The sequence below is a fragment of the Cibotium barometz genome, chromosome 21, assembly GCF_041138505.1.
Source record: "Cibotium barometz isolate CiBa-2024 chromosome 21, ASM4113850v1, whole genome shotgun sequence".
Classification (NCBI taxonomy): Eukaryota; Viridiplantae; Streptophyta; class Polypodiopsida; order Cyatheales; family Cibotiaceae; genus Cibotium; species Cibotium barometz.
Window position 1 is genome coordinate 9,695,600 of NC_141066.1, and position 136,334 is coordinate 9,831,933.

Consider the following 136,334-nt stretch of genomic DNA (forward strand, 5'->3'; position numbering starts at 1 on the left):
ACAAGCAAGCATTCATAAACACAAGCATGCAACCATAAACACAAGATAGTGTGTGAGAGAGAGAAGTCAAGACTCAATTGTGGACAAATGGGATTGTCCTTTTTCATATTCCATAAAATCATTTATATACATGAGCTCACTTTTTACAATGGCCGACCGTCGCCCATTGATTGGGGGCCCAAAATTGGCTTCCTAGCTCTATGTACATCTAGTTCATTCCTACGACTGACATTACACAAGCCGTAAGCTCGATCATCCCATATATTTTTTCTCAATAAGCGCCTAGTGCGGTTACATAATGATATATTACAAGAAGTGTAACCATGCTTGAAAAATGATGTTTAGTGTGGTTAATAGTCGTGCCATCGATGTCAATAATACATCATGTATATGTTTGTACTCTCTTGTATCAATTTATTTTTGTAGATGAAATAAATGTGATTAGTAAAGCTTTTGTAGTTGAAACTAATTTAAGTTGTGATAACTTAAATGGCCTTGGTCGAGACCACCACTGTTTCCAAAACCTGTTTTGTCTTCTTATGAATAAAGCATAAATATCAAGCTAAAACTGAGACAATAAAACAAAAGCATGCAGTTGCTATATGAGTGATTTATTGATGTGCTCGGGGGGTTCACCTAAAAATATATGAGTGTAGCACCTGAGTTCATCAGAAGTTATATATTAATTCAAAAAAGTTATAGAATTACATTTACAGGAGGAGGGGTTTTTAAACCAATTTTGGGAAAAAAAACCATAAGTTTATGAAGAAAAAGGAATCATTTTATTCATAAAAGTATGTAAGTGTAAGGGGTTTTTTAAATACCCCTTGAATGCACGTGATACATAAAATTTCTTAGAGGTGAACCCCCCCGAGGGGATGTGTTTCCCGATGATCTCCCAGATGATGTTCCACCATCTAGGGAGCTTGATCACGACATTGATGTGCTACCAGGGCTACTTAAGACGACGAAGAAGAGTAGATCATGAAGGAAAATCTAGATTTGTTGTCGCTATTTGAGGTGGACATAGAAAGGGTTGTACAAAGATACAATCCAAAAGTCATGGTGGTTTATCCTGAAGTGCTACTAAATATGAAGAAAGTGCAAAGGAAGAGGAGGAGGACACTGAAGACAGTGTGGCAGAACTGCAGGCCGAGCAAAAAAAAGTAATGATGGCCCTCAAGCAAGAGGAAGCCCAACTCAGGAAGCAAAACATCAAAGTCCAGGAAGACGAACTAGAAGAAGTGAACCTGGGGACAACCAAGAGCCAAAAATAGTCAAAATCAGTGCCTAGTTGCATCATGAATTCAGAGAAAGGCTAATGGAATTGTTAAAGTCCTATAAAGATATATTCGCTTGGAATTACTCAGATATGAAGGGGATTGATCCTAGCTTCTACCAACACAAGATCAATTTGAAAGAGGATGCATCCTCTCTGAGCTCTATCTGTCTGCTGATTCATTTATCCATGAGCTAGTTGGAAGGTCTACTTTATGTAGGCACTCAACATTAGGGGAAATCCGGGCTCCAAATGGGCCCTTTAAGGGTTTTCTTTGTCCTCCTGGAATCTCGAAAAAGTACAAAATAATATTATTATATTGGGTTTCACTCTCTTCTTTTCGAATCTAAATTTTCCTTTTTCCATATTTTTCTAAAGAGATTCAATGCTTATTTTATTCTAATGTTCTTAAATTCTATATAAGTTCAACCACTGCGAGAGTGGAAATTCATAAATGTGAAAAGCTATTATTCTATAAAGTAAGAAAACAAGTACGAGGATATTTTTTACATATGTAACTGTGCAACTATATTTCTGACATAAGTACAACATGGAATTAGAAGATTTTGATTTTGGAAATAGTGGCATTTTTAAAAAGAACTTGAATATATCTTCGGATGTGAACTTAGTATTTTGAAAAGTTCTTTTTTTAGCGTAATTAAACACACTTAAGTTTTATTCTAGTGCATTTTCATGAAGTTATGGTGGTTTTCATTGGGTGAGTTTTCCTAATTTAATAGCTACTCTTAAACAAGGATATTTCTAATCATGAAACTCCATAGGGTGTAATATGACAAAGTTGTTGGCATGATTGGTGAATGGAAGATGCAAAAGAAAAGCTTAAATTGAGGTCAACAGATCTAATGATGACCTCTTTGAAAAGCTATTGAAAAGTCTCAGTTGAATCGCCAATTGGAATCTCCGAAGGATGATTGGAGATGAAGAATCAGAAGATTAAAGATAAATAATTACCAAGAATGACTGGAAGATTGTAGACACGAACAAGACATACGATAGGATGATTCAAAAATCACCAATCGGAGAGGAAAAATAGGGCGATTGGAAAAGTACCAGGTGATTGAAGAAGTTGCAAAAAATTAGAGTAATTGGAATGTGTGAACAAGTGGATGATTGTACTATTTGTGATTGCTCAACCGAGTGATTGGAGAAGTTGGCCATTGGTGAACTTGTTCAAATGGACAATTGGAAAAAAAACCTATGCTAACGATTGGATCACTAATAAATAATTGGAGAACCCAATTGTTTAGGCCAACGATTATAAGAGTTAGATGGTTAAGCTATCTGCAAATGGAGAACCAAATGATTGAACAATCTAGTGTGATTGCCAAATGGAAAGCTACACATGATCAAAGAACCACACGATCAGACAAGCAAATAATTGCACTATTTTATCATCCATGTTGGCAGGTTATCTGCGATGCATTAGCTCATGAAGTGATGGTAAAACCAACAAAGCTCACTTTAATGGATGCCAATCAATTGACAGACTATAACGATGGATTTAAGTGAATTGGGTCGCCTGAGTCACAGCTACAGATGATGGAGCTAGTTTGATGTGGAAATGGTCTCACTTTAATGGACGCCAATCAATTAATAAACTGCCAACAACGAATCTGTGTGAATTAGGTCACCTAAGTGAAGTTGCAGACAATTGGAAGATGAACCTATGTGAATTGAGTCACCTCTTGGGGGTTCACCTCTAAGAAATTTTATGTATCACATTCATTCAAGGGGTATTTAAAACCCCCTTATACTTACATACTTTTATAAATAAAATGACCCCTTTTTCTTTATAAACTTACTTTTTTAAAAATTGGTTTTAAAAACCCCTCCTGTAAAAGTAATTCTGTAACTTTTTTGAATTAATATACCCCTCCTGATGAACTCACATGCTACACTTACATATTTTTAGGTGAACCCCCCGAGGTTACCTAAGTGAAGCTGCAAATGACTGCCGATGACGAATATAGTCTCCTAGCTATATCTATCTCGACTATAGAAATGTACCAACTAGCTGTCGTATGTTTAGCTGACTCTATAAGTTGACTGCACCACCTGTAATGAAAGTTTGGAAAGTTGAAGCTTGTATACCAAAAAGCTGTTAAATCTTCAACCACTTGAAACCCACACTATTTTGTAACCAAGTGCACAAGTGAGATGGATGGTTAAATTTTCTTCTATTCTCTTGTCTTCTCTACAACCATAACATAAAGAGATAAGAGTATATACTATATGGGAAAGTACTCTCCTCTCATAAAGAGAAAAAGAGATAAGAGTACATACGATATGGGAAAGTTCCTTGCTCTTATAACTTATAAAGGTCAGTCCATAGTGTGCACCTGACTACTATGCCATAACTCTAATACACCAAAGTGAGTGTCAATGTGGTTGCATATTACTCATAATCTCACCAACACAACCAGTGGTGTAGGTGCGGAAGCCATCACCCAAGTGGGTTATCAATGTCCGTAAAACAACACTAGTTGAGCTCGATATCTCGACACCCCCCCTCCATCTCAACTCTACACACTACATTGCAAGTAATGGAGCTTATTTGTAGCCAATGCCTTCATGAAGATGTTAGCCACCTGATCCTTTGTGCTAACATATATCAAATTCGCATCACATGCTAGAACCTTTTCCCCTCACAAAATGGGAATGTGCCTCAATGTGGTTTGTCCTAGCATGATAGATTGGGTTATTGGCCAACTGTATGCTACTCATATTGTTACAAACAAATGGCAAAAGTCATGTCCATGGGCTCACCCATATCACCAAGTAGCTTTTGAAACCAAGCTATCTTATAAGGTACCATAGAGCACCCGTGTACTTTGTCTATGTACTTGAGAAGGCAGCTATCAAATGTTTCTTTTGTTGCTCCAATTCATAGCAGTACACTCCCAAAAGAAAGCATAAAGCCACAAGTAGATCTCCTACCAGCCCAATCAACATCTGTATACCCATGTAGCTCCTCCTCCTCCCCTATCCTTCCTCTTCCTCTGACCCCTCCTCTGACTCCTCCTCCTCCCCTCCTCTTAACTCTCCTCTAACCCCTCCTTTGACTCCTATGACTCCCCTCCTCCCTTTGACCCCTCCTCTCACTCCTCCCCTTCTCTGACTCCTCCTATGAATCCCCTCCTCTCACTCTTCCTCTAATCCCTTCTCTGACTGCTCCTATGACCCCTCTGCCCCCTCCTCCTCTGACTGCTCCTATGACCCCTCTGCCCCCTCCTCCTTTGACCCCTCCTCTGAGTCCCCTTCTCTGACCCCACCTCTGAGTCCTCCTCCCCTCCTTTGACCCCTCCCCCCTCCTCTGACTCTGACTCTTCCCCTCCTCTACCCCCTCTGAGTCCCCTCCTTTGACTCCTCCCCTCGTCTAACTTTTCCTCTGACCCCTCCTCAATTGCTCCTCCCCTCCTCTGACTCTTGCTCTAACTCCCCTCCTCTGTCTCTTCCTCTAACCCCTCCTCTGACTCCTCCTCCTCCCCTCTCGTGACCCCTCCTCTGACCCCTCCTCTAACTCCTCTGACTCCTCCTCTAACTCCTCTGACCCCTCCTCTGATCCCTCCTCTAACTCCTCTGACTCCTCCTCTAACTCCTCTAACTCCTCTGACTCCTCATATGACCCCTCCTCTGACCCCCATGACTCCCCTCTGAATCCTCCCCTCATCTTTCTGACCCCCATGACTCCCCTCTGAATCCTCCCCTCATCTTTCTGACCACTCCCTTGACTCCGCCCCTAACCCCTTCTCTAAGTCCTCCTCTCCCTTGACTCTGACTCTTCCCCTTCTCTAACTCCTCCCCTCCTCTGACCCTTCCTTTGATTGATCCTCCCCTCCTCTGACTCCACTCCTCTGCCTCTTCCTCCTCTCCTCCTCTGACTCCTTCTCTACCTCCTCTGACTCCTCCCCTCCTATGACTCCTACTCTACCTCCTCTGACTCCTCCCCTCCTATGACTCTTACTCTTCCCCTCCTCTGACTCCTCCCCTCCTATGACTCTTACTCTTCCCCTCCTCTGACCCCTCTGCCCCCTCCTCTGATGACCATCATATAAAGACTATAAAAAAATACATTATTGTCAAATGATGGGAAAGCCTAAAATTAACCTATCAAAAAAGAAATGCTCAGTAATGTAGTAAAAGTCAATAGATGGGCGATTAACACCATATTGGGGAATATGGGAATTTCCCAGTAGTTTAGGACACGTGGTCAAATCTTTGGATTAATCATAACTTGAACATCGTTACTCCAAATTGAGCGCTCTATATCTCACTAGATTCCATTTTCCAAGCGCTTTCCAACAATAGGTCACATGATATGGTTTTAAGAAACTTATAGGCATGTTATCCAGGTCCCACCTTTTTAGTATTCAAAAAATGGGAGTTGGGAAATTCCCAAACTCACGAATATAGTGTTGATTCCAAAATTTGCTACCAAAAATTAATATTTAATAAAATATATTTAATACAAAAAAACTATATATATATAACACCACTACAATTTACATTGAGATTTCTAAATTCTAACATAGTTATAGTATTAGTATATATAAGTAGTGTACATTTATTACATAGATAAAATATATGAGTTGTAACTTATAACTATAGAGTTAAGGAAAACCCTTATCTCCTCAACTTAAAAGGTGAGGTCAAGAATCATGACTCACAACTCAGCGTTTCGAGAGAGGAAGAGAGAAACGTTTCAGGCATATCTATGAGGCACCAAGCAGCAGGATTCAAGACTCGAGAGCCGATTCCTAAGCTCGAACCTAAGATCATCACTTCCTCCCTGTGTGTGCACCCGCTAGCTTGTGCATGTGTTTAAGGGCTTTGAGCTTTGTTGAACCACCTCCTTAAGGGCCTCATCCATCTTGTGCGTGTGTTTGGGGGCTAGAGCTTTGTTAAGGGCCTCCTTAAGCACTCAGTTGCCTCGTCTAAAGCACTTCATCGGGTACTTATTTGTGGGTTTACCTTGAATCAAATGTTTTGGGTTCTTTCATGACAATTGTTTTGGTTAGGTTCTCTTCTAAGTAAAGAGTCTCAAGTTCCTTTTATGCATGCATACATTTATACAACCTTTGAATCTTGATGAGCTGTTTTTTGTGAATTACAATTTGTTTGTGAGTTGGGGTTTTCCTTAACATGTACTTTTTAAATTACCTCTATATTACATTACCTGCACTGAGGGTGATTGACTTGGTTCTTTTTTAATTTGGGTTTTGTTCCAAGTGTATTTTGCTTTTTTCCAAACCCCAACGTTGCGGAAGTTCTTCTATAAATCTAGGTTGTGAGTGTTTTGAAGCATGGAATTGCATAAAGGAGAGAAGATCTACATCCATGAAAACCACTTACCTTTTATTACTTCCAATTGTTTGTTTTACTATCACTTTGTACACTATAGAAAGCATTTGAGCATAGCTTGATTGAATCTATGTGATGTTATGAGACTGTTCACTTTTTTCATGACTTTGACTCATTTCAAATTTGAAATACGATACTATGTCGAGTTTTTTAGAAGCTTAAAAGTTTTTACTTTAGAGGAGGTTATGTAATGTTGTAATATAGACAAATTTCACATTGGAGAAGGTTGCAAATTGTTAATAGATGGGCACTCTCAAAGTTCACCCTTCTTATTTGGGAAAGGCAAGATTGTTAGTGAGTGTCTTAATAAATTTTGGGTTGCCCTTCAAATTCTAACACTGCTCTGAGTCCCCTCCTCTAACTCCTCCTCTGACTGCTCCTCTCCTCCTCTAACTCCTCCTCTGACTGCTCCTCTCCTCCTCTCACTCTCCTCCTCTGCCTCTTCCGTCGACCCCTCCTCTAACTCCTCGTCTAAGCCCTCCTATGACTCCTCTCAACCCTCTGACTCCTTCTATGACTCCTCCCCTAACTAGACCCTCTGACTCCTCCTCTAACTTCCCTTTGACTCCTCCTATGACCCCTCCTCTGACTCCTCTAACTCCCCTTGTTTGACTCCTCCTATGACACTTGTTTGACTCCTCCTATGACCCCTCCTCTGACTCCTCTAACTCCCCTTGTTTGACTCCTCCTATGACCCCTCCTCTGACTCCTCTAACTCCCCTTGTTTGACTCCTCCTCTGACTCCTCCTATGACCCCTCCTCCTTGTTTGACCCCTCCTCTGACTCCTCCTCTAACCCCTCCTCTGACTACTCTCACCCCTCTGCCCACTCCTCTGATTCCCCTCTTCTGACCCCTCCCCTGAACCCCCTTCCTCCTCCTTTGGCCCCCCCTCCTCCCTCTGACCCCTCCTCTAACTTCTCCTTTGACCCTCCTCTGCCCCCTCCACTGATTCCTCCCCTCCTCTAACTCCTCCCCTCCTTTGACCCCTCCTCTGAGTCCACCCCTCCTTTAACTCCTCCATTCACCCCTCCTCTAACTACTCCTCCCTTCATCTGAATCATCTCTCCTGGCCCCTCCTACAACTCCTCCTCTGACCCCTCCTCCTCTGAGCTCGTAAACTCAGGCAAAAATGTAAACTTGGGCTGTATGTATGTATATCGATAAATATACATACATATATATACACATATATTTATTTATGTAAATATATATATATGTACTTATTTCTTGTTAAATAAAAAATATTTGAATAAATCATAAAAAAATATTATTTTTTATTTAAAGATTAGATTACTTCATGCCTACCATTTATCCATAAGCTCACACTCTTAGTGTGATTGAATGCCATGGCCATATAGGCCATGGAACCAAGCTTGGACATGACAGCCATCATGAGGAGGAGCTTTGTTTACCATATTGCGAGTCAACGAGCTTTATCCACAAGCTTGGTTCCATGGCTTATCTGGCCATGGCATTCAATCGCGCTGCTAAGCTTGGACATTGGGTTTGGACATGATAACCAACATGAGGAGGTAGGCGATAGCGACTCTGACAAACACCAAGGAGGGCAGAGTCGAGGAGTTTTTACTACTAACAATCCAATGAAAACAACTATTCAAATGTTTGCAATGAAAGACATGGCAGCAAAAAAACTCAAGCCAAAAAATTAAAGAAGCCTAGACAATACTAAGAGAGAGGAGAGAGTCTGAATCCGTAAACTTTTGGGATGTCCAGATTCGAAATCTATCCGGATCCGCCAATTTTCAAATTTGGAGTTAGTCTGAATCTGCGCAGCTCTACAGATGTCCAGATTCAAAATCAGTACGGATCCACAAACTTTTCAAATGTTCGGATTTGGAGTCTGTTCGGATCTGTAAACTTTATGGATGTTCGGATTTAGATTAAATCCGGATTTGGATGAACTATAACCATCCAGACGCACTACACACCATGACCATCTGGATGTAATATACACTATGCACTATGAATATCTGGAGTAGGAATCAGTCCACATCCGCCAACATTCCAGATGTCCGAATTCGGAATCAGTCTGGATCCACCAACTTTTTCGATGTTCAGATTTAGAAGCTGTCTAGATGCACCTAGTTTTTGGATGTCCGCACATTCAAAACCTATCCAAATCCACTAACTTTCTGAATGTTCTGATTTGGAATCAATCCGAGACCAAGAACTTTCTGGATGTCCGGATTCAGAATCAATCCGAATCTGTGAACTTTTCGGATGTCCAAATTCAGAATCTATCCGGATCCGCCAATTTTCAAATTCGGAATTAGTCTAGATCTGCGAGCTCTACGGATGTCGAGATTCGAAATCAATCTGGATCCACGAACTTTTTGAATGTCCGAATTTGGAATCTATCCGGATCTGCCAACTTTTTGGATGTCTAGATTCAGATGAAATCTGAATTTGATACTTTCCGGATTCGTTATCATCCGGATATCCAGATTCAAATTAAGTCTAAAATCCATAATTAAAGATATTTAATCTTAGAAAGAAAAAAAATAAAGCCGAATTGCAATCAAAATTTAATAAGCACAATTGAGGTGGCAGTGTGGCAGTCAACAAAGCATTATCAGACGGCGCGTCTGCTGGCTCTCTACTTCGGATCAAGGATTCCTTCTGCATCTCACTTCGGAAAACTCCTCATGGTGGTGCTTCTTTGTTCGAACTAAGGTAGGTGTGATGAACTCTTAATGCCTATGGTTACCTTTGCCTCCCTTCATTTAATGCACCGTGTCACTTAGTGCTGAGGCTTCGCCTCCCTTAAATACTAGATCATACCTCCCCTTGTGCATTTAAGCGAAAGCAAGATAGGAAAAATACTCTCCACCAGAATCTATTGATTCCTCCAGAAGTCCTCCTAGGTCAGATCTTAGCTAATACAACCCTGATACTCAACCTACACACCATAGTTGACTTATATTTGACACCCTTCTAATCTAAATCAACCCCACCAAACACCTACTGACTGCAATTCGACTGTAACCTAATTCAGTTCCCTATTCCTGACCACTATCAGATTTTGTCCTCCAACCCTACAGACTTTCCTCTAGCATCCAAAAAGCTCAAGTATCTTGGACCCCTGCTAAACCACTCAGCAACTCTCTTTTGACCTTCTACTGACTCCCACTTGACTGAATGTTGACTGAATTTAATAGATGACATAGTTGATTCCAACTTCTTCACTCCTGTGTCCTCTAACTCATCTAAACACTTAAACACTCAAGATCCTAGATAGATCCAACCAAATAGGCACATAAATCACTCCATCTAACCATCAGCTGTGCTGACAACTAACTAAACCCTCTAGACTGACTGATTCATATCCTTCAACATATGTATCCTCCAAGGGATAAACATCTAGACACTCTAGCCCACACAAAGACTCACCTTAACAACCCTCAAACTGATAATTAACTTACACACGATTGATTCTAGGACACTTTCATCCAACTGTCTGATTGACTGACCTTGACTGTCAGATCCAATCAACCACCACTTCTCAACCCAGTTAGACTATGTCTACCCTTTTACCCTTCTAGATGACTTCCCCTGATGTAGTGCTGGCTCCAACTGACCCTGACTGCAATCTGACTGTAACCTGATTTAGTTCCCTACTACTGCTGACCACTATCAGATTTTGTCCTCCAACCCTATAGACTTTCCTCCATCATCCAAAAAGCTCAAGTATCTTGCCTCATACCCCTATTGAACCACTCAACAACTCTCTGCTAACCTTCTGTTGACTCCCACTTGACTGAATCTGACACAAATGACACAACTACTGATTCAGTTGATCCATCATCCAAAAAGCTCAAGTATCTTGCCTCATACCCCTACTGAACCACTCAACAACTCTCTGCTAACCTTTTGTTGACTCCCACTTGACTGAATCTGACATAAATGACACAACTAATTCAGTTGATCCAGCAAGCTGACTCCAACTTCTTAACCCATGTGTCCTCTAACTCATCCAAACACTCAAACACTCAATATCCTAGATAGATCCAACCAAATAGACACATAAATCACTCTATTTAACCATTAGCTAACAATTGACTGAATCCTCTAGCTGAACTGACTGACTGACTAACTAACTGACTGACTGACTCAGATCCTTCAACATATGTGTCCTCCAAGGGATAAACACCCAAACACTCTAGCCCACACAAAGACTCACCTTAACAACCCTCAAACTAGCAGGTTACACACTCAACTGACTCTAGAACACTTTCATCCAACTGTCTGACTGATTCATATTGACCTGGACTGTCAAACCCAATCAACCACCACTTCCTCTCAACCCAGTTAGACTATGTCTACCCTTTTACCCTTCTAGATGACTTCCCCTGATGCACTGTTGGCTCCAGCTGACCTGTAAACTACCAATTACCTTTAGATCTCACTCTGAGCTGACTTCTTAGATCTCAGAGCTTCATCCACAATTGATTTCTCACAATCAAAACAAACTACAGATGCTTTCCCAATTGACTATGTCTACCCTTTTACCCTTCTAGATGACTTCCCCTGATGCACTGTTGGCTCCAGCTGACCTGTAAACTACCAATTACCTTTAGATCTCACTCTGAGCTGACTTCTTAGATCTCAGAGCTTCATCCACAATTGATTTCTCACAATCAAAACAAACTACAGATGCTTTCCCAATTGACTCAACCTACACACCATAGCTGACTTCTATTTGACATCCTTCTGACCACCTGAATCAACCCTAACTAACACCTTCTCACTTTTGCAATCTAACAATAACCTGATTCAGTTCCCTATTGATGACCAATGTCAGATTTTATCCTCCAACCCTACAGACTTTCCTCCAGCATCTAAAAAGCTCAAGTACCTTGCCTTAGACCCCTGCTGAACCACTCGGCAACTCTCTTTTGACCTTTTGCTGACTCCCACTTGACTGAATCTGACACAGATAACACAGCTGATTCAACTGATCTATCTGACTCCAACTTCTTCACCCATGTGTCCTCCAACTCATCCAAACACTCAAGATCCTAGATAGATCCAACCAAAGACACATAAATCACTCCATCTGACCATCAGCTCTGTGACAATTGACTGAATCCTCTGGCTAAACTGACTGACTGACTCAGATCCTTCAATACTTTCATCCAATTGTCTGGCTGATTCAGACTAATGCTTTCCCAATTGACTTTTGCTCATTAATTTATCACCATAAACCCTATACATGCATATATATATACAACATATATTTATTCATGTAAATATATATATGTACTTATTTCTTATTAATATAAAATACCTAAATAAATCATAAGAAAATATTATTATTTATTTAAAGATTAGATTATTATTCACATAAAATAGAATTTTTTATCATTATTGATAAATATTAGTTTTGAATTAAAATAGCAACTTATTTTGATATTTTTTACTGAATAACATATAGCAATGTTTTAAATGAATTATAACTAATCAATAATATACGTGAGGTTTATAAGATATCAAAATGAAATAAAAGTGAATGTAGAATAGTAAATAAATCATTAATCTATTAATGTTGCAGGTCTACAAAGGTTCTGATGGGAAATGTTGGAGGAAGTTCCTTTCATGGATGGAAAGGCTATGGCTTCGCATAAAATGCTGCAAGAAAAAATTAATCTATTAATGTTGCAAGTCTGCAAAGGTTCTGATGGGAAATGTTGGAGCAAGTTCCTTTCATGGATGGAAAGGCTATGGCTTCGCATAAAATGCTGCAAGAAAAGCTTAATTGTAATTATGATGTGGTGTTAGAGGCATTGATTGAAATGGATGAGGTTTATCAAGTTCTTTGTCCAATCCCTGTCTATAAAGGGATGGATAGTGAGAAACATTTCATACTTGAATGTAGTTTATCTTCCTGCTATTTAGCAAGAGTAGATCAAAGCAACCTAGAGTCTTCTAGGTCACACTACAACACCAATGTAACACAACAAAGTGGGGGTTTCTACTCTCTAATGTGAGTAGAACTTCCTTTTTCTTTCTGTAATAAAGTGAAACTTTTGACTTTTTGTGCCATATAAATTTTGATAGAGTGATATTCTTTCATAGAGTAATTAATGAAGAAGTCAGACAAGAAGGATTATGCAATGAAAACATTATCCTGGATATTAAAGTAGAGACTGTATTTCAAGAACCAGTGTCAGCATTCCAAATAATTCGAACTCTTCCCCATACTGATCTCCTCAGAAAGTCGATGGAAGAATGTGAATACAAGGGTAAAGTGACTGATCTACCCAAGCTTTGTGTTGGGAATTCTATTCATGAATTGATAAATGCAAAAGGGATGGAGGGAATGGAACAGAAGTACGATATAAATGCACGGACAAAACCATAGACACAAACTAGATCCAACAAAAAATTTATTCTAAGAAAAAGCTTTTCTGGTGGAACCTATCAGTGTATGAATGAAAGATGTTTGTTCCTTGCCCGTTCAAGGGTTCCAAATAGACTTTCTTGGAAAGGGCAATTATTGAAGTCTCCTCCAAAGGGCTCTTTGGAGGAGACTTGGAGTGCTTCTTTTGAAAGCATGTTCCTATGTGCGTGGGGATATGCTCAGTGTGTGTATACTACTTTATGCCCAAAGACTCTTCCCACAATAAACTATTTATACAACGCGTAAAAGGGGATGTGTAAAGCAGCTTTGAGAAGCATAAAAGACCTTGTTGCTCGAGTAGTTAGCATGGACCACAATGCACGTCCGATAAAGATTTAGATGATTATTGCTAGGGAATTAATTTTGAAAGCATTTATAGCTAAAGGTAGAAAGGTGGGAGAACACATGTCTGAGAAAGAGTTTTCTGAGATGACACAAGAGCTCCAAGGATTGTTGAAGCTTAGCAACAAGTAAGTGATCCCTAGTACTTTTATGTATTGTAGTTGGAAATTTCAAAACACGATGTTTTCAGTGTCCAAATAGTTCCCTTACACACTTCTCTCATATTTTAATTTTATTTTCAATATCCAAGAGTTGTTATTTAACAATTGCCACATGTGAGTTTAAGGAAGAGGCACATGTCTTATTATGGGAGAATCCAAATTTAGTTATGATTGAGCAACGAGGGAAGCCAACAAATTTTTGTGGATTTATGGCAAGAGCCAATTGGAATGCTATTTGTAGGGTTTACAACAATGGCAAAAAGATGGTTGGAAAAGAACGCTCATGCCTTTTTCATTGGAGATATAGCTTTAATGTTACATTCCTGTAACGCCGCTACGGGCATTACCACAAGAGGGGACGGCCTCTGGCTCACCACCCAGCCATAGAGGAAGAATGAGGATTGCCCCTCATCCCCCAAGCTATATAGTGTGTGGCCTGCCGTCCACACTAGCCTGGCCGCCCATGACTCCGCATGGGCGTCCTCTTCCACTGAACCCCGGACATGGCCATCCGGTCTGCCGTCGGTCTCACAGGCATTACAGCCTACGTGACATTACCCCCCCCTTAAGAAGAGTTTTTGTCCTCGAAAACAAACTGGGGAAACCTTTTGGAAATTGCACTACGGCGTTCCCAGGTAGCTACCTCCTCATCCTTATTTGTCCATTTAACAAGTACCTCCTGGTACACTTTATGTCGGGTCTGTCTATCACGATACTGTAGAATCCTTTTAGGTTCATGTGGTATCTTTGGTGGCTCTATCAAGTCCACCAAAATCTCTGGAGAAACTGCGTTCTCTAACCCGTGAATTGATTTCTTCAGTTTACTAACATGGAAGACAGGATGAACTTGAGACTCTCCGGTAACTCAAGTTTGTAGGCTACGTCCCCAATCTTCTTAAGGACCTTGAAAGGACCGCAATATCTAGGAGAAAGTTTATCACACTTTCCCGTTTGCATGGTTGCTGACTGCGCAGGAACCTTTAAAAATACAAAGTCACCTTCTGCAAAGGTCACTTGTCTGCGTCCTTTATCGGCAAATGTATTAGCGCGATCCTGTGCGCTACGGATGCTCTCGCGTGCAGCTTTGAGCATATCATTCATTTATCAAGGAACTCCTTGACAGATTGAATCTTCTCCTTTTCCAGGCCTACAGCCATTGGAGATCTCGGCTGGAATCCATACATTAACATGAATGGTGTAAATCCAGTCGTCTCGCTGAATGCTTGGAGTTGTTATAAGCAAACTCCAATATGGGCAAATATTCTTCCCAATTAGATTGCTTCTTACTAACATAAGAACGCAACATATCCTCTAGAATTTGGTTAAGTCTTTCTGTTTGACCATCAGACTCCGGATGATCTACCGTACTCATACTCAGAGTAGTATCCAACTTTTTGAAGATTTCCCTCCAAAATTACTGTTGAACTTTTTATCTCTATCCAACACTATATCTGCGGGCAGGCCATATAGTTTGTAGAGATGTTCAATAAAGAGTTTTGTCAACTCTGGCGTTTTTACAGTTTTCTTCGTGGCAATAAACTTTGCCAGTTTAGTTGTCCACTACTACCCACACCGAGTCATTCCCTCGACTCGACTTGGGTAAACCGGTAATGAAATCCATGGAAATGCTTTCCCATTTCCCTTGAGGAATCTCCAGCGGATGGAGTAGTTCTCCAACCTTAAGACGTACATGTTTATTGACCTGGCACTTACTGCATTTCAGCACATAAGTTTGGACGTTCTTAAACAAACTAGGCCAATAAAACTGTCTTTTTACTAGTGCATAGGTCTTCTGAATCCCAGGGTGACCCGCACTTGGACTATCAAAATTATACCCCAAAGGCTCGGCTAGCCTCTCCGGACTAACTCTCGCTTCGCTACCCGTCGCACCTACGGCCAGTCTCTCCGGACTACCATTACGTGCCGGCGAGGAAGGTGGGCAAGGTCGTGACAAAGTGCGTACGCGTACAGCGCGCCAGACCTCTGTAAAGACAGGATCATGCTCACACAAGCCATGATTTGGTATTTCAACCAAAACCTTAAGGCAAATTTCATGCCTTGATTTTGCATCATGTCATTAGCACAGAAGCTAATGTACTGGAGAGCATTTTAGTAGCGCAAGTTCTTAGACCATGCTACTAGATATTTGTAGACTACGCTACCATGTTGCTTCACCAACTTTTTAAAACTTCTCCTTGGAAAGCTCTACGGCCATAGGAGAAATAAACTAGAGTCAATCTAATCATGCATCACAAGGATTAGTTCCAAAGGTGAGAGAGACTTTCTCTCTTAAAGTAACATCTTTGCACAAGCATATGCTCTAGAATCTTGTTGAGTTTCTAACTACCATCAATCTACGAATGGTTAAACTCCACTCTAACTCAGAGTAAATGTAAGTTTTGAAAATTTCCATTCAAATATAACAATCAAACTTCCTATCTCTTATGCCATACTATATATGCAGGCAGACCATATAGTATGTGGAGATGTTTGATAAAGATTCTTGCACCACTACGGGTGTCTGGAGTTACATCCAATCACTTACAACTCTTTGTTGCTATTACCAGACACATCCCTTCAAGTATTGTCTGGACTTACACAACTATTCGAGTTTATGTGATATTTGAGGATATCCCTCCTTTCCCTCAAGAAAGGTTTTTGTCCTCAAAAACTCTAGTCTCAAGCGAACTACGCGCTAGTGTCATAGGTCCAAGAACAAATCTAGACCGTGTTTAATATCATATGTTATATTCTTGAGTCCTTCCAAGAAACTTTTAAACATCTTGCAACGAAGATGTGGTATAGTGTCTACGCACATATGGTGGTACTATTGATAAACTGCTTTGCAACAGATCAGTGGTTTCACACTTGTAACAAAGTGCTTCATTGTTGCATATTATTACCCTTCATAAGCGGTTACACACTTATGAATTATTTGGGTGGGTTGTACCATTTATTAAGAAAATTCCAAACTACTAATAACCACATTATCAATCCACAGATAATGACTGAGCTTGCTGCGAAGCCATAGGTTGCTAGATAATTGATGGTAATTACACAAGCCCAATGTCTCATTACATCGTACATTCAATATAAATGCAAACATCACAGTACTTCGTGATGATGAACTTAGGAATTTCATCCTATCCCTGTTTGGTGTTGGTATGAAGTATAACTATGAGAACATTATTTGCTGCCTCCTCATTATAGCGGCAAAGCTACCTACCCATCACAGGTGGCAATCTCTACCAAGCTATAACCAATGACTAGCAAATAAACGAGTACTCTTGTAAGAACTTCATAACCATATCTCACACCCAACTCATAATCACTACGGATTAAATGCCAGGGCTTGCAAAATTGAATGTTATCGGTAGAGCGGATCATCAAACTACGGATGACCTCGACAACTCACTAGGACTAGTGATGTGTAACTTTTAAGTTACTCCACTCTCCTTGCTTATTCTATACCATCGAACAATTCGGTCCCTCGATTTGAGCAACGTCAACATATTTATGAGTACTTCGATACTCATGGATTGTGGTTCGGTAATTTAAAATGTTGATCTAGAGTATCTTTCACTCGAGGATCTTAATTTTATTAGCAGCTATGTATTAGTAGTGAGTAACTACGTACCCACTATCATCACACTAGTAGCTCCATACTAGTCTGTGAGTAACTCCGTACCCAATGGCGTACCTCCCCCGAGTGGGAGTACCATATACAACCATCTATAACAAGATGTTTAAGTCACTTGCTGCTAAGAAGTGACTACACAAATTGACCCCTCCATTGCACATTACAGTACAATTTCTGGTATTACAACACGAATTTTTGGACGTCCTTATCATAGAGGTCAACTTAAAAACTAGTGCATAGGTCTTGTGGAGTCTCGGCTGACCTAACCACACCACTGGTGACTTCCTACAAAAAATGTGGCGCCGAAGTCACCACCTATGTACTTTAACTCCGTAAAGTACATGGTCTTCATTTATCATCTATGGAAAGTTGTAAAACATTCCCGCGATGGATTTTTATCACCCTAAAATTATTGTGCACTATTTTAGTGTGAAGAGCTTTTTTCCTGGGTACCATGGTTCACCCCAAGCTCATCTGTTGCTAAATTCTCCGATTTAACAAAGATATGTCTGCCTCCGAACATTCCAGTTCAGCCCCAGACTTTGAGTTTACTTCTTAACACTCCGGTTAAGTCAAAACTCACCAGATACAGTAGGATTTACCACTAAGCTCTCCGGCTTAGCCTCCTATCCTAACTCAGCCCGAGTTTATGTACACTACATATGTCGGATCCGATACTAACAACAACCAGGCTCATCTGGAGTGAGATACTACTCACTATTGCCATGTAAAACCTTATTAAATCCTAGAAATGCTCCACTCATTTCCCAAGGGTCATACGACTTATAGGGTTTACACGCACATGAACTTTGTAAGCAAAATAGCCTGTCATGCAATATTACAATTGCTTATGTAGGAAAGTAATATATTTCCCAAATTCATATGGTAGCAACTAAAATGTGCTCACAGCCGCACACTTATGTTGAACATAGGCAAGACTACGCTTGCAAAATGCTATAGGGCGTCCCCCATGCATGAAACTGTCCAACCAAACTAGTCTTACTGCTAACTTCTAGATTTAGATCACTCCGGAACTAAATCACTCTGTTAGCACTAGTACACCCTCATGGTCTTGCTACCTAGAGCTTCTCCGAACTCTGTAAAACTGGGTTTTATCCCAACTTATGGCTATATTTGGTAATTTGCAAAGTTCAAATTTTATCTTGCACACTTTATCACTACAGACAAGTGTACATACAGACCTGCCAAAGAGTCAAGTTACATGCACAAGCCTTGGCGTCCCATTCCACCAAGACTACAATCGATTCCATGAGAATTTGATGTCCCATACCATCAAATTACCACCAAACCAATTGATGTGACATATAAAAAGGCTCTTTCCCCCCTCGAAAGATCACCACCAACTCTCGAGCAGTGGGATGTCGACGCATGGCAATAAAAAAGAAGAGAAAACCATGCTAGTAAGTTTAAGAACAGTCCTCTTCGATCAAATTCTATAAGGGCATTGAGCATTGCATCTCAAGACTATACTCCTTCAGATTTACCTTTGATTTCTACAAATCAATCCTAAATGCTATTATTATCTAGGCGTATGCTAATCCCTCAGATTAGTACTCCTAGATAAACTATTCAATTGAGTACTGCTAGCAGCACTGCTAGCCCCTTTATCCCAAGTAATACATATTTAGGGATTACTTTTACTAGGCAATCACGTGACTAAATCAAAGTAGTCACTACTCTCTAGGCCCAAGTAGTGACACTATTTTGTTACTTTTAACAAGGGCCAGTTTGCCTCTACGGGCCAAAGCTCTCTTGTTGCTACAAACAGTAAGCAACTTGTTTGGACACAAGGCATAACCACATCAAGACTACGCTTGTACATGGTTCTCATTTGCCAAAGTTTATCACAATCTTCTAGCAACTGTTAAAAGATTGTGAAGGGTTATGAGCACTACGGCTCAATTAGGCTTACCTTGATTTCTCGTTATTAGCTCTTCGTCTAATTTGGGCACAATTGACGCCATTGCCGGTCTACTTAGCCCAAGTAAAACACACCGCAGTTTTAGATTTACACTATAGCCAAACTACGTGACTTTGATGGGTGGTCAATACTAAGTCTATGCTCAGCTTAAATTTAGTCTCTCTGAACCAAATGTGTGATCTCTACATGTGCTACTTTCGAGGCGCTACAGCCATAGACGTGTTCACTAGGCACAACGGCCATAGAACGGCTCACTCTCGAAGGACTCGGCACTACGGCCGTGGGATTTGTCTCTCTCTTAGCACGCGGCGCTACGGCCGTGTGCATATATCATCGTGTGTGTTTCACACACACCCCGCACACACATTTAAAGCATGTGCGAGGTTCCGTTATGTGGGAACCTCCCCCAGAACATTTTTAAAAAAAATTTAAGGCTCTACGACCTTATCATGATCGTGTGGTGCTCGTGTGGTGAGGGATGCTCGCAATGAAGGCAAGAGAGAGAGAGAGAGAGAGAGAGAGAGAGAGAGAGAGAGAGAGAGAGAGAGAGAGAGAGAGAGAGAGAGAGAGAGAGAGCTAGTATCTTTACTTGCACACGTGTGGTGCTCGTGTGGTGAGGGATGCTCGCAATGAAGGCAAGAGAGAGAGAGAGAGAGAGAGAGAGAGAGAGAGAGAGCTAGTATCTTTACTTGCACACGGATGTGTGTCGCCTCTGGGCTGTGTTGTTGTGGCCACACACTGTGGCTCTCGGCGATGCTAAATGCACCGTTATCCGCTTGTGTCTTCTATGGTTTGCTATACAGACTGCACACGGCAAAGTTGCACCGTTGTTCAGTGGTGGCTCTTTGGCGGCCGCACTATTGTGTGTTTATCAGACAAAGAGAGGTCATCTCTCTAGCTAGGTCATCCCCGCTATAAGCTCCTTGCCTTACACGGGCATAGTGGCCAAGCTTGTTGTTGCCGCTTCCTCTTCTTGTCTTGCAAGCACCCAACAGATGTGGCATAGCTCACTGTCTTGCAGCGCACAACACATGGTGATGGTCAAGCAGTGCTCTCTTCTTCTCTTCTCTTGCAACGTGCCCATCACATGGGAGTAGCACTCTCTTTGTTTGCAACACCCCCAGCAGACATGAGCTTCTTCTTCTTCTCTTAGTGGCGCTAGGATCTACAAACATATAACAAGAGAGAAGAAGCACCCGTGTGCTGGGCGATGCAAACAGTGAGAGAGAGGTCATCTCTCTAGCTGGGCTGCCCTCGCTAGCTCCTTGCCTTATCCTCATTTGCAATTGTTGCAAATGCAGAGAGAAAGAGCTTTTCATAGGTGAGAGAAAAAACTCAGAGAGAAAATAAAATAAAATAAAATGATTTTCTTTCTTCTCACACACAGTTTAAAATTGTAGAGTAAACAACCATTGAAAAACAAAAATTGAGATAAGACTTATCTCTTTCATAGCCGATTCATGTGCGAGAAGTGAGCGATCGATCCAACCATGCTCTGATACCAATGTTACATTCCCGTAACGCTGCTACGGGCATTACCACAAGAGGGGACGGCCTCTGGCTCACCACCCAGCCATAGAGGAAGAATGAGGATTGCCCCTCATCCCCCAGGCTATATAGTGTGTGGCCTGCCGTCCGCACTAGCCTGGCCGCCCATGACTCCGCATGGGCGTCCTCTCCCACTGAACCCTGGACATGGCCATCCGGTCTGCCGTCGGTCACAGGCATTACAGCCTACGTGACATTTAATGTTTATACCAATAAATATTTTTTCTCGCAGTATAGAGAGGTACACATTGCAATGTGTGAAAAGTGGAGGACATGCAAGGCAAAAGATGATGCTCTTGTATAGGGGAGAAAAATTCGTGTGCTTGGTGGGCAACAAGTAAAGCTGTAGATAAGAGCATTGCAAAACTTGATAGCTAGCTCATTTGGTGGCATTTTAGAATAGGACACTGGGGACACTTTCTTGTACAGGTGCATAAAAGCTCTTTGTTATTTGTAAGATATATGTTTTCTTCTTAAAATAAGATCGTGTCAAGACCTAAGAGTCATGTGTGTGTGCAAGGTGGGGATCCCACAATCAATACAGTGGTGCCTAGGACTAATCTATCGGAATCAAAACATGGGAGTTGACTAGCAAGAGAGGGTTATAAGCACAAAATTAGCCTCTATGATGCTTGTGTCATAGATCTGATAAATGCAATCTTGCAATGTGCTTGACAACTAGCTTTCATGGAGGGAAAATACATTGGTAGTGGACCCGATCTTCAAATGCTAATAGATAGAACTTTGTTAAGGCAAAAGACTAGCCCATCTCCTGGAGCCACTTCACGAATAGTTGGTGATGCACTGATGGAAACTCTAATGTTTATAGACAAGATAAAATTCAAGGGGGAGAAGAAGACAATTCGAGCAAAGAGACCTCTTCACCAAGGAGAAGAGGAAAATACTGGCAATTGTAGTCATAGACCGAAATTTATCTCTATGACAGTAGATCGGGTGGACTCTATAAAGGCAAAGGATGTAACTTGATACAAACAAACAACTAATAGAAATGGAAAAAGAAATTCATGATACAAAGTGGGATATTAGTAGAGTTCCAAAGACAAGCAGGGTAAAGTTCCATCATTGGGAAAAGGGTCGTAAATGTGATGTGTAGTTGTGAGGTGGGGATGTTGCTCCTTGTTTTCAAGTGACTATTGGTTGTCACAATGGACAAAAGATAAGATGTGCTATTTCTGCAATACAGATGTGAGACACACATGGAAGACTCAAACACTATTTTTACATCCACTCCCTAGTATTCCTGATGTATGGCCCATTACAAAGGGCCATACACTCCCTAGTATTCCTGATGTATGGCCCATTACAAAGGGCACCTCCTTGAAAATTAGGGAAGCGCAAAAGCTTATTCATGCAGGTTTTGATATTGGTATTTCACTTGAGGATCTCCCAACATCCACAACTTCACATGATGACAGTGACCTTCTTGGGGAAAAAAGCCATAAGGTTCCCTATAGAAGAGGTATATATGAAGCTACATTTGAACATATTCAGCAAAGCATCGGACATGAAAGCAGAGATTGTTGGCGGAGTCGTATACAAGGCTGGTGTCAAAGAAATGTTCTATGTGAAAACAAAGGATGCTGATGAGCAGGGGATGCCACCATTTGAAGTGATAATACAGAATCAACCCTCCTATTCATGTGGTGCATTTATGGAAAGGATAAATAACAAGAAGACATATCTTGCTTGCAAGTATATATATTTTGTGTTTTTAATGGTGCTTGGGCTCAACGTGTTTTGAAGGACATGCTCACAAAAGCTGTAAGGAGCTATCCTTCCACTTCACATTAGGCTAGAGTTCCTTTGCCTCCTTTTATGTTGTACTCCTTTTTGGTAGACAAGGAATACCGAGTATAGCACTATTTTGTGATGGTAGAAATACCAGCATAGGCATCTCCATGTGGTAAAAATTTTAACTTTTTGAAGTTATCGTGAAATGCCATGTGTCTCAGATTCTCCTAAAAACTAGCACTATAATGTTACTTGTTCTTGCCTCAGTATTACCATAGGTATATTTTTAATGTTGTATTATTTGTAAATTGCTTGTCAATTCATGATCAACTTGTTATTTGATGTTAGTAAATATAGGTAGTTTAGTATTCCTTTATGATTAATTACTACATTTGTATATACCCATATATCTTTTGGCTTACTCCTACTCGCTCACACAGTGGTAAGTTGTCAATAACCCAATCTGCTCGCTAACTCATGCTAGCTCCACAAACGCACCTGGCTTAATTGTGATATGGCGAGCCCATGATTTTTATTGATGATGCGTTTGAGCGTGTCTTGCCAGAGGAAGTGCGGAAGGGTATGAATGCCGTGCGCTTACTTTGTGCCTTCACCCCGGAGGACAAGCAAGACCCACAGAAGTAATGATGATGGTTTTCATAGTTCTGTATTTGGAAGTTGTACGTGAATGAACTTGGTTTTGTTTTCACTTTGAAGCAATAACCTCGATGTAGAGGATGTGATGTTGTCATGTTTTTCTTTTTTTCACTCCCTCTAGCTCTCTCTTGCCCTCTCCCTCTTAAATAATTATGTCATGAATCTCTCTCCAACTCTCTTCGCTCCTTTCTGTCTCTTGATGGGGAGGGGAGGGAATCTTTTTGGAATCCGCTTGCCTGATTCGGAATGCTCACTAGAAAATGCTCACTTTGCTCTTTGGAATTATAGTCAATTGCCACACATAGCTTCAAAAATCCATCGTCAATAAAGGGAACCCTAGTTAACACCCCATTTAGCATATTTAGTCGATTAATGAGCCAAACAAGCATGTTCCTTAGGACTGCGCGGCTAAGCTATGCTTCACCTACCTCCATACCTTAATCTACGACGTCCCTTGATTCTAAAGGTAGGTGACTTTATTAGTAGTTCAACAACCTCCCCCCCTAGAGCATTTGCTAGGGTCGTTATCGAGACAACCTATAGAGCTAGGACTAGGATGATACTTGCACATAAGGCTGGGATTTTCCAAGGGGACGGCCTTGCAACAAAGGCGAACTATGCATTGGAAGTGTGAAAACAATGATCTAAGGGTGTTTACAGACTCTACCCTCTTTTCCTGGGTGGGTGGGGAGATGGATGAGTCCATAGGAATGGGTGGCAGAGATCTCCCCGATTTTCTCGAGTTGTGTATATAGCACTTAAGTAGAGAGCGTGGGAAGGGCCTCTAGGCTGCTCTCCTCATCACGCTGCTTTCCCGCGCGCGCTCTTACGGAAACAAAGCCTAAATATAATAAAAAATGCAGTAAATCCAGCACATTCTTGCCACCCCCGAATCTACTCTGCAGGTCCTCAGAAACCCCACCCCTAGCCCTAAATGCACAGGACCTGTAACCCTGAACACATAGCAACCCTAATCTTAACACCACTGGAACCCTCACCATAGCACACAGAAACCCTAGCCCTAACCCTAAGAGTAAGAAACCCTATCTTCACAGTTATGGTGGCGGCTAGTTTTCAGCCCCAGGCTTCGGATTTTTACTGGACCGATGCCCAGGAACCACACATTGCCCGGCGTCGAGAGATCTTGGCCGTCCATCCAGAGATCAAGGATCTGTTTGGTCCCGACATCTGGGCGTTTCCGAAGGTATGGACTCTCTATCTCGTCTGTGTGCACAATGTACATTTCTGCATTGCGTGTGGAGAATGGTCGTTGCATACATCTTTTCTGGATTTTAAGGCAGATCTGAATTTTCTAAGTGTTTGCGCGTTAGGGTTGTGCAATCTTCTGCAATATAGGTCTGTTAGCGCTTTCACCTGGGGGAAAGGGGGGGGGGGAGGGGAGGGGCAGGGGCAGGGGTGTTTGACTGATAGCTGGCCTGTCCGGACAGATTATTTGGAGATGGCTGCCCAATCTGGTCGTCTCAGAAATGTTCACTGCAATGGTGATTTTTGCGTAGTCAATAATGTGTTTGGTATGTGGAACGTATCTGCAGTAAAGCTGGCAGAATCAGTAGCACCTTTGTCTGGCTGTAGGTGGCTGTGGTTGGGTAGGGCTTTTGCCAATCTAAGGGGCTTTATCCTGTCCACGGGGCTTGGATGGGCAGGTGCCCCTTTCATTTATGAGAAATCTTGCCCAATTGAGGCTCATACCTTGTGCTCGGTTTCAAAAAGTTGTTTTCGGGACAAGTCGGCTACACATTGGTGTAGCAGATCATTGCTATTGAAGTCTGGTAGTGAGGAACTGCAACCTTAGCTCAATACAAATGAATGTTTTCTAGGGCAGTGTAGGGGCTTTCAGGTATACCCTTTTATATAAATTCTTGAGTACATGCATGTAGTTGCACTAGATGCTTCATTCCTTGGTCCCGTATGAGTTATCATGATTGTCTGATTAACGTGTGATGAAGCAATTCTACTCTTAAGAAGGTGGTACGGTCACATGGCATGCATGTTAATCATGGTTTTTTAATACTTTTACATGCAATGCTGAAAGTTAGGCTGGGTACAGAACAGTCCCCGCCCCGGTCACCTGCTGTTGGGATGGATGGGCATGCTTGGCTGTCCAACTGCCCGCTCGGTACTGATGGGAATTGTTCTGTACGCTAGCCTTAGCTTTGCATTGATTTGATATGTATGTAGCTCCACTGTTTTGAACCAAAGCAGAAGTCTTCTTCTTATTGCAGATAGTGATGGTGGTGCTTCTGCAGTTTTGGACAGCAGTATGTCTCAAAGATGCTAAGTGGACCACCATTTTTTTGGTAGCCTACTTCTTTGGAGCTTTTCTCAACCATAATCTATTTTTAGCCATTCACGAACTGAGCCATAATCTGGCTTTTTCAACACCTGTCTACAACCGGCTGTTAGGGATTTTTGCCAACTTGCCTGTGGGCGTGCCAATGTCTGTGACGTTTCAAAAGTATCACTTGGATCATCACCTATATCAAGGAGTCGAAGGTATGGATATGGACATACCTAGCTACACTGAGGGACGGCTTATCACTAACACATTGTTGAAAACCCTTTGGGTACTATTCCAGCTTTTTTTCTATGCATTGAGACCCTTGTTTCTGAACCCCAAAAATCCCGGGCCATGGGAAGCTACCAATGCTTTAGCTCAATTGGCTCTTGATGCGGTGTTGGTCTACGTGTTTGGATGGAGATCTTTCATGTACCTTATTTTGTCTACGTTCGTTGGAGGGGGTTTACATCCCATTGCTGGGCACTTCATTTCTGAGCACTACGTTTTTCAGAAAGGGCAAGAGACGTACTCATATTATGGGCCTCTCAATATACTGGCATGGAGTGTTGGGTATCATAATGAGCACCATGATTTCCCCCGAATCCCTGGAAGTAAGCTTTGGAGGGTGAAGGAGATTGCTCCCGAATACTATGAAGGTCTTGCGTGCTACAGGTCATGGACGCAGGTGGTTTACATGTATATAATGGAATCTACAGTGGGCCCTTTCAGTAGAGTGATGAGGAAGGCCCAACCTACTGCTGAGAAAAAGAGCAAATAATGGGTTTTTTATTGTCGCTATTTATAGATTAAGCGGGCATTAGAAGCTTGTTTCAATATTAATTTACTCTTGTTTCATAAATGTGTCGCAACTTTGGAGTAGGATGAGATTGGATCACACGCATTGCTATGTGGGTAGACAGTTATGGCGACTTATGCAGTTGTGAGATCTGCAGACAGCAAAGGGTCTCCTACCTCTTTGGGCTGATTTGGTGCCCACATTGCCTGCTCTTGATACCTGTCATGATTCTAGCTGAGTAGAGTGGGGCTTCTGCATTGCTGTTGGGGAAGACACACTTCTTATGGCTGAAATTTTGTGTATATGCTTTTCGATGAAACGCTTTGCATGTCTTGTCTCTTACATACAGCCAATGAAGGCACACGTAAGTAACAAGGAAGGAGTCAGTCCTTTCAATGCCATGGTCCCCTCCCCCCAAAACACCCCAATACAGACAAAAAAAACCCTCATATAACCTCATTCTCATCTTCTCTTTACATTTGTTGGTTAACCTTGGGAGGCTACAAATCTGGCATGAAATGTTGATATGCTCATGTTAGGAACATCTCCCTCACGGCAAACACTTGCTTCAATAAGAAAAGCATGTGTTATATTCGTTTTTTGCACTAGAGTGCAATACAATCGGTCTTCTCAAAAAATGCGAAATCTGCATCTCGTGTACTCACATTGTGAGTCACTGTCATCACTAGCATTCTATGGAAGCCGATGTGCCAGAATCTTCAGACTTCATCGTTCCACAACAACTGACATGAGACCTCACCTGTTGCCATCTGCACTCCTGGCTGGAATGCTCTGTGTTACCTTCTGTGCTACAGTTGTGTAGTTTGCCATCCAGAGGTAGTTGTACATTTCTCATTGTTTTTTTAAATTTTTGATAATATATGTAGGGGTAGGAAAGCAAACCAGCAGTAGAGCTTGCCCTCATGTAGGGATACATTTCTCATTGATTTTTTTAATTTTTGGTAATAAATGTAGGGGTAGGAAAGCAAGCCAGGAGTAGAGCTTGCCCTCTGAAAGTTGAGGGCATGAGTTCAAAAACTCTCCGCTCCCCTCACTTCACCAAGGCGTGGGTAGCAAAGGGTGCGGGTAAAAAATCAATTGCAAAAATCAGTGCCCAGATAATGCAGAGATTTCATTTGTGTGCGTGCTATTAAAAGGTGGAAGCAAAAGCTGAAGGTACATTATAAGTTGCAAGAGCAAACTATGCGATTGTGTAGTGGGCACATCGAATATTGTGGTATGGCTCTAATTAAACTGTATTGAAAAAAAGAAAAAGGAACCACTTGTCCTTGACATTTCCTTTAAGAATACTTATGACTTTAGGTTTTAGTAGTCTCTCTTCTCTATATATCTTATCCCGCTAAGTTAAGTGACACAGCTTCTAGAATTTGACGATGGCAGTTAAATGGCAGCTTTATTTCAAATTTGAATGACTAAAACGGTCGGAAAGAACACCAATTTGAATGACTCACCACACAAAGAATGAGGTGCGTTGTCAAGGAGGCTTGACACAAAGGAGGTCGTCACCATGCTGTGATAAGGAGAAAAGCTCGCCTGTAGGCGAAGGGGGAGAGTTTGGAGCGCCTACGTTGAGGGGTCAGTTGCCCTAAGCAGGAGGGTCGTGTAAAGGGTTGGCACCCATGTGCGCACCTTGCATTGAGGGCCCATGGTTGCACGCTTGAGGCTGTGGCGTATGCGCCTTACAGGCCTCCGTGTGCCTAAGAGCAGGCCGGCCTTGCTGCTACAGGGATAATTGGGCAGTGGGCATTAAAGCTGGCGGGGTTGCTGAGCACAACGAGAAGGTGTTGGTGCAGACTAGCCAAGTGACCTTCATGAGCATCTCCACAACCTCAGCCATGGAAGGACGCCATTCGGGCTTTTCCACAACACACAGGAAGGCCGTGGTGGTCATGTTCATGATTTGGGCTTTGTATTCTTCACTCTTGATCTAGATAATCTGCGGGACTAAGCTGGAACTCCCCATCAAACTGGAAGATGTACTAAGGATCTGGCTCCACCTTCACATTTTAAATGCAGCTTTGCCCTTGGTTGCCCGCCTTCCAATGCAGACCCAGCCCTGTTGTAGCTGCAGTGGTTTGGATGTTGCCAGTCGAGGCCAACGGGGAGGAGATATCATCCCATGGGTATTGTTCAGAGTGTGGTTGTAGAGAAGGTCGATGGAGGTGCATTTCATGCTATCTCAGCGGAGAAGGGTGTTGGAGAACGGTCGATGGAGGTTTATACCATGCTCTTTCAGCGGAGAAGGCCGTTTGAGAGTGTAGCTGCTGTTGGTGGGCGAACATCAACTCGGCGGAGGGCAACACCATGCTGTCCGTGAGCTAACCATCGTAGCCATTCCCTCCCAAGCAGCGCTTCACGGTTGTGGGCATCTTTGTGTTCGTGACGGTCGGGTTGGTGGAGACAAGGCAAAGTTGTAATTACGAAGATGCAAAAAAACCTATTGACTAGAAAATCATTGTAATTTGGTTTTTTTGCATTGATATTTTTTTGAAATGTGGGTTGTTTTCATAATTTAAATTTATTGTTGTTGTGAAATGTAGGTCATTGATTTTCTTGGAGGTTCTTCAGAATTTCATGTTAGGAATTTTTGATGCATTTGAATCATTCATGTTGGAAATCCCTCTCATACTCATAATCATGGGGCCACAATTGAAAATTTGATTGTTGAAACACTATCTTAAACAAAATTTTGATAGGTTTGGTCGGTGAAAATATATATATCTATATTGAGGCTTTTGTTTTTTGTTTTTTGTTTTTGGACTGTTGGTGTGGATGCGGTGGCTCAGATTTTTTGTGGACGATACACCCATTTGGGGTTTTCCCAACATAGATGCAGAGATAGGAGTACCTTACCTGCACAACCAATCGATGAATGTGTACGGTATGATTTGGGATGGTGAGACGGAGGGCAGTTGGATGAAGATCAACTAGACGCATGCACCTTTCGTAGCATCCTACAAGGACTTTAGCAACTCATTCGTGTAGATTGACACATGTTTAGATGTGATTTTGCTTAGAGGCTTAAAAATAATTGTAATGTGTATGTTTGTGTTTAATCCAAGTTTTGTGTGTATCCAAGATTGTTTGTGTGGAGAGAGAGAGAAAGAGAGAGAGAGAGAGAGAGAGAGAGAGAGATTTTAATGTGCGTGATTGTGTGTGTTCAATGTGAGTTGCAAGTGTGTGTGTGTGTGAACAGAAAGAGAGAGATTTGATTTGTGTGTGTTGTGAGAGATTTTAATCTGTGTGTGTGAGAGAGAGAGAGAGGGAGAGGTTTAAATGTTTGCAAATGTGTATTTGCTTAACATGCATAAGAGTAGAGTTTTGTTCTTTTGGTGTGTACTCATAAAAAAAGCAAGGTTAGAATGCTCTTAACTCTTTTTCTTGATATGTATGAGTAGGGATGTATTCTCCTAGAATGTGCTCATAGTGCACTAGCAAAAGAATAACAAGAGTTTGGGAAACTCTCTTCTCAAGACGTCTCTTGGAGCGCATTAATTGTAGTTTATGTCTAAGAGGACCAAGGTGGATAAGTAGGCAAGGGTTGATGGGGGATGATATTGTGCTCTTCAATGCTTTCACATGGATATGTATGTAGGTATGATGCTCATGGGTATGTATGCAGGTGCTATGTGCATGGATATGTATGTAGGTGTTGTGCTCTAATGTATAGTATGCCAGGTGCAATTCTCCTGGAATGTGCTCATGTATGTACAAAAGGGACTTTGGGATATATCAAGATGGATATGGATATGTATGCCAAATTTAATGCTCTTGCAATAGCTTGAGTTCCACTAATTGCAGTATATGCCTAGCATGGCCAATGAAACACTTCAAACTTTCAATTCATATGTATGCCAAGTGTGGTGCACTTGCAAAAGAATAACAAGAGCATGGGGAACTTCCTAGACATCTCTTGGAGTGCATTAATTGCAGTTCATGCCTAATAGGACCAAGGTGAATATGTAGGCAAGGGTTGATGGGGGATGCTATTGTGCACTGCAATGCTTTCACATGGATATGTATGTAGGTGGGATGCTCATGGGGATATGTATGCAGCTTCCATGCTCATGGATATGTATGTAGGTGCGGTGCATGTTGAAAGTATGTCGAAGCATAGAAGCGATTGACAAAGGGCAATGCATGATGGGATTGCTATATAGAGGTTGCTTGGAAAAAATATTATGGTTGGCATTGCTTTGATGGATATGTATGTTGAGATTGCAATGCTCGAATGTTGTCTCTTGGAATGTATTAGGTATAAAATATGGCCTTGTATGTTGAAAGTATGTGGAAGCATAGAAGCAATTGAGAAAGGGCAATGCATGACGAGATTGCTATACAAAGGTTACTTGGTAAAAATATCATGGGTGGCATTGCTTTGATGGATATGTATGTTGAGATTGAAGTGCTCGAATGTTGTCTCTTGGAATACACTGGGTATAAAATATGATCTGAAAATAATACCATGTTTGGCAATGCATTGGTGGATTTGTATAAAGTGGCATGCTATAGGAAAAGCTAATGAGATCCAAAACAAAGATTTTTTTTGGACCAAAGTTGATATTATGTGTGTTTGTGTGTTTTTTCTTCCTATGTATACACATGTGCACGTTTTTTCTCGTGGTAGACAAGTAGGTCCAAACTAGCATATTTGTACTCGTTTTATTGACTATTATTAGTATATAACATGAGGACTTTTACCCCTTTGTAGATGGGGTCTACCCACTTAATGTAGTTTTTGGTATGTACTATTTGCACAATGTGTCCAATAGGAGGAGGTCAAGGAAAAGTGAACTTTTTTTAATGGTTATACCATTTGAGGGCCTTCGTCTAGACATGGTCAACTTCACTTGCATCTTAGGCTTGTGGGCGGTAAAGGAGCAAGTGACAAGGACAAACAAATTCCTAATGCAATCGTTTGTCAAGGGTTGTTGGGCAATGCCTTGGTGGACATGTATAGCAAATGAGTGATGCTTGCAACAGCAGCACAAGTGCTCCATGGGTTACAAATCAAGGTTTGTCTTCATGGTATGCATTCCTTCCTGTCTGCTGGAGGGGTTGAGGGACTAGTCTTAATAAGGCAAGTGGTTGAGGACTACACACACAATCCTTTTTAAGACCTATGCCTCGTGGGTTATAATTTCAGCACCATTCCTCACCGTTGAAAAAAAAAAAAGATTACTTGGCTTAAAATAGTTATGTGATCGGGCACAGCTTCTGCTGGAGCTGCTCAAAGAGAAGATTTACCGTAACTGTAGGTGCTTGTGAGGAGGAGGAGCGTTCTGCAGGGCAAGAAGACGTCGGTTTTGTGGGGATCTACTGCTTGTTGGGGGGTAAAACTTCGCCATGAAAGCTGCGTTCGTGATCTATTGCTGGTTCCGTCGTTGCAAGAGAGCCGCTGCTACTATTTTGCAAAAGACTAGTAATGGAGATGAAGCTGCTGCCCACACATAGTATGGCGTTGAGTGTCACGGGACGTGGCTGGTGTAGATCACACATACAGCCTCCGACTGAAGAGAAGCTTGCTTTTGTTGCCGTAGCTGCTGAGTGAGGGCACTTCTAAGCCAATTGTAGACGACAGCCTCATCGATGGTGCTCTTCTGTAGATACAAAGGGCACCGATTTGACGCTACAGTGTACACCAATCGCTGCAGGCCGTGGGAGACCTCTTGTTGCTATGACCTCTGCCAAGTACAAAGCCACTCACAGGGGAGAAAGTGTTGTGGTTGTACTCCATCCTACTTGACGCTACAACGCTCTCTCTCTCTCTCTCACACACACACTCTCTCTCTCTCTCTCCCTCTCTCTAAGCAAAAGACCTAAGAAGGCAAAAAAACTTATAAGAAAACGAATGAGACACACGAGGGGGACACACACACACATCTCTCACACTCTCTCTCTCTCTCTCTAAGAAAAAGACCTAAGAAGGGAAAAAACTTATAAGAGAACCAGTGAGACACACGAGGGGACACACATTAGAATCCTAACGAACCCCCCTTCGGAGCAAAGGTAGAGATGCTTGAGACGGCCTTCAATAGCAACTTAAGGATAGCACCACGTACTCCACTATAGCGAGAATAGAGCTTGTTCTATGCTTCAGACTTAAAGGTTGGTATGAGTATGGCTCAAAGGCTCACATATGAGCATGGCTTAGAGGCTCATGAAAGCATGATTTTTGCAAAAGACTCGGAGACCAAATTTTGCTTTTAGGGAGACAATGGCACCAACATCCTAGAACTCAAGCCGGGCTTGATTTGTGGGAGAACCATGACATATCAACCCTCTAAAATAAAAGCCTCTCTTGCTCTAAGTAGGGATACAATGAGAATGATGAAGCCTTTTATAACATTAAGGCACTGCAAAGCGAATAAAAACACATAGGATTATTGTGGAGACTTCTTGGGTAGAGAACCCATGATGTCATGCACATAAACCAAAAATAGATATTTATTTTGGAAGTTTTAAATACTGCATGAGCGTATGTTGATGAGAAACCATCTCTTTCGGCAATGCTTCCATGCCATTGTTCCTTCCATGGCACAATAGAAACTTCAATTCGATATAGAAGGCTTCAATTTAGAAAATCCCCAAATTTTGCAAAGGAGTAAATTTTTAAAAAGCCCTAAAATATGTGTATGCATAAGCTCTATTTTGACAAAATTCACCAAATTTGTGAAAAGCCCTAATTTTTGTTCATAAGTCTTTGCAAGTACAAATGGTTGTTGTGGATACTGGCATGAATGTCAGTGGAGGCGCATGCCAATGATGTGTTGAGGTCAGGTGTTGACATGGATCTATACGTACAGGAGGAGAATATGTGCGAAGATGGCAATGGGAGGGCAATGTTGGAAGAGGTGGCACACATGTGGCATTGGTCTCACACACAACAGTGTTGGGTGAAGAGTGCAGTGAAGCAAGTCGATGGAAGGCCACAAATGGATGGTTGCAAGTTAAGGGTGCTCAGACCCGTTCCATCACCCCAAAGAGGGGACAAGCAACTTTCACAAAAAATTATGGGTGGCATACCTCGATCAAGGTATATAGGCAAATCCCAACACGCAAACTGTCCAATGTCCAACTTGGATACCTCGATCAAGGTCCAAGTGGCATCCACATAGGCTCTTCTAGACCTTGATCGAGGTCCAAGTGGGCATCCATGTCAAGCTCACCCACTGTCGAGTCATTTGCCATGCAGGACCTCAATCGAGGTCCACAGGTGCCATGCTTGCACTTGAGTTTGATGCCGCACAAGACCTCGATCGAGGTCCATGCATGTGGATCTATACATGTATATGTATGCACCATATCATATCCATATCATATGTACCTCGACCTAGGTCCATAAAATAAATTTTGTGGTTTTTTGAAAAAAACATAAAAAAAAGAGTATCACCAACTGCTAACTCACGATAGGAAAACTGGTGATGAAAACAACAAAATCAAAAGAAAATCCAAGTGTAGATTTTCTCCAAGCATTACCAAGTACTCACACACACTTCAACGTTGTACACACAAATTTTCACAACTAATCCAATTCCTTCGCTTCCACACAAACCTTATCCTCCACAGTTTTTTACAATGAACTTCGAGAATGCAAAGGCAACGATGAATCTTGCATAGTGGGAGCTGGAGTTTTTGGTATTTCATATACATAAATACTCATGTGTGGGAATAGGCCACATACATGAGGGTATTTTTGTGTGTTTATTCACAAGCTTGATTTTTGTTTGTTTATTCACAAGCTTGATTTTTGTGAATATGATGCAATTGTTTTATGTTGCTTGAACGGTTGATTAAATAATTTTCTTGAGAAATTCATTCCACAAATACCTAGATGGATATTCTTATGTCAGATACATAAGTTCATAGGAAGTTTAAGGAGGGAGAACGACTCTATTACTATGTACGGGTAAGACTCTAAGACAATAAGAAGCTTAAAGAGGGAAAGGTCATTGTGAAAAGAGAAGACTCGACTGTTTTACTATGTACAGATAAAGACAAATTTAAAGATGCAGAGGTCATTGTGAAAAGAGAAGACTCGATTTTATTACTATGTACATATAAAGAGAAATTTATGATAGATTAGTTAATGGTCATTAAGACTTTGAAGAAATGTGTTGGCACAACCAAGGGAGTACAAATTGGACTACCTTGTTTGTCTTGCCCAACATCAGGCAATGCTAAAATGATTTGTACCACCATGGAAAGGGAAGGATTGGCCATTGTATACATTGTGGAGAAATATTAACATTATCTTTTGGCCAATATTTTTTTTCCTTTATGGACCATTAAGCTTTATTGTATCTTGTGAACATGCCTTGCACAACAAGACACATCATGGGCTAGTTACTTTTGCTCTTTGAATTTGATTTAACATAAAGCAAGGATCTCAACATGTGACCATTCGTCTCAAATTACCAATGGTGAGCCTACCATCGGCATTGATGCTGACCTTCCATATGCTTATTTATTTAAGTTCTAAATATGGTACTTGACTAGAGTGATGAAATATTGCAATACCTGGCTTATGGTTTTTTACAAGATCCCCCATTGGATAAAGATAAGATGCAAAGGCTTACTAAGCTACTTGCACCTTACCAATTGGTAGTGGGACAGCTATATAGACGATGTGCAAGGAGATGTGTAAGGGAGGATGAATTTGTAAATGCCTTAGAAGAAGCACACTCTAAAATAGCAAGAGGGGAATAGCAGGAGAACAAGGTCACAGTAAGGTTCTCCAGGCAGGATTGTAGTGACCAACCTTGTTTGGTAGTAACGCCATAGAATTTGTAAAGGAATGTGAGGAATTTCAAAGATTTGTACTACATCAAAAACATAGAATGTCCCTCACAGCAGTCATAGTCACATAACCCTTTGAAACGTGGGGAATTGACTTTATAGGATCGATCAATCCTACCACACAATGGCTACTGGCTATTTCACCGAATGGGTGGAGTTCATGGCCCTAAGGAAAGTTGACGCCGCTTGTACCATAGCTAAATTCTTGTATGAGCAAGTTATTTCTAGACTTGGTTGGACATTAGAATTGGTAATTGATATTATTCCAACAACGAGATAAGTGATCAAGGATTTCATCTCATCAATGAGGTAATTAAGTGTCTCTTTGGTGGTTCACCAAAAATCCTTGCCTTATTACCCACAAGCTAACGGATAGGCTCAAAGCACTAACAAAACGTTGTGTGGTATTCTTACAAAATCTATTAAGGCGAGGCAATCTAATTGGGAACATAAGCATATGGTTGTGCTTTGAGCTTATCAAATATCTTACAAAGTTGCTACTAGTGTGTGGATACACAGTGTTTGAGTTGGTTTATGGAGACGCAATGATATACCAATGGAATACCTTGTGCCAAGTTTAAGAATTGTAGTTATGCTGTGACTGAATACCAAGTTTGAGAATTATAGTTATGAAATGATTAATTGAAAATACAATGTCTAAAAGGTTGATTAAACTTAAGAAACTAGACGAAACCACATTGGTAGCATCACATGGGTTAATGGTTGAGTAGTTCCTAAGGAAAAAAATGGTTTGACCAATAAGAAAAAGAAGATAAAATATTAGGGTATAGGACCATTCAAAGTCACAAAGATAACTCCACAAGGCTTGATGAGAATTGAGACCCTTTTAATGGTGTCTAAATGAGACGAACATCAATGGAAGTGAGTTAAAAAATTATTATGGAACCTTGCCCAAGGTATGCTAACCCAGGTACATAGAAAAATGCTAGAAAAAGAAAGAATTAAAAAATAAGCAAAAGACGAGACTAAAGCCAACAAACCATGTGAACATGGTTACACTCTCTTCACTAGACATTAAAGTAGCTAGGTTCAAAGTTTAAATATCTACCTGTGTGGTAACCGAACCTCTAACATAGAGTTAATTGATAAAGGGTAATGTTATGTATCTAAATGGAAGAGGTTGTTGACTCTTGGCTCAACCACTAGAACGTAAACTTTGAGTTTCACCCATTCCCAAAAGCCTAGAAGATTTAGATGGTTGAGACTCTTGGTTCAACCTCTAAAACGTACACTTTGAGTTTCACCCCCAAAAGCCTAGAAGATTTAGATGGTTTAGGGTCTCCTGAAGGGGAAAGCCGTGACATGGTGGAGACAACTAAAGAATAAGCCGAGTACTTGGGGAGAGTTGGAGATTACGTTTTGAGATGAGTTTGAAGCAGAGTTGGAGACAATGTTTTGAGGTGAGTTCCTCCAGATGGAGGATTAGTTTGATATTGTGGCCAAGTTTACAGACTTGGATATGAAGAACATGACTTTTTAACACATACTTATAGAGTTTCATAGAGTTATAGTCGTGAGTGGCACACATGGATGCCACAACATTGCATGGGTTTTTTTATCCATGGGTTGGGATAGGACCACAAGCTCTAAGTAAAGAATAATTTTAGCATATTGGAGGATGCCATTTGGTATGCTAGGATTTATGAGGAGACGATAGCTAGGAAGACTTAGAAGAACGTCTCTCAGAAACCTTAAACCACACAAACATCTGAGCAGGCTTCTAGGCATAAACAAAAGTTTAAGCATGAGAAGGCTCCATAGAACCAAACCCAAGCTTCAGGTGTACCCAATCTGAAGAAGGATTAGAAGAACTAGCAGACCCATTCAGAACATTAGGGAGGTTAGGTTTCACTTGTAATCTAGAAGGACATATGAGGTGAGTTATCCAAAGGCAAAGACTAGGGTAGCTCGTTTGATAAAGTAATAGGTAATCCTCAAATGTCTTCCTTGGATACTATTATTTTAGGTGAGAGTGCTTGCATGGAATGTGTTTTCAACATGGCAATCTTTGGTCGTCCCCTAAGGACTTGATACGTATGTATGGGTCAATGTTAAAGGATACTGTGCACATCCTTTTTGACCTTGGTAGCACACAACTTAGTTGATGCTAAACTCATGGAGAAGCTGGGAGTGAAGACGTAACCAAGTGATTAGGTGTATCATGTGAACGTGATGGTGGGACGTGGATAGATTTGGGACATTCATGTGTCTCTAATATCTATTCAGAGCTATACATAGTCGTAGATTTGGGACATGGACATATTTGGGACAGGCATGTGTCTCTAATATCTGTTCAGAGCTATACATAGTCGTAGATTTTTTTATTTATGAAACTAGATCGGGTCGATGTTATACTAGGTAAATAATTGTTCTATAGCCATAGTATGTTTGAAGGGTGATTTTGTGGTCCCACCCTCTAGTTTGTAAATGCGTAGGACTTCTTAATATCATGTATATTTGTTATGAAGGGTTTCACTATGTTAATACCCTTTCATCTGGATGTTGTGGTTTATAATGGTTAAGTTAGATGTATGGGGGACACTCAATTAAAAGCATCATTGTGGGGTTTTACATTTGTTTTCTCTGCTAAGTTAGTTTTTGGTCTTCTAGCTAGATGGTTGGTTGATCACATGATTGTTTGGATCCTAGGGTTTCACCATGTGAACATTGTAACTTACAGGATGAGCCAGCAAGGGGAGGACAAGATTGCCTGGTAGTAGTAAGGATGTCTATAACTTGATTAACTTTCTTAGTCTGGCCATATGTTTCTAGATGATATGTTGTACCGAAACAAAGCTAGCTTGAAATAGGGATGTCTAGAACTTTGAAGTGAAGTCAGAGTCCTGGTCATTGACTATTCTCTTTGGCAATCCATGAAGCCTAAAGATTTCCTTGATGAATAGGCAGGAGATATTAGAAGATTTAAATGCTTTCTTTACTAGGATGATATGGGCTACTTTGGTAAGCATAGAATGGAATCATACCCTCTTTGTACTCTGGCAAGACTTGTGACAAAATCCATAATGATGCACTCCCACTTCATCTGAGGAATGCCAAATGGTTTAAGTTTTCCAAGCATTTTAATTCTCTCAGCTTTAATCCTTTGAACATGAAAGGCATTGCCTGAAATATTGAAGGACATCTCTCTTCATTCCTAGCCAATAGTAGCTTCTCCTTAAGGCATTCAAAGTTTTGTAACCTGTCCTCTGCTGAGCTTTGTGCAAGATCATCTTCTTTAGAGTAAGATCTTTAGGGATACATACCTATGCTTGAAGTAGAGACATCATTGGTAGTGTAATCCCTTATCAAGGCCTTCTCTTTTACTATGGGTCCTTTCTTCTAAAGTAAGTTCACTATAATTTGGTAATTAGGGTCCTTTCTTCTAAAGTAAGTTCACTAGAATTTGGTAATTAGGGTCATCAAGTGAGGCATGTTTGACCTTATTTAGAGTAGGGTTATTCGGCATAGAGATTGCACTTAGGAAGGACTTATGGGTGGTTGAGGGCATCTGCTACAACATTATCCTTCCCAAGGTAGAACTTGATGTCAAAATCAAATTCTTTTAGGATTTCAATTCACCTCCTCTGCCTCATGTTGCGATTGGGCTAGCTGAAGATCCACTTTAAGCTCTTGTAGTTGATTTTACAAGTTGGAACATTGTCTCCATAACTTAAGACAATGAACAATTGCTAGAAGTTCCAAATCATGGATGGCATAATTGACTTCATAGGGTTTCAAGTTTACAAGAGGGGTAAGCCACGAGTCTTCCTTCTTAGATTAGGACGCCACCAAGTGTAAGGCTACAAGCATTAGTGAGACAACTTCAAACTCCTTAGTGAAATCAAGGAGCTTCAAAACTGGCGTTGAGGTGGGGATGGTTTTAAGCTGGTCAAAACTGGATTGGTGGACTAGTAACACATTATTCTACACTTATTTATGAGGAGGTCAGTCAAAGGTGCGACTATCATGGCATAATCCTTAATGAAGATCATGTACCATCTCGTGATACCCAAAAATCCATGGATTTCTTTGATTGAACTAGGGGGTGGCCATTCCAGTATATCCTTGACTTTGGTAGGGTCTACCAAGATGTCATCTAGGGAGACAATAAAGCCTAGGTATTCAATTTGAGGAGTTAAGAAGGTACACTTGCTCTTCTTAGAGTTTATGTTCACGCAATGTTTGTAGCACTACATGTACATTCTCCTCAAGTAACTTGGAATAGATCAGAATGTTGTCAAAGAAGACAAGAAGGTACACTTGCTCTTCTTAGCATAGAGTTTATCTTCACGCAATGTTTGTAGCACTACGTGTACATGCTCCTCATGTTCCTCCACACTAACTTGGAATAGATCAGAATGTTGTCAAAGAAGATAAGAACAAATCCATCCAAGTAGGGTCGGAATATAGCTTGCATCAGGCGGTTGAAGGTAGCTGGGGCATTGATTAACCCGAATGACATTAGTGTAAATTCATAGTGGCCATAGCGGGTATTGAAAGTAGTTTTGGAAATATTTGCTTCCTTGATCCTAATCTGATAGCAGCAAGATCTTAAATCTACCTTGGAGAAAATCTTGGACCTGTAAAGTCTGTCAAGAACTTCCTTCTTGTACTCCCTTTTTAGGGCTCTAATGAAGTCTCTTTACTTTTTGAAAATTGTCTATGTCCTTAAGTTTTAAGATAATTTCTCTATAGCAAGCTATATATTGAGTGAGATTTAAATTCTATTGTTCCATAGAACAATTATCCCACTCCTCCCAATTTCGATCTTCTTCATTTTCAGGAAGACATTCCTTTAAGAACAATTCCTTGAACGAATCCCAAGAATTGGGTACTTGCCTAGCTTCTACTAAACTCATCTACCACTTATAAGCTTTGCCTTGTAAGGATAGGCTACCTTCAATGGAGCGGTTATAATCAGGCACATTTCTTAAAAGATGCAAATCTTGCCATTTTTGTAGAAAAATATGGACCGCATCTATATTTCTCTCCTTCTCTTCTCCACTAAAAGTGGGTGCCTTTAAATCTTTAAATACCATACTATGGTCTCTAGTTTTGGGACCCTCTTCAACTATGGTTTCATTCAATCCTTTTTCTAGAGTTTTTTTCCCTTCCCTCATCAATGCTATTTTTAGATATTTCTTTTACTTCCAATCCTTCCCCTCCCATCAAAAGGAGATAATAAGACCCATCATTTTCTCAAGTTTATTCTCTATATTAGAGATTTTTTCTTTCATTTCCTTTATTTCTATATCCTCATACTAATTAAGATCTAAATCTTGCATATCTATTTTATTTGTTTTTGTAATATCCTCTTCCATGTGGAAAGAGGACATTGGGTTTTCTGCCTTCTCCCCATTTTTATCCTTCCCATGTGGAACTATGTTGCATCCCCATTTCCTGTCAGCCTCATAACAGAGTCACAAACATGTTCTCGAACATGTTAACCAGCAACTCCACAGCAGCCAAGCACTGGCATAGGATCGCCTCAGGCAACTAGAAGAAGCATAGGCCAAGGTAAACACCCATAATGCTGCAAGCGAAGAAGCAAAAAGAAGGTACATAGAATCACAGAGCTGCTCGGGATGTAAGAGAAGCTTAACGACACAGACCGAAGGATACAAGAATTGGAGCAACATCTCACTCTCAAAGAATGGCCTCAAAGAAGTGAGCTGACGGATGAGTTACGCCAACTTATCGAGCATGCTTCAAAGATAGGCTCCTTGTTTGCTGGTGACTCCTCGGGCCCCTCCTCAAGCTCTCACTTTATTTTTGTTTACACTAACCCTCTCACTACTTCAATATGAGATTAACCTAACAGAAGACCTCAGTTTAGGAGATCTAACACTAATACATCAAAACACGGAAAGAGATGCAAATCCCACCTTAGTAATGGGTAGGGTATGCTTAGAGATGTGGTATTAACTAATCCCGTTGACATTTTCTTCTTCCAACTACATCCCATAGTGCTCAATCTTCGGAGTTGGTGTCGAGTATTGCAACAATCGGCCATCCTGGATGACAGTGTCAAACTCAACCTGTCCATGCCAGGTGACATGCCATCCACACCAGCCAACGAGGTTGTTGCTCGTAGCTACTTGTGGTGGGTAATTAGCCATGGGTGGGTTGAGGTTTATAATACCCGTCAATATCTAAATCTATCTGAATCTATATTATATTATCCCTTGGGTATCATAAAACTATATAGAAAAATATATAAACATATGGAGGAAATTCTCACTAATGTCATTTATGATTTTAATTGTGAACATATTGAATATCCAAATATAGCCCCAGAAGAGATCACAAACCTCCATGAGTTTATGAAGATTGTGAAACCTCCCCAACCTCCACCCAGTTTAAGGAAAGGGCAAGAGGAAACTCTAGGATCCTCAACCTCTGTAACTTACCCCATGCTTACATCCATCTCAAGTAAGCTACTAAATCCTTATCCTAGTGTATCTCCTACTAACAAAACTGAGGCAGACTGTATCTTCTCTCGTTCCCCCTGGTGAATTTCCCACTAACACTTTCGACCCCGAGGAGTTGTCGGAAACGAACATATCTCCATAGGCCAGTCGATGAGGTACGTACTCTACCCTCCCGGGATGACATAACGCCATTCACTAATCAAAATGTCTTGGAATCATTGTCAGCAGTTGTTGCAGAGTACGAAGGCCTGATCCGAGTAGGGAACCCACTCTTGAAGCCGAAATTGATGTTCCAAGTACTCATGTAGATCACCCTATTGTTGAGCCAACACGACGAATCCTGCTAGAAGCCTACTCCACAACAGGGTCAAGGTGGCAACAGAATGTTCCTTACCCTCTTCGAGCCCCAATGCAAGACATGGAAGAATTAATGCCACTGGTCAGAGAAGGAACCTTGTGGGAAAATGTGGTGCGGCACACAAAGCTGGTGAATCTACACCTTGCCGACCTTATGAAGATTAAAGTTGTCACATTTATGATAGGTTATTGTTTTCGTAGGTGGCGAAGACAAAATCCAGTACACATGCGGGGTGGGTACTATGCAATTGAAACAAATGGTGACAACCCCCGATTGAAAGATTTCGGGATACAACCAGATTGGCACAAAGAGTACCTAACCATACCAGAATACAACTGGGAATACAAAAGCTCAGCACCAAACAAATGAGTTGATCCACTATACATGCCTATCAAGCGGCGACTTATGCCACTCTAGCTTTAAGAGGCAAAGCAAAGGGACTCTCACATTTGCTACAACTTTCCAAAGTTCTCACCATCAGGGTTTCCATATTTTTCTAGTCAAAGGAATCAAATGCCCACATGGATTAGATCATGGCATAGAATACCACATCGAGACATAATGGTTGCGGTTCGATTTCTCAAATTGATCATGGTTCTCATCGACCAGCCTAAAGAGCGATATGATGGGCATGATGCAAAGCATCTTTGCTTTTATATGAAAAGAGGCCCAGAGGAACGAGGGATGATGCTCTACTATCATTGCCTCAGGTGTCTACCAGGATATATGCATGTCACATTTAATGATATGATAGACACTGGCTTTTGAACTTCCCACTCAGCATTTAGAAGAACCCTCAGGTGTCTACCAGGATATATGCATGTCACATTTAATGATATGATAGACACGCCGTAACTTCTACAGACATGAGTCTGGCAACCAGGTCTTTTGACCTAGGTAAAAGGTTATGAGGACATAACCTGCATTAGGTGGGGGGGATGTTAATCCCATTTTGGATTAACAAAGATGCTCCTCCATTGGGGACATTAATAAGTGTCATGTAAAGACACTATAAAGATTGTACATTATGAGATACTGGCCAGCCAAGGCTTTAGTTAGTAAGTTCTGGACGCCAAGTGTGAATAAGGGCCAGTTGATATAAGGCAATTTCTCACAATGGAAAGACACAATCCCCCTTTGTGCTAGAGAGCTCTTGTTTTGTCTTGTGTGAATGAGAGAGAGAGAGAGAGAGAGAGAGAGAGAGAGAGAGAGAGAGAGTATACCCTAGTGCATGTGCCTCTTCTATGCTTGTCTGTGGGAGAGTGAGAGGATGATTGCCTTGCATTGTGGTGTGAGCGATTCTGCGGTGACAAAGTAGAGGTGGAGATTAGAGGTCTACAAGTGAGCTTGGAGAGCCTCAAGGGATGTGAGCTCAGAGCATTGGTAAGTACTCTACGACGGTTGTTGTCTATTGCTTGTTCCATTGGTGAATGTGTGGAGTTCTCTTGGGAGCTGCAATAGGCCATAACACGCCACACACATGTTCCTTAGGCGTAAGCTCTCTATGAATCACCATGCCATACAAACCAATTATAACAAACAATGGAGGCCCCAAGCATACGTCAATGTGCACCAAACGTATTAATATTTATAATGACATCACCCATGATATTACCATATTTGGCATGATACAAAAACAATCCAAGTGCCCTTGAATTATTTAAGAAGGTCGAATACTATTTTTAATAGGGCTTAAGATTAATTCTCATAATAGTCTCTTATCACCTCAGCACTAACATTTACTCTACCCTACTTGTAACTAGAATAATTGTGTAAGGTGGGTGTGCCCCCCATGGCCTCTTGCATTACATCGATCTAGACAAATTATAGATGATATGTATGATACATGATAGACATAAAACATGACGTATTGACACATGATGCATGATAGACATAAAACATGACGTATTGACACATGATGCATGATATGTGTCACTTGGCACATGAGACTGACATATGACCAAATTAAATAATAATAGTATATTGTTGAAATAATCATTTAATACTTAATATTAAATATTCAATGTTAGTTTAAATATTTAATTATATAAATTAATATTCTTATTCATAATAATTTTATTAAATATTAATACTAAATATCAATATGAATATTAATGTATATTTATATTTTTTATATTTATATTTGTGTGCACATCATATATTATAATAAAAGAGATATAATGTGTTTATGTTTGTGTGCGTGTGCGCATGCACACACACACACACACATATATATGTAGACATATATACACAGATATGCATAATTACACGTACACACACTTGAGTGCACGTGCACACAGACACGCATATGCACGCACACAGATGTACACACACATGCTTGTACACATAAGTGCATATACACATATATGCGTGCACATACGCACACATACATGTATATATGTGTGCAAATGTGTTTATGCTGACACAGAGACAAAGGTGTGCGCACGCGCGCGCGCACACACACACACACACACTCATATGCGTATACATAAACACATATACACACATGCACATGCTCACATGCACATGCATACACACACATCAGTCATATGCATAACAACACTTACGTGCACGTGCACACAAGAATTCGATACACACGTGTGTATACATACATAGTCAACACGCTACATCATGGACATGCACATAGAAATTTGACACACACGTATGTGTACATGTACACACAGCCACACACATACGCATGCATGGAGCGTGCATGTGTGTGTGTGTGTGTATGAGAGAGAGAGAGAGAGAGAGAGAGAGAGAGAGTGCATGTGCATGCGTATGTGTGAGAAGAGAGAGAGGGTGTTTGTGTATGTGTGTGCACAATATTAAAAAGTATATGTGTGCATGATATTAATAGATAAGAGGGTGTGATATTAATAGATGAGAGAGAGAGAGAGAGAGAGAGAGAGAGAGAGAGAGAGAGAGAGCATGTGCATGTGCATGTGTGCATGATATTAATAGATAAGAGGGTGTGATATTAATAGATAAGAGAGAGAGAGAGAGAGAGAGAGAGAGAGAGAGAGAGAGAGAGCATGTGCATGTGTGTGTGTGAGAGAGAAGAGAGAAAGGGTGTTTGCATGTGTGTCTGAGAGATTCAGTGTGTGTTTATGTGTGAGAGACACGCACACGCACATGCAGATGCACACATGCACACGTATACACATGTGCATAAGCGCAAACATACACACTCGTACACATAAATGCATGTGCACACACGATTCACACAAATACACGTGCACACATGATTCACACACACATATACACACACATGCTCACATGGACAAACACATGCATGGACACACATATACACTTGCACACATGCACGCACACAATCCCACACTTGCATATGCATATGCATACACATATACACATGCATACACATATACACATGCATGGACACACATATAAACTTGCACACCTGCACGCACACAATCCAACACTTGCATACGCATATGCATATAAGAAAAAACTTTATATCGCAGCAATGCGTGGGTTATAGACTTCCTATCTATTATGCAAAGGTTTTTTCCCCATGCCATGTGCCACTCTCTCTAGCCATCTCCTCAAAAACCATCTCCTATGATCCTCCTCTAACCATGTGAAGGTAGTGTACAAGGGTGACAATCTATGTTGTAGAGCAGTAACACGAGCTGAGGGTATCACATTCTTGCACTCTCATAGCCTCACCTGCATCACCCTGTACTCATGCCTGCCTTGGTGCCACCCAGGTTCTTACCTTGTAATTGCACAAAAGCATTGAACACCTACACCTTAGTGCCTTCTTGCTCTGCAGCTACAACACAACCCTGCACATGATGCGAAAGACCTAGGATGCCCTACACACGACCCTGTCATGCACACCAAACAAAGTGATGACCCTGCCTTGCATGCTAGAACATGTTCATGTGCATGAACATGTTCATGCTAGAACATGTTCATGTGCATGTTCATGTGTGTGTATAGACGAGAAAGAGGGTGTTTGCATGTTTGTGTGTGAGATTATGTGTTTGTGTGTGAGAGAGACACACACACACACACGCATGCACACATGCACACATGCACACATACACATGTGCATAAGTGCAAACATACACACCCGTGCACATAAACACACATGCACACACGATTCACACACACATAAATACATGTACACACATGATTCACACAGGTACACATGCACACATGATTCACACACATAGATACACGCATGCACATGCTCACATGGACAAATACACGCTCATGCATAGACACATATACACTTGCACACATGCACACACGCAATCCCACACTTTCATATAAGCAAAACTTTATACCACAACAATGTGTGGGCTATAGACTTATTGTCTATTATGCAAAGGTTTTTTCTCTATGCCATGTGTCACTCTCTCTAGTCATCTCCTCTAAAATCATCTCCTATAATCCTCCTCTTACCATTTCCTATACTCCTCCTCTAACCATGTGAAGGTAGTGTACAAGGGCGATAACCTGTGTCGTAGAGGAGCAACGCGAGTTGAGGGTATCACATTTTTGCACTCTCACGAGAGCCTCACCTGCATCACCTTGCAATCACGCCTACACACCAAACAAAGTGATAAGCCTGCCTTGCATGCTAGAACAGGTGTGCGAGCTATGTGTAAGAGAGAGAGAGAGAGAGAGAGAGAGAGAGAGAGAGAGAGAGAGAGAGAGAGAGAGAGAGAGAGAGAGAGAGAGAGAGTTATATTAATGTCTACGGAAGACCCCAAGGGCCCAGTAATACAATGGTACCATGGATATAACGAGCCATGGAAAATTGAAAGAAAAAGTAAATGAAAACATCTGACAGTACATGTGATCAACAGATTATCCTGTGTAGAGTGAGAAATGTTGTGATCAGCTAATGACGATACCCGCCTCGGATAGAACCGATCTGATGGTGGAGTGAATGTCAGGCCTTTGTGATGGTAGAGAGATACATATACATGTAGGAACATTCATTCTACATTGTAGCAACGTCGCATGCGAGTCCATGACTTCTATATCTATATTCTATATTATCTATGAAGCATCCAGGAGGGTGGTGGCACATGACAAGGTAGGGGGAGAGTGTAGCCACATGTAAGTCAAGGAATGAACATTTTTATGTCTTAGCAAAATGCTTGGGTTGAGGACTCTTTTTTTACTTAAGAGCCTGCCTTTATTTTTGGAGAGAGAGAGAGAAGAAGAAGTAAAAAGGGAACCTTAATTGTTTTGAGGTGCTCTCTCTAATGTTGTTGACTAGAGACAGAATCTAGAAAAACTTCCAGTGATTAATTTTCAATACCCTTCACGCATAAAAGCCATAAGAGTGAAACCTTTGTGTGACAAAAGCTATGGCGGATGCCCCTGCAAGACAGAAGAAGCGAAACCCTGCTAACACGCAAGCGAAAGAAGTATCAGTGAAGACGGATGGAGTCTCCAGAGTTAAGCAGGAGCCTGTGGAAGAGGAGGCACCTGCAAAAGGCCCAAACATCCTGTCCGCCGAAAATTTCACTCATGGGGGAGTTAGAAAGGTCTGCTCTCTGAATCTGGTTCTGTCCGAGATATTTTTCGGTTTCTGAGGCTTTATCGTAAGCTTGATGCGCACCAACCAGCGTGTGTGTATCTATGTGTGTGTGTGTGTGTGTGTGTGTGTAGGGTGGGTGGGTGGATATGTATGTATGTATGAATAGATAAATGCCAGTATGTGTATGTATGCATATATGGATGTTAGTATGAGTTTGTGTTATGTGTATGAGTCACAAGAACTGGCTGGTTTTGTCATATGCGATGGGTTGCACACAAACAAAAACCATGTCACCTTCATCAAACTCTCTGGTAATCCACTTTAGATCAACATATTGCTTTTTTCTTGCCTGTGGGACGGGCGAGGAGTTGGTTGCTCATCCATCCTTGACAGGCGATTTGGATGGGTCCTTGCTGGACTAAAATTATTGTGTATCTAGACGTAGGGGTATGCATGCATATATGATTACATGTTTTTATGTATGTATATGTCACGTGGAACCATCGATTCCTGGCCTAGAAGAAGCACGGAAGTTTTTTTTTTGTTAACAATTATTTCCATTTCCTAACATGCTCACTGCCTGTTTGGCACCACTATAAAACTTTTTTGGTTTTGTTTACCAATTTGTGCTTGCATTTGTTTCTGCCATTGCACGCGTCTGTTTTTTGTGCCTGTCTTCCAAGGGGACATATTGCATGAACCTGCACCTACTCTTGGGTATTGATGATCTGAGTGGGGATGCCATAGCTCATAGCCTATGCTATGCATGATGGAGTTGATGATTTGAAGCTTTTTGAGTAGTCTCTCATGGAGTCTAGCTGGCACTTAAGTTTGTCAAATAACTTGAACGTTCCATTGTTAAATGTCATTTGTGATCTTATGTCAAGTTTCATTTCTAATGATTTTTTTCTTGTATTATTCTTTTAGGTTCCTATCCATTGTCCCTTTGTTTCTCAAGTGGCAGTGTTACTGTTCTTGTCTTTCCATGTTAAATATGTTATGAATGCATGTTGCTGTACAAAACTGGGCTATATGTATCCTTTATTTGGGGTTTTCAGGCCAAGTTTGAGCCCAAAGTACCAGCAAGGAGACAGAAAAAAGTAGCTGCAGTCAAAAGGTTAGATTGGGCTTATACATTAGTGAATCCATGGTAACAATTACCCGAGCACAATACCATTGGTATGCTCAAGAATTTTATGGGCTGGCTTCTGGTTTGTGTCTATTGATTGATAGTGAGCCAGGAGAGGGAGGTGAATCTGAGCTTCCAGGTGAACTTATGAAGCTTGTAAAGGTAAATGTTCTTGCTTTGAGCCGTCGTCGATCAAAAGAATAATCTTATGAAAGTCTCATTGGGTGGTTGTGATTGGTAGCAATCTCTAGAGGATGCTACTTCTCGAAGTGCCAGACGAGCTGACATAAGAGGTCGGAAGCTTTCCACGAACTGCTTTTTTCTGGGCATGATGTGTCTATTTAGTGCTTTTTTTTGTTGTTTGGGAAGGCTGATATGCAAAGGCTATATTGTGCTAGGTGATGATTTTTTTGTGGGGTTTGCACATTTTTTGCAGCTCCTGCAAGAGTGGCTTTTGGGTGTGGTACGTCAGTGGCTGGAAGAGCAGCTGCAAGTTTTCACAAAGGGGGCGGGGGCGGCGGTGGGGGGGGTGGTGGTGGCAGTAGCATGGGAGGAGACAAAAAACCGTCCACCATCAAATCCTTACAAGGTAGTCTTCATATTACCCTGGATCACATGCAAGTACTTTCTTGTTGGGTCACTTGCTGGGTTCCAAGCATAGTCACATTTTAGATTTGAGACTAGGGAGCAATAAAGAATCTGTATGAAGGTTTGGGTTATGCATGCTTGTCTGGACACTCCAGCAAACGACATCCGGTGCAACTAGTGTTTCAGCAGATGCTTAACCCAATTGCTATTCCTTGGACATAAGGGCTAATTATAGAAGCAATTGAACCTGCTTCATTTGCTCCCAACTCGACACTTTCAGAGGACAGATGCCTGTGGGCTCTGTAATCGCTTTATAATTTCATGTGCATACATATTCTTACTTAAACTCAAGCTCTGATCACGATGGTATGTTCTCTATGCTCAACCTTAGTCATGACACGTGTCTATTGTCTTGTGGTATTGCATGTGACTGCTTACGTAGCTGTCATGTTATAGCTGTTTGTGCTGCAAATGTGGAGGGCATTGGGAGGAGTCCAGGGATCGGTGGCTGTGGCTTTTGAGAATGCATCCTTGGTCTCTCCACCACCTCGAGGTGTCTGAACCTCTTGGGGATGAAGATTATCAATGTGATCCTTCTTAAGGTGAGGACTCTGGGTGTCTTGGGTAGTGGATTCCATGTGATGCAACGTAACCATACAACTTCTGCAATGAGCAACATAAGATTTTTTTCACCTGCTGTTTGGATGGGGATAAGGCATCCGACAAAGGAGCTGTAGGTGCTGTTGAATAGCTTCCTTAGTGATTATGGGCCCCATCAAGTCTTCTAAATTGCTTGGATCAAAGAGCAAAACACCTTATGGTCTTTGTCACTTCCCAAAAGAACCCTTATTTAGTCTTGACCTGTGGCGCTTTAATGGCACTAGTGTTGTTGTCCTGTATTCTAGATTCTGGAGTCTTGTGAGGCTTGTTCTGTGTGGAATCCTTGAGCCTTTCCATTTGGCTTTGTCAGGGGCCATGACCTACCCTTGGGACATGGAGTGCTGATCTCATGATTTGAAAGGCACAAGCGTATAAGAAGCCTGGCGACTGACAGTCTCAGAAGGGTTGCTTGGAAGAATGAGGTGAAGAAGGGCTCCAAAACGAACAATAGGTCTGTTGGAAATCTGACATGAAGCTTCTTTTGTCTAGAGGAGATGGAAAACCCAAGCTATGCAAACAGCAATAAAGTCACCATCAAGCATGTTTAGCAGTCAGCACCAGTTGCGAAGAATAGCATCTCAACCATCTCATGTGGTTATCATGATAGTTGCCCATCTCTTTTGATCTTAAAGGGCCACCAGTGGTAATTTGTGCTAAAATGCATGTGTTTGATGGGGTTTAATTGCATGTTTTTAGTGGGTTTTTCCCTTGTCAAGCTTGTATATACTTAGCTCAGGGTTGCCTCCTTTTTAGGTCTCTGTCTCTGTCTGTGTCTCTCTCTCTCTCTCTTCCCCCCCCCCCCCTCCCTCCTCCCCCCTTTTTCCTTCTTTTGGTCATAAAGTTCCATATTTGCAGGCCTCACAGCCTACCTCTGATCAAGAATGGATTTTCTTTGCAGGCAACATAGAGGATGGCATGATGCTGGACGAAAAGGAAGAAAACTTGAAGAAAAGTCTTAGTCAAACTTGGGTATGTGTTTTTGCTGATGTGGGCATGCTAATGTTGGAGTCTAGTCGTTATATTACAACACCCCCCCCCCTTCCGCCCCAAAAAAAAAAACCCGCAACCCTTCTCTCTCCGGTCTCGCCCCTTTCCTCTGTTTACTTGAGAAGGTTTTAAGATTTCCTCTAAATGGTTCTTGAAAAGAAAGAGTGTGATGGTGGAGCTTATCTTGGTTGTTTCCAAGGATTTTAAGCATTCCAGCTTTTCACCACCCCCTCTCTTGCCTTCATCTTCACCACCTCTCTGCTGTTTCAGCTTGCTCTTCTCCTCAGGCATGCGGGCTGAATCACTTCTACCATCCAGCCTTGCGTTCTTGCTGCTCCTTTTACCGATTCTTCTTGTTGCCTCCCTTGCCATCCTTGCTTTCTCACAAGAGCATTGGGGTAGATTTGGATGTTTTCCAAGATTATTAGGTTTCCCTATTCAATTTGGGTAGGATGGTGCTCACAGCCTCACTGTTGCTGCACCAGCCCATCTGACAGAGAGGATCATAGAAAGTATTTTACTTGGGCTGAGTGCTAGGCCAGATGGCCACTATTAAATTGGTGCTTCCTGTGGTCACACTGGGACGATTGGTAGGTTGGCCATTCATTAGACAACGAGCCACAACACTAGATAAGTATGCGAGAAGCCTTTCGGCGGGGCCGATAAGTATGCAGCCAGACCGATAAGTATGCAGTCGGGACCGACAAATGATGCTTATCTTGACCTTAAGGTAAACGAGAATGCAGCCTTTGAGAGGATTATTTTTGGTAAGGGGTTAGACTTTCATTTACAGTTTGTTTATTTTGTTAGTGATTGTGGAACATTAGTAATAGCGTGCTGCATGTCATTTGGGCTGCTCATTTATCCCATAAACAATAGGGTTGATGTATGTACATGAAAAGGACCTTAGTTGTATGTTAGAACATTCAGTCATAAATATCAATCTATTCCTTTTTGGACTCTTTATTTGTACATTTCCACTTCTCTGGGGATAAGTACAAAAGACAACTCTAGCTTTGCTAGCCAGCTTACTTGTGTGCTGATCTGAAGACACCTTTTTACCAAGTAAGAGGGAGACTTTCTTTTTTGTTTTTATTAAAACTATTCTGTTAATTTAACTGGGCCCACATTGTTTCTTGCTATTTTGGACGTTTCTGCTATTTTTAGGAATGGTTACAGTTGTTAGTAGAAACAGTTCTGTTACAGTTGGTATCAGAGAATGATCTTTTGGGCCATTTAGTGGAATGAAAATTAAAGCATTCTATCCTTGTACCAAGCCATGTGGCAACAGAGTAACATTGATTTAGTTTTGAGGAGTTTTCTGGATTTATCATTGGTAGAACCATGGAAACCTTGAAAACTAAGGGGAAGAGCTCGTGGATCTAATCCTGCTAAGATCGATTAGAGGATGCTAGAGCTGTTATCAGCGATGGCGGAATGACTTTACTAGGCATTGGCCCTCTCCATGAAGATGGAGAAGCCCCATCTAATAAAAATGAAGGCTAGAGGAGAGTTTTCTCATCTACCACAGGGAGTTTCTACACCCGAATCCGGTGTCTTTAGCACCAATTCAGCCTGCTGCACCCTCTGTTTCAGCCCCTGTATCTGCTCTGTCCAGCCCCTTACATAGAGCTGGATTGCCTCTTGCATCTTCTCCATCAGTATCTGCATCATCTCCATTATCTTCTCCACATTTGGCTGCATCTTCTCCATCCACTACTGTCGTGGATGCATCCATTTCTGCAACAGTACCTTCTTCTTTCAGATTTGAGAGGAGATTTGGTCCACCCCAATGGGTCCAGAAATTATTATAGGACTCTGGCCTTTTTGATAGCCAGGTGCATTCTAAGGCATTTGCTTAGTCTTAGGATCTCGGAGATCTTCTCGGCTTGCTTCTTCCGGTCATACTGTGAATTATACTCTTATGAGTACCCTACATGATATCGATGAGCCCGAGTCTCGAAAGGGGGCCCTTGCTTTGCCGCAATGGTGATAGGCTATGGAAGCCGAGATGTCTGGTGTCGTGTGGAACAAAACTTGGGAGTTAGTTACACGCCCATTACATCGGAAGGTCATCGGTGTCAAATGGATTTTCAAACTCAAGTTTCATTCTGGTGGTACTTTGGATAAGTACAAAGCTCCCCTTTTGGATTGTTTTAGCCTTGGTTGCTCATTTTGGATGGCCCGTCTTTCAGATGGATGTTAAATATGCCTATTTGAACGAAGATTTAGAGGAGGAGGTATATGTTGAGCAACCCCCAGGATTTGAGATTCAGGGACACACAGATCATGTTTATTTATTGTGGAAGGCTCTATATGGTCTCAAAGAGGCACCCCGTGCTTGGTATCAGAAGATTGATGCCTTCTTGATTTCAGATTTCACTTGGCTTTGAGAGAGCTTATCTAGATTCAAACCTTTATGTCTTTTCTCTTTGATGGCGATATTTGTATCATTGTGCTATATGTGCATGATCTCATCCTTACAAGATCTGCTTCTCATGTTTAGTCTCAGCTTTCACAGTAGTTTGAGACGACTGATCTTGGATAATGGATTACTTCATTACTCTCTTGGACACATGTCTGCGCCTCTCCCCTTACTCACACTGGCTACGAGGTTCTCTGAAACATTAAAGCTGTGAGTATGGCAGCGCGATGATTGCATTTTTATTTGCGCAATGATTGCATTTTTATTTCTCTGGAGAAGTATGTGCGCAAATTGCTTTCTCTTTATGGTTTGGCAGATTGTACTCCGCTCTCTTGTCCCATGGATCCTAGTTCCAAGCTTTCAAAGGACGATGATTCTCCTTTGGTTGATTCTACTGAGTACCGGCAGTTGGTCGGTTCATTGCTCTACCTCAACAACTCTTGTCCAGATATCTCTTATGCCTTGAGTATTCTTAGTCAGTTCTCCTTTGTGGCTCGATGGTCTTAGTGGCAAGTTGCTTTGCGGGTTCGTCGGTATCTTCGTGGCACATCTAGTTACGGTATCACTTATTCTAGTGATTCTGATTTGGTGGGATTCACGAATGCTGATTGGGTTGGTTGTGTTGATTCTCGGCGATCTACTTTTTGATATCGTTTTCTGCTTGGATTTGGAATGGTTTCTTAGAAGTTTGAGAAACAGAGGATTGTTGGTACTTCATCTACTAAGGCTGAGTATAAGTCCTACCTTCTCTCCACGACTGAAGCTTTGTGGATTCATCAGATTCTGGAACATTTATGCTACGCACAGGATTCTCCTGTCACAATTTTCTCGGACTCCTTGAGTGCTATTTCTTTGGCATAGAACCCGGTGATTCGTGGTCGATCCAAACATATCGAAGTACATTATCATTTTGTTCGAGACTGGATCAAACTTGGTCTTCTTCGCTTGGTGTATTGTTCTACCAAGGACAACCTTGCAGACCTCTTCACCAAACCGCTCCCTCGTGCTTCTTTTGAAGTCTTACATAAGCGTGCCGACGTTGGTCCACCCATCTGGCGTTGAAGAGGAGGTGTTGGAAATATTGTTCATTCCCATATGGACTCCTTGCAAGCTTGTATTTGGCCCATTTATGAGGCCCACACTGTGTATTTTATCTGCTATTTTTGCTCCATTTTTAGGTGCCTTTTTTTTAGCATTTTTCAGCATTTTATGTATTTTTGTCCAAGTCGGCCTGTAGGACCTGGTTGACCAGCTCATGAGGACCTATATAAATAGGTGCCTCATTCCCACATCATTTTATCTTTGATTTCAGCTTTGACTTGTACATACCAGCCTCCCTTGTGTTGTACCTTCATTCATATTCAGGTTCTTGATCATTTGCAGTCTATTGCATGTCACATGGGTCGGGGGACGGGAACGCGGACGGGGAAGGGTTTGGGGATGGGGAACGCCTGGAGGCAGGGAACGGGGACGGGGGGTGGGATGGTACACAAAAAATGCATCAATATATCCATCAAATGTTAAGTATTTATATTACATTTGAGTACTTTGAAAGAAAGCACACAAAATGACACAATTCATGATTCATATTACAAAAATAGTGTACTGCTAACTGTGTACACAAAACACAATACAACTGTCGAGACTCACGGCTGAAGCATAGTCTACTGTCTCTAGAATGTAGATACTAGAAAATAAACCATGTCTACATAAATATAGCTTGGGTAGAGGGCCCTAAAGGCTGAGCTGCACATGTGACATCCAATGTTGAAGCCTACGGCGTTGCGCTAATCAATCAGAATCCATACTGAAGGAAACACTAGCCTCCTTGTCTCATGAGCATCAGTCTCTGTGACCTCAACCTGCTCATTCTCCTTCTCTTGTTGCTGCTCCCACTCCACAAAAGGATCAGCTTTTGCAATCACCCCCTTGCCCAACATACACAAGTTGGCACTTACAAAAACCAAATCACGGGCTTTTTCTACGCCAAGGCGGTTTCTCTTCTTTGATGCAATGTGACTATAGGAGCTCCACAGTTGCTTCAAACAAGAGGAGCTCACAGCCTGGTTGAGAATGTGAATAGCCAATTGCTGTAACTCTAGTCCATCTGATCCAAAATCCTCCCACCACAAAGCTGCCCCAACCCTCGTGTGCATCGGGGTAACCATACATGCCAAGTGAGTCTCTTATTTTGCGCCTTGCACTAGGCTCTGGCACCAATCTCTCTAAGATAATCCGCCAACCACTATTCACCTCTCGATCATTTTCTTGACCCTTGCCTTGAAACTCGGGGTCCAAAATGTATGCTGTTGCATGCGAAGGAGAATGATATGCATTCCGTCTTTTGACACAAAGATCCTGAACCATCTCATACTTGCTCTTGAGAGTGTCCTCCTTATCCTCGTCATCATGATCAAATTGCTCTTGCTCTTTAATGAGCTCTTTCAATTGCTCAATCATCTTGTCCATGGCCTCATACGCTTTCCCAAGGCATGGCTTCATGCCATCCACAAGCCTCAACAAATGCATTATGGGCTGCACCATGCAATCAATGCGACGCACATGCTCCCAAACTCAAGATCTTTAGCATCATCTTTGCATTTCCACCCTCCAGTAGTAGAGACTAACGGAGATGTAGTGAACTCATCACTAATGAAATCCTGCCTCAATGCGGCACATGTACTCAGCCGACCCAACAGCAGAAAGTTATACGCAAACCGTGTCTCCGAGTACTTCAAGAGCTGCTTGCTTGATTTCTTATTAAACTCATGTGGTAAGAATTGATGATTCAACACAAAAGTGAACATGTGACTTGCCCTCTCAATGATGGGCGCAATCCAAGGCAACTTCTCTATATCCTTCAGCAAATTATTGAGGCAATGTGCCATGCAAAATGACACTGTCACATGTGGATATACATCCCTTCAACAATGGCACCTGCTGCCCTATTGGCGGCCTCGCCATCCACAACAAATCCCATAAAAGGTCACTACCAACAAACTCTATTGCCTCTGTCCACCTTGATGCAAGCACATCAGTACTCTTCCCAGTCCCTGATGCATCATGCGATGAAATGAAATACACCTCTCCTCGAGAATAGGCCACTACCCCATGGATATACCTCTTTCGTCTATCGCTCCATCCATCAGTGATGAGAGACACTCCATTCTTTTTCCACATATGCTTTGTGTTCTCTGCAGCTTGCTCTATAGCACACCTCTCTTTCTCAAGAAGAGTGGTATGCAAGGTCTCTGAGGATGGGGGAGTGTAAGATGGACCATACTCGCCAATCTTCCTCACCATAACCTTGAAGTACTCAGATCTGGCAGCATGGAAGGCAATATGATCATGAAAAAAGAAGCGAGCCACTACCATATCAACATCCTCCTTTCTCTTGGGATCCCATTTTTGATCAAGGGTGCTCTGTCGACGTGCAGGAACTGTGGATGGCATGCTAAAGAACGCATGTGGTGTGGACGATGTATGGCTAGCTGATGCTGATGCAGAAGCTCTGGAGCCTCTACTACATGCCTTCGATACAGGTGGCCTGACAAATGCTGCGGGGTCAACTGCCACAGGACGTGCCGCCCTCCTTGCTGTAAAGAGAGACGCATGTGCTGCAGCCTGCTCTAAGAGATCCGGCCTCTTCTCTTGGCTTACATTTGGGCAAAACTGCACCTCATGCCCAGACTCATGGAGAAGGTGAGCTCTCACCTTGTTTGCCCCACTTGTTTGTGTGTATGGGTATAACTTGCAGCGCCAGTGACGTGAACCTCCCCTGCTTCCTGGTCTCTGGGCATTCACCTCTTCCCACCAAGACCAATTTGAACCCTTGCCCCCAACATGGGCTGCTGGTGCCATTGTGATTGAACTTTGAGCTTTGATGGCTGGCCGCTGACGGCACTGGGGCCTGGGCAGCTTAGATGGAGTAGTGGGCTGTGGAAAGAACTGGTGCTGCAGCCTGCTGTGCAGTCACTGCACACTACAGAGCAGAAATGGAGGAGCAGAGACGGAGGAGAGGCTGAGAGCAAGTGTGCATAGGTGACAGCAGAGACGGAGGAAAGTGCACAACAGCAGAGACGGAGGAGAGCAAGTGCACAGGTGACAGGTCACAGCAGAGACGGAGGAGTCTGGACTCTGGAGAGCACTCAATCGCACACAGCAGAGACGGAGGAGAGCAGAGATTGCTTGACGCTTGCACGACTGGGCCCTTTTTTTAACCAAAAAAAAACATAAAATGAGGCGATCCCGTTTTTTTCCCTTCCTGTCCCCAACAACCAGCCGGCCCACAAGTTTAAGGTGTCCCTTGACAAGGGACGGCCGTCCCCTGGTGAGGGACGGGACATGGGACGTCCCCCCTGCAGAGGGACGCGTCCCTGTGTGAAAGGGAGGCCGGGATGGCGTTCCCCCCCGTCCCCAATGCCGGGTGGGCGTCCCCTGTGACTATGGTCTATTGTCTACACATATATGCTGTTTTATTCTCTGTTTTCAGATTTACAGCAGTAGCATAGATTTCCGACAATGAATTCTCGCTTTTTCTGTTGTCTGTCCATACACAGCTTGCCCAGCTCTTCATCATTATGGGCTGTCCCCTGCTGTAACTAGCCATACATGCCACTTCTTCATCATGGGCTGTCCCCTGTTGTCTCCGGTATGCGTTTTCAGCATACAAATGTCGCCCTAACACGATCATCTTTTCATCAGAAGAAACTGACCAGCATGTGTGTTTCTTCCTAAATCAGCCATATCATCGCTTGATAGCCTCCTACTGCATGGAGGCACACATGAGCAACATGTGCATGGAGACGTTTACTCGGGCAAACATCCCAACATGGCAGACTAAGAACCGACTCCTCTTAATACAAGGAGTATGGAACATCGTCAGAGGAACGGAGAAGAAGCCTAAAGTAGACTCCCAGAAAATCCTAATATGGGAGGACAAGAATGACAGCAATTGTAAGCCCAGTGGGGCGTGTCGTGATAGACTCAACCACGTATCCAAGAGACAAAGATTGAGAGAGGGAGAGAGAGGAGGGTTTGGGGATCTTTGCAGTGACACAATCAATATAAAAAGAGGCTCTTTGTAACGGCTCAGGCACCCGAATAGCACCGATCCTAGTTTGAATACACTTGCAAACCAATGAGAAATTTCACACTGAAAAGTTAACCTCTCTCAAATTCTTGTATAAGGTTGAAGGTCCATAAAGAGTGAAGGGAGAAAGAGCAGGGCTGAGCATGCTTACCCTCGGATTCCTCTCTTCGGCCGAGTGATATGTGAGGGAAATATCGGCACTAGTGTATTATGTTTTCCATACATGCTGTCTTAGTGTTATCTCAAGTCGAGGTTTTCAGTAAACTTTCAATTCTTGCTACATGATTATTGTTAAATTCTTCTTTTTACAGGATCTTTCCAAGTACTATCCTGTGACATTGCCATTGCGAAAGCCTGGCACTGCAGGTGTGCTCTCTCTCTCTCTCTCTCTCTCTCTCTCTCTCTCTCTCTCCACATACACACACAGAGTATTTGTGTTTAGTTACATACAAACATTTACATGCATGCATTTGTACATATAAACATACATCTATATATCTATCTGTCTGAACATACATACATACATACATAAATAAATGCTTGATATATACATGACATACATGCATAAATGCTTGATATATACATAACATCCATCCATCCATCCATCCATCCATCCATACATGTACCTATTTATTTGTCTATTTATATTATATCCTGGAAAATGTACACTGCAGTCTGTTCCTATGCATTTAGTGTGCTTTTCTTTTTTTTTTTTGGTGCTCTCAGAGCAGCTGGATGAAGAAAATCAGTTGAGAGATTTTGAAGAAAACGCTGTCCCTGCTGCAGATGAGCTTGGACTGATGGTGACTATTTTCATACTATAAAGAAATCTTTTTGGGGGCTGTTGGACAATTATTTTTTGATGTTTTGTCCAAACATGTGTGGAAATAGAATGTGATGGAAATATGCTAATGAACTTAGTGATTTATTTTGTGGTGCTTTGTGCAGCGAGAGAGTGATGAGGACAGGCTTCTATTTTTTCAACTCCCATCATTTCTGCCTTTGTCAAAGGCAGCTGCAGGGGGGTCGGCCAAAGGTTCTGAAAGCAGCAGTTCTACCAAACCTGAAGGCAGCGGTTCTACTAAACCTGACCACACAGGGCCTTCTACATGGTTGGAAAAACTACCAGCTGGACATATGGGAAAGCTCCTTGTCTATAGCAGCGGTGCAGTGAAGTTGCGGCTAGGGGATGTTAATTTTGAGGTATTGTGATTTGTGGAGATTTTTGGCTCCTCCTTCCTAACCTTCTTTTTGATGATTATACAAGAAAGACTTTTATAAGCTATGCTCTAATATCCCTAAACATAATCTTAGAAATCTATACTAATATTTTACTTTAACCCATCGAGAGAGAATTTCATTTTTATTATACAAGGTAGTGGGGGTACATGGATGACAACAACCAACAGGTGGCACTATGGAGTCGGCCATGTGTTTGGGCTTATTTCCTATCAAGTGTGTGCACACACGCATGTGTGGGGTGTGGTTTATGTATATGTATATATATGTTTGTATGTATGAACGAATCCCGTAGTGTGAGAATGTCACAAAGAACAACTTCCATTGATCTTTCTTGGTTTGGTGGGTCCATGACAACTAAAGATCAGCTTGATGGTCCCAACTACTCAGGCTATGGGAGATTGTCACGAGGCAAGAGCCTCGTCCTGTTGCACCAACTCGTGTGGCACCTCCCCTAGCGGCACCAAGGGAGACTCAAACCGTGGCACAAGTGGTGTCGGGCATTTTAGCACCACCGCCTTGATCCATTGAAGAGAAAAGACGGCCGGATGCTCGTGATGCTCAAGCAATGGCCATGATTGTTCTTTCAACAAGTGATCCATTGTTCCTTACATCCGTTTTTGCAGCTCTGCAAGGGCTGCCTGGGTGGTCCTCAAGTCCATGTTCGAGTCTCGTAGTAAAATGAAGCATGAGTCATGTACTTGATGTGAGAGCTCGACAACTTGACCATGAACGAGGTGATTCCATTGCAGATCACCTTACCAAGGTAACAGACCTAAAAGAATAGCTGTTGAATATAGATGAGGCAGTTGATAGCAGTAAATTGGTCACCACCATTCCTAACTCCTTGAGTCCTATCAGAGTTTCCATTCTTCTCTGAATCTCTCTATGAGAGGAGGCAGTAATTCTCTCCTTTGAGGAACTAGTTGGATTACTTCTCTATGAGGAGCAAGCAAGGAAGAATAGATCCAGTGGTGATGCGAGTAGAGGAGAGGAAGCCTTCCTCTCTAGGGACAAAGGCAAAGTGGACTCATCACAGGGTGACACCAAGAAGAAGAATGGAAAGTGTGATTACTACTACAAGTCAAGGCACTATATCAAAGAGTGCTGAAAGAGACTTGCAAAGGTGAAAGTTGATGAAGAGTCTTCAAACTTTCCCACTTCTACTTCTGATGACAAGAAGCAGCAACGAGAAGAAAACACGAACCTAGCTTTCTAGCTACATTTTTGAAGGCACAGCTATCCCAGGGTTCCACTAAGGCGGATGAAACTCCATGGCTACTTGTGGAGAAAGAAAGAAAGTTATATTAAACGTCTTTAAAAGACCCAGTGGGTCTAGGAGACCAAAAGTGATACAATAGTGTCCATGTAATCTCATCATGGTACAAAAGAAAACAAAGACGAGAGCTATGAGCGGAGAATGTCAAATCCAAGCCATATGATACAAAGTGGGACCATCATCATACAACCTATAGAGCTAACCCCCCGGTAGTAGAGCTAACCCCCCCCGGTAGGGGGAGGAGGCCGTCAAGGATATCGAGCATGGGGTTAGCCTATAGAAGGCTTTGCAGATCCATCGTGTGTGGGAAGGTGGCTCTGTGCCTCTCCAAGATCTCCTCAAGCTAGGGATGATGTCTATGTTGCTGGTGAGGTCCAGGGAGTCTGGGGCGTTGGGCTTGCTATAGTGCCGTGGCCCGGCCTAGAGTCACATGAGAGTGGGGTCTGGCGGGGGGTCGGGCCCTCGAGTGTGTGGCTTATGAGGTTGTGGGTCTGTCATCCATAGCTGGTGGGGTATCCTCTTGTGGTCGGAAGAACTGAGTGATGGGTCGCCTGGGGTGTCTCCCATTGGGTCTCGACTCCGTAATTAGTGAGTCTCTGTGGTGGTGCTCTAGTAGGAAGAGGCCCATGCAATGTTGATCTGGGTAATCTGTGATTCTAGACAAGGGTCTAAACCCCTCTCTGAAGAGACAAGGGAACCTCCCTCGAATCTCATAATAAACGGTGCATCTACATGTAAAGTGTTCCTTTGGCTCGACCTCCTGCTGGGACATAGTGCATATCGTCTCCTCACAAGGTATCTGCATGGCTCTCCTTGTCTCTATCCTTAGGCGGTGCGATGACACCTGCAATTGGCCCACTGCAATCCGCATGGCATGTGACATGTATATGTCAAGATATCTGGCCCTCAGTACGAAACCATCCTTTGTAAGCCTCATGAAAGTATCCATGTAGTACTGCTGTTTGTGTGAGTGGCTCATGTATTGTGATCCAGGTATCCATTACGTATAGTCCCAATAAATCATATCTGATCACCCGGTTCCGGTTCCTGTCATCGTGAGAGAGCCTGATGAATGGGGAGTCCAGGTCATACTGAAGTTGGGGGGGGGGGATCCATCCGGAGTAGGTGCATACTCGGTAATACCATGCCTTGTGCCCATCTGCTGCTAGCTCTTGGGAGGACTGTAGGGTGAGCCTCGGGAGTCTCCAGGGGGCATGGCATTGATCCTGTGAATGTATGTGGCTGTCTGGAAGAATGCCTCTACTACCATGGGTGCTGCAGTAAACTCTGCCAGGATAATATCATGTGGGAACGATGGTTTGCCGCGTATCATAGGGGAGAGCATCATGACCTGAGGCCTCTCTATCCTTGGCCATTTGGCCGTTGTAAGATCAGGTGCCCAGAATGGTGCTCCATACATCAGTCAAATAGCTACATCTTGGTCCACAGCTTCTGGAAGTGGGCATGGAAGCATTCTCTCTCCATGAGAGCAAGAGAAGCATACCTCGCATCAGTCTAGCCTCTGCAGCATGGCTCATCCGAGAAGACCGGTCTTGTAAATGTGCATATGAGTATGCTATCTCCACTGGGTTACCCATGTAGGTGAAACTCAGTCGAGATGTGAAAAGAGGGGATGTGTTGAAGTCCATAACTTTGGTTTTCCCAAGGTTTACTGCGAGATCCCGCTGTACACAAAAGTCCCGTAACGTGTCAATATGCCTCTGGAGAATCTGCAATAAGCACAATGTCATTAGCATAAAGTAGTAAGGAAACAAGGATACTTGCTAGTGATACGCCTCTTCCCCCTCCTCTATCAATGAAGGCCGAAATCTCGTCAATGTAAAGGCCAAACAAAGTGGCAGACAGTGGGCATCCTTGCTTCACTCCAATGGTACTGGAGATGTCCTCTGATAATCCTCCTGGGCCAAACAGAGTGGGCATCCTTGCTTCACTCCAACGGTACTAGAGATCTCTGATGATAATCCTCTTGGGCATATGACCGACTCATATAATGCCATGATCCCCCAAATCATGTCTGATGGTATTCCCAAATCTTGGAGTCTCTGTAGTAGTCTGGCTCGAGGCACTGTATCAAATGCTTTGCGGAAATCCACAAAGCAACAATGAACCTGTTGGTGCCATGCTCTGGCCTCCTCTATGATGGTTTGGAGGGTGAAGATGTGATCCAATTTCCAAAGTAGAGAATGACCTGCGGAAGCCTGCCTGCCCTGATGCTCTGTGCCCATGTCTCTCTGCTAGTGTGTTGAGCTCAAGCTCAAGTACTGACCCATAAAGTTTGGCTAGTGTGTGGCCAATCATATATTGTCGTGTAGTTGTTGGGGTCCATGGGGTCTCTGGCTTTATGGATGGGGGTGATGATATGGGCTGTCCAGGTGGGTGGGAAGCCTTCTGAAAGAAGCCGGTTGAACATATGGGCCAGGAGGGGTGCTAGAGTCTCCCCCGCATGGGAGATGTGCATTGCCAAGAGGCCCTCGTGGTCCTGTGATATACTGTTTTTGAGTCTCCGGATGGCTCGGGCTACCATGTCGGATGTGAAGAAGGTGGATGTGATGGGACGTGGATGTGATGTTGGTGGGATGGGGGGCTGATCTGGTACTTCGTATAGGGGTCGTGCATATTTGTGCCATATGGATGGAGATGTGATGGGTGTGGGTGGGCGTTTCTCTCGGATTTTCTTCCAGCCCTCAGTACAGTTCACACCTTTGAGAGATTGGTATAAGTCCTTGTATTGGCCCTTAACATTTGCTCGTTTCTTATGTTTGGTTGTGTATTGGTTAATCCTTTGAGCATCTCCCTCTTAGATTTGGCCAGTTGCAACCTCGTGTAAGAGATGCCCACGTGTTGTGTAGCATTCCTCGTCATACCAAAACGATAGCATTCCTCGTCATACCAATCGTTTTGAGCCATGGTGCCGGTGGGGGGTTTGGTGGTAGATCGGTTGGTGGATGGGAAAGCGGCTGTGGCAGAGGTGTGTAAGATTGTGGTGAGCTGCGAGGTGAGGTCGGCTGGGCGCGGTGGTGGTGAGGATGGTTGGGAAAAGTTGAGGTTGAAGGAGAGATAGGCATGGTCGGCTCCAAGTGGGCGGGTGGGAATGGTGAAGGTATGTATGAATGTGGCTAAAGCCGGAAATCCCATAAGGTAATCCATCCACCATGTGGGAAGCATGTGAGAGCTCCTGAAGAAGGCCAACGGGACATCCCGTTGAAGATGGCTAAGCCATGTGTGGTCCTCAGCATGAGGAACTCTCCCTGATGCTCTAATGTCCCCTCTGTCTTGTGATGCTCGCCGAATGCCTATCTCCTCTGAGTCTCTATCTCCTACATGGTTGGCTCCTCCTGGTCATATACAGATGCCTGCTTGCTCTAAGTCCTGGCGTTGAAGTCCCCTACAAGGAGAACTTTGCCTAAGCGTGAGAATTGAATGACGTCTGCATGGAGGGGATAAAACTGCTCTCCCTCCTCCATAACAGCATATGAGGACTTCCTAGGTGGGAAGTAACATACTGCAATGTGTATGCATCTCTCCAGTGTGACTTGTAACCTCACCCACATAAAGCGTGCCTCTGCATCCTTGCGGACTATGGTGATCATGGGCTGTAGATGTGTCCTGAATAGTACTGCGACTCCGCTAGACCTGCGTACCCCACCAATTGCGTGTCTCCTCTCGGCAGGCGGATGCCCACTCATAGCCTAAAATGCGTGGTAGCCCTCTCTCCGGGCTTTGGTGGGTCTATGTGAAGAAGATAATGTCCCTCTCTGTAAAAACTTTCCTAAGTCCCCCAATGTCCGACCATAGTGTCCCATTGCAGTTCCAAACTGCGAACTCTAGGTGTATGGTCCCATAGACCCCGTGTCCCTATTTGGGATGCCGCTCTGTGATGATGACTCGTCCATCCTTGTATACTGCCCACTTCCCCACCTTGCGGGCCTCGTGCACCTTCGGCATGTATGCCCGTTTTGTGCTCTACTTGGGTTTGGGTGAGATCATCCCCTAGGTATATCTTCTCTGTGTCTGTGTGTCCATGAAAGCGTCTCGGCTAGCAAGGACCAAGAATTTCAAGATGAGGGGGCGCTCCCGTGAGGTGTCTCATCCCACATGCCATGTGTCCACATAGTCCACTTTGAGTTTCTTGCATAGGGCTAGAGCGCCAGCCTTGGGAGATTCCCCCTCCTTTAGGCCTGTCACCCTCACATGAAGAGCGCGGACCTTCCTCCTCTTCCAGCGTATCATGTATGATGGGCGTGGGTGTGAGGTGTTTTCTCACCACTTTTGTCCATTCTTTCTCTACTTCTTGCTTAACCACTGTGGCCCACCCTTTCTCCATCTCCTTCTTTGTGGCTACTAAACCTTCCTGCAGTTTGTTTTTTAGGCTTTCAACCTCTGAGGCAAGGGAGGGATTAATTTCCCCTTATTCTTTCATCTGTGCTTTGCATACATGTAGCTCCTCCTTGAGGTCTTCAACCTGTGCCTTCCACTTTTCCACCTCGGTCGCATGGGCTTCTTTGAGCTCTTTAATTTCCCTATCTTGTGTATTTTCTTGCGCTGATAACTTTCAGCCCATCTTTTGCCCATCCGCCTAAGGGGTGCTTCTCTGGCTTCTCCGAGCTTGCGAGCACGTGTTTCTCCATTCAGTCCATGATTGCATTCAGTTGTGAATGCAGGGCCTCCCATTACCGGGATCCCTTCATCTTGGTGCAAGCGAGAGAGAGAGAGAGAGAGAGAGAGAGAGAGAGAAGATTATGTTGCTGCCTCCTTGGGGCCTGAGAAGAAAATTATGTTGCTGCCTTGGGGGCCTGAGTAAGGGGGTGGGTTGAGTAAGGTCGCAGAGGGAGTGCGAGGCATAGGCAGCGAAGTGTTGCGGAAGGCGCACAGGCTGGGTAGAGGGGGGTAAGGGAGCGCAGGGCACAGGCAGCGAAGTGGCGCGGAAGGCGCACAGGCCGGGCGGAGGTGGCGCAGGCAGCAAAACAGCGCAGGCGGAAGGAGCCGAGGAAGTGAAGTGGCGCCAGGGGGCACAGACAGCGCTCAGGCGCACAGGACGGGCAGAGGGTGGTAAGGGAGCGCAGGGCATAGGCAGCAAGGTGGCGTGGAAGGCGCACAGGCCGGGCAGAGGGGGCGCAGGCAACGAAACAGCGCAGGTGGAAGGAGCTGAGGAAGTGAAGCGGCGTTAGGGGGTGCGGACAGCGCACAGGCGCACATGCTGTGGGCAGAGGGGGCACGGGCAGTGAGAGAGAGAGAGAGAGAGAGAGAGAGAGAGAGAGAGAGACCACCAGCGTGCAGCGCGGGGGGGGGGGGGGGGGGGCGGGGGGGGGCTGTGCAGCTTCACGCCATGGAGAGAGAGAGAGAGAGAGAGAGAGAGAGAGAAGAAAAATTTGCACGACTCAAAATGATTAGGATTTGATTGATCAATAGAGAATGAAGTACAAGCCTTTGATATTGTTGGATATTTCAGAGCTTGTGTGTGAATTCACTCTAGCCCGTGTGTGCACCTCGTGGGAAACCATCCTTAGCACCTCTCACTTATAGCCATGCATTATGTGTGGACTTGAGATTGGCAATGTGGCCCTCTCAAGTCCACATCCCATCACATAATCTCTACCACAACTCTACCCCTCACCATCAACATAAAAAACCCCTTTCTACTCTCATATTGGATAACGCAATCTAGTCCTATCAATCATTTTTGAATCTTGAGTTTTCTATCATTAGTTGAATCTCTCTCTCTCATCATGGCTGCATTGAGCTGCACCCGCCATAGCTCAATGTGTAAGAAGCTTTTCACTGTCCCAACATTGGTATCAGAGCTGGTCAACAGCTTCTTCTACATCTCAGTGTTGCCCTCTCCAGGCGCATTCTGACCGCGCACCCTTTGTCAGTTTTGGATGGTTGTAGTGGCTAGTGAGCTACTGCCACCAACCATCCACTTCTTTTGCCCTGCTCAGCCCCTGCTGAGGTGGCAGATGGAACGCAAGGCACAGGCAGCGAAGTGGCACGGAAGGCGCACAGGCCAGGCAGAGGGGGGTAAGGGAGCGTAGGGCACAGGCAGTGCAGTAGCGCGGAAGGCGCACAGGCCGGGCAGAGGGGGCGCGGGCAGAAAAACAGCGCAGGCGGAAGGAGCCGAGAAAGCGAAGCGGCGCCGGGGGGTGCGGACAGCGCCCAGGCGCACAGGCTGGGCAGAGGGGGTGTGGGCAGTAAAAAAGCGCAGGCGGAAGGAGCCGAGGAAGCGAAGCGGCGTGGGGGGTGTGGACAGCGCACATCTGCACGTGCTGGGAAGAGGGGGCGCGAGGCCGGGCGGGCAGTGAAGCGGTGCCAGGCACAGTGGCTGGCAGAGGGGGCGCGGGCAGCTAGAGAGAGACCACCAGCGCGCAGTGTGAGTAGGGAGGGGGGGCCTGTGCAGCTTCACGCGAGAGAGAGAGAGAGAGAGAGAGAGAGAGAGAGAGAGAGAGAGATTTTATTAACGTCTTCCAAAAGACCGAACTCGGCCCCTGTATGGGGTATCCTCTGTCATCCCAACAAAATGAAAAAGTACTAAACTAAAAAGCTGAATCTGGGTGTGCAATAGGTACAATGAGTGGTGGAGGGGATGGAGCTCTACTACTAGGAGAATGCAAAGCTATATGCATGGAGTATACAATCATGATATGCAACCTAGCTAGCTCCATCCTGTACCATACTGGGGGTATAAAATGGTATACATCAATGAAGGGGGTGTCCACAGCTCCCTGAAGAACATGCCTGGGTGTGCTCTGAAGCGAGCCAGTCGCTCCGCACCCTCTCTGTGAAACTGAGCTCTGATCTCTGTCGTCTCTCTCTGGTATAGGCGTGGTGTCCGAAAGCCAGGTGTCCTCTGTCTCCTGCGGGCTCTGAGTGTCTCTGCTCTCTGGAGAGTAATTCCGTGCTGCTGTGTAGGGGCTGGGAGTGGGATGGATCTCTGAAAAAATGTAGTAATCTGTGTTTGTCGTCCCTCCTCTGGAGCTGTCTGAGCCTGTAATGATGTCTCTCTGTGGTGCTGTATGTCTAGAATGAATCTCCCCAGTATGCGCTGGTCTGCTGCCTCAAAGATCTGGCGTAGGGAATGTGGCTCTCTGAATAAAATGGGATCTCTCTCTCTCTGATGGCTGTATATGCTCTGCATCTGCATACATAATGCTCCTCACTCTCCACCTCCTCTCTGCACAATCTGCATACCCTCTCCTCTCGGGGGATCCGTGCTGCTCTGCTAGTCTCAATCTCCAATCGGTGTGATGAAACTCTAAGCTGACCAATAGCCACTCGGGAGCCGTGTGGTAAAAAGCCCTCCATGTATCTAGGCCTCTCTATAAATCCATCATCAGTGATACTCATAAAGTAATCTCTGTAGTATAGCATCTTCGGTGGAAGAGGCTGTGTAGGCGATATCCATGTCTCTCGTGTTTAGAGCTGCCATAGATCCTGTTTCAATACTCTGTTCCTCTCACTATGAGAGAGACGGATATGTGGTGCATCCCTGTCATACTGGAATGGTGGTAGATGATCCATGTCTAGGCCATGCTGTGAGAACCAATGTGTGACCTGTGCATACCATGATCCTTTGTCTCCTGCCTCAGCCAGCTGTCTAGATGCCTCAAAAGCTTTGTATGACAATCTGTCCTGTGGCATCTCTCTGAATCTGTCTAGCAGGCATATAGTCTGAAATATGGCCTCTACCATCATAGGAGGCGCAACAAACTCTGCTCGGATAATGTCATGAGGTACTGACGGTTTGCTGCGTATCATGCGTGCCATCATGAGGGCCTGTGGTCTCTCTATCTGTGTCCACCAATGCGTAGCAAGGCCTGGCGCCCATACCGCTGCTCCATACATCAATGCCGGTGTGACTAATGTGTCAAATAGCCACCCCTTCGTCCGGGGCTCATGAAAATGCGCCTGGTGGCACTGTCTCTCTAGCATAGCCAATGCTGCATATCCCCATGTCAATCTAGCTCTGGCTGCTGAACCCATGGTGAAGCATGTGGCTGCTGCAGAGAAGGTAACCCCTAGGTACACGTATGATGTCACCACCTCCACCTGGCGTCCTGCGAGAGTGAACGTCAGCTTACTCCTGCCCTGTCTCGATGTATGAAAGACCATAACCTTGGTTTTCCCAAGGTTCACAGTAAGACCCCTCTGTGTGGAGAAATCATTGAGTGCATGTAGATGCTGCTGTAGACCACTTGGAGACTCAGACACTAATACAATATCATCAGCATAAAGCATAATATGTACTGAGGTACTTGCTAAATCAACTCCATCTCCGCCTCCCCGTGTAATGAAGTCAACCACCTCATCAATGTATAACCCAAATAGCGTGGGGGAAAGTGGGCATCCTTGCTTCACACCAATGGTGCTAGCAATAGTCTCGGACATACCTCCTGGACATCTGACTCGCCCAAAAACCTGCTCATATAATGCATAGATGCCCCATGTCATATCTGCTGGTATGCCAAGAGACCGCAGGCGCTGAAAGAGCCTCTCTCGTGGTACTGTGTCAAATGCCTTGCGGAAATCCACAAAGCAGCAATAGAGCTCTCTCTTCCTCACTCTGGCCTGATCAATCATACATCTCAAAGTGAATACATGGTCAGTGGTAGAGAAAGCTCTCCTGAAGCCTGCGTGCCCTGATGAGCGTAAACCTGCTCGCTCAGCATATGTGATGGCTCGCAAGGCTCTCTGTATGCGGAGCCGTGAGTATAGGGCTCTGCACTCGTCATCATACCATCTGTTCTGGGGCATAGTCCCAGATCTCGCAGGCTCTCCTGAGTGGACACGATGTGGGAAGCTCTGTAATGCAGCCGTGTGTAGGAGTGATGCCAGCTGGGCTGTAATGGTATCCATAGGTGCCAGGGGATCCATGAGTAGGAGCCCATCCTCTACTCTGCCAGTGTATATGTCTGCCATGTCATGTGTGAAGTAGATGGTAGTGTGTGGCGTTGGTATGTGGGGGGCTGGTGATACTGGTGATCCGGCTAGTGAAAATGCCAAGTATGTATGATGTGCCCCAATAGGACGAGGTGGAATGGAGAATGAGGTGACAAGCTGTGATGCCTCCAAAGACAAAATAATGTAGTCTACCACCGTGCCTCCGGTCCGTGTATGACCCCCATGTGGGCAGCATGTCAGTCCTCTTGATCCCGGCCATTGTAGCATCCCGTTATAAATAACGAGACGATGCCTGGCTCCCAACTCTAGTAAGTGGTCCCCATAATGTCCTCTGTCTGGTCCAGTGTCCTCTGATGCCCGACTAGCCCCTATCTCCTCTGGATCCACAAGGTGGAGGATCTCCATGTCATCATAGTCATACACCTCACACTGTCTGCTCTGTGTGTGGGCATTGAAGTCGCCCGTAAGAAATACTTCCCTTAGTGTAGAATAATGCATAATCTCCTCTGATAGACAAGTGTATGGCGAGGCTCTTATCTCCTCCTCCTGTGGCATGTCCTCTGTAATGACATAGGAGGATCCTGATGGGGAAAAGTAACATAGAGCTATGTATATAACCCTGTCCTATGAGAGCTGTAAGCTGATCCACATGTATCTGGCCTCTGGATCCTGTGCTACCACTCTCAGTCTCCCCTGTAGCTCGTCTGAATAGAACTGCTACTCCCCCCGACCCTCTCGAGGTACCCTAGCGTGTGGTCCTCCTGTATGCTGACTCCCACTGGAATCCCTCTACTCGAGGTAGCCCTCTCTCTGGGCTCTGATGTGTCTCTATCAGAAATATGATGTCTCTCCCCACCATAACATGCTCCAATCGTCTAGGCTGCACCCATAGTGAACCATTACAGTTCCATACTGCCATGTGTATCCCTGTCAGTGGCCTGGTCTGTGTCCCATAGGCCCCAAACCGCTAATCCATGGGCCGGCCATCAGTGATGACCCGACCATCTCAATAGAAGGCCTTCTTGCCTTCTCTCCTCGCGTGTAAGACTCGTGGCATGCAAGCTCTCCTATGCTCAAGCTGCATCCTCGTGAGATCATGATCCAAGAAAATAGGAGCTCCCTCTAGTATGACCCTCTTCCTCATGAAGGTGACCCTCTTCGTCTCTCCTGCAAACTGTAGGATGAGGGCTCGCTTGCGTGTTGAGTCTTTCCCGGCTCTCCATGCTTTGGTGAAGGGGAGAGGGTGCTCTTCCTTATAGCCGAGCTTCACGTATAGAAGCTGTCTATCTTTCTCGGGAGTGGAGTCGGGTGTCTCGGCTATACTTGTGACTCGAATGTTGAGGCGGCGGGCATGCCTCATCTTCTCCTCCTCAATGGTGGTGTGAATGATTTGGTGTTCTTCCCTTTGAGTCTCCTCCCTCACTTCTTTACGGATGTTCTTCTTCACCACATCAACCCATCCTGACTGCTTGGCTTCGAGTTTTCCCTCCCATGTCCTTTGTGATCTCCTTGGAGATCTCTTCTTTGATGGCCGTGAGAGTGTTGTCATTGATCTCCCCTTCTTCCTTCTCAATATTCTTGATGGCTACCATTTCCACTTTCAATGCACTCACCTCCTCCTTGAGTGCCGTGTTCTCTTGTTCGAGGTTCATGACCCGTGCTTCGAGAGCCATGATGTGCCGGTGTAGTTTGTTCTCCACCTCATTGAGGTTGGAATCGGATGTCTTCTTGTTCTCCTTGATTAGTGCCTTCATTGCCGTCTCGAGGGCCTCGAGTTTCTCTTGGAGACTGGGGGCCATTCCTCCAGATCACTCTGCAGTCCTTCCCACAGGCAGGGAGGAGAGAGAGAGAGAGAGAGAGAGAGAGAGAGAGAGAGAGAGAGAGAGTTATGTTGTTGCCTTGGGGGCCTGAGCAAGGGTGGGTTGGGAAACAGGACGAACAGCACAGCGAGCAAGGGTGGGTTGGGAAACAGGACGAACAGCGCAGCGAACAGCAAACAGCGAACGCAGGGGGCGGCGAGCAGAGCGCAGCGAACAGCAACGGCAGCTAGCGCAGCGAATAGCAAACAGCGAACGCAGGGGGCGGCGAACAGAGCGCAGCGAACAGCAAAGAGAGAGATGGCACCCCAACCCGAGAGAGAGAGAGAGAGAGAGAGAGAGAGAGAGAGAGAGAGAGAGAGAGAGAGAGAGAGAGAGAGAGAGAGAGAGAGAGGGCGCAAGGCATAGGCAGCAAAGTGTTGCGGAAGGCGCACAGGCTGTGCAGAGGGGGGTAAGGGAGTGCAGGGCACAGGCAGCGAAGTGGCGTGGAAGGCCTACAGGCCGGGGGGGCGGCAGGCGGCGGGCGGAGGGGGCGCAGGCAGCAAAACAGCGCAGGCAGAACGAGCCGAGGAAGCGAAGCAGCGCCAGGGGGCACATGCCATGGACAGTGCTCAGGCGCACAGGCTGGGCAGAGGGGGGGTAAGGGAGTGCAGGGCACAGGCAGCGAAGTGTCGCGGAAGGCGCACAGGCCAGGCAGAGGGCGGTAAGGGAGCGCAGGGCACAGGCAGCGAAGTGGCGCGGAAGGCGCACAGGCTGGGCAGAAGGGGCATGGGCAGCAATACCGCGCAGGCGGAAGGAGCCGAGGAAGCAAAGCGGCGCCAGGGGATGCGGACAGCAGACAAGCGCACATGCTGCGGGCAGAGGGGGCATGGGCAGAGAGAGAGAGAGAGAGAGAGAGAGAGAGAGAGAGAGAGAGAGAGAGAGAGAGAGAGAGAGAGAGAGAGAGAGATGAAATGAAATGAAATGTTATATTAACGTCTTCAAAAGGCCATAATGACCTATGAGACCAAAAGTTACATCATGGTGGATCTGATACAATGTCTGGATAAAAAAACCCAGAAAATGAAAAAATAAAGATGATACTACTGGCACCTAAAAAATGAAACTGGAACTGGAAGGTACACTATAGAGATAGAGAGAGAGAGAGAGAGAGAGAGAGAGAGAGAGAGGAAAAATTTGCACGACTTAAAATGATTTGATTGATCAATAGAGAATGAAGTACAAGTCTTTGATATTGTTGGATATTTCAGGGCTTGTGTGTGAATCCACTCGAGCCCGTGTGTGCACCTCGTGGGAAACCACCCTTAGCACTTCTCACTTATAGCCATGCATTATGTGTGGACATGAGACTGGCAATGTGGCTCTCTCAAGTCCACATTCCATCACATAATCTCTACCACAACTCTGTTGAAATTTGAGCATTGTGATGAGCTATGGTGGATCAAACACTAGAATCAACATCATTAACAAAGTGATTAGCAAATAATTAAGACGTAATCAGTGGATAATTAGCAAATAGATTAATGTAGGCATGGATACTCAAAACCCAGCAAAATCTCATTAGGGCAATGTCTCAATTTATAGAGTTTACATCAAGCATCAAATCCCACTGATTTCTCCATGATTCACTCCACCTCTTTTCCCTGATTCTCTCCACCTCTTTACTTTTTCCAGAATATCTCCACACTTCCTAAATCTTCTCATGCTACCCTTTATTCTCTCCCAGTAGATTCTTCTCACCTTTTCACAGGTTCTTTCACATTTACATCTTCTCTTTTACAGCCTCTAACCAAGGGCTTGTTCTCGCACACACCCTATTCACTTGTATTTTCAACATCTCCCCTCAAGTGAATACTCCTAGTATACCTAGATCCTATACCAAGTTTGCCTCCCCTTACTTGATAGTCCGCGACTAGTGCCTACACCTCCCCTCAAGTTAACTTAGCACACCTGGATCCTGTACCAAGTTTTTCTCTTACTTGATAGCCCGCGACCAGTGCCTCAAGTCCCTAAACTCCATAGTCCTTGACACTCTCTCTCTCTACGTGTCCAAGGCTACTATAAGTGTCCGCGACCTTGACTAAAGTGCTCACACATACATCTATCTACCACGTGGCCTACATCATCAGTGGCTCAGAGGTGGTTTTACTTTGTTGGGGCAGGTTACATTGGGTTGTGGGGTCTCTCTCTCTCTCTCTCTCTCTCTCAGAGATTTTCACATGGCTCCTCACTCTTTGGAGCCTCACATCTTCTCTTTTTTTCAGTCTTCTTGTCGTGGCAGCTTCTCTCCACGCGTCCGTCTCTTCTTTCAGTCTTCTTGGGGCAGCTTCTCTTCTTGTGGCAGCTTCTCTTCTCGTGTCCATGTCTTCCTTTAGATCTTCTTGGTGTGGATCCTCTTCTTGGAAAGAGATATTCTTCTTCTTTCATGGCTGGGGCCATGAGCTCGTCCGTCAGGTCTTTTTGCTCCATGTGAGCAACATGTTTCAATGTTTTGCTGACAGTTTCTTTGGGCTTTTGATGTTCATCTTGTGTCATTATGCAATGCAAACTCAAATTTATGCGGGAGGTCTTACCTCTTGCCTTATTCTGGACAAGGGCAGTGTCTGTTCCCATTTTTACAACTCAATCTGGTGTTTAATAGATGATTACAACAAATTTATCAGCATAAAATCACCAGAAATTACATTAAATCAAGGGTAACCAATTTGTACGGGATGGTTGGAGTATCAAACCAACTCCGAATTGCAATCTGAAGTTATAAGGATCTGTATCAGATACCTAATGGTTAATTTGAACCCTCAATTGCACTAAAATATAGTGATTAGTATTGATTAATCATTGATTAGCAAATTAATGCTCTGTTTTGTGTGCAAAAAACAGAGTATGCGGGGAGTCCAGATCTGGTGCCTTAGACTTCAAATGAGCTCAAATGCTTTCAAAGGCATCAATAGCAATGAGTCTAGTAGAGGATTAAGCCAAGAAACACAAGATTTGATCAAATATTGAAAGCTTAATCTCTGTTTTACCAAAGTCACCTGCAGATTTGATGAAGAGCTTCGATCTCACTGTAGACTTGATGAAACTGAATTCTGTCTTCACCAGCTTGTAGAGTATGCTTGAAAACACCTTGGGCTAAGAGGAATTAGAGACCTTTGATCTGTGCAAGCTGCAATGTCAATTTCACTCAGAAAAAAAAGGCGTCGACGAATTTCCCGATTTCTCCTAAACGCCTTGGCGGTTTGCTGCGTCGTTTTGATGGGCTTGAAGCCAAGTGTGTTGGCTACCATATGCTAGAAGGTTTTGCCCTAATTGTGAGTGTGCAAGATGAATGGACTCCTCCACTGACTGGGGGTGAAGGGGTGAAGTGAAAAATAACTAAAATTTTGATTATTTTCTAATTATCTACTAATCCTAATTAATTAGATAATGGGCTCATAAACCTGATGGATTCTAGGCATGGCTCTGATACCATGTTGAAATTTGAGCATTGTGATGAGCTATGGTGGATCAAACACTAGAATCAACATCATTAACAAAGTGATTAGCAAATAATTAAGACGTAATTAGTGGATAATTAGCAAATAGATTAATGTAGGCATGGATACTCAAAAACCAGCAAAATCTCATTAGGGCAATGCCTCAATTTATAGAGTTTACATCAAGCATCAAATCCCACTGATTTTTCCATGATTCACTCCACCTCTTTTCCCTGATTCTCTCCACCTCTTCACTTTTCCCAGAATATCTCCCAGAATATCTCCACACTTCCCAGAATATCTCCACACTTCCTAAATCTTCTCATGCTACCCTTTATTCTCTCCCAGTAGATTCTTCTCACTTTTTCACAGGTTCTTTCACATTTACATCTTCTCTTTTACAGCCTCTAACCAAGGGCTTGTTCCCGCACACACCCTATTCACTTGTATTTTCAACAAACTCTAGAGTCTACCTCTCACCATCAACACAAAAATCTCCTTTGCACTCTCATATTGGATAATGCAATCTAGTCCTATCAATCATTTTTGAATCTTGAGTTTTCTATCATTAGTTGAATCTCTCTCTCTCTCTCTCTCTCTCTCTCTCTCTCTCTCTCATCATGGCTGACATTGAGCTGCACTCGCCATAGCTCAATGTATAAGAAGCGCACACCCTTTGTCAGTTTTGGATGGGTGTAGTGGCTAGTAAGCAACCGCCACCAACCATCCACTTCTTTTGCCCTGCTCAGCCCCTGCTGCTTCGTCTGCAGCAGTGTTGCTAGTGCACAGTGGGCCACCTCCGCCGGCAGCCTTTGGTTCTGTCCCGCCAGCTGTGGATGTCCTCAGTGGTGCGTTGCCTCAACGCTCAGCAGCACTATTGATTACCTGGCCTTTGCCGCCAGTGTTCCACCCTCCTGTGGATGACGGCTCCCAGCTAACATCTGTGCGACCTGCCTTCTATTCGTGCTCACCACCTTCGCGATACGCGTCCTCTTCTGCTGCTGTTTGCAGCTGTCACCAATTGGCCGACCATTTGGTCCATTCCCACATTTTTGCGTCTCGTTCACTTGAGGCCAGGCCAGTGTCTCGTGTGAAGAGGCCAGTATTTTGCTGACATGGACGGGAGCCAGACTGGTGCCACCCGTGTGTTAGCAGGATGGTGTCGTATGGACGGGAGCCAGATCAGTGCCACCCGTGTATGACCTGGACTGTGTTCGATCCATGGGACTGTCACGCCATGGAAGAGCCAGTATTCGTGCCGTGTTTTACCTATGGGACTGTCACACCTAGGGAAACTCGTGCCTGGAACTGTGTCTTACCTATGGGACTGTCACTCCATAGGAAGACCAGGTTTTTATGTTTTATGTCGAGCCAGTTTTGTGCCGACAAATATTTTGTACATGTTCCATGAACGGGAGATATGTCCATGTTACTTTTGCACATGCACACATATTTTGCATGCTTGAAACTGTTTTCGCATGACATGTATTCGTGTGTTTGCCTGCTTGACGTGTTACTTACTGAGCGGGGACGCCTGCCAGTGAGTCGTGAAGTCTGCCCTGTATTCTGACAAGTTTCAGTGCATGTGAACAGGTGGTAAGTATGTCGCACATGTTTGTTTTAATGTTTTAAATTCTAACCCTTTATTTTTATAAGGTTAGGGGTTCACATTCATTTAAAAGTGGGCACCCCCTTTGGGCACCCACTTTGGGGCCAAGGTGGGGAGCCTCACTTTTAAGTGAGTGTGGGGGTGGGCATGGTCACCAACCCCCACTAGTCCCCTTCATGCATGCGTAGGTAGGACTAAGGTTAACTACACTTCAGTTTTTATTAAAAGAGAGGGCCCTCTTCAAGCGAGGCATGGATCGCTTCTCTCTTACGTGAAGAACCAGGCGGCTATCATCCATCGCTTCTCCTCTACACGGCTGAAGTTCACCTTGTTGCTGCTGTACGGCTGCTCCTCCATATAGGCGGCTGCCTTCCCTGCAGACTGGCTGCTACTGGCGACAGTCTCTCCCTCTCTCCAGTCGGTTGGCTGCTGCGAACCACCCTCTACAGGCTGGCTGCGCCTGACTCCCCAAGGCGGCTGAATTAACTACTGTGCCCGCCTTCCCTACAGGCTGGCTGCAGCCACTTCAACTGTGCGCTGGTGTTAACTGCCGGCTGCGCCTGACTCTCTACAGGCAACCCTCTGCTGTTGGCTGAAACTACTCTACAGGCAGCTGTTTACTCCACGTTGCACTCTTCCAGGTGACTGGCTGTACTATACACCTGGCGGCTGCTTCACCATCCATACAAGAGGCTGCCATCTCTTCCTTTTACCACTGCTGCGCATACACCCTTCAAGGCGGCTGCTGTGTACCTGCTTACAACGTACAACCTCTGGCGGCTCAAGTTGTACTTAACCACAGCAGGCAGCTGTGCCCTTTGTGGTGGAACTTGTTTGGAGGTTCACCACGTGGCTACTCTTTCTCCAACAAAGGTGGTTTCAAAGACTACACAAACACTACAAATTTTGGTCTTCTATCAACCATCTACAAGTAAGTGATTTTCAGATTTGAGTAAAGCATTTAATGTTTAAATCTGGTAAGAGATTCGTCCCGCTCGGCCTACACCCGTTCGGTGCCGGGTTGTCCAAGCTATATGGGCGAACCTCGGTCCAAAGGTGCTGAGATCGGGAGAGCCAGGCGTTAGTACGAGAGCGCCTGTCTGTGCGTGGTCTCGGAACACCAGTGTGGTGCTCTCCGCGGAGTCCAGTGAAAGCACAGGACCGTAGTGATTGGACCACACTAGTGGTCGTTCTGCTCCGAGTTTTTCTACATCGAAATTCGAGTTATTTGTTTAATACTGTTTTCATATGTACATGGACATCATCTGGTTCTCAGAACCCATGGAGCATTGTATTCTTTAAATACTCCCAATAAATATATCATATATTGAGGGGGGGGTCGGCCCGTTCCGGCCCCAGTGCTGGTGTCCATCTTTCCATTTCTGTTCATTTAAATTTCAAGTTGTTTTAAGTTGTCCATTTCATATTTGTGGTTTTAAAAGTTGTGCTATTAAACGTGTAGGTGTCCAACTGAGTCTTTCCCACTTGACGGGATCGGTTTCATTGGTATCAGAGCACGGTTGTTTCCCTCTTCCTAGTGGGGAAACGAACCTGTGTATTGGACATCCCGCTTTTAGCAAACTTTGAACACAATGGACAGCCAAGGCAACCCTTTGGAAGTACCAAATTCGAGGGGTCTCTCTAGTGCTTCTCGTGGGTCTGATGCCCTGCGAGGTAGACACAAGCCTCTTGAAAGGGTTCTTGATAGTGAATCCAAAGGTCAACTGTCTCCAGGAAAGACAGTTATGCTTGAACAAGACCCTGATGCTATGAGGGCTGAAATGGAACATATGAGAAAACTTTTGCAGGCTCAAGAGCAAGAATTGAAGTTTTTGCATGAAGATCCTCATCTGCAAAGTGCTATTGAAGCCAGGAAGGCAGATGCTATGGTTGATGTAACCTTTGAATCTATGGCTCGTGAAGTGGGCAAGAAACCAAGGGAGTTGGCACTTGCCTATCTCCTTCGCAAAGGTGATATCAAAGAGGGGGATGACGGAGAGCTAAAATTCAGAAATCCACCTCGTTTAAAGCATGGAGATCCTGCATCCCAGAGGCTGAAATCTTTTATGCAAAAGGAAGAGGTGACTGTCACCTCTCGTCATGCATCTTCTCCCCAAGGCACTAAGCCTGACAGAAATATGTATGCCAGTGCTCATGGAGGGCACGAAAGTCACATGCATGCAAGATATGTATCTCATGGTGACAGGTCTGCTTCCAGAAAAATTTTGCCTTCTGAGTTGTCTCATGGAGAGACCATGCCATATGCAGGTAAGTCACATGCATCTGAACTTCGAGTTCGTGGAGCACATGCCACCGTGCCCCATGAAGCTTCTATGACGGCCCATGGAGCCCATGCAGACAGGGCTACCCCGTTGGATAAGGGGAAAAGAAAAAGAGAGGACCATGAGCCTCATGCCAGGAAGCTCAAGGAGTTCAAAGCAGGTGATAAATCTGTCAAATTTGATGTCTTTCATGGTGAACATGATGCTTCTAAGGTGTTAGCGTTTGTGGCACAGTTCGACATTGCCTTTAGTGATGAGGATTTCACAGAAAAGTCGAAGGTGCGCCATGCTAGCATGTTTCTGAAAGGCACTGCTGCTCATTGGTGGATCACCGAAAAGATCACCAAGGACCCCATCTCTACTTGGAAGGAATTCAAAGACAGATTTTATGCTCAGTTCTTGCCACCCAATGCAGAGCAAACTCTCACTCAAAAGTGGGACAGGCTGGAACAAAAAGATAATGAGAGTGTGCAACAGTATGTGAACAAATTTTGGAAAGTGTTGCTGGAAGTGACTCCCTTCATGCTAATCTCAGAGGATGAAAGAAAAAGGAAGTTTCGTTCTGGATTGCAACCTGCTTATAGATCGGGTATTGAATTGCACCCAAAACATACGTTGCAGCAACTCACAGCTTCTGCCCTTGCTACAGAGCAATTGGTGCTCAAGATCAAGCAAGATCAAGGAGGTTCTAAGGGGAAGGACAAGGCTGTCCCAAATCAGCAAAAGGGTGGACAGCCACCTAAAAAGAACTTCCGGGAGCCTTACAAGGGTGGTAAAGCTGAAAATAAAGAACAGGGCCCAAGAAAGAACAAATTTGGATTATCCCCGGAGCAAAGAGAGCAATATGCTAAGGATGGAAAATGCTTTTCTTGTGGTAGCAAAGACCACATGTTCCGGCAATGCCCAGATCGCAAACCAAAGCACGAGGACAAGCACACCAAAGCAAATGTTCATGCAGTTCCTGATGTGCAAGGTAATACAGGTCATGATGCTAAAGAGAGAATGGTTTGCAAGGCATGGGGGCAAATCAAGGATCAGCCTGCACTATTCATGTTTGATGACTGTGCAACTGACAATTTCATCTCTATGCAAATGGCAGCTGCATTGGGTATTGAGGTTGAAAACATGGGACCTCAGATTGAAGCTGAAGCTGCATTTATTGGCAAAGAGGTGCAGGTTACCCCTTTGATTGGGAAGTTGCGTATTCATATTCACGGCTATCTTGACAATGAGCATTTCTTAGTTGCTCCTCTGAATGGATGTGATGTATTGTTGGGCAAGCCGTGGCATCATAGGCTTGAGCCCCGCAAAGACTACAAGTCCAATATGATTTCTTTTATGCATAAAGGCCGCATGCACTTTATTGATGCTGGCAAAGAAGGGGATTCTATCCCAGTTGTATCACACATCCAAATTAATAAAGCAATGAAAAAGAGTCTTTCAGCGTACTTGATTTTTGTGCGTGATAGTCTTGTGCCAAATCAACAAAATGTGGATGCTATCTCTAATGATAGGCTGAATTTTCTTAATGCATTCAAAGACTGTTTTGCTGACTCATTGCCAGGTGAACTACCTCCCCAAAGGCCCGAAGATCATTGCATAGATCTTGTGCCAGGTAGTTCTCCACCTAACAAACCCGCATACCGAGTGAGTGCTGCACAACAAGAAGAAATTATGAAGCAGGTTAATGAGCTTTTAGAGAAAGGTTTGGTTCAGCCCAGTTCCTCACCTTACTGCTCTCCTGTGCTTCTAGTTCAAAAGAAGGACGGATCATTCCGTATGTGTGTGGACTATAGGGCTTTGAACAAGCTTACCATCAAGAACAGATTCCCAATTCCACGTATTGATGATATCTTGGATAAGCTTGATGGTTCAGCTTGCTTTAGCAGACTTGATTTGAAGAGTGGTTATCACCAGATCCGAGTGGTGCCACAAGATGTCCATAAGACTGCATTCAGGACAGCCTTCGGATTATATGAATTCTTGGTAATGCCTTTTGGTCTCACCAATGCTCCTGCTACTTTTAATCGTATGATGGATAGGATATTCCGACCCCATCGCAAGTTTACAGGAGTCTTCTTTGATGATATCTTGGTTTTCTCCAAGAATGAGCAGGAACACAGAACTCATTTGGTCACAGTGTTCGAAGAGTTGCGGAAGCATAAACTTTTCGTCAATGCCAAGAAAAGTGAGTTTTTCCTTTCAGAGATTCATTATCTGGGACATATTGTATCCAAGGATGGAGTTACAATGGATCCTGCAAAGATAGAAACTATTCGGAATTGGCCCGAATTGCAAAACGTACATCAAGTACGTAGTTTTCTGGGATTATGTTCGTACTACAGGCGTTTCATAAGGCACTTTGCTATGATTGCAACTCCTCTACATGATCTCACGAAGAAGAAAACTGTTTTCAAATGGACTTCAAAGGAACAGGATGCTTTCTTGCAGCTCAAGCATGCGATCATATGTGGTCCAGTATTGATTGTTCCTGACTTGCACAAGTCATTCATGGTTGAATGTGATGCTTGTGGTGATTGCATAGGAGCTGTCCTAAATCAAGAAGGGCATGCAGTTGCATACGAGAGCCGTCGTTTGCATGATGCCGAGCTTCATATGGATATCTATGAGAAAGAGCTCTTGGCTGTAATTCACGCCTTAAAGATTTGGAAACATTATCTTCTTGGGGCTGAATTTGTGGTCAAGACAGATCATCAAAGCTTGAGATACTTTCTATCTCAAACCAAGCTTTCAGAGAAGCAAATGAGAATGGCGAATTTTCTTTCCATGTTTCATTTTCAGATTGTACATACTCCAGGAAAGAAAAATGTGGTGGCCGATGCACTATCTAGGAGGCCTTATATTGCTGCAGTCTCAGTGGCCTCTCATGGAGATCTATCTGCTATGAGAGATTTGTATCATTTGGATGCTGATTTTTGCCATATATGGACTGATTTGATGGCTGGTCATTCACATGCCTCTTATGTTATCAATGAGGGTTATCTCATGAAGGATAATTGCCTATGTGTGGTGAAGGATTTGCGTCCAAAGGTTATGGACGAATGTCATGCTCCACCTTATGCTGGTCATAGAGGTATTATGCCTACTACTCGCATGATCCAGAGGTATTTCTTTTGGCCAAGCATGCGTAAAGATATTGAGGCTTATGTGCGTGCATGTATTACTTGTCAAAAGGTGAAATTTGACAGGCAAAAGCCTCCAGGTTTGCTTCAGCCATTGCCTATTCCCTCGCAACCTTGGGAAAGTATCACGATGGATTTTATTATGGATTTGCCTAGATCCCAGCATGGGAATGATGCTATTTGGACTATTGTGGACAGGTTTAGCAAGCAAGCTCACTTCTTGCCCGTCAAGAAAACCATTAAAGCTGATCATATGGTAAAGCTTTTTCTTGCTAATATTTTCAAGCATCATGGTATGCCTAAATCCATTGTTGGGGATAGAGATCCCAGGACTACAAGCCTATTTTGGAGGGCTTTGTTTGATAATATGGGTACTAAGCTTGAGTTTTCATCAGCTTATCATCCCCAAACGGATGGCCAAAGTGAAGCTGCGAATTCAGCTGTGTTGGATTTATTGAAGTGTTATGTGGCAGATCAAAAGAGTGCATGGGAGAAGTATCTTCCACTTGTTGAGTTTGCCTACAACAATACAATCCATGCTTCCACAGGAAAGGCTCCATTTGAGGTTGTTTATGGCAGAGTGGTCTTGCCACCCATCCTTCGTACCAAGGATGAGATTTTTGCAGCTGATGAATATGTTCGTGACTTGGATGTTGCCTTTGGTCAGGTACGGACAGCCATTGCAAGATCTCAGGATAAGCATAAAAAGGCTGCTGACAAGCATAGAAGGGACATGGAAGTCAAAGAAGGTGATTGGGTATTGCTGAAATTTGAGAAGGCTAGGCTTCGGAAGAGGCCAGGACGAGAAGGATCATATCCTAAGCTTTCTCCTCGCTATTATGGACCCTTCAAGGTGATTCACAAGATCAATGAAGTGTCCTACAGGCTTGCTTTACCTAATCATTGGAAGATTCACAATGCTTTTCATGTGAGTCTATTTCGGAAATATGTGGGGCCAGATCCTGATGAGCCTGTCACAGAAGATCCGCCAGAGATTGAAGAGCTTGAGGAGATCCTCCAGCCAGAACAGATTGTTTTTCACAAGGAGAGAAAGCTACCTGCAGGAAAGCTTTCCAGGAGATACCTTGTGAAGTTTAAAAATTATTTGCCTATTGATGCCAAGTGGGTAAATGAGGATTATTTTGCAGATTATCCGCAATTGTTGCAGGCATATCTTGAGGCTTTTAAGTTGAGGTCAACTCTTTAGACGCCCGGGGGGATGTCACCAATTGGCCGACCATTTGGTCCATTCCCACATTTTTGCGTCTCGTTCACTTGAGGCCAGGCCAGTGTCTCGTGTGAAGAGGCCAGTATTTTGCTGACATGGACGGGAGCCAGACTGGTGCCACCCGTGTGTTAGCAGGATGGTGTCGTATGGACGGGAGCCAGATCAGTGCCACCCGTGTATGACCTGGACTGTGTTCGATCCATGGGACTGTCACGCCATGGAAGAGCCAGTATTCGTGCCGTGTTTTACCTATGGGACTGTCACACCTAGGGAAACTCGTGCCTGGAACTGTGTCTTACCTATGGGACTGTCACTCCATAGGAAGACCAGGTTTTTATGTTTTATGTCGAGCCAGTTTTGTGCCGACAAATATTTTGTACATGTTCCATGAACGGGAGATATGTCCATGTTACTTTTGCACATGCACACATATTTTGCATGCTTGAAACTGTTTTCGCATGACATGTATTCGTGTGTTTGCCTGCTTGACGTGTTACTTACTGAGCGGGGACGCCTGCCAGTGAGTCGTGAAGTCTGCCCTGTATTCTGACAAGTTTCAGTGCATGTGAACAGGTGGTAAGTATGTCGCACATGTTTGTTTTAATGTTTTAAATTCTAACCCTTTATTTTTATAAGGTTAGGGGTTCACATTCATTTAAAAGTGGGCACCCCCTTTGGGCACCCACTTTGGGGCCAAGGTGGGGAGCCTCACTTTTAAGTGAGTGTGGGGGTGGGCATGGTCACCAACCCCCACTAGTCCCCTTCATGCATGCGTAGGTAGGACTAAGGTTAACTACACTTCAGTTTTTATTAAAAGAGAGGGCCCTCTTCAAGCGAGGCATGGATCGCTTCTCTCTTACGTGAAGAACCAGGCGGCTATCATCCATCGCTTCTCCTCTACACGGCTGAAGTTCACCTTGTTGCTGCTGTACGGCTGCTCCTCCATATAGGCGGCTGCCTTCCCTGCAGACTGGCTGCTACTGGCGACAGTCTCTCCCTCTCTCCAGTCGGTTGGCTGCTGCGAACCACCCTCTACAGGCTGGCTGCGCCTGACTCCCCAAGGCGGCTGAATTAACTACTGTGCCCGCCTTCCCTACAGGCTGGCTGCAGCCACTTCAACTGTGCGCTGGTGTTAACTGCCGGCTGCGCCTGACTCTCTACAGGCAACCCTCTGCTGTTGGCTGAAACTACTCTACAGGCAGCTGTTTACTCCACGTTGCACTCTTCCAGGTGACTGGCTGTACTATACACCTGGCGGCTGCTTCACCATCCATACAAGAGGCTGCCATCTCTTCCTTTTACCACTGCTGCGCATACACCCTTCAAGGCGGCTGCTGTGTACCTGCTTACAACGTACAACCTCTGGCGGCTCAAGTTGTACTTAACCACAGCAGGCAGCTGTGCCCTTTGTGGTGGAACTTGTTTGGAGGTTCACCACGTGGCTACTCTTTCTCCAACAAAGGTGGTTTCAAAGACTACACAAACACTACAAGTTTTGGTCTTCTATCAACCATCTACAAGTAAGTGATTTTCAGATTTGAGTAAAGCATTTAATGTTTAAATCTGGTAAGAGATTCGTCCCGCTCGGCCTACACCCGTTCGGTGCCGGGTTGTCCAAGCTATATGGGCGAACCTCGGTCCAAAGGTGCTGAGATCGGGAGAGCCAGGCGTTAGTACGAGAGCGCCTGTCTGTGCGTGGTCTCGGAACACCAGTGTGGTGCTCTCCGCGGAGTCCAGTGAAAGCACAGGACCGTAGTGATTGGACCACACTAGTGGTCGTTCTGCTCCGAGTTTTTCTACATCGAAATTCGAGTTATTTGTTTAATACTGTTTTCATATGTACATGGACATCATCTGGTTCTCAGAACCCATGGAGCATTGTATTCTTTAAATACTCCCAATAAATATATCATATATTGAGGGGGGGGTCGGCCCGTTCCGGCCCCAGTGCTGGTGTCCATCTTTCCATTTCTGTTCATTTAAATTTCAAGTTGTTTTAAGTTGTCCATTTCATATTTGTGGTTTTAAAAGTTGTGCTATTAAACGTGTAGGTGTCCAACTGAGTCTTTCCCACTTGACGGGATCGGTTTCAGCAGCCCTTGCGACCTTCTGCTGCAGCCCTTTGCTTCGTGCTCATTCCTCCTCTCGCCCAACTGTTCTACCTCGCCTTGGAAGCCTCCTGAATTGTGTAGGTTCTCTCGGTGCTACTATCTGCTCTCGTGCACAATCCACATCTGCACAACAACCATGGATCAGCCTCGCCTTGCCTCATCGCTCACTGCCATTGAATAATTCAACGGCACCAATTTCACAACATGGAAGACAAAAATTCGCCTTATCTTCATGCATACAACGTGTGGAGAGTAGTCAAAAGCACTGAACCGAAACTGGAAGGCACCGACACATCTCTGATTGTCATAGCATGGAGCGACAAAAATGATCGAGCACCTGAACAAACTTCAGGAGGCCAAAGCGGCAAACTACGTGGAGGAAGTCTTTGATGAAGAACCTCCTGATCCAAAGCCAAATGCCTCCACCTCTACTTCTAACAAAGCTCTCTCCGTGCTTTGTGATCTTACTATCTTGAAAGATACCAAAGACTATGCCTTCTAAATCTTTCTACGCATCTATGTTTTTCTAGTAAGGGTTCTCTGCCTGGGATTCTCTCCCAAAATTTGATTGTACTTACGTTTGTTTTCCTTTGTTGTGTGTGTTTCCAATAATCTCAGCTCTTATCCTTGTACCCCAGCTTGGCTCAAGGGGGGATGTCTTTTGAGCACGTATATGGCTTATATGGTCAAGTCCTAATATCACGCTTGCCATGAGAGTGTGGGTGATGGCATCTCCAAAACATGTGTTATTGGGATGCAGTTTTGGGCCCACACCGTTTTGCCTTGTGAAGGCTTGTCTCTTAGCTTCCCATTTTCGCTCTGAGGGGGGATTTGTTGGATATTTTAGAGCTTGTGTGCGAATCCACTCTAGCCCATGTGTGCATCTCGTGGGAAACCACCCTTCGCACCTCTCACTTATAGCCATGCATTATGTGTGGACATGACTCATGAGACTAGCTATGTGGCCCTCTCAAGTCCACATCCCATCACATAATCTCTACCACAACTCTACCCCTCACCATCAACATAAAAGCCCCCTTTGTACTCTCATATTGGATAATGCAATCTAGTCCTATCAGTCATCTTTGAATCTTGAGTTTCCTATCATTAGTTGAATCTCTCTCTCTCTCTCATCATGGCTGACATTGACCTGCACCCGCCATAGCTCAATGTGTAAGAAGCTTTTCTCTATCCCAACAGATATATAGGCCTTTCCCAGTACCAAACCATTTGATCTTATTTAATGCATGCTTATCCACTTCCTAAGAGGTGGTTCACACGCAACTAAACACAAACACACTAATAGCCTTATGTGGGACTGTTCACACATGGTTTACGCACATACAAGCTCCAACTTATCCCAACAATCTTCCCTAACACAAAAGAAAGATACTACCTTCTAACCACATATTGTGTCGGAGTCAACTCATCATGCATACCTCCCGTGTCATGATAGCCCTCCAATCACATAATGCGACTGAGGTAGAAAGGCTAGCACTTTAGTCACCCCCTTGGTTCCTAATAGGGATAAAATGGAGTTACAAAGCCTTTTATAAAACAAGGTAGTGGAGAACACATACAAACATTGACACACATGACGATGGCGATGGCGATGATGGTGCGTCGTCAATGCCTTTTCAATAATGCTTTTTGTAAGGCTTTAATAAGCCTTACTATTTGAATAAAATCACGGGCGTTGGCCGCATGGATGAAGGCAGTGTCGACAATGGGAGAAGCGCAGGCGGTGAAAGCTAGAAGGGTTGTGGTTGGCGGTTGGCTCTAGGCGTTGACTAAAGCAAGCGTAGAGTTGTTTGACGTGCCAAGCCTTTAATTAAGGCTTAAGCATAAGGCTTAAAGCCTTATTACCTTCCCAAGAACACGCGACAGGCGCGAATGTCAGTAAAGAGAGCCACGCAAGGCCAGAGACATCAGCAACAAGACGTCAGGACTCGGGCGTTGCAGAAGCCGCGATGGAGACAGAGAGCATGTTGTAGAGAAGATGCAGAGAGTAAAGTATGCTGAATGATGATTGTAGCAAGCAACTCTAACAGAGGAATATAGCTCTAATACCACATGAAGGCATAGGTACCCTAGGGTTCCACTAAGGCGGGCGAAACTCCATGGCTGCCTATGTGGGGAGAGAGAGAGAGAGAGAGAGAGAGAGAGAGGCAAAATTTGCACGACTAAAAATGATTAGGATTTGATTGATTGATAGAGAATGAAGTACAAGCCTTTGATATATAGGCCTTTCCCACTACCAAACCATTTGACCTTATTTAATGCATGCATATCCACTTCCTAAGAGGTGGTTCACACGCAACTACACACAAACACACTAACAGCCTTTTATGAGACTGTTCACACATGGTTTACACACATACAAGCTCCGACTTATCCCAACAATTTTCACTATGGGGGGGAATGTCAAATATTAAATAGTGATTAATGTGGGAATAAACAAGTGCTAAGTGGTTGTGTAAACTGGCATTGTATTTAGGCTTTAAATAAAAGCGGTTCCAATGTGTGTGAACAACCACCAGTTCTTTTGTGTGGGAACAACCTCTTAGAAGGATATTATGTAAGTAGAGATGTGTGGCAAAGTGACACATATTAGGGACACTTGGCATCATATTTGACATGTGGCATATGTGGTAGCAGCGTCCACACCTTGTAAAGGGGGCCTTTCCTATAAAAAGGACGTAAAGAAGTGGTGTCTCCGAGGCAGCATGGTTTCATTGAGGGAAGATCAATAATGGACAACAGCTATGCTGCCATATTGGAGAAAGGAATTGGCAGTTGCCAAGAAGTAGAGATGAATTATGTTGCAACTAGACCTGGAAAAGGCTTATGACAGAGTTCATTCGTCCTTCCTCAGCAAGGTGCTCTTCAAGATGTATTTGGGCAACTGATTGCCAACCTCATCTACGTTCTAAGTTTTGGTGCAAGGTCCAGCTTGATGCTGAATGGGCTAGTGGTGGGCTCCTTTGTTCTTACAAGGTCGGTAAGGCAAGGCTGTCCTCGACTCCTCTGGCCCCTCTTCTTTTTGCGGTCATCTCCCATCCTTTGATTTTAGCCTTTCATCAGGCGGCTGCAGAAGGACAGGTCAAGGGACTCCAAGCGAATGAATGCCTCCAGATGTTGATTCAATGTTTTGCAGATGATTCATTGCTGTTCTTGGAAGCCTCGAATGAGAATGTTAGAAAGGCTTTGGCAATTGTGCAACTATTTGCTGATGCTTCGGAGTCTAAAAATGCAATGTTCATAAGTCCAGATTGATCTGCTTGACTGAGGATGACTCCTTTGATGTGTCTAGATGGGGGTGCGAGGTAGTCAACAAAGGGCTGACCTTTAGACACTTACGCTGCCCAATGGGGGTGGACGTTACAGGGAAGGACATTGCTGATTGGCTGATTGACAAACTGGCAGAGTCAGGTTCAGAAAGTGGGAGAATGTTTATCTCCCCTTCCGCTCAAGAATCACAATTGTGAACATGGTTCAGGGCATGCCATTGGAAGAGAGCCCTTAGCTATGGCAAGGTTTTTTTATTTAAAGTAAACAAGGGAAGAAACCATGCTCTTTTTTGGCATGGCAAAGGTGTGCATACCAAAAGGGGATGGGGGACGTGGTATGAAGACTCATGCAATGGCGAGGATTGCTAGTTCGATGGGTATCTTCCTACAACTGAACCAACCATGGACCATTATGCTTAAAGAGCATACTTCAAAATTTTGACTGTAAGCTGTCAAGGTAAGTGGCACGGCCTCTCCTGGACAGACAGTCTTTTCCCATGCCCCCCTGGTTTTTAAGGGTATGCCCTTTGCAAAGTTACTGGTTAAGGCTGGGTTATGCATCTCGTACAATGGCTGGGATCTCCTAGATTCATGGGAAACTCCCTCTTGATGTACAATGTGTGGTGGTCCCCTTTGTTTAATCCTCCCTTGGTGCTACTCAACCCCAAAGCTAGCGAAGGCTGAATAACAGAGGGATTAGAAAAGTTGTAGACTACTGGGATGGACCGTTGCTAGGTTGGAGAGATGCAAAGAAAGTTACAGTAATGTTCGGCTTCTCAAAGTTTGACAAAGAGTGCCTGCATCAGGTGGTGATCGGGTTGTTAAAGAGCCTTCCACACAGAAGGTGTCACGTGCACGCGCATGCCATGGCTAATCGTGTGCAGAAACTGACTTAATCCCTGACTGATCATCAGTTAAGTCAGTCAGCAGTGTAGCAACATTATCTACAGCATCTACAACATCTTCATCAACATCATCATCATCGTCATCATCAGCAGCATCACATCAGCATCATCATGGGAAGGCATAAGGGGAACGCCGTTCCCCCTCTAGGGAACAGGGCAGCGCCGTTCCCCAATCCTAGATGTTCCGAATTGTGGGGGAACGTTCCAGAATGTTCCCCCACAAGGAATGGCCAGGGGGAAATGTTCCGCCACATTCTGAAACGTTCCACCTGGTAATAGGCTCAAAACCTTTTTAAAAAGGGCGAAATGTAAGAAAAAAAAGCATTTTTCCTCTAGTTTTTCCACTCAAATATGCATACATAACATAAATTTTCAAAGTTTTAGCCTATCCTACTTAAAATTCATCAATTTAAAATGACATTTTTTAGAATTTCATTAGTTTTCCTTGTTGACGTGGCTTTCCCCTGTTCCCGTTCTTGTTCTCATTCCCATTTTGGGGGTTCAAAACGTTCATGTTCCGAGGGTTCAAAACGTTCCCCCGTTCCCGTTTCCTGGTAACTATGGTCGGCTGGCAGCAGGCAGCCGATTGCTCTACAGTAGGCAGCAAGTATGGTTGGACCAGCAGACCAAAGCTTGGCATTTAATCATGGATTATAGCAGGGTTCATGTCCACAGTGATAGCCTTTGGTAGTTGACTGACTGCCTCCCAAAGCATATATATAAGCACAAGTCATTTCATTCATCATTCATCAAGTTCATAATTCAGTTCAGTCATCTAGCATTAGTATAAGTCATGTAGAAAGGTGCCAGGGTCACCCCCACGGGGTTGACTAGGGCCTAAGTCATGTACAAGCATTAAAGCAACCTTTTTGTACCATATGAATAAAAGAAAGCCTTGACACCCAATCTCTCTTTTCTCTCTCTTGTGTCTTAGTCATGTGTTTATCAGCATCTTGTCCTTAATCAGGCTTAGGGCTGTGGATCAGTATAGCAAGGCTTCCGTGCATGCAACATTGGTATCAGAGCATTCAGGCTCAGCTCACTAAGCGTTGTCCCAAGGAAGGTGCACAGATCCAGCAGAAAGGATGTAGCAGGGGTGGTAGATGGAGTGGTTTGCAACAGGCGAAGCCAGAGGAAGCATTCCGTCAGGGTATGTACGCAGAACTAGTACATCATTAAGCTCTCAGATCATTAGTTAAGTCAGTCATCAATGTAGCAACATTATCTACAACATCTTCATCAGCATCATCATCATCATCATCATCGTCATCATCAGTAGCATCACATCAGCATGAGCATCATCATGGGAAGGCATAAGAGCCTGTTGGCTAGCAGTAGCATCCTGTCGGTTGGTAGCAGGCCTTGTGTAGCAGGCAGTCGGTAGCTCTATAGTAGGCGGCAAGTATGGCTGGACCAACACGCCAAAGCTCAGCATTTAATCATGGATTCTAGCAGGGTTCATATCCACAGCAACCCTGCTAGCAAGCCCACAACAAGCCGACTTCTTCCAAAGCATATATATAAGCACAAGTCATTTCATTCCTCATTCATCAAGTTCATAATTCAGTTCAGTCATCTCTGACATGAAATACAGGATGAACTTTCACATGAGAAGGCAAATCCTGTTCATATGCAACTGAACCAATCCGTCGTGTAATACGAAATGGTCCACAGTATCCGGGGGATAATTTCGAAGATCGACGTGTCCGTAAAGTCTCGGAATCTTTCGGAACTCGCAAATACACCATTGTTCCTTCAGAGAACTCTCTGGGTGAACGATGTCTATTAGAATAAAATCTGTCTCGGTCTTGAGTACTTCTAATAGATTCCTTCGCAACTTGTAACATTTCTTGCATATCTTGCAAAAAATTACGCGCTGCATCATGCTGAAGTCCTGAGAATCCTACTGTAACAGGTGATCTAGGTTGAAAACCATACATAAGCATGAAAGGACTAAAACCTATACTCGTATGCTTAGTAGTGTTATAAGCAAATTCTAACATAGGAAGATAATCCTCCCATGAACTCTGTCTTTTGGATACATATGCTCGAAGCATATCCTCCAGAATCTGATTCACTCTTTCAGTCTGGCCATCAGATTGAGGATGATCTGAAGAACTCAAATTCAAAGTTGTTTCCAACTTCTTAAAAACAAGTTTCCAAAAATCACTCGTAAACTTAGAGTTCCTATCACTGACTATGTCCCGCGGTAACCCGTACAATCTAAACAATTGCTCGATAAACTGTCGTGCTAATTGCGTAGCTGTAATAGTCTTCCGGGTAGTATAAATCTAGCCATTTTTGTCAAGCGATCTACCACAACCCAAATAGAATCGTGGCCTTGATGTGTTCTTGGCAATCCGGTAATAAAATCCATGGAAATACTTTCCCATTTATTACCTGGGATTTGCAAAGGATGCAACAACCCAGCCTGTCTAAAGAGTTTAGCTTTATTTGCTTGACAAATTTGACACTTGAGAACATAATCTTCTACATACCCTTTCATTTTTGGCCAATAAAAAGTGTGTTTCACTAACGATAATGTCCTGTGTACCCCAGGGTGTCCAGCAGAAGGGGCGTCGTGACACTCCTTAAGAATCTTGGACCTAATGTCCGAGATCTGTGGTACACAAATTTTGTCATTACGGAATAGTAAACCATCCACTGGCCTCCTGCAGCCTGAATGGTAGGCTGTTCAGTCATCAAGTCTTGGTCAATCAATGAGCTCCCGTCTTGGATCTTTTGCCAAAATGGACCAAAATAACTATCAGTCGTGCAAAGCCCTCTCAATGACTGAAATAAGTCAGTAGAAATCTCGTTGAACGACAAAGTATTCACCTCTCTAATTCGACTAAGCGCATCTGCAACACTATTCATGGACCCTTTATGATAACGAGTCTCAAAATCAAAATCTTGCATTAACTCAGCCCAACGAGCTTTCCTTCCTCTCAAATCATCCGCATCACACACATACTTGATTGATTGATGATGAGTCAATACCACAAACTTGGAGCCATATAAATAATGTCTCCAAACCTTGAGAGCGTGAATCATAGCATAAAGCTCCTTCTCAAGGGTTGGCCAACGAGATTGAGTGTTGTCTAGCTTTTTACTTTCAAAAGCAATAGGTCTACCATCTTGAAATAAAGCAGCCCCGATGGCATCGTCATTGGCATTAGTTTCAAGAACATAAGGCCGACTAGGATCGAGTAATGCTAAGATAGGTGCTTCCTTGACTTTATCTTTCAAAAGTCTGAAGGCCATATCTAAATCGTTATTCCAAGTGATAGGCTGATTTGACTTACGTCCACGACCTTTCAATAAGTCGGTCATCAGTAGTGTGAGCTGAGAGTACTCCTGCACAGATTTCCGAAGAAAAACAACAAAACCGAGAAAAGAACGAAGGCGTTTCGCTGTTCGTGGTATAGGCCAGTCCAAAACCTTCTGAACTCGGTCATAATCAATGCTCAATCCATCTCTAGTGATCTTGTGTCCCAAGTAAATGATGTCTGTTATAAAAAACTCACATTTACTTAACTTAGCATATAGTCGATTTTGTCTTAAAATAGATAAGACAATCGTGAGGTGTCTAACATGATCCTCAAGACTACGACTATATATCAAAATATCATCCAAGAACACAACCACAAATTTTCCCAAATGTTCACGAAAAAGATCGTTCATCATTTGCTGGAAAGTGACTGGAGCATTGGTTAATCCAAAAGGTAATACGAGAAACTCGTAATGGCCATACCTAGTCCGAAAGGCAGTTCTTTCGACATGTCTTTCATGAATACGTATCTGGTGATAGCCAGTACGTAAATCTATTCATGAAATATTTCGTTCCTGCTAACCGGTCAATCGGGTCATCTGATCTAGGGAGAGGATAACGGTTCTTAATTGTTAGCTTGTTCAATCTCTTGAAATCTATACAAATTCTCCAGGTGTTGTCCTTCTTTCTTCTAAGCAACACAGGTGCACTCCAAGGTGATTTACTTGGACGGATCTGGCCCATCCTCAGACAATCTTCGAGTTGTTTAGCCAACTCATCTTTCTCAGCTTGGCTCATCCTGTAAGGTGGAATACTAACAAGATGAGCACCAGGGATCAAGTCAATACGATGATCTATTGCCCTTTCAGGTGGTAAGCCCGATGGCAGTTCCTTAGGAAATACATCTTGAAATGAATCAAGTATCTTTTGTAATTCTTTGCTTTCAAATACACTTAATTCATTGACATCCATAGAAGGTATGAGAAATGAAGAAAGTGGAATCAATACACAATGGAAAGCGGTATACAAAGAAGAATCCATTATATTTCCAAAATCAACTGTATTTACAAGAGGTCCCTGAGAGGGATGTATACAATCACCTAAGATACTATGCTGGGTGTTTCTATGTTGAAAAGAAAAAGTATGACTAGACCACTCAGTCCCTAATAACAAGTCTACATGTTCTAGGTGCATAATATAGCATTCCAGAGTATCTTTGTAGTCCTGAATCCAGATTGGTAGCATCTCCACCTTTCAATCCCATACTTGCCGACCCGCAGGTAGGCGTGTCTCATAGGTATGATCGCTGGGTGTCATATCAAGACTCAATTTCTGCACAAGTTTGTAGTTAACAAAGTTGTGTGAGCTGCCAGGGTCTAGAAGAATGTGGATTCTATTGCCGTTCACTTCTCCATAAACTCGGAGAAGATCATGCAAGCCAAAAACTTTAGAGTTGAACAAACAATCAGAACATGTACTAGGGCGAGAAAGTACAGTAGCTGACGTACCTGTCAAAGACAACTGGTTGGCTGCCTTTGGCTTGGGTCTTGTATTGGTCTTTGCACCCTTTTGCTTCGGGCACTCGTTATGCAGATGAAACAACGTCCCTCCTTCTTGAGCTTCAAAGCCTTAAGGAGTCGTTTCTTCTTCGCTGGTGTCGAAGTGGAATTCTTCGAAGGTTGGTCCGAAGACTTTCCTTCAGTCGTTGGTGCAGAGAACTTTCTTTTGTGCTTGTTTCCCTGCTCGGTAACGGGTTTAGACTTGGAAGAGACCATTGTATCATCATAGATACGAGTTGAATGAATGGCCTCGTCCAAAGTTTTGCATTTGTTATTTTGAACCTGTAAACGGTATGAGTCGGGTAAACCGGCTACGAAGAACCCCAAAAGAGTTGTGGGATCCATCTTCGTAGCTTTCATCTGCAAGTCCCTAAATTTCTGGAGGTAGACTTCATAAGTGAGGTGCTGCGAGGTCATGGTCAAAGCTGTAAACTCGGCAACAACATCATAATCATCCTCTTTCTTGAGGAATTCTTTCTTGAAGACATCTTTGAATTGTGCCCAAGTCGTTGGCTTAGGGTTGAGTTCCTTCCACCAAAGCAAAGCTTTGCCTGAGAGGAAACCTGCTGCTAATTGGATCTTTTTCCCATCGTCATATGGATGGAACTGAAAATGGACTTGCCACTTATGTAGCCAAGTGTCCACTATTTCCTTGGTACGCTCCTTGTGCTCGCCCCCGAATTGTTCTGGAGTAATGTTGGGGCCTAGGTAGGTTATCGGTGGCTAGGATTCATTATTATTAATATTCCATGATTACTGGCTATTTATGATTGAATGGTTAATTATAGCGGCAGTAGTCACTATATAAGCGACTTATGGGTTATTGAGGATATATTGTCATACTTGAGACAATTGGTTTGTGCTTGGACCATAGTAGTCTTACTCCTTTCATGAACATGGCGGTTCACAGGTGGCCTTGGCGAGGGTCCCTTAGGACATGCTTTGGTGGTATGGGATGCTAGGGCTAACTGGCTTGGCTTGCGGGGAGTGGTTAGTCCCTGGCTCAAGGGAGATTCTGGATGGAATCTACGGTTTGTATGCATCCTTCTATGTTTCTTTAACCTTGTGTTTACCTTGTGTATCAGGTGATCCTTTGGCAGGGGTCTTACATTGGGCCAAGCTTGAGGGTTCCACCAGTATTGGTGTGAAGCGTGGAGTTCTTTTCTTCTCCCCCCCCCGCTCCCATGATTTAGCGCTAGCCAACTCTAGTCGAGCACCTTCTCTTTGTTCTTCATGGTTTCCGAGCACTTTTCAATGAGAGAAACTCTAGCAAGAGCAAGGACACCACCTTCAAGATGTTTTTTTTTTTGGTTTCCATGCAATAGAAAAGCTCAAAAACTGAATTTTAGGGTTTTTGAGAGCATTTGAGGGCTTCTGGTAGCAGGTCATAAGCTCTATACCTATCGGTCGTACAATGTCCAGACTCTGTACAGGTCATCTCTGATTCTGAACACTTGTGTACAGCTCTGCAACAGCTCGTGATGGTGCTTGGGAGCTAGGGTGAGAACAAGACAGATATGTTATGTGCTATCGTGACTAGTGTCACTAATTCCGCGATGACTTTACTACATCATGGTAAGTTCTTAAGAACTAGTATGAGACAAGGAATCACGCAAGGATACAAAATCTTGAGAATTACCTTGGATCAAAAAAGCATTTTGAAGGAGACGTAGCAAAGCAGTTCATATTGCGGACAAAGAATCTACAAAATTAGATGGCAGCGGTGGGGATCAATGAAGAATTGGCATGCACGTGTATCAGAGTTTTACCCGTGAAGTATGACAGTTTGGTGACCTTACTAAACACGTGGTGCATGACCCGCCTCTTACCCTTAAGGAGTTCAGTACAATGTTGGTTGTCGCCTGGCTCATATGAGTGGTGAGAGGGAGGTGGTGGTTGGCCATGCACACCCACACACTACCAAGTGTGTGGGCAGCCCTTGCCAAATATTTTGGACAGCCTACACTTTCTTAAATGAGGCTTGGACACCCCACACCATGCCATAAGGAGAACGCTTCATTCGAATGGTGGAGGATGCCCATCTTTAATGAAATACCCAGTGCCCACATTAATAGTGTTCACACACACTTATTAACGTGTGTGAACACAAGGACACACTTATTAATGTGTGTGAACACAAGGAGCCCATAATTTTGGCCAAGTCCGAAGCTTGGCTTATGAGCTAAATTCTGGCACAACTTTGGAACTCTGCAAAATGCCAACCACTAGTCAGCACACAAGAGCACTCTCACGTGGCACTGTTGGGTTTTATTGTCACCAGCCTGGACATTTCCGAGTATGAAAGGGGTTTGGTGGACTCCAAGATGTCTAAATATTTGGAAAGTACAAGCTTTGGGAATGGGGGATTATCCTAGAATACAAAGGAATCACACTCCTAAAATTTAGGAGAGTTGCTATTTTTGGCCCAACTCCGATGGAAATTGTGTTCGCGTCATTACATCTGGAATTGAGCAGATACCAAGAGTTGGCAAAGTGCCTATGAGAGAATGTGGGATATTTTTAGAGGGAAGGTTTATGGAAAGACCCATCTCTTAGATTGTTACATGTGGCAAGAAAGTGGACCAAAGTGAGACAAGTGGCCTAACACTTGTTCGAAAGTGGACCAAAGTGAGACAAGTGGCCTCACACTTGTCACTTCAGCTTTTGTGTGACTCTCCACTTGTCATCATAGCCTTCTCTTTCCATTTTCACTCATGGGAGCCCCAAATCTATAAATTGGAGCCCTCTCTCTTCATTAATGGAAGCTCTCTTGCTGCACACTAGCCTCTACCACCGTTACAGGCTGCCCTAATGATGGCTACTTTCTTTCTCTCTCTCTTGAAGGTTACCCATGAAGAATACCGATTGTTGGGGACTGTTTTGGGGGTTTCCATCACGAAGAAATACTGAAGGCAAGGGTATTTAATCATTTACTATGATTTCTAGCCCTTGTACTTATTGTACCATCCCTTGTACTTATTGTACCAGCCCTTGTACCTGCTGTACCAGCCACTGTATTGGCTGTACAAGCCCTTGTACCTGTTGTACCAACCCTTGTACTCGTTGTACCAGCCATTGTACCAGCCGTACCAACCATTGTACCTATTGTACCAGCCACTGTATCTACTGTACCACCCTTTGTAGCGGCTGTACCAGCCACTGTACCTACTGTACCAGCTGAATGGAGAGCTGAACCTGTTGTACCAGCTCTATTGCATGAAGACCCGTGGTTTTTGGGGAAGAATCAGTACCCACCCGGAGGTATATGGATTATATTGTTGGCTTGGCATTTCTACAGCCTGTGTTCCGGCTTGGTAGCCTCGTGTTGGGTTGTGTTATGGCATTTGTATATGGATAATCTGGCATCTCTCGTGGCGAGAGTAAGGCCCTCGAAGCTTGTACATGATATTATTCTCCTTGGGTAATAAAATACTTTAAAGGGGGGGTCGGCCCATTCCGGCCTCTATGTGGTGTCACATGTGCAAGCTCCATTTTCAGCATTTGTGGATGTTTTGTCCAGCTTTTATGTTTTATGCAAAGTGATGATGGATATGTGTTAAGGCTGTGGCCATGTTTAAGTGTTTTAATATGCATTGATGGTATCAACAAGTGTGTCAAAGGCCCTAGTCCCCCGGGTCATCTGTGAATTACATTTACACATCATCTCATGCAACACAAAAAATACTAGAGCATAATTACATCATCCCTGGCTGGTTATGATCAGCCTCTAAACCCTTTGTGTCTCCTCAAGGCATAAGCTGAAAATGACTTGCAATGAAGTCTCCTGTAAGATACAAACTCTGTGCTTTACATGCATACCACTAAGCATGCATAATACATTTGCAGAAAAATGCTATCAAAGTTGTCCATTGGTGCTCTTTGTGTTCATGGGAATAATCATAGTCGCAAGGGATGGGAACGGGAACGGGATGGGGGACGGCCGTATGTAGAGAACGGGGACAGGGGTAGGAACGACACTTAAAAATTATTGTTGGTGCCACCCACTCGGCTTTACAGGCAAAGCTTGCATGCCCATGGCTGTGCACAGCCTCCATGAGGGGATGGGGTGTGATTGACCTCATCCCACCATGTCCAGCCTGTCGTCCTTCTACGGGAAGTTGGAACTTGAACTTTGAAGTGCCGCCGCCACGTGAGGAGGATGCTATGGATGATGGATGCCTCCCTGTCACTTGATAGCTTGAGAGAGAGAGAGAGAGAGAGAGAGAGAGAGAGAGAGAGAGTGAGTGAGGCTTGAGCCTTGAAAGTTGAGCGAGAACTTGAGTGTGAGAGTGGATGGATGTGTGTGTGTGTGTGTGTGTGAGGGAGAGTGTGTGAGTCTTGAAAGTTTAGAGGCTAGAGCTTGCTTGTGTGAGAGCTTGAAACTTGAGACCTTGGCCCTTGATGCTTGCCGCTTGAGGGAGAGAGAGTGTATGTGTGTGAAGCTTAAGCTTGAAGTGTGAGAGGGAGTGCATGTGTGTGTCTTCTTATAGGGAGGGAGGCAAGAGAGAGGCCAAGGCCCAAAGCCTCAAAGGTTGAAGGCCTATGGGCCAAGGCTAAAGGCCCACGAAAAGCCCCCCCCCAAACGGCCAGAAAAAAATGGTAAAAAATGTGACCGTCAGCCGTCCCTCACAACCGTCCCCTCCTGGATCTGTCCCCGGAACGCCGTCCCTTGTGAGGACGCCCAGCCGGGGACGTCCATCCGTCCCTGTCCCAAAGTGTTCCCGGGACGGCGTCCCCCCGTTCCAAGGGTCCATCCCCTCTGTCCCCTGTGACTATGCAAATAATGCATAAACCTGTGCCTGTATAAAGTTCAGCTATGTCCGTTTGACTACGCATCTAATGCAAACATAGGTTTCTTGTTATGCAATAGCATGTATAGATGCCTTGTCTTTACCTCTCCTGCACATAACCATGGCCCATTGCATGCATATAAACTCTTGTTGTGAGGACAGCCGCTCCTCTGTCCTTCAAACACGATGGCTTAGCGAAGGTACGATCACCATACTTGCCCTTTACTATGTCCCCCCTCTTGATAAGGTAGACAAGGGCAAACTGCCTCGATCTTGCATCAAGATTCTTAGCTAAACCTAAAAAGGTAGAAACTCTTGCTCAACTTCAGAATTCGCAGCAACTTGCTTACCTTTTAAAACTCTTTGACCCTTGAGATTGTGGTGTCGTTGTTGAGCTTCATGCTGCTGAATTTGTCACCGTTCTCAATCTTCTTCTCCTTGACCTCCACGGCCTGCATGTGGTGTCCTTCATGCAAGGAATGGTGTGTCTTATTGTCAAGATAAGCTAATGTGTACATAGTAGTGATCAGGACCGTCTTCCTTCACCAAATGGTAGGCTACAATCTGATACCAATGTAACAAGCCCAGGACAAACAATGGGGCTTTCTCACTATTGTTCACATTGGTTTGAAGCGTGCAGTGCTTCCCTTGTCTTGGTCATGGGCGGTGGTGCCTTGTCATGTGCACACATTGACATGGGTAATATCAAGAATAACCAGTGATTTGGGCAGCAGTTAAACATTAGTTTAGGGCACTACCAAGGCTCAGAGATATGCGGGAGAATCCCTACTTGGTTAGGACAACAGTCGGCCACGTGGACGAGAGCATGCAGGTGAAGTCGGGATGATATTTATTTGTGGGTTTTGTCCTTGCTGCTGGCCGACATCAAGTCGGCCTGTTTATGGGCATATGAGGAGCCTATATAAAGGCTAGGCCCGGTTTTATGTAATAACACCGGTTAGGTGTGAATGTTCCTGGGCACCATCTCGTGAACAACAAGCTCGTCAACACTTAAATATGATTCATGAACCCACAACAATGCAACAAATAACTGAAAGTACACAACGTCGCACAAGATAATACTACAAAGATAGAGACTGCACACCACCACTGTGGCCGCGAACGGGCCTCCCCTGCCCTCCCCGCAATATTGTTGTATATTATTGGAGTATTTAATTTGTGTACAAAGTTCCAAGGGTCTTCCAGCGAGATATTCCATGCAATGCAAATAATGAATACATGTTACCCAAACAAGTATGTGGTCATGGTGTAGCGTGTTATTGCCAGACTTGTTGAAAAAGAGTCAAAGTGACGTGGCCACCAGCCTCATACATCTAGATCTTAGTGAATGTGTAACTGTCGTTCTGAGACCATGCATGAACATGCACTCTTGTACTCATTAAGTGCCCACACATTAAAGTGGCCACAAGGTGGGTTTAAATGACCAAAGAGGGTGCCAGAGCTTGGGCTGCCCACACATGGCTCTTGTTTCTCAGGCACAACCTAGTGGGCGGTCTAGAAGTCTAAATGACCTAAGGTTATAAAACCTTTGCCCAATATTTAAAGGGTCAAACAAGATACTTACCACCTGTTCACATGCACAAACCATGTCAAAATACATGGCATTCGCACGGTTCACGGGTGGGTGTCTCTTGCTCTTGAACTGGACACATCATAGTAGGCAATCACATGAAATCAGTTTCAAGCAAGTAGAGATTCATGCACATGCATAATGCAATGGATATATCTCCTGTTTCTTGGAACCTGTAGATATTGAGTCTTCCCGAGCACGGAACTGGCTTAGTTCGAAACCTACAACTGGTTCCATGTCCAGGCCACACTACGGGTGACATGATGCATGGCCTCCTGTAGGTGATACGAGTCCTGGCCTTGTATGGGCGACACGAAGCTCCTTGGCCTCCCGTACCTTGGCACGGAATAGGGGAGAGCCACTTGGCTAGCCAAATGGTGACATCCCCCCGGCTAAACAGTTGTCCTCAACTGAAAAGCTTCTAAATATGCATGAAGAACCTGTCGGTAATCTTTGAAGTAGTCTCCAACCTATTTTGGTTCAATAGGCAAGTAGTTCTTGAACTTCACAAGGTATCGCGTGGAAATCTTACCACTAGGTAGCTTTCTCTCCTTGTAAAACACAATCTGCTCAGGTTGGAGAACTTTCTCTAGCTCATCAACCTTTGGTGGTGCTTCTGTGTGACAGGCTCTTTTGGTTCTACCCCCACATACTTCCGCAATAGACTTGCATGAAAGGCATTGTGAATCCTCTAATGATGAGGCAATGCAAGCCGGAAAGCAACATCATTGATATGCTTGATCACCTTAAAAGGTCCGTAATACCTGGTAGGGAGCTTAGGGCTCTTGGCCTCTTACGGAGTTTTTCTTTCTTAAATTTCAGCAATACCCAATCACTCTTTGATCTCCACCTCTCTTCTATGCTTGTCGGCAGCCCTCTTATGCTTATCCTATGAATGAGCAATGGCTTTCTGCACGTGTGCAAAGGCAACATCAAGATCTCTGACATACTCATCCACTTCAAAGATTTGATCCTTAGTGTGTAAGATGGGTTGCAGTATCACTGTGCCACATACAATCTCAAACGGGGCCTTTTCCGTGGAGGCATGTGTTGTGTTGTTGTATATAAACTCTACTAGCGACAGATACTTCTCCCGAACTGTTTTTTGATCTCCAACATAGCATTTGAGGAGATCCAACACATCTGAATTTGCAGCCTCACTTTCCCATCCGTTTGGGGGTGATAAGCCGACGAAAATCCAACTTAGTGCATATATTGTCAAATCGAGCTCTTGTAGCATGCAAGAAGTTGATCGTCGTAACACGCAACAAAGCCTTCTTTATACCCGTGAGTTTTTGCAATTCCACTTAGAGAGAGAGAGAGACTAGAAGAGAGAGAGAGAAAGAAAATAAGATTCGACACAATATTGGGTCCCAATTTACTCACTGAAGCCCCCCCCCCCGCCCCCCCCCCTCCCTGCAACAAGCAGGAGTATTTGCTTATATTGATCTTTGGAGAACTTACAATGTTTATGAAGGATGACTGAGGACTGCCAGATGCAAGGACGATGTAGACCCAACGCAGGCTAATCCGGATGCTCTCCAAGCTCCTTTGAATGGCACTTCAATGACCATTGTTCAACCCCAAAACTGAGGGATGCACATATGCTGGCTGAATGCTGAAGATGCCCTCGTGAAGCCTTGGCAATGCTTGGAACCGATCCTGATCTTGCTGATTTATGCTGAATACCTGAATGAATGAGTGGGAACTGAAGTGCCTGTATTTATATGGTCCTAGGCTGCTGGTCAGCTAGTAGTTGTTGGACAGAATTTAGCATTAAATGCTAAATAAATGCTGTGCTTAATATTAAATGCTAGATCTAATGCTGACCTACTTGCTTGGGCTGCCTGGATGGTGAGTAAAGCCGGCTGATTGCTGCTCACAATGGGGCCATGGCATACGACAAAATATTCCTAAAAAAGGTAATTCCTACTGATGAATGGTGCACTGATGTGGAGCCAATGTGTCACATAGCACTCCAGTGCAGGGTGCATGTGACAACTGTCCAAAATAGACTTGTGGCTCAGGCATCTCTATCCTCCACAATGGATGTAGGCATACCATGGTGTTTGAACACTTGTGCCACAAATATCTTGACCATATGCTCATGCTTAACGGTCTTTTTGACCTGTAAGAAGTGTGCTTGCTTGCTAAACCTGCCAACAATGGTCCAAATGACATCATTGCCTTGTTTAGTACGAGGAAATGCATGGTAAAGCCATTGCAATACTTTCCCATGGCTGCGAGGGAATAGGCAATGGCTGAAGCAAACATGGAGCCTTTTGCTTGTCAAACGTAGTAGGAATATATATAAATGTATGCACGTGCACGTGCACATGGCGTGTGTGTGTTTATATGTACACACACATACACACACACAGACACGTGTGTGTGTACATATACATGTGTGTATACATACACATACATATAATATGATAGTTGAGAAAGTGGCACAATGGGTATTGTCGAGGCTTAAGTTAAAACTTGCGTATTGGAAGCTCTCAACGTGGCTCTTGGATGTGAGATTATGCATTGTACATTCAGTGATCATTGCCTTTGTTCAATTCCATTTGCCATTGCTTGTTTGGAGAAAGAAAGATTTGCATGCTTCCATGTCTGAAGCTTTGGAATTGTTCTGGAAGGCCAAGACAAATAAATAGCCTTGAGATTGTTGCCACAAAATTGTCTTTGTTCACCAAAGATGCATGGTGGTTTGAATATTCATAACATTCACTACCATGTTTGGCTTGAAAAGCTACCATGATTCCAATGTTTTTTCGGCAAGAGCAACCTTGGGCAATTATGCTTGCAGCTATGTGTACAGGAATGAAAGCCTATGGAATTTGGGTGAATTCACATTGGGAAGCGGTGTTAGGCCATTTTGAGGGTCGCATTGTGGACTGTCCATATGCTACAAGAATGGTGCAAGATTGGAAGACTGTATTGAAAAACGTCAAATGGGTGGGACATGATTCTCCAATTGGTAACTCTATGCGACTGGAAAGTTTGCATCCGTCCTCTTTGTTTGCAGAACCGCTAACTATGCAAGAGCCACGTAAAGCATGCTTTTTAGCATCCCTGGGTATACGCACGCTTTAGGACGTGGATGATATAGGGAATGTGCTATCCTTTCCATAGGCGTGCAGTAAACATAACTTGGGTCTACATCATAGACATATATGGAGAAAGATTAAAAGGTTATTGCAGCCATATGAACCATTGCCTCCACTGGTTGAAAATGATAGGCTTCATGACTGGAAAGTGAAAGGGCAAACTGAAAATGCAAGGGGATTACATTTGGATAAGATAACTGCAGCTAACATGTACAATCATTTGTTGCCACCACCTTGGATTCATGCACATGGTAACATTCTATGGGGTATGCAAAAGAGTGAAAGATGGTGGAAAAACAACTCTAGAGTATATGGAAAAGTAAGCTGCCTTTAAAGGAAAGATTGTTTCTTTGGCACTACTTCGTGGGTGTCCTCCTTGTTGCAGAGATGATTGCTAAAAGACGAATAGCTGGAGCCACCTGCCGTAGATGTGGAGCTCGGTCTGAAACTGTTCCACATCTGTTATGGGATTGTTTGAAGACAAGGGAGTTTCTTCGAAGATTGGCTGATGATATCTCAAGTTTCCTCCGTGACAAGTGATATGGAAAGCATTTCTGGATATTTGGGACTGGTGTGCCCAATCTTGATTTTTATGTTTTCTTCCTATGGACTAGATATTGGGTTCTATGGACAATATGGAAGATAAGAAACAATGCCATGTTTGGGCACACGCCTCTAGAGGCATATCCTTGCTTCAAGATGAATTTGCGACAATCCCTCCATGACTTGCTTACAATTGGAGGACATTGTTTTTAGTCAGTTCGAGGTATTTTTCCACTGCTTTTGAAGTTCTCTGAAGATGGACTTGCCTCGAGTCCATCTCATATATTCTACATAAGTCATTGTTAATACTAAATAGAAGCATGGTTTTCACAAAAAAAAAGTGTGTATACATACATACATACATACATATATACATATATATGTATACATACATACATACATATATATGTATGTATGTATATATATACACTTTTTTTTGTGAAAACCATGCTATTATATATATATATATGCATGCATGTGGACACACTCACACAAACAGACACACATATATCTATGTATATGGACACTTACATGTGTATATATATAGATAGATATCTACATATGCACACACACACACACACACACACACACATTTTACATATGATATTGAAGCTTAAAGTGGTTCTAGGAGCTGTGAGCACTGACGGTTGTGTTCTTGTCTCTCTTTGGTTTGCAGGCTGTTGCTGGATCCCAATGTGTTTTTGCTCAAGAGTTGGTTGGCATCAATGCGACGGCCCAGAATTGCTGTTTTGTAGGAGATGTAACTGAAAGGGTTGTCCTGGTACCCTGTTTGGAAGATTTTGTACATGACGGCTCAAATGAGCCACAAAGATAAAAAAGAGTACGGGTGAAAAGTAGCTTTTATAGCAATTCAATTTAAAGGTGTGTTATATTTAATGATTTTGGTGGATCTCTCTCTCTCTCTCTCTCTCTCTCTCCCTCTTTGTGGTTTATCACCAATTGGTCTCCTCACTAAGAGACCCCCGGGTTCAAGTCCATTTGTAGCCCACTGGCTTGGCTATGGTGTTGAGAGAGAGAGAGAGAGAGAGAGAGAGAGAGAGAGACCCTAATCTCTTACCGTGTTTTAAACTACTTGTCTTAAGTTTACTCTCCTTCTAGCTGGTGATTCAGAATGAACCTCTTGTATTTGAAAAGGTCATGAACACGAGCTGATGATGTCCTCCTCAAAACCATGTTTATTGTTTTAACCTTGAACATTATAAACATTAAACCGAACATCAAAAACATTAATATAACTCAAAAAGAGCACCCAAAATCTTTATGATTGTTAATTTCTATACGGATTGAAAGCCAAGCACTTCACTTATTATTTAAACCTCACAGTTGATGAGCCAGATAAGTAGTTTCTAGTTTGCCCATTTATCTAGAAACTTGTTACCATGGAGTCCTATTTTTTTTTTTGAAGATTGCGGCTTGAGGTAAATAATATATCATCGCAAGTATTATAGGATTTTGTAGGCTTCCTTAATAGATGTATAAAATCTTTTATTTTTCGAGAATGGAACGTACTAGCATATTGACCATGCTAGTGAAAGTGGATCGCTTCTCAATTTGTGTTCGCTAACTTCGGAAAGGCCATGCTAATCTCTCTATATTTTTCCAATTTTGTTAGGTATCCCTTAAGAGAAATCAGTTTGGTTATGTTAATTTGATGTAAAATTATCTCAACTTTGAGAATGCTCCAAGATAATTTTGTCTTGATGTTTGAGTTGAGAGTTACTTATTATTAGGTGAATTAAGATTGATAATTCACTTAATCATGATCACAAGATATCTAAGTGAAGAATCCTTATGCATTTTGGATGTAAGGTATAGCATTAAGGGTACACATTGGGATATAAAGATTCTATGTCTTGGATATAGGGTTTACTATTAGGGATCTAGGGTACATGCGTAGACTTTAAATATAGAGTTACCATTTAGGGCTTTAGGGTTTAAAGTTTAGGAAGTAGGACACACAATTTATGATTTAGGGTTGAAAAATTTAGGAGTTTTAAAAATGCGCTTTTAGTACATGGCATGGAACCTAAAATTTTGGGTTTAGGGTGCACATTGAAGGGATTAAGTTTTTAGGTTTGGTGTCTCAAGCCTAGGGTTAAGGGTTTACGAGATGGGTGAGTTTTATATTTAAGACCTCAAATCTAGAGTTCAAGTCTAGGACTTGCAATGTCTAGGCTTTAAGGTTCAGGGATTGAGGGAAAGTATTTGGGTTTAAAGTTTTAAGTACGTGGCATGGAGCCTAAAGTTTTGGGTTTAGGGTGCACATTGAAGGGTTTAAGTTTTTGCGTTTGGTGTCTCAAGCCTAGGGTTCAAGGTTTTTATGGGTTTGGTGCCTCAAGCCTAGGGTTCAAGGTTTATGAGATGGGTGAGTTTTATATTTAAGACCAGTAGTTCGTGGTTTATGCTTTAATATTCAAATCTAGAGTTCAAGTCTAGGATTTGCAATGTCTAGGCTTCAAGGTTCAAGGATTGAGGAAAAGTTTTTGGGTTCAAGGATTGAGGGAAAGTATTTGGGTTCAAAGTTTGGGTTTTGGGATCTCATGAAAATAGAAACAAGTAGAGCATAATGTCAATACTAGTCTAGTTAAAGAATCAATCAAGCATCACACGAAAGTGATTGTAGAGGAAGAAATGCTTAGACAATAATGTGCAACACTTGGACTGATAAAAATAGTGATCAAGAGTAAGATGGTAAGATACCATGCTCACTTGGAGATTTAAGCTCTAAGAACGTTGATTCCTTACACAATGCTATCCTTGGTAATATCTAAGTGCATGGGCATTACGATGAGAATGCATATCATAAATTTGAGCTCTAAGAAGGTTGATTCCTTATACATTACTATCCTTGGTAATATCTAAGTGCATGGGCATTGCGATGAGAATGCATCATAAATTTGGTCAGAGGGATGCATGTACACAAGAGGGATGAGAATGCATCATAAATTTGGTCAGAGGGATGCATGTACACAAGAGGGAGAGGAAAATGGGTGCCATTTATTGGTTGAATAAAAGTGATCTAAAAGTTGGGGGCTACATTGAAAGGTTTTAAGATGGGGGCTACAGCCATCGATTGAAAAAAAGTGATCTAAACATTGGGGGTTGTATTGATAGGTTTTAAGTGAATTAAAAAATGGGGGCTACAGAGTTAGGTTTTGATGTTAATGTTAAGATGTAGCATCTAAAAGGAGCCTTGGTCTTTATGGACTTGGAGCATAAACTTACAATGAAAGAAGATGACATTTGAGTGATATAAAAGATGAGTGTATTAATAGGTTTTAGGTGAATTAAAATATGGGGGCGTCTACATTGATAGGTTTTAAGATGTAACATCTAAAGGAGCCTTGTTTCTTTATGGTTTCTTTATGGAGTTGGAACCTAAACTTCCAACGAAAGAAGATGGCATTTGAGTGATATAAAAGATAAGCGTATTGAAATCCTAGTGAAATGGATTTGAATAGGTGAGAGAAAATTGTAATAGAATTGTTAGAGCACATGGGAGTATTGTGAGGGCATGATGCATGGTACAACATACCAAACAAACAAAGTTGGATGAGACTAGATAGAGATGTTTGGGGGGGGGGGGGGGGGGGGGGGCGTTGGATGAGACTAGATAGAGATGTTTGGGGGGGGGGGGGGGGGCTTGTTCTGTTCACAAGAATTGGCACTAGAAGAGCTGTTTCCTGCCATTGGAACTATGCTCAAGGAGGAGGAAGAGATAAAGGATGACTTTGCAATTGTGGGGTTTAGAGCCAGACCAAGCTATGGGGCTTGTTTAATGGTAAATATATAAAAAGAAAGAGTGATTGTTACAATTTAAAATCGAAACAAAACATTTATAACTAGCATGCTTTATAAGAACTTATGAAAAGTTAGGGTGCTTCACAATAAAATCCTATTTCTACAACGGGGGACTCAAACACTTAGCTGAATATTGCCCACACAAAAAAAATTATGAAGCCCTAGGAAAGAAAAAAAACCTCATGAATAGAAAGTGGAGGAAAACAAGATTATCAATAATTAGGTGGTAAGAAATGAACAAGAAAGTAAAAGTGAAGTGGTGGAAAACAAGATTGTCAATAAATAATAAGGTGGTAAGAAATGAAAAGAAAGCAAAAGTAAGGGCTATAACACTAATATAAGGACCCTACATCACATACACCAATTTAGAACAGAATGCCTTTGTGCACCTTGGTAAGTGGCGTTGAGAAGGAGGAAATGATAATAAATGAGGGATAATTATTTGATTACACAGTGACTTGTTGTGATCACTAGCAAGGGAATAAAATGATTAATGCTAATGGGATGGATCTAGATTACATGTACTTTTATTAAACATGAGCTTGTTACAATATGTATGCTCCTAATGAAGAGCATGAGCGACAACTAGTTTGGGAGGAGTTGCATGGATGAGATAGAGAATGGAATTTTGTTTGAAATTAAAAAGACATATTGGTAAGTATATAATGATTAGAGGCCATGAATGAGTTTGATAGAATGTGCTCATTCTCAAGAAAAATTTGATAAAACCAAAGGCAATAAACAAGCCTTCACATAAGCAACAAGAAAACCCCTTGAAAGCACAAAACAAAACCTTCACATATGAAAAACTTAATAAAACCAAAGGTAATAAACAAAACCTTCACACAAGCAACAAGAAAACCCCTTGAAAGCACAATTGGATAGATTCTACATATACACACACTTGAAAAGAGAAATCCCAAGATCTGGCTATTAGGGACCACAAACCTATGGTAATGTGGCAAACAAGAAGGAGTTTAATCACCACATGTTAGTCACTCCATAGGTTACCATGGTTTCACCCACCCACCATACGTCATATCATAAGGTTCTTTGCCATCTTACCCACTCGAACGGGAAATTATCTTTTATGATGTTGGAACATATAACGGCCTTAGCATGTGCTTAATGCCAAATAGGGAAAGTCTATGGAGTTTGATTACATAGTTTCTTAAGGCTAGTAATAAAGGCCGGTCCATTTTTTAGTTTGGCCAACCTAGTTTGAAAACTAGTCAATTATATATGTCATTTTTTACAACAAGAAATACACAATCATTCCCTTGTAATAGAATACTTATGAGATCACCTCTTCCCTCTTCTTGTTTTGCGTGTATACTATTGAATCTTGCATGTTTTATGGATGCTTGCTACATAGGATTAGTTGTGGGTTTTCTGCTTGCATTAGGTTCCCTTCCATCCCCCGCCTTTTGTGAGAGCGAGCCATTGTGAAAGGACCATCTCTTGTTGCTTCCATCTAGGCATAGAGAGGTCTCCCTTCATCCTTTTGGAAAAGGAGCACATTCAAGTGTGGCAACACAGTAAGGATGCAATGGACGAGCTAGTGTACCCACATAGGGAGGTTGCAGTTTGTAGCTCTAAGGCAAGGCCCAATGACACATGCTTCGGCAAGGCTAAGGTAAGATCTTAAACATATTTGGCATTGCTCTAGGGTTTAGCTCTCTCCATCCATCCATTCCAAGCTATTGGGATCACTAATATTGCTCGATATTGATTCGGAGGTCACACTTCAAAAAATGTACACACTCTAGGGTTTAGCTCTCTCCATCCATCCATTCCAAGCTATTGGGATCACCAATATTGCTCGATATTGATTCGGAGGTCACACTCCAGAAAATGTACATTTTGGAGTCATTAGATGCGTTTAGTTATTATGTTTGATTTGATTCAAATTTTATTTGTATTAGGTCATTCTATTTTCATCTATTAAAAAAGAAAAACCCTGATTTCACTTGAATTTTTCATGAAGTTGGAGCCTAAGAGGCTTAGATTTCATTGCTTTAAGCCAAGGAATAGCTTAACAATTATGAATAGGAGTGGAATCAACTTTGAAAACATGAGCATTAAGCTCCATCTGTTACCGGTATATATATTTTATCATATTTTTGATGACTTAATAATCGTAGAAAAATATACTTGATTTAATGTGTGCAGGAATCGGCTTAATGGAATGTTCGAATGTACACAAGGTTATTATATATGTGCGAGTGTGCACAAAGTTATTTCATGTATAATGGTCCAATAGCATTTATATTTGGGCAAAGGCTTTTTATATGTACAAACCTTAGGAACTTTCATATGGTTGATAATATGTAAAGCAATACCCAAAAGTGGGAAAAGCAAGCCGAATTTGTATGCACAACTATTATTAGCTCCTTGGGCTATTTTTATGAATATAATTATCTAAATACTCATGTTGTGGAAGTGGAGCTACATGCATGGGGAGGGAGATTACACCCAATCTTGTCTTGATGGTGATGTTGTTCTACTTCTCTTGTCTTATGCTATGCTATGCTCTTTGATATATTTGATTCAAGTCTTTGTTTTAATCTTTGTTATATTTGTGAGTTTTTAATTATTTCTTCAAGAAGTACAACAAGGATCCGTGGTAGTGGCATTAGAGCTTTGGATTAATTCAAGCTTCTTAAAGCCGATCAAGGACTTGTGGACAAAGAGGTGAAAGAGACAAAGGCACATGTGATCTTGGTGATTTTTCAAGTGATTTTGGTGATTTTTTAATTTAATTTGAGGAAGAATACGTTTATGATTATGTGTGATTGAAAGAAGGCTTGTTTTTAACAGTTGGACAACAAATTCCTATCAATCTTTTGCCCAAAGGGTAAAGCAAGGTGAAAAACTATTAGTGGGTTTGTGAAAACCACAAAACCATCTTTAATCTCACTAATCCTCTTCATAATCCGTCTGTATGAATCGAATGAACAAGGGAAGGAGCATAGAGAGCCATAGCAAGATTGCTAAGCCAGTGGAAGTGTCTGATTTCGATCATGGACGGATCTGAGAGCCTTTCAAGTCAATTTATGATTTAAAAATCAAATAGCTTTTCTTCTCTCACAGTAAGTAATTGAAGAATTAAATTGGCTAAATTCCCTTTCTTCCCACCAATTCGGCCGGGCCAGCGGGCAGCGAGAAATTTTCCCTCTCTATTCCCTTCCATTCGGTGATGATGGAAAAGCAACGATTTTTTTTTTCATTAGCGCTGCGCACTGTTTGTAAAAGAAGACAAGCTTCTTGTAAAAATCTTTGATTAAAGCTTATGAAACAAAAGCTTAAATTTTATGGGGTATTTTTAAAAATTAAAAAAAGTTTATTATAAAGCCTTGATTAAAGCTTTGATTAAAACAAGCTTTAATTTCTTTTGAGCGTTGTGCGCTCTTGTCGTGCTATGGGGGGACTTGTTTCTTGAAGGCTTTAGTTAATGCCTTATATACAATTGGTCCTTATTCACACTTGGACACCCAAAACTTACTTAACTAAGGCCTTGGGTGGCCAATATCTCATAATGTACAACTTTTATAGTGCATTTGCATGACACTTATTAATGTCCTCAAATGGAGGAGCATACTTGTTAATCCAAAATGGGATTAACATCCCCCCTACCTGATGTATGTTTTGTTCTCTCTCAGAACCTGTTTTTACCGAGGTCGAAAGACCTGGTCGCTAAACTTGTGAGACGGTAGAAGTTATGGCGTGATTGAAGCTTTTTTAGGGTTCGTTAGAATGCCGAGTGTGATCTCTAGAACCCGGTGTCGACCATGTACTCGAATGCGAGATGCATATAGGCAGGAAGACACCTTAGGCAATGATAATACAACATCATGCCTCTGTCAGAGGGTCCTTAATTCATGTCAAATAGCAGCTATCGAGCATTATACTCATCATACCGTTCCTTGGGTCGATCGATCAGGACCACGAACAACTTTGAGAATTGAACGCTGGCCACTATTATCGAGTTCGGGATACGGCGCCATACCTGTATCCAATTTAGCATCTGCTTCCTTTGTTCTTTTATGTTTGTAAATGTGGTTGGCATGAAAATGTGGAAGTTATAACAGAAATGTGAATCCCGCTGCTTGGCCTCTTGGAACTCCAAACGTGTCCATCTTCTCTTTAGTGGCATGTACAAGGGATCAACTCATTGAGTTGGTGGCGCACACATATATTCATGGCTGTATTCTGGGATTGTGAGGAGCTCCTTTCTCCAGTTTAGCTGTATGCCAAAATCTTCCAGCTTGGGGTTTGCATCATATGTGATAATTGTTGTATACCCCCCTCTAATGTGGATTGGGTGAGCCTTCCTCCACCTACAGAAGCAATAACTGATCATAAATGTCATGATTCTGATTTCCAACAGGTCAGCCAATTGTGGATTTGCTAACTTGGTGTGCCTTGCCATGTTAGGGACCACATAAGGTGCCCTCTCCAGCCAAAGGTAGTAGTTCTTCTAATTTTGGGTGAGGTGCTCGGAGAGGGTATGGTACATAAGGTTGCTTTGTTGGTGTGACATACGAGTATGCCTCTGGTAAAATCTGTCGAGTTGTTTCAAATGGTGTTATTTGCATTAGCACCTTGAACATCAGTTTTGGCTTTAGCAGTGGATTGCCAGCTCTTATGAATCCTTCATACTCTGCACTAGACAAGGACTCTAGAATAGTATCATCAGTAAAAGATTCAATGGTGTCTTGTGGGAGAGTATGACATACCGTGGGGGAGACGGATTAGTGCCGGTACCTCCTCGGGGCGAGAGTGTTAGTGGGAAATTCTAAAGGTTGAGAAGGGAGAGTAGAAAAAATGTAGTCTGCTTGAGACTTGTCAGCAGGCGGAGCATTAGGATACGGATTAAGTAATTTATTGGGCTACATTAGAATACACGGGGTAAGTAGGGTCGGATGATGAACTTGATGTCTCTTCCTGACCATGGCCTAAGCTTGGTGGTGGGTGGCTAGGTTTGTGTAGCTTCATAAAGTCTTGAAGCTTAGTTATATCCTTAGGACTTATGTTAGGATATTCAATATGTGTTTTATTAAAAGTGTAAAGGACGTTGGTTAACATGGATTCTAAATGTTTGTAGATATTATGGTATAGTTTTAGAATACCAAAAGGATGAGATAAGGAGGATTCACATAGGTTTAAGTGCTGATGAGTATTGTATACCTCTAGCCATCCATGGCTTATTATCCATTGATAACTCTGGGCTACAACCTCATAGTTGGCCGGTGTGTTAGGAATATCATCTGGAACAAATATGTCTAATTTTTTGACGCTGTTGTCTAGGATTTCAGAGTTCTAGAGTACCTGACACTAATTACGAAGATTTATAGCACAATTGGGTGCAAGGGATAAAAGTAAATATCCTGAGGATTAGTTAATACTACATCCCCTTGAAAAATACCCATAATGATAGTGGGATCAGCATCACGTTCGGTATTTTGCTTAATGAGTGTTAGTTCTCCTAGGCTTAAGTTCTCAGATAGGTTTATATCATATTGAAGCAATGAGAGGGTTAGTGTAGACAAAAAGAGAAAGAGTTTGAGGAGGGGCCCGAGGAGTTACTGGCAACAACTGACCTATCTTCGAGGCTCGCTCAAGGAATAGGCGCATTTCATTTGTAGGTTCTTGTCGTTGACTTCGTTCTTGGATGGCTAGTTGACGTTCCAATTCTTGGATACGGGAGTCCTTAGTGCTGAGGAGGTTTGAAATTGCTGTTTCTCTGATCATCTTGGCAGCATCCAGCTTCTCAAAGCATATTGTTGCTTCTTCTTGCGCTTGTCTGGCACGGTAGCCTCTCTTCCCTGAGCCTGAGTGATCCTTTGAAGTCTTTCTATAGCCAATTGTTGATTATCTTCTTGTAGCTGTTGGGTGACTTGCGCCATTTCCTCTTGGTGTGTAATCATCATTCTTTGTATCTCAGCTTGATTGGTACTGATGGTGTCATTAAGCGCTCAAATCTTCTCCGCATTTGCCTTGTTGTTGCAAGTGGGTCACTCTGTTTTTTGCTTCCTTCAGAGTTAAGGATAGTGCTTGGATCTGGCCTTGTAGCTCTTCTTCCTTGGCTAGGAAACAATGCTTAAGCTCCTGTACCTGCTGGGCATGGGTAGCTTCTTGCTCTTGGTTATGGGTGACTTCCTTCTGAAGTTGTTCTTTAGCCTGCAGGCAGCTGCACTTTCAAATCCATATTCTCTTTAATTCTTTGCACAATAGTTTGGCTGAGAACCAAATTATTATTTTTCTCAGCGCTTGGTACCCGACTTCTTGCTCCTGGGTTGCCTTTAAACTCTTTAGGATCACATCCCTATGGGTGGCCTCTGCCCACTGTTAGGTGTTCTTGCAAGGTCTACACTTGGTTGTTTGCCTCTCTTGAACTTGCTTCGAGAGTGTGGCATTGCGATCATGAAGCATATGGGTCGTGAGGAGATGGCATCGCCATACTCGTTGTTCCTGCTCCCACCACAGTGAAGCACTTGTGGTCGTTGCCCCTTCCAGTCTTGCATGTGGCAGATTCAGTAGCTCATTCAGTCCTTTCACACAGTTTCCTGAAAGAATTTTTCATAATCCAGATTGTGTAGGAATGAAGTCTCTGGTATCACCTCCTCGTCCTCTAGACGCCTCCTTTGCTTGGACTGGGTCTATCTTCAGCCTTTGGCCTTTTGCCTGTATCCAATGGAGCTTCTTCTGTGACTTGCACACCGGGAGTGATGTAGCTTCTTCAAGTTCTTGGGGTTCTTCCACTGGCGCTTTTGCTTCAAGATCTGGTTGCAACTCTGTAGGTGTGTTTGACATAGTAGAATTCTTCAAGGGAGACAGGTTTTTGAAGATTAATTGAGCTGGGCTTTGAGGAGGAGTCATATGCTGTGCTTTCGTCCTCTCTTCTTGTGTGACCTTGCTTACACTGGCTTCTTACTGCCCTAGTACTTCTTGGTACGACTTGATTTCCTGTGCGAGTTTAGCCTTAATCTGTGAGTTTCTTCAGCCACATCTGGTATGAAGCCTCTCATTTTTCTTTCAATCTTCTTTTTCCTTCCTCTCTTGATCTCCTTCATTATCACTTTAGTTTCCATGAGTACAACTTGTCCTTGCATTTTTGCAGTAGTCAGCGCGCTGGTTGCTCTATGAGGAGTGCCAATTGCATTCGCTCTTCTGGTTCTAGTTCCGGGAGAGGCCTTCGAGCCACATGGTTCAGTACTTATGTCATTAGGTACAGGTTCCAAATCTTTGACTAATGGGCCTTAAGGTAATTCTCCATCTCCCTGTGTATGTAATATGCCCAATCCTTCTTTTCTTCATGCACCTTTGCTATGCGGTTCAGTGGCACCCTGTTGTACCTATCCACTGGATTCACTTGCATGATTAGTGACATAGCCCTGCATGCCTTTTTTGTGACTTCATCCTTGATGTTCTCGTATTCAGCTCCATTAGAGTTGTAGGAGCTCTTCTTCAACATGGTATCTAGGGGCATTTTGTCAAAGGCATGTGTATGTATCTTGACTGGTGGTGGGAGTTGCAGGGCCTCACGTATTAACTCTTCTGCGATGATCAGTACTTGCTTTGTGGTGCCATCTGCTTTTGTCACTATCCCCCTCTTGGTGGCTTTGTTGTACGTCTTTATATATTCTGCACAAAGTTCTGTGTCTATGTTTTGGGGGAGAACTTGTGCCATCCTCTTGAGGCCCACCTTTTCAAGCTTGTCTTTAACTTCTGCCTCTTCCAGAATCTGGAGGCACTTCGGGCTGTGTGGTATTGCAAAGCCACCTTTCCATGTGCCGTGTGGATCTTTTTGTTGATGATGGCACCATGGAAAGCCTAGATGTATGGACCCAGGTAGTTCATCTTTGAGCCCCGTGTGTTGGTCTCTTCTTTTGGCTCACCACGGATCTCGTCGCATTGGCTTGTGTCACCGCAGGGGTCTTTGCGGCTTTTGGGTCTGAGGTCGACATCTGTACATGGAAAAAAGATCAGTCCATACACTGGTGGGGCATGTGCCACGCCTTGTTGCCTTTTTTCTCTTTAAAAAAAAATGGTAAGGGTAATTGTGATGGGAAGTGTGTTAGTGGTGTGAGCAATTAATAGGGTCAAATTAAGTACTATGAAAGTGCAGGTGTTAAAGCCGTGAAAGTGCAGGTTGTGATCGGTAATCCCGTGAAACAAGGTAAACGCGTGAGAGTTAGTTCTATGAGATGGAAATCCATGAGTTGGATTTCCGTGAGATGGATTTGGAAATCCATGAGATGGAAATCCGTGAGTTGGAAATTTTCATGAGATGGAAATCCGTGAGTTTACAGGTTTTGGATGTAGAGTTTGCAGGTTTTTTGGTCTAGCCGTGAGGTTGCAGGTTTTTTGGCATAGCCGTGAGGTTGGAGGTTTTTTGGCATAGCCGTGAGATTGCAGGTGAAGTATTTAGGTTTCATTTTTTGTAAATTCGATTAATGCATTATTGGATTAGACCGCAGAGAGCGGAGTTTTGTGTAAGGATGATCACGAGGCAATTAATGATGATGACATCAATCAAAGACATTTGTTCGAAATGCAAAGACATTGCTTGTCTCCAAGGCATTCAATTGATTACAATCAATGTTGGAATACATGAAAGAAAAGAAAACACAAAGAAAGGCCCAAGCTCCCACCTCAACATGTAGGTGTTGATTGAACTCGAAGAAGTGAGGAGGAAGGCGATGCAAGGAAGGCTCGATTGCTACATTTGTGCACAGGATGACTTGCGATTGCAAAATGATGAAAAAAGGAAAGAATTTTGAATTTATGGCACAGCTGTCGGACTGGGTAGATGCCTTAATGAAGAATGCCAGGTGTCTTCCTACGATTGGTCCAGAAAAAGTAACTGTTTCACGGCATGAAGCACTTTGGACTAGTTTACGGCATGAATTGTTTTGTACTGGTTCACGGTGTGAAGCATTTTGGATCAGTTCACGGCATGAACCTTTTTGGATCATGTGTGTGCAAGATTGATACCCTATATTTCTCTTCATGCTCAGACACACAACCATGGATTCAAAGAAGTGGATGATACCCAATTTTACCTTATATCCATTTTGTGACGACTAATGGATACATTCATCTTTTTTGCCATGGAAACCAAGGTGGTACTTTGGCACTTCTGTGGGTAGGTGCTGGTGTTTTAACTCTGTGTGAGAGTGCTTGATTCTTCCCTCCACCCAACTGAATAGTTTTTCTATTGAGTCTTGTGGATTGGGGCTTGTATCAGTGTCCATTTGTTGCACCTTCATTTTCCTCCTTTCTATATCCTTGTTTAGCTCCTTGATCGAGGTGGTTACATGTATTGGTTTGATTATATTTAACCCATCTTATTGGGTCGGCTTCTTCCTCCACACCATTGTTTGTGCAGTCTTAGCATTGGTTTTAGTTGGGAGCTGATTCTGAATGCCTTTAATACCCTTTCCTTTGTATTCAGAGGTGTTTGCACAACGGTGGCCACTAGGTGGAGTTACGGCACCCATATTGTTGTATTGCCTTGGTAGTAACCTTGTGCCATTAGCAAGTCCTTTCGGACCCATTGCTTACGAATGCTTTGTGGAGTGTTGTTTTGTTTGGAGTACCGCAAGCTTACTTGTGAAGACCATTTCTGTCCCTTGTCTCCCTTTTGAACCTTTCTTGTTGATTCCTTATTGACGCCCTTCTTATCCTTGTAGAGCTGGTTTCCAAGTTGACACTTAGGCACCCATTGCTGTGTACCCAGTGAGACGGGCTGATTTTTGCCTGCTTCCCTGTGTTTATTGGGCTCCATAAGGGTACGAAAATGACATTGTTTCCCTCGTTCAACAGTGCTGTCCTCTTCTGCCATTGGATATTATAATTGCTGGCACAAATCCAGGATCGTCCTAGGCTTTTTGCCGTCAGTTGGACCACCTTTCGTTCGTCAACCGTGTAGGTTTTGAAATGGTATGGTACTGAAAGTAAGTCTGTTTTATCCTTATTCTCACTTTTTATTTTAGCCATAACTTTCCTGCCCTCCCGCTCAGCTTCTGCCAAGGCTTTGTTTCGTTTTCGGCGCCCAGCTTTCATAAGCTTAGGTGTTTCTGATTCTTGAAGGATGACTTCTTCCTTATGTTTCCCTTCAAGTGATATCTTACTCAATTCCTCACCCCAATCCTTAGAAAACTCATCGTGTAACTTAGTGGCTTCGAGGTATCTCAGCCCACTAGGCATCCATGGGTTTTCTTCATAGTAAGGCATTTCGTCGAGCAATATATCATTTTTGCTTTCGCCATCTTCTAAGGCATTAGGCTCTAGTACGGCCTTGTGATCCAGTCCCTTCTACGCTAGAGACCTCCTCTTCTGATTCCTCATCAATGGTTTACCAACAACTGATCATACAGAGAGGTAGTGGGAACAGTTCCAGATTCCACATATTGGGTTCCTCTCAGGGTTGCATCACATCTATGGTAGCTAGCACATGCATCCAATTTTCAGTGAAATCCGGAGGAGCAAGTGATGCATACATTTCCGTTTCCTCTTCCTCTTTGGAATTTTCCACCGTGGGCTAGCATATTTGTACAAATGTGGTCTGCTCGGTTGTGACCGAATCATCACCGAACAGTTGCCCTTCCATGGGGTGTGCTCTCCACCTTCTCAGACTTATGTTTAAAAATTGTGAATCCCTACACACATACACATGATCTAATGCCCAATCATGCACCAATTTAGATTCCCTTATGAAGGGTCTCCCCAATATTACATCATGAGTATGGTTGGCAGAGAAAGTCCATTACTACAAATGTATGATGGTAGCAAAATGTAAAGAGTTTGAGTCTCACATTATCTAAAAGCCCAATGGGCCTTGAAGATGTTCTGTTTGCCATTAGCCAGTGCCTGGTACCCGTTATGATGAATTGGGATTGTAGCATTAGTGTCGTCACTTTCGTTAATAATGCCCCAATGGATTAATCGGTATCTTGACGACTCTGGTTGTTCCTTTCCTTGTGTGTTTTAAGGTTCTTTCTGCCAGAGGTGACATAACATCCTCTGTAGTGTCGGCTAGCCTTCGTAGCCTTCGACCCATTTCTTTATGTCTGCCCATAATGTTGGTGAACTGCGTAGCAGTTGTCCCAATGGCATTTGCACAAAAGTGGATAGTACAACTGCGAGGCTGCCTATGTCTCTGGGTTCTCTGGCAATTGAGGGTTCCTTCCTTGTGTGTGTCTCGTATCCATCCATCCCTAGGGAATGAATGGATGGACTCATTCTGCGCATCTTCTTCAAACATTCTTGACATTGTGTTTCCTTGAGATCCCTCTTCCGTCTCTTCTAGAATTAGAGTAGGTACGTCTAATTCTCTTTCCCTTATTGGTTCGTTTCTTGGATACATTGTATCCTTGACCCGGTTAGCCCTTAACTTGGCTTTGTGACGTTGTTGGCACTCTTCTACTAAGGCCCTGGCATCTTCGAGCTTCCTTATCTCCTCTTCGGCATTTGGGTATTCCCCAACTCCTTTAGGGGTTGATGGTCTTTCCCCTTGCATCTCTAGGTCAGGCTCTTTTTGTTTGACCACTTGATCCCCTTCTTCTCTTGATTGGGTGGATCCGGTGTGTTGATCGTATCTTCTTCAGATCCATCTTGGATTGTGACCCTGGTGTCACCCTTACCCACTTTTTTCACTCTCCTTCTCCAGCCAGTTCTGGAAGTGGTTGTTGTTGCTGCTGCTGGGTTCTTTCCCTTGTCCCCCAATTGGGCCTGGGCTCATGTCAGGACATTGAGTGTGGCGTGATATTTCTAGGCTGCATACTAATGGTCCGGATGGTGGCCTGGTTAGAAGTAGAAGTCAAACCACTTGCGCGGTATGGAAAATCCTTGATCAAATGATCAATGCCACATTTAGTACAAGTAAGTATTGGCATGTCATTAGGTGGAGCAGTCAATTGTTGGGGTTGGTGCCTATGAATCACATTCTTGTTTGGACACTCACCGACTTAATGCGGTCCACCACAACCAAAACATTGTAGCGGTCCTCTCCTCATGTTTGAGTTTATGTCCTTACCCTTCCACTACTGTACTGTGGTTTGAAACACAGGTACTGTTTGTTATTCTGTAGGACATAGAATTCTGGTGTGATCTCCATAGTTTCCTCATAGTACTCTCCATTGAGTTCTACTTCACACACCATATCCATATCTTCTGATGGCTCTTCAATCAATACTTAGTTGATTTTAGCCTATGGTGGTTGTGGTGGTAGATTAGGTGGCGGGCAGAGGTGAAGTGTTCTGTACTCAAAACATCCCCCTAGGTAAATAGGAAGAGTTTGGTTGTCCTATAGCTACAGTGATTTGCACAGGTGGTGCAGGTGAGGTCAATGGAGCTCTAGGTGCCGGCAGCAGATATGCAACTATTTGGAACCTTGGATATCTGCACATGGAGGTGTCATGATTTCCTAATTTTACACAGTGTGCACAATAGAGTAGTGGCCTTGCTCTTAACTACGGACATTCGGTGGTAGTGTGATTCAATCTGCACATAGAGCACCACACCAATTCTCTACGGGGATAAAGATGAGTATGCCCATGTCCAGATGTTTCTCTTCCCTCCTTTACCTTCAATTTTTCTAGTATTGCATTACTAAGTTCATCCACAGTCATATTTATGACTTGCTTGCTCTCCAAGTTCCAATCTCTTGGGGTGACTCAAAACATACAAAGTCATTGCTCTATCGAAGATATTCTGACATCTTTCGATTGTGGCAATTCTAGAATATTATCTTCATATTCAATTGCGAGTTTACAACATGCATCTAGAGTAGCTGGACGGGCTAATACCAGATAATCATGCATCTTGTGGTCTATAACTCCTCTTCGGAATCAAGGCAATAACTGATCATTAGTTAGCCTTTCCTGTAGTTTGCACCTTGAATTTAAGTGCTTTAGCCAAGACACAGTCTCGCATATCGACTCCATTTCCTTTTGTTTGATGTTGTGTAGCTATGCCACAGGACTCCATCTATCGCCACTTCTGGCAAAGCTGGGCACAAACACATTCTTGAGTTGTGTGAAGTTAACCTTATCCTTGGGTTTGAGGGTTCGGAACCATTGATGCGCTTTCCCTTCTAGGATCAGTGAAGAGAAAGCATGAATCATTGTTACATCATTGATTAGCCTGTAGGTTTTGCATGTGGACTCAAAGATCTCTACATGTTGAATAGGATCCCCATCCCCTGAGAATTTTTCAATGAGCTTTGAAATGAGCTATTACCAACTTGTACCATGTACGATTGCTTTTCCCCAAATGCAATTACCAACAAGATGATTGTCGATAAAGCGTGTTGATGCTTGCCGATCACCAAGCCAAGCACTTCTCACCCCTTACCAAAGTTTGAAATCTGATGGCAAGGGTTGAGGCCAAGTCTTCACACTGTGTGCCTAATCCCCCTTCATACCGCTTTTCCAAGGAAATCACGGCACAAAGAGTTCATGACATACTCTCCCTTGGGATATCCTCCAATGCCAAGGGTACCCTCACACATTACTAGTGACTAGAAATGAAGAGTGTAGTACAATGTGATGTGGAGAGTGATTGAATCTCAAATAGATGGTTGAGATCACTTAAAAACTGATTTTAAGCATGACTCATGCTCTTACAAATGCTCATATACTCAATCATGTAGTCATACTCATACATCTTCAAGGCATAGTTCCATAGCTCCCAAATGATTTCAACACATCAATTGTCCATAGTATGCCTTTACCATGGCATAAGATAAGCATAGGCAATCCAACCAAGCATCATTTAAGCATAGATTGCATCAATGCATGCACATGATGAAGATTTTTTCAAAATCCCCTTGGTTGGATATACCAATCGATTTAATCTTGTTAGATATGGTGTAAATCTTGCAAGAGAATCTCAATTCAAGGCGTTAACCATAGATATGGTGTAAATCTTGCTAGATATGGTGTAAATCTTGCTAGATATGGTGTAAATCTTATAAGAGAATCTCAATTCAAGGTGTTAACCATTCCCTTGTGTGCATAAACTCCATCATGAAATAGTGACAATGGCAAAATTATCCATGTAATAATCCTCCTTTTTTCATCAAAGTAGCAAGGAAATGATCAATGCCTAACCAAGCATGGATTTCACCAATGGCATGGAAGTGGACAAGATAAAGCCAAGAATCTTGGGTGTCATCAGAAACCCCCAAATGCAAGTACACACATCATTTCCAAGCACTATTGAAGCACAACCAAGAACCACAAAGCATAGCCACCAATGCATGATGCAAGAATCCCCATGTGTCAATGCATAGCATGTGATAGACATTGTCAAGTAATGATGCAACCACTTTGTGATTTATGAGCTCCCAAACTCCACGAAAACGGGTGGCAGCCTACATAGAAGGCATGGCATGTATAGGGACCGTCGATACAGCCAACTACATAGCCACTTCTTATAGTACACCTTCGCCATTGCTTGCCCAATGCATGATGCAAGAATCCCCATGTGTCAATGCATAGCATGTGATAGACATTGTCAAGTAATGATGCAACCACTTTGTGATTTATGAGCTCCCAAACTCCACGAAAATGGGTGGCAACCTACATAGAAGGCATGGCATGTATAGGGACCGCCGATACAGCCAACTACATAGCCACTTCTTATAGCACACCTTCGCCATTGCTTGCCCATGGCTGTTGCCTTGTTGGGGCAACCGTCATTGTTTTCTTTTGGCTTGGTTTGCCTTCCGACTATGGTTGCTCTAGCCAACTAAAATTCTTGATAAGCTATGCTTAGGCCGCCCTAGTCCAAAGCTCATCAGCTACGTCTACACACAAGATGACCTTATCGACCTTCTATAAGAGATTTAAAAAACGTGTGGAAACCCCACCATATCATCCTTCAAATGTAGCTCAAACCCTCCTCACTCCAAGCCCTAGGCTATGGCACCCTAAAATCTTAAGATGGAGGCACCATAGCTCATAGAAATCAAGCACCAGTAGGGAGAAGTGAAAGACGTTTTGATTAGCAATCAATACTAGTGAGGATTAGTAATTTTTCTCCCTAATTTGGCCTTGGAATTTGAAATTTTGGTGCGGCTCTCTCAAAATTTGGTCCCCAATAAGCCCATAGCCCAAAAGGTTCGAGAATTAACCATAGAGATGGGACTTTTTACCATTCAAGATCACCATAGCCATTTTCTTGATCAAGAAAATCAAGATAACTCAAGAAAATGCTAGAAATAGATCAAAGACATGAGCTTTGATACCAATGAAAGAAAGGAGGAAGAGAATGACTCGTTGACATGGAGTCGAGAACATGGGACATCGTTTACACGGAGTCCAATATATGGGTGAAGGTCATCATGGAAGCTTAGGCATGAGCACCAAGAAGACATATGATAAAAAAGGTACAATGCCCATAAGCCCTATACCTAATATAGCCCAAGTCCCCCAAAACTACACATTTAAATGACCCTAAACCCAAGTGCCCAGGTCCCATCCCCCATGTGCATGTGCATGTGTATACAAATTCTACTTTATTTTACCTTGCAAGAAGGTAGGGACAAGGAGAAGGGAATGCAAGGGTCTTACTAGCTTGCACCTCTTGCCACTCTTGGTAGAGTAACCCTCTCTTGTGGTGGAGAGCTAAGGTCCTCAATCTTACCTCCTTTGTTGTCACCACCACAAAGGAGATTTGTAAATGGGTGGGGAGCAAAGAGAGAGAGAACTACAGACAACTCAACCTCTACTTCGATGCCATGGTAAGTAAAAGCATGAGAGAGCAAATAAAAGAAGGAGAGAGGGAGAAGAGAACATACATCCACACCATCATTCACGCACATAATTGTAACCCCCAATTATTTCAGCCACTCATAGTGCAACATGAAACAATGCTAGACAAATAATGTATCATGAACTGTCATCATCTGATATGAAGAAGTGAACTATTTTGACAACTTCTCCTGCCTTACAATAGTAAGTTATGTGTACAAATATTATGCACTGCGTAGAGTGCCAATGCATAGAGTGAATCTCATTCTGCTCTTTAAATGCATAATTGATCATTTGATGGAGGAATAGCGAGGTAGGGAACCCAACGGTAGAATGTCACCTTAGCATGGCGTGATTCACTAGTTCAAGTATCCCTAAGCATGTATACAATAAACAAGAAGAGAAAGCATACAAGCAACTTCAACCACAAGAGTAAGAAGACTCAAACTCAATTGTGAGAATGGAATTATGAAATTCCTCATTAGTCAAAATATCTTTTATACAAGCAACTTCAACCACAAGAGCAAGAAGACTCAAGCTCAATTGTGAGAATGGGATTATGTCTTTTCTCATTAGTCAAAATATCTTACATACAAGACTCATCTATACAATGCCTGACCACCCAAATAATGTGCCAAATAAGTTAGTCTAGGGTGATTTCCTAGTCTAATAGTACATTATTGACATTACACAAGTCATAGGCTTGGTGCTTAACAATCTTCTGGCATTACACAAGTTGTAAGCTTAGAGATTTTCCATAACTATTTTACATAAAAACGCATTGCACAATACAAAAATATGGCTTAAAAGTGTTGCCGTGCATTCGGAGTAATGTTAGCCAGTGTGGTTAACATACTTCCCTCCCTAATCATGGTTCCATCCTGAAGATCGGCAATGAAGCTTAGTGTGAGAGGCTAGTGGTGGTAGAAGCCACTGAAGCTCTAGTAGAAGTCAAGGTGGGACTTCATGTATTGGGTGGTTCGATGAAAGGCTTTGTAGGAAATCTAGAAGGCTATTTCAAATAGATCTTCAAATGTGAGCATGTGCCAGCCTTGCATTCATTGTACTTGCTTATAATAGCCAAGTATTTGACAAAGGGTTGATGTTGGAGGCCATCCCTATTGACCTTTATCAAATGTATACCAATCAGGGAACTCTACCAAAAGGATGATGATGAGCCAAAAAAGTGAATGGTAATGCTGGATGAAGCTGTGTATTGTGTGAAGCATCCGCTCTTCATTCAAAAGGAGAGGTGGAGGCATCCAAGGGAAATTAAACTATAGCTTTGGGTTCTTCTCCAGCTCTTGCTCAAAAAGTTCCCAGGCCCATCTGTGTTCGATTGGAAAATAAAGAGGGATGGATCTTGAGGTACCTTGGAGCATAGCATTACTCCTTCAAATACTTAGCCTGGAGAAGGTAGGGTCACTGCCATTGGTGGTTGGCACCTATGAGGTCCTATGTTATTGGGGCTACCCTCCTGGCATGTGGACCTCATAGGTGCCATTGGTTGGCACCTATGAGGTCCTATGTTATTGGGGCTACCCTCCTGGCATGTGGTCTTTTGTAGCCCCCATGGTCCTTCTTGTGAGATGAGGTGGGGACCACTGATGTAACTTATGTTCTAGAGAAAACTCTTGATGAGGCAAATACCGAGGTGATTAGTGATCATGTTAGTATCAGAGACAGGGTTGGGGTGTTGCCACCGTTGTTCCATGATCTTGAGGGTTCTATCAATGTCAATCACATTAAAAGGATCACACTAGTTGAATGGGTAGTCATGAGGGTGCATTTGGTCAGAGATAGGGTTGGGGTGTTGCCACCGTTGTTCCATGATCTTGAGGGTTCTATCAATGTCAATCACATTAAAAGGATCACACTAGTTGAATGGGTAGTCATGAGGGTGCATTTGGTCTTCTCCATGATGGGGGGATGTTGGGATCTTACCTTCTTCTAAGACCTGTGATGGGAGAGAGGGGTGATTGGCTTGCAAAGTTGAAGCCTTGGTGAGTCCATTGAAGATGTCTCCTAGAGAGGTAAGTGGTGGGGGTGGCTTGGGAGAGATGAGAGGGGTGTAGACACAACATTGGAGATGTAGAGGGGTGTAGACACAACATTGGAGATGTAGAGGGGTAATCCAAGGAGGAGTGACATGTGGTGAGGTGAAGGCAACAAGAGAGGGAATTGATGAGTGTTAATCTAGGGAAAGGGAGGTCAAGACATGTTCCTTTCCCTTACCCTTGGTGGAAGCATCTGTGAGGCATGTGAGACTCAAGAGATGTTGAAGGGTTGTGGGGGAGCTTCACTTGGGCCACTAGCTACCACTGATCGTGCTAGAGGGGTCTATCATTGTCCTTATCCTTGGCAATGTCGATTGTATCTTCTTCCTCTTTCTTCACAAAATGCTCACTTCATGCATCAATAAAATGTGTGTGCCTCCCTATTTTCATCATCCAAGGTGTCCTAGAGGTAGTCCACATACACATTGTCAAAAAGGCAGTGTTTTTTGGTGCTCATAAGTTGTAAGCTACTTCCAAATTCTATGATACAGGACGAGGATGCCAATGGGTGCATTGACAATGCTAGCCTTTGCAGTGAGATGACAGTAGGACTCATCCATAGCATACCGACCATGTGTGTGCATCCACTGAATTGCCTTGTCGATGATATCCATGGGCATGAGCAAAGCTCAATGGGAACGAAGAGCTCATTGGGGTATGGGTAGAGCTTAGCAAGAACGAAGAGCTCGATGTAGGTGCCCTCATCCAAGCGGTCATAAAAGTTGACCCGGCACCATGAGTGTAGGTTTAGGCATAGGACATGGTGAGGGAAATGGAAGAGGATGGAGGGCTCAGTGAAGGAGATTATGTTTTGGAAGAAGATCATAATGGTGAGGGTGGTGTGGGAAGCATAAGGGACTTTGGAGAGGATTGTGGAAAAGGTGGTGGTTGAATCTTCTCTTGATGAAGATGTTGTAATGGAGGAGGTTGAGCTAGAGGGCCCTTTGATTTAGTTCAAGAAGGTCAAAGGTAGGCCAAAGGGTGGTTGGGGAGGCATGGTGAGGTTGGGTAGGTTGATATCCACATCCATCAAGCTATCCACCTTCCTCTTTGTTGGCAGAGGCAATGTGGTCTTGTTGGGGCCTAGCCATCGGCTCTCTAATGTGTTGTTCAAGTTGAGCGATGGTCCTTTGCATCGATGGCCCTCCAAAAACATTTGTGGTGCTTGGACATCTATTTGTGGACCTTGCCCCCATGAGTTGTTTCCGGTTGCGTGCCATGGTCTCAGCCCTCTAGAGTGCTATGGTATATCCAAGGTGAGTTCCTCCTATGTTTATGCTCTGGTTGCTCTGGCTCCCTTGACTTCAATGTGTAGTACCTCTAGCTCTCATTGGAGATGAGTGATCAGGAGTTTACTTCAAGGGCTTGCACTTGTAGCCTATCATTTAGGGTGATGGAAGCGTCCTTCTGAGTTTCCAGCTTGGAAATGGTGGTATATGCCGCCAAGAGGAGTGCTTGTTGGGCTGCATCCACCTGCTTCTTTTGTCGTGCCATGATATTAATCATGTGCCAACAATATTTTGGATCATAGAAGAAAAGGAAGCGGGAAAGTTCAAAAGGCATCCTTGAGAGTTTAGTATGGCCTAGGAGAAGCTTTTAACAGAGGTGAGATTTCCGTCTTCTAGGCCTCTTGTGGACTAGAGAATCTGCTACCCTTGAAATAAACTATGTACTTGGCACTTCCCTATACTTCATGAGCCCTAGGTAATGATATGTGCTGTCTCTTCTAGGTCTTGGGGCTACCGCTTGTGCCAGTTGTGCTGCATGGCCTATGGGTGTGTCCATCATGTTTGTTTTTTTTTCCTTTAATTTTGTGAAGGCTTTTGTAGTAGCTGTCTCTTGATTCAACCTTTGTTTCTTAGGTCTAGGAGAGTCTTCAAAGGGGAGGGGGGTAATGGGGGCCTTGTAGAATAGGCTTGCTCGGGCGGCGGAGCTCTTCCCATTATGTGCAGCGTTAATAAAGGACCTTTGCGAGACCATGGCCGTGCTCCAAACTTGCTGTCTGGGTTTGCACAACTTGTTGCCTAGGTTTGCGCAGATGCTATGGAATTTGTGATGAAAATGGTCGGCCTAGTTCACTTCCAACCCCTAATTAAGACGGGATCGGGGGGAGGTTACACTTGTTGTACTATCTCTCCATTGGATGTCGATCAACATCGTGAAGAATCAGGCTGCAGTAACCAAGTCAGGTCGAGAAATATCCTCCCATTTGACCCCATCCTTGTTAACTAGGCCTCTGATGATGTCATTGACCATGACTTATGTCCGCTCAGTTTTTGGTAGGGCTTTATAGCTCGAGGCAGGTGCAAGGCTTCTCGAACAATATCCACAGTGAGGGCCAAGGTTAAGTCAACACCTGTAGAATCGTGGATTGTGCCAGTTTTGAGGTGGGTATCATAAGAGGAAATGAATCTAAAGTAGGTGGTGAGGTCTGGGTCCCCAAAGCCTGAAGAGTGGTGAGCCCATCAAGTCCAAGCCTGTCCAGGTGTTCCATGACTTGTGGTCTTTTGGCAACCTAGTAGCATTCATGTGTGTGACATGTGAGCTTATGCTCCACCTTCTTCTCAGATTGGAATTTTGCTATGGATCATACAGCTCACTGACCTTTCAGGAGGAGTTCCACTCCTAGTGGAAGGGGAGAATACTAGCACCAACCTAGTACTGCAAAAGCTTGACTATCTTTATGGCCTTCCTCTTCTTGGTGGACATGAGCAGGACTGTATCTAAGGAGGTCTCTCATGCCCCTACTATAGTCACAATAATGATAGTGGAGGAGGCAGAGGGCTAGGAGGCGGGGAGGATTCTAAAGAAAATTGGCAAGAGTTTGCCTAGCTAGAGAGTGAATAGTGGAAAATGAGAGGAGGGCCCCCTGTTTATATAGTTTTTGTTGAGATATCGAGCTCAACTAGTGCTACGACGACGGAAATTGATGACCTGCCTGGGTGATGGCTTTTGCATCTACACCATCAGCATGGTTGGTGAGATTATGGGTGATATGCGACCAGTGGGATGACAGGTTGTGTGACAGCCATTTTGGATTACTAGAGACTGGCATAGTTATAGCGTCCGCTCATTTAGTCAGGTTCACATTATGGACCGACCCTTCTATGTTGTAGTAGTTGAGTACTAACCCATATACTGTGTACTCTTATCTTTATGTTATGTTGGTTGAGTAGAGAAGAAGTAGATAGAAGAAAATTCAGCTACTATCCATCTCTCTCTTGTGTCTTGCTCTCTCTTGTGTGTGTGTGTGTTTGCTTGCTAGGGTTTGAAGCTCTCCCTCTTCCCCACATTCTCTTTATGGCATTAGAGCCTGGTTCGTGTGAGAGCTAAGGAGGCAAGCAAGAGGCAAGAACAAGCAAGGAAGGAAGCGGTACTATATGGATAAGAGCACCATCATCTCTTTCCCTTTCTTGGTTTAGGTACAACCCCCCCTCAGTAGCTCTCGGAGCTACACATCTACAATTGAGGAGTTGTCCTCGTGGGAGCAAAGCTACAAGGCAAGTATACTGTCCTATTGGACTTGGTTTTTTCAGCCTGATTCACGTTTCGGGCGTGTTACGAGCCCTGTTTCGTCATTGCAAGGTATTTTTGATAGTTTTCTGGAAGTTCTGGTAGAGAACTGTTTCTTCTCGAAATCTGGTTATTGTAGTGCAGCAGTGCATTTTGGAAGTGCAGACATGGTTTGCACATGTATTGTTTATACTAGGTGTATGTACATGTACTCTGGTCACATTTGGTGACACACAAGCTATGCTGAAGTATCGCTGCTTGCAGTAGCTATAGGAGATATTGCTATATTACAGGTTGCATACAGAAGTTGTCTGTTTGTAGGTTATTTGATTGGTGTAGGAAAACACATCTAACGGAATTAATCAGATTGTTAGTGAGAAGTTGGATAAGAATAACTTCCATGCCTGGAAGTTCAGAATGACCAATTTCCTAATGGGTGAAGGATTTTGGGATTATGTAGAAGGAGACAATGAGGAGCCTCCAGAGTTATCTGAGGAGAATGCCACTCCTGTAGATATAAAGGCATTCAAGGATTGGAATCAGGGTGCAAGAAAAGTTATCTACTGGCTTTCAATTAGTGTCATAGACACTATGATAGGATACATATAGGATGCAAACACTCCAGCAGTTGCATGGCAGAATTTGGTTCAGATGTTCCAGACTAACACAAAGGCAAGGGGCGGCTACAAGGCTTCAACATGTGTATACCCTAGGAGACCTTTACATTCAAGGCCAACGACCAAGGTTTCCTTCAAATTGTCAGTGTAATATATACACAACTTTAACAACATGCCAATATTGGATTTTTTGTTTCAAATTTTCTTACGATTCTCCATTTTCTTATGTCTCTATCTGCAAATATTTTCCCCTCTACAACCACTCCAAAGCCTCACTAGAGTTTTCTATGCTATACATGCATCCATTGGAGAGGCAATGTTTGTATCTCAAAGCCCAAGTGAGCTTGTACAAAACAATATCTTTTTCTTTTCTCACTCATATTTTGTAGATAAAAAACTAGGTTTATTTGGCAAGCTAGAAGAGATCCCCAACCCCCCTCTTAACAATCCCAAGCATCCCTTGGGCTCGAGGGTGGCCGGGTGGATGAGTTTATGCCTGATTTATGCAAGTTTATGCATAACAATTACCTAGAGAGATCTTAGGGTTTTAACAGGCAGGGGGAGCCAAAGAGGCCGAGGTTGGCAAAGAAATCAAAATGCAAATAGCATCATAGAGTGCTATTATTGTGGCAAACTAGGACACATGGCAAAGGACTGCTATAAAAAACAGAATGACATTAAAAGTGGGAAGTTGCAGCAAGGCAACTATGCATCATCTAGCAAACATGGAGATGATGACAGAAGTGAGCAGCTGTTTATGATGCAGCACATGCTTAGTTCCATAACAGGGGATGTGTCAGGATCTCACGATATATGGTATGTGGATTCTATCGCCTCTAACCACATGACCAGTCATGCTGAGTGGTTTAGAGATATGCAGAAAATGGAAAAACCAGGTTATGTAGAAACAGGTGATGATATTGCGCATCCCATTCGCATGTTGGTAAAGTGCCAATGTCTATTCAGGATGGCAAAATGAAGTACTTGGCTAATGTAGTACTTCATGTTCCGAATATTACAAAGAACCTGGTTTCTGTTGGACAGATGGTTGAGCAGGGTCTGCAAGTGAGGTTTAATCCTCAAGGATGTTTTGTGGAAGACTTCAAAAATAAGTGTCGCTTAGTTGCAAAGGGTAACAGAAATGGCAAGATGTTTACTTTGGATGTGAACATGCCTGAGATAAAGGCAGCCATGTTTGCGTATGGAACAGGTGTCATTGCAGATATTGACATACAGCACAAGCGCATTGGTCATGTGACTGACTCCTGAATAGAAGTTTACAGGCATAAGACTGGATGTGTCTCACTTGAAAGTGTTTGGGTGTATTGCATATGTACATGTTCTTGATGAAGTGAGAACAAAGTTGGATCCAAAGGCAGAGAAATGCATCTTCATTGGTTATGCTATGGAGCAAAAAGGTTATAGATGCTATAACCCTACCACTCGTGAGATGCGAGTAAGCAGAGATGTTGTCTTCGATGAGATGAGTAGCTGGTATGCACGAGTAGTGAAGGCGACATAAGATGCAGATGTAAGAAGTGTTGATGTTGTACCACATGTAGAGCAACAATCACAGGTGCTGAGTGGACCTAGGGAGTCCTCGATCAGTGGATCCAATGTTAGCCCATGGTCAGGCAGGTTGAGGAATGATGCAGGTACACATGTATCATGGAAAGGGAAGGAAAAGGTAGATCAACCTTTTGTGCCTGATCAATCAGCAGGTCACTCATATGTGGATGGTGACTCTAGTGGCTCTGAGTTGAGCCTTGATGAGGAGCTTGGCATTCCATCTGTGGTTACTCATGGTGTAAGGAGAACTAGGGCTATTTTGAGGACACCTGGCAATGATCCAGGTGTACGCAGGTCTATGAGGGTTAGATACCATGTTGACAAGTTGAGATATGATGCATATACAGCCCATCATTATGCTTACATGGTAAAAGCAATACAGGAGGTTGAACCCACTTGCTTTGAGTAGGCAATTGGAAATAAGAAATGGGAAGATGCCATGGATGAGGAGATGGTAGCATTGGATGCAAATGCAACATGGGAGTTAGTGTCTTTGCCTAAGGAAAAGAAGGCAATTGGATGTAAGTGGTGTATAAAGTCAAGCACAATGCTGATGGTTCAGTGAGAAGGTACAAGGCAAGATTGGTTGCCAAGGGCTATGCACAGACTTATGGCATAGACCATGAGGAGACATTCAGCCCGGTTGCAAGAATGGCAACCATGAGAGCTGTCATTGCTATGGCTGTAGCGAAGGTCTTTACATCAAATGGATGTAAAGAATGCTTTCTTGCATGGTGATTTGCAAGAAGAAGTGTACATGATGTAGCCACCAGGTTATGAGAGTGATGCACATCCAGATTTTGTGTGCAGGTTACGCAAAGCCTTGTATGGCTTGAAGCAGGCACCTAGAGCATGGTCAAACAAGATCGGGGAGTATCTTGTTACGATTGGATTTCAGATATCCAATGCAGATTTTTCACTATATGTGAAAAAGACAGATAGAGGGATCATGCTATTAGTCATCTATGTGGATGACTTGATTATCATTGGTGATAGTGATGTAGACATACATGATGTCAGGATGCTTTTGAAGCAAAAGTTTGAGATGAAGGATTTGGGTGAGCTGCGATATTTCTTGGGCATAGAGGTGGTGAGATCACCTCATGGCATTTTGCTATGGTAGAGGCACTATGGCTTGGACATATTGTCCAAGTATGGTATGATAGGCTGTAAGCCTATTTCAGTGCCATTGGAGCAGAACACAAAGCTTTTCGCAGATACAGGTGAGCTTTTGGAGGACCCCACTACATACAGGTGTATAGTGGGTAATTTGATCTACATGACCATCACAAGGCCAGACTTGATCTATGCTGTTGGACTTGTGAGTCAGTTTATGTAGGCCCCTAGGAAGCCACACTTGGATGCGGCTAGACGGATCCTCAGGTACATAAAGTCCACAGTTGATTATGGACTTTTCTATGAGGCTGATACAGAGATACAGTTGCATGGGTACACAGATGCTGATTGGGCTAGTAGTATTGCAGACAAGAGATCTACCATTGGTTTTATGTTCTCATTTGGGAGTGCTGCTGTGAGTTGGAGCAGTAAGAAGCAGCCAATAGTTGCCTTGTCTCGAGTATAGAGGCAGAGTACAGGGGTGCTCTATGGCAGCTTGGTTTTAAAAGCTACTTGGTTACATGGGAGAGCCCGTGGATAGGGCAATTATCATATATTGTGACAACATGAGCAGCATACAGTTGGCCAGTAACCCAGTATATCATGCTAGAATGAAGCACATTGAGGTGCATTATCACTTTGTGATGGAGAAAGTTCTAGTAGGAGATGTAGATCTGGTATATGTCAGCACAGAGGATTAGGTGGCTGACATCTTCACAAAGCCATTGGGAACAAAGAAGCTCCACAGGTTTAGGAGCTCACTTGGGGTGCAGTGTGTGGAGTTGAGCTCGAGGGGGAGTGTTGAGATATCAAGCTCAGCTAGTGCTACGGCGGACATTGATGACCCGCCTGGGTGATAGCTTCTGCATCTACACCACTAGCATGGTTGGTGAGATTATGGGTGATATGCGGCCAGTGGGATGACAAGCTGTGTGTGACAGCCATTTTGGATTACTAGAGACTGGCATAGTTATAGCGCCAGCTCATTTAGTCGGGTTCACATTATGGACCGACCCTTGTATGTTGTAGTAGTTGAGTACTAACCCATATAGTGTGTACTCTTATCTTTATGTTATGTTGGTTGAGTAAAGAAGAAGTAGATAGAAGAAAATTCAGCTATCCATCTCTCTCTTGTGTCTTGCTCTCTCTTGTGTGTGTGTGTTTGCTTTCTAGGGTTTGAAGCTCTCCCTCTTCCCCACATTCTCTTTAGTTTTTACTTCGGAACATACGTACATAGGTGGGTGCATACATTTGCAGTCCATTGTTAGGAACGTACATATGTAGAGAATGACATACGTATGCATGTTCGCGTAGGTATGTGAACGTGCATGCAAAGATGTGAACATGGAAACATGTGTGCATAAATGAGAACATGGAAATGTACGTACGTAGATGAGAACATGCATGTACAGATGAGAACGTGGAAACGTGTGTGCGTAGATGTGAACGTGCATGCACAGATGAGAATGTGTGTGCACATCCTGAATAGATTCTTTTTTTTGGAGAGAGAGAGAGAATGATAGAGTGCCTTAGTTAGTGGTGTTTTGATCACTTTAGCAAAATTAGAGCAAAGGGATGTACCATGGACCACGTTTTCACCTACCATGGCTTCCCCATCCTGAGATTTACATAGAAGGCTAGTAATTAAAGAACCTTTTTACATAGATAGTATTGGCTTCCTTGCGAACTCTCCTTCATAAATCTCCATCCTTGACTCTTTCTTCTTTTTCTATTTTCTTCTTTACCCCATCTTAACTGCTTTCCTTGACTCTTTCTTCCACTTCTTTTGACATTTTTCATTAGTTTTTTTAAATTTGGTATCCCTCTTCATTTGAGTGACAAGGGTGAGGTACCCATGTCAACAAGCGCAAGCTTGTGTTCTACGCTATTTTTTGTGGTCATGCCCACCAGAATCTGGTGAGCTTCAACTCCCAATTATCGTCTGCTAAGTCAATGACTTAGGCCATGTTAACAAAAATGTGGGAGTTGCACAACTTTTCTTGTCTAGCCTTAGCTTATCATCACTAGGCCTCACATTTTAGTGCAGCTTCTTTTATTTTCTTCGCTTTCTTCTCTGAAGAATGGCCTTCAAGGCATTCACAGTTAAAGAGCCATAGTAGTATCTAAGTTTGCTACCATTGAAGAATCCTTTCATTTTCACATTGTTAAGTGTTTCAATGCATGTGGATCCTTGCTATCAAAAGAGCACCAACAAATATGAACACTAATCATGTGTTCCTTCTTTTGGAGGAAATGGCATATTTCATATTTGGAGAAGTCCCATACCAAGGATTGTTAGAAGGCTTACAACTAGAGTTAACCTAGGACATAGTTTTCAACATGTTATTGAGAACCTAGGGTTATTAGGAGTTGAAAACCATAGGTCAATGAACCTCTCTTGGACAACGCCAAACAACTAGGCTTATTATGATATAATAATTGATTAAACTATAAGAGATCTTATGATTCCACCATTTGTGATGCTCTTATATCCCATGTATTTTTGTTAAACGCTATATTTTAATAATTTATTTTATTTTCGAGGAGACAAAGAGAGAGAGGGAGAGAGAAATAAGAAGGCGTGGGATTTCCTTTCTCGCGTATGGATTCCATTGACAAATAGGCCCGTAAAGGTTAAAGATTGGATTTTTGGCAAGATTCTAAATGGGCCGGATAACCTAGAACATTTAGTTTTCTTTCATTTTTTCAGGTGGACAGGTTTGTGACATATCTGGTTAACTAGGAATGCCTTCATATTTGATGAAAAAGTGGGTATTACAGCTCACATAGGTCGTATAAAAGGGCTACTATTGTGGCAAATCTCTTCCTTGCAGTCAACTCATTTGGTGGAGAATGGACTATATATTGGATGAGGGTACTCTGAGCTACACCTGTGGTTCGGAGTAATTAGTGAGGGAAAGCAAATACATCACATGGCGGCCATGTGGCCATTTGTAAAGTAATTTTGGTAATATATCTTCTATTACACGGAGAGAGAGAGAGAGAGAGAGAGATTAATCTCTACAAAGGTGTGCTCATAGAAGGAGTCATTTTGTGATCATCTTGATCCTCTTTCCCTTTTTTTGACCCCTTGACCTTATAACTCTTATGCCAACCTTGCCTACCACATCAGGAAGTTTGCATTTTTAGGCCTCTTATAATGCCAAAATTTGCACTATACTAGACCATTTTTGCTCTTTTAGATGAAAAGACCTAGCATTGCCCTAATGCCATTATTTAGTCTAAGTTAAAATGCCTAGAATGTGTAACATGTTTAGATGTTATGTATCTTCATATATTTATCTTTGGGGATATTGTATCATGTATGGTATTCGTCCTTTAAAGGATGATATTCCATTTGGAGTTAGTATATTGAAATTGGACAACCTCGCCTTGCACTTGTCTACTGTAGTGTAGTATAATGGTTCATCTTGAACATGAAAAGAGGTGATATAAGGC

At 43.3% G+C, this 136,334-nt stretch overlaps 2 protein-coding genes across 3 annotated transcripts; both read left to right on the forward strand.

The window, feature by feature from the left end:
* Window positions 1-23,840: 23,840 nt before the first annotated feature.
* Window positions 23,841-26,283, forward strand: LOC147626821 (sphingolipid delta(4)-desaturase DES1-like). 2 transcript variants are annotated; one of them, XM_086815364.1, is made up of 2 exons: window positions 23,841-24,329; window positions 25,393-26,283. In XM_086815364.1, the coding sequence occupies exons 1-2, from the start codon at window positions 24,183-24,185 to the stop codon at window positions 26,200-26,202; spliced, it is 957 nt and encodes a 318-aa protein (XP_086671490.1). In that variant the 5' UTR covers window positions 23,841-24,182; the 3' UTR covers window positions 26,203-26,283. The 2 variants fall into 2 exon arrangements, with proteins under 2 accessions (XP_086671490.1, XP_086671489.1); XM_086815363.1 differs by having other exon boundaries at window positions 23,848-24,329; window positions 25,369-26,283.
* A 20,765-nt stretch (window positions 26,284-47,048) lies between these two features.
* On the forward strand, window positions 47,049-105,327 carry LOC147626822 (uncharacterized). The gene is made up of 10 exons (XM_086815365.1): window positions 47,049-47,381; window positions 48,433-48,491; window positions 48,608-48,665; window positions 48,745-48,796; window positions 48,940-49,092; window positions 50,650-50,720; window positions 58,567-58,621; window positions 58,982-59,058; window positions 59,204-59,458; window positions 105,094-105,327. Exons 1-10 carry the CDS (start codon window positions 47,202-47,204, stop codon window positions 105,250-105,252), a joined length of 1,119 nt encoding a protein of 372 aa, XP_086671491.1. The 5' UTR covers window positions 47,049-47,201; the 3' UTR covers window positions 105,253-105,327.
* Window positions 105,328-136,334: the final 31,007 nt, after the last annotated feature.

What these genes read in the sequence shown, in the direction of transcription:
- LOC147626821 (XM_086815363.1), top strand. Translation starts at nt 24,183, where the DNA reads ATGGTGGCGGCTAGTTTTCAGCCCCAGGCTTCGGATTTTTACTGGACC. An exon ending in ACATCTGGGCGTTTCCGAAG is followed by an intron (nt 24,330 to 25,368) that starts GTATGGACTCTC and finishes TTCTTATTGCAG; the next exon opens with ATAGTGATGGTGGTGCTTCT.
- LOC147626822 (XM_086815365.1), top strand. Translation starts at nt 47,202, where the DNA reads ATGGCGGATGCCCCTGCAAGACAGAAGAAGCGAAACCCTGCTAACACG. An exon ending in CACCATCAAATCCTTACAAG is followed by an intron (nt 49,093 to 50,649) that starts GTAGTCTTCATA and finishes TTTTCTTTGCAG; the next exon opens with GCAACATAGAGGATGGCATG. An exon ending in CAGATGAGCTTGGACTGATG is followed by an intron (nt 59,059 to 59,203) that starts GTGACTATTTTC and finishes TGCTTTGTGCAG; the next exon opens with CGAGAGAGTGATGAGGACAG.